General features: G+C 29.3%; 8 protein-coding genes and 2 pseudogenes across 13 annotated transcripts; 4 read left to right on the top strand and 6 right to left on the bottom strand.

Annotated features, from left to right (window-relative positions):
* Positions 1-3,257: 3,257 nt before the first annotated feature.
* LOC107166192 (uncharacterized) lies at positions 3,258-7,897 on the top strand. 2 transcript variants are annotated; one of them, XM_015514758.2, is made up of 7 exons: positions 3,258-3,505; positions 3,778-3,917; positions 3,976-4,097; positions 4,256-4,367; positions 5,458-5,573; positions 6,836-7,030; positions 7,110-7,897. In XM_015514758.2, exons 2-7 carry the CDS (start codon positions 3,791-3,793, stop codon positions 7,233-7,235), a joined length of 798 nt encoding a protein of 265 aa, XP_015370244.2. In that variant the 5' UTR covers positions 3,258-3,505; positions 3,778-3,790; the 3' UTR covers positions 7,236-7,897. The 2 variants fall into 2 exon arrangements, with proteins under 2 accessions (XP_015370244.2, XP_015370242.2); XM_015514756.2 differs by having other exon boundaries at positions 3,258-3,523.
* Positions 7,898-10,626: 2,729 nt separating this feature from the next.
* Positions 10,627-15,720, bottom strand: LOC107166197 (nuclear pore complex protein Nup93-like). Its single transcript, XM_015514765.2, has 2 exons — positions 15,358-15,720; positions 10,627-14,009 (listed from the first exon to the last, which is right to left on the bottom strand). Exon 2 carries the CDS (start codon positions 13,996-13,998, stop codon positions 11,464-11,466), a length of 2,535 nt encoding a protein of 844 aa, XP_015370251.1. The 5' UTR covers positions 13,999-14,009; positions 15,358-15,720; the 3' UTR covers positions 10,627-11,463.
* A 5,870-nt stretch (positions 15,721-21,590) lies between these two features.
* Der-1 (derlin 1) lies at positions 21,591-26,587 on the bottom strand. Of its 2 annotated transcripts, none has more exons than XM_015514762.2 (7): positions 26,447-26,587; positions 23,787-23,939; positions 23,553-23,664; positions 23,368-23,459; positions 22,708-22,856; positions 22,485-22,595; positions 21,591-21,828 (listed from the first exon to the last, which is right to left on the bottom strand). In XM_015514762.2, exons 1-7 carry the CDS (start codon positions 26,552-26,554, stop codon positions 21,663-21,665), a joined length of 891 nt encoding a protein of 296 aa, XP_015370248.2. In that variant the 5' UTR covers positions 26,555-26,587; the 3' UTR covers positions 21,591-21,662. The 2 variants fall into 2 exon arrangements, with proteins under 2 accessions (XP_015370248.2, XP_015370249.1); XM_015514763.2 differs by lacking the exon at positions 26,447-26,587 and adding an exon at positions 24,066-24,265.
* Positions 26,521-28,052, bottom strand: LOC107166196 (death-associated protein 1). Its single transcript, XM_015514764.2, has 3 exons — positions 27,648-28,052; positions 27,452-27,557; positions 26,521-27,130 (listed from the first exon to the last, which is right to left on the bottom strand). The coding sequence occupies exons 1-3, from the start codon at positions 27,688-27,690 to the stop codon at positions 26,983-26,985; spliced, it is 297 nt and encodes a 98-aa protein (XP_015370250.1). The 5' UTR covers positions 27,691-28,052; the 3' UTR covers positions 26,521-26,982.
* Positions 28,053-36,950: 8,898 nt separating this feature from the next.
* On the bottom strand, positions 36,951-46,138 carry LOC107166185 (thioredoxin reductase 1, mitochondrial-like; annotated as a pseudogene). The gene is made up of 8 exons (XR_016190911.1): positions 46,005-46,138; positions 40,050-40,237; positions 39,818-39,942; positions 39,514-39,743; positions 39,202-39,452; positions 38,202-38,390; positions 37,228-37,388; positions 36,951-37,160 (listed from the first exon to the last, which is right to left on the bottom strand). The product of XR_016190911.1 is annotated as a thioredoxin reductase 1, mitochondrial-like (transcript).
* On the top strand, positions 40,957-42,153 carry LOC149057252 (thioredoxin reductase 1, mitochondrial-like). Its single transcript, XM_089221985.1, has 5 exons — positions 40,957-40,970; positions 41,061-41,109; positions 41,271-41,341; positions 41,416-41,641; positions 41,707-42,153. The coding sequence occupies exons 1-5, from the start codon at positions 40,957-40,959 to the stop codon at positions 41,716-41,718; spliced, it is 372 nt and encodes a 123-aa protein (XP_089078111.1). The 3' UTR covers positions 41,719-42,153.
* On the top strand, positions 44,811-45,555 carry LOC149057251 (uncharacterized; annotated as a pseudogene).
* Positions 46,139-46,234: 96 nt separating the features above from the next.
* On the top strand, positions 46,235-55,957 carry Usp20-33 (Ubiquitin specific protease 20/33). Its single transcript, XM_089223332.1, has 17 exons — positions 46,235-46,668; positions 46,905-47,025; positions 47,103-47,231; positions 47,307-47,541; positions 47,628-47,866; positions 47,930-48,062; positions 48,146-48,513; positions 49,418-49,552; positions 50,282-50,403; positions 50,466-50,644; positions 50,724-50,919; positions 52,117-52,377; positions 52,433-52,577; positions 53,560-53,695; positions 53,764-53,860; positions 53,940-54,034; positions 55,779-55,957. Exons 2-17 carry the CDS (start codon positions 46,954-46,956, stop codon positions 55,856-55,858), a joined length of 2,622 nt encoding a protein of 873 aa, XP_089079458.1. The 5' UTR covers positions 46,235-46,668; positions 46,905-46,953; the 3' UTR covers positions 55,859-55,957.
* LOC107166186 (uncharacterized) lies at positions 55,415-87,222 on the bottom strand. The gene is made up of 21 exons (XM_089223331.1): positions 86,633-87,222; positions 75,999-76,276; positions 73,704-73,862; positions 72,766-73,154; positions 72,375-72,488; positions 72,119-72,268; positions 71,866-71,979; positions 71,055-71,182; positions 70,580-70,817; positions 70,420-70,512; positions 69,743-69,877; positions 69,368-69,610; positions 68,844-68,958; positions 68,119-68,312; positions 61,442-61,603; positions 59,983-60,329; positions 59,766-59,908; positions 58,958-59,135; positions 58,711-58,873; positions 57,947-58,256; positions 55,415-57,313 (listed from the first exon to the last, which is right to left on the bottom strand). Exons 1-21 carry the CDS (start codon positions 86,683-86,685, stop codon positions 57,030-57,032), a joined length of 3,990 nt encoding a protein of 1,329 aa, XP_089079457.1. The 5' UTR covers positions 86,686-87,222; the 3' UTR covers positions 55,415-57,029.
* A 683-nt stretch (positions 87,223-87,905) lies between these two features.
* Positions 87,906-102,433, bottom strand: mrj (DnaJ heat shock protein family (Hsp40) member B6 mrj). 3 transcript variants are annotated; one of them, XM_089223333.1, is made up of 7 exons: positions 102,197-102,433; positions 90,054-90,158; positions 89,863-89,972; positions 89,453-89,557; positions 88,996-89,217; positions 88,695-88,908; positions 87,906-88,615 (listed from the first exon to the last, which is right to left on the bottom strand). In XM_089223333.1, exons 2-7 carry the CDS (start codon positions 90,119-90,121, stop codon positions 88,513-88,515), a joined length of 822 nt encoding a protein of 273 aa, XP_089079459.1. In that variant the 5' UTR covers positions 90,122-90,158; positions 102,197-102,433; the 3' UTR covers positions 87,906-88,512. The 3 variants fall into 3 exon arrangements, with proteins under 3 accessions (XP_089079459.1, XP_089079460.1, XP_089079461.1); XM_089223334.1 differs by lacking the exon at positions 102,197-102,433 and adding an exon at positions 101,934-102,071; XM_089223335.1 differs by lacking the exon at positions 89,453-89,557 and having other exon boundaries at positions 102,197-102,427.
* Positions 102,434-104,643: the final 2,210 nt, after the last annotated feature.

Genomic DNA, 104,643 nt, shown 5'->3' with positions numbered 1-104,643 from the left:
GCTATAACTTCATCGTTGAGAGGATGTCAGCAGTCAGCACACTGTTTCTCTCTCTCTTTGGAATCTGGACAACACGCAACATAAACAAAACGCATTCATGTTTCTAAATCATTTAAGCTTTGAAGTAGATAATGTGTACATTTAATTGTTCATATGAATATAGATAATATTATCCATTGTTGTTACCCGAAGACATTATAGACACTATAGAGTATAGACACTAGACAGTAACATTTATACGCGTAGAAATCTAATACAATATTATGGGGTCGTTTTAAAACATTCTTACAGATACATTTAAAATATTGTTGTGAATTCGAATTTATATTATATCATATTATTATAAATATTTGTGAAGAAGAGGAAATATAGAATGTAATACAACGTGCGTACTTATTGTTTTGCATTCAACCATTTCGAGAACAAACAACAATAAACAAAATATAGGTGTGAAAAAAGAGGATAAATACAATAATAATAATATCTAACATATAATATATATTGCGCAAACACACTATTTCCGATTTACTCAGGTGGATACCCTCTCGTGATACTAAATTATTAAAATATTATGCATTGATGTATACATGTGCATATATGCAGTATAGGTATACAGTTTCAACTAGCATACCAGCATCCATTTTTCCTTTAAACAATGTATCTATTAAAATGTTGATTTTGGATTTTTTAAATATAGGCGCTTACTTCATAATGGACGCATAGAGTAATTCTATTCTATGAGTGGAGGCTGATGATACATCCGTTATGAATGTCATGATTAAATTAACCTAAATTATTCTTTGCTTAACATATATATATATATATATATATATATATATATATATATATATATATATATATATATGTCGCATCCATTTAGTGAAAATGACTTTTTATTACACTATATGGACAATTTTTTAACCTCTTCATAAAGTGGATGAAATTCATTTTATCCACATTGTGTAAAATTACTATACCTAATTGGGTTTTAAATAAATATAAAAGTTGCTTGTTATAATTTGTAACTCGTACATTGTAATTGTATAAACTAGTTTTTCAGTCGATCTGATAATTTCAAGATAAGATATAAAATGACTGTATAGATATATAGTAATATACAGATGTACATTGTACAGATAGCGTATGATCCCGTTGACAATTTTATTGTAATATAGTGTAATAAAAAGTCATTTTCACTAAATGGATACATTTCATGAAGTGGATGTCCACTTCATGAAATGAGCGATTTCACTAAATGGATGCGACATATATATATTAAAATACTTCTTAAGGATAAGTTGTACCGAATGAATCTATTCATAACGACTTACAAATCGAAACAGTAAGTAAACTTTCAAAACGTCACTATAAATCCTTTGCATAAAACTGTCATCGAACACTAATCACCTAATTCAAAAAATGCCCTCAAATCTTATCCCTGACCAACCTCCTTGTAGACTGAAAAGAAATTGGAATCGTGACCTACTACTCTGAAAAAAAAACAACATCAACTATACAATCATCATTGCTACGCCTAGATATATAATATAATAAAACCTAAATATTTGTGTGAGGGGTATTACCTGCAGTGTGTAACTACTGACTTCCTCTATCATGTGAATCATGCTATGTTCATTTCTAATTGTTATCATAATGACTTATTGTACAGATCATGTGTATAGATTGTCTTTTTCTTAATAAAAAAAAAAGGATAAGTTTTATTTTATATTAAATAAGAAGACATGTTAAACATTGTAAAGTACAGTCAAACTTGTTTAACTCGAAGTTGTAGGGACCGGAAAAAGAGTTTGAGTAATTCATAAAACTAAACAAATACAAAAGTAGGTCTAGGGATCGGAGAAAAAGTTCAAGATATGAATGATTTCGAGTTAACCAAGTTCAACTATATTTATTATTTGTTTGAACCATTAAATTCTAAACCTTACACCATTTAATTTACAGCTAAAATCAAATAAAAATAATAACTTTTAGTTAAGTGTATCAAAAAGATGTCGCAAAAATATAATTCACTAAAAAAAATATTAAAATATTAAAGGATACACTGGCTACATTATAAAAAATGTAAAAAACAAAAAAAATTAATTACTTTGATGTACGTAGAGCTTATGTGAAAAGTGACCAGAAAATATTGGTTTGGGAAGAATTTTGAAACCACTCCGCCCCTGTAGGTAGCAAATGTGTAGTCATATAATTAATTATGCTATTATTATTTAATCAATCTTAATTTAAACTAAAAGTTTGAAAAAACATTTGCAGAAATACTCGGAAGTAATTTTTATTTTAAGCTGTATATCTGTATTTTATGACTCTCTGTTGAATTCTTGCTTATATTATATAACATTTTTATTTGTATCGACTTGCTATAGGTAGTATATATTGTAGACATACTTCAAATGAATTATGTTCAGTGAACAATTTACCGAAATACGTTTTCTTGTATAGTTCTATAGTTGTACTTTGTATTTTAGTGTGTAATGCATAAAATGCTTGTTCATATATATTTGTTATCTACCATAATAACTAAAATGGCTGGGATTTTTATGCAAAGGCATCTTTTTTCTGGTATTTTGAAAAGTTGATTCGTAAGTTAAATGTGTTTTGGGTGATTAAAATATACTATAATAATATTTTATTTTAATATGTATATATTTTTAGTTTTTAGAACATTTTTCACGATTTTTTCATAAAATGAACGAAAATTGTTGCGATTAAAAAGAGACTTTCGGTAAACTGCCGATGGTACAGATAATAATTTAAATAATTTATACAGCCACAGATATACATAAATATAGCACAACTGACAAGTTATCGTCGAGACGTCGAATGTCGATAATAATTTTATCATAGGTAGACCCCTAGGTCCATAGATATTATATATAGCCTTTCCGCTCAAATTATCACCGTTATAAACCTTGTTATACCGTTTTATAATTATTATAACATTTCATCATTGTATCAATATTGTTATATTTTATTATATATATTACACGGACAAAGATATATAACTTAGTCCGTGGTAGTACACTAGTACCATCAAAAATTGTGCATTAATTGTTTCTTAAGTGTTATCAGTTATCACCTTATCTGCTCTACATCCATGAATTATATTCATAGATAATAAAGATCATAGATAATATCTGTGATTATGTTATATTATCTATATATGATTGTATAACGGTCATTTGCGCGATGGTGTTTCGGCGGTAGATGGCGTGACGGTTTGTCATTGTTTAACTGATTATAAATTGTGAGAATTCAAAATTAAAATGTGAATTTCGAATATTTCGATTACTCGGTATTCCAGACCCCAGTGGCCAGTGGCCAGTTCATAGAAAAAAGATAAGTTGTAGTCCAGTGCTCCAGTGTGGCAGTGCCCAGTCTCCCGGTCTCCGGTGTTCGAATATTCGACTACCTACTTCGACTTAAATCGACTCACAACCACCAAATCAAAATCTGTATACCCTGAATTCATTAGTTAATAGTGGTGATTAAACAACTCTAAGTAATTAATTTTAATAATACACTTGTCGATGTTTATTGATCACGATTCACCCCGATCCATTTTTAATTGTTTCAAGAGTTCAGTAATTATTGGGTGTTGATTGTCAATCGATTTTGCGTTAGTCTGTCCACTTTTCGTGTTATAATTAAATTGTCATTTACCGACTTCCAGTGAGAAGTGAATAATCCGTTTCTATCGCATCAAGTCTACTTACAGTTAACTCCCAAGAAAATATTTTTTTTTTTTTTTGTCAGACTTCGATCTAAAATGCCACGTACAAAGAGAAGAACTGTCAAACGTTCGCTTGCCGACATGAACATGACTGCTGTGAATGCAACGATGGCCAATCAATCGAAAAACATGAAAGAAATTCTGAGTGAATTTGATTGTGAAAGTAATATGAATACGATCTTGTCTATAATCCAACCTGTATGTTTAATTTTTGTTTTCAGAACAAAATATTGAAGATTATTTTTCTGACATATTTGATAACCAAAGAAATTTGATCGAAAATTCATTTTTAATGACAAAAATGAATTTGGGTGACTTACTGCATTGTAATCTTTATGACACTGTGAGTTGCATAACATTATTCAATAAATCTATTTCGTTAAAACATAATACATTTTAGATACTAAATCTATTACTTATTGAATTATAATCAAATAATATTACCTAATGCCTATACTATTAAGAGTATTCCAAAGAAGTTATCATCACTTATTTTTACAGATTTTTAAACAATATCCAACAAAATCAAACAGTGGAACTAAACAAACCCTGGAACGACCTTCAAAGCCAGTTACTAAAACTACTGTAAATAGGACGACCAGACAAAAAAGTAGTGAGTTTCTATTAAAAACTAACCTCATATTTCAGTATTTATTTTTAATTCTCCAATTTAAATGATTGCAAAGTAATTTTTGTACCGATTTATCTTGATTGTATTTTGGCTCTACCATAAACTATAGTTTCAGATTAAAAATTTATGAAATATTGTTAACAAAAATTGATAAAATTTATTCAGAAATCTAATAGATTTCAACATTTCTAAATTATCTATAAATTTAATGGTCATTCATTGTATAAGATGAAAAGTAATGATATAAAAAAGATAAATTAAATATATTAAAGATGGTCTAACTTTTTGGTAACTAAAGGTATCAGTCAAATATTTTTATTTCAATCTTACAATGTTAACAAATGTTCATTTTTTTTAGTTTTTCCCAATTATTTTAAAAGTAACAATATAATTTTCAATTTTGTTCCATTCAAAGAAACAAATAAAATGTATTATTTGTTATGAGAAATGTTCAAGAAATTTGATAATCTGAGAATATTTTTATTATTAGATAGATAAGTTTCTTAAGACAGAAAAAAAATGAAAATAAAAAACACACTTCATAGTAAATCAATATATTTCTTACTACGCTCAGTACCATAAAGCAGGGGCGTATTTATGGGGGCGGCTGAGGGGGCTTCAGCCCCCCACCCGAAATCAAGGAATTGTTTATGAAGTCTACTTATTATGTCCTATCAGATGTAAATTTTCTAACTCATATTGGCTGAATTGGGAATTTCAGTTGGAGAAAATACTACAGCCCCCCCACCAAAAAAAAAAATCTAAATAAAGTTTAAAATATCAAAATAAAACAGGTATATTGAATGTAAAAACCATAAACATATATATATGTCCCTGATTTTCCATAATACAAAATATATAGCCATATAGGTATTAATTTATAATATATTAAATTATTAAGTCATAGGGCATGTAATCTTCCAGTTCAGAGATTTAAATTCTTAGTATTAAGAAGTAGTAGTGGTTTTAAAAAAGTTATAATACAAAACAGATATTTAAAATCTGTATTACTTGCATATAAATTTCAGTAATTTGGTTTAAACTATAATATCTAATTGTATTTATTTTTCAGTGTCTAGTTCAACATCTAAGACTAATGGTTCTGCTACTGTAACAAAACAACGTAATACAACACGTCATGTTAATGATAAGCCACTATTAACAGAAACAATTGAATCTAGATTTAAAGTAAATAAAGTATACAATAATTTAATTTAGGTAAACTAAGTATTAATATTAAGTCTTGAAAATAGAATACCTATATTAGTCTTCCAATCATGTAGAACATAAATGTATGTACATTTTTAATACTTTTCTCTTAAATTGTACAAGTTTTTAGCTGTTCTTAACTTAATAAATTATTAATTAAATGGTTAACAAGTAAGGGTTAATATGACAAAAACATGATTTGAGTACCAAAATTAATAGACTAACTTCTGTATTGACTGTTATGAAAAAAAAACTTTTTTTGCAATTATATATTTAAAAAGAGAGGGACCAGTCCATTGATAATAATCTGCATTTCCCCATAGGCCGATCCACCCTTGATCTTAATATTGGAAAATAGTCAAAATTGACTTTTCCCTTTTACTCACACACTGTCCAATTATTACAATGTTATTGTGAATTAATTCTGTCATTTTTGTAAGATCAATATTACTAATTGTCATTGTAATTGTGTTAAGTAGTGATATTATAATAGAATGGTTACAATTGGAAAATAATGATAAATCAGCATTTTTTACTGAATACAATATTTATATCTGAGATGATCATCTTAAGAAAACTATTATTTATTGTCAGTCTTAATATTTATTAAAATACCTAACCACATTATATGTTCAGCAGTTTCAATTTTATGTTGTTCCTTAATATTACAGTAAATTTGCCTATTATGTAACTTAAAAGTTAGAACATTGTCAGTGTTTTGCCATTGGAATTTCATGATATTTTAGTTTTTAAGCAAGTTGTGAGTGTTTAAAATATATATATTTAAAAACGCTCATCTTGCTAAAAATTTCAATAAGTTTCATATAAGGTCAATTTTCTATAATAATAAAGCTAACACTCAATTTTAACTATTGTATGTATACCTAAGTATTTTATGTGTGGGTATGATAAGACACTAGCGGGCCTGAAATCATCTTAAATCTCAAAATATAACAATATTGGTCTGCATTCAGAACTTAAAATAATCATATTTTATTACTTTTCATTGTCAGATCATATAAAAATAAAAAAAATAAATGGTCAAATATACTTCATAAGTACTAGAATAACTTACCCATATTTAATTAGAACCTAACCTTTTTTTGAATATTGATTGCTGTCATTTTTAAATTTTTAGATGCATATTTAGTTAGATTTCCTAATTGTTTGGTTTTTTTATTTATTTTTTTTAATTAATTTGTTAATTTTAATCTTATTAATAAATAAAAAAATTATTTCAGACTCCAATTAATCGACCTCCTGTACATTCTTCAGCAACAGTTACACCAAAAGTAAATATGCATGAACCAATATCAATGATGCGACGTCCTAATCAAGGAGAAGTTGCGCTTTCTATGACTGGAAGTCCACTCATGGTTTCATCTGTTTCTAGGGATGATATGGCCACAGTCAGTGTACCACTAGCCAATGGAAATGTAACTACAATTTAAAATCTTTCAACATAATATTATCTGGTATAAAAATTGTAGACTCAATATTTGTTTTTATTTTTAGATTCTTTCAATATTACCTAGAGCTGGTGCTACTATGGACATATCATTTGATGAACAGACTAAAAATGAATTACTTCTTCTCAAGGGAAACATTGAAGGGCTGTTGAAAATGAATAGAGGTTTATGATTGTACAATAAGGATATATTTTCTACTGATCTGAAAAAATCACTGGTTTTTTTATTGGGGGAAGGGCAGTGTTAGGATTTGAGGAGAGATTATAATTTTACTAGGTATTTTATACCTACAAGGCTACAACCTCTAAAAAATATTTTGAAAAAGCTTTGGGGGGCAAATTCTCCAGCTTGCCACCACTCCTGACGCCTATGACTACCTATAATTTAATATTCTAATATTAATATATGTTTTAATTATTAATTAATTAATTAACTTTACCTTAACCATAAATGAAATAACATATACTAATAAAAAAAAAATGTAAGTGGTTTAGTTTGAATGCTTTTAAACATAAAAAATGAATTCATCATGATTCATTTAAATTTGTAATATTATTAATAGACTAATATTTTTTATACTGTTTATTTTTAAAGTTGAATCTTATTCTTGTGTAAAATAGTAAAATAGTAAAAATTATTTTATTAATTTAGCAAAGGTATATTTAATTATATACACTTGAAAGTTTATATAAAAATAGTGTTTTTAGTTTGATTCAGCTCGCTAAAGTAGTTTTAGGTAAGCATTGTATTAATTTAAAAAGGACTTATTACATTTTTTTTGTAAAATTTAATTAAATTTAGTAAAATAAATAAAATTGTAGAGAATGTTTTAAATGGCTATATTATTATTTTTAACTTAAAAATGTAAAAATTGTTTTAAAACTGGTATAGTTCTATGTCAACATAACAAATTGTTAACTACATTAATATAATTGGCTTATTTGTAGTTCAAAATTTTAAGTTTTAATGAATTATAAGCCGATTCGTATCTACCAGTATAGTGTATATTACGTTCACCTGGCACTTATAGTACAGTGGTTCTCAAACTTTTTTGTTCGCGGAGTCCTTATATACTCCTAAAAAAAATTACGGAGCCCCAAAAATCAGAAATGTCTATATGAGGTAACAATAATTCATAAAAAATGATGTCAATTGTAAATGAATTGCTTTTTATTTTTATTTTCTGTAAAATACGAATATATAAAAATTATTTAATTAATATTAATAATTTTAATTTAATTAATATAGATATTCTCGGGGAGCCACGGAGCTCCTAGACTACTCTCAGTAGCACTCTACAGGAGCACAGTTTGAGAACCGCTGTTATAGTACAAAATAAAATTACTAAAAACCCAAATTTTGTTTTACAGCTTTGAAACTCATATCACTTGATTTTAAATTACATATCCTTTACTATCAAAGCGTTTTAGGTCACCTGGTCAAGCAATTGGACTTGTAGTAGAAAATCAATGGATTACTGTTATCAGTTTAGGCAGTTTGGATGCAAGTCCATATTATTTTGTGACAATTTGTAATTATTTTTAGGTTAATTAAAATTATATATATATGATTAGTTCGCAGCTAGGAAATGGATTTTATTAGCCAGACAACAGGCCAGAATTTTTTGTACCACCCATTGATGTTGGGAATTCTAAAAAAAAGGGTGCACCAAAACAACGGTTGTATAGATTTAAAAATGTACCTAATCACTTACAAATATATTTATAATTAGAAATAGTCATGCCTGCAGGTTGTCATTATTTTAAAAGATTTATTTTTTTTTAAGGAAACTTCCGAGGTCATTGCGGCGTTTCTTATTTATTAAAAAAAAAAATTTAATAATATTAATACTGAAATTATACAATTAGCATTGTTTAGTTTTGGTGTATACTATGAAGATTTGAAAATTGAGAATTACATCTACAACAATCCGGCTAGCATTCAAATCACCATTAAAACTATGAAGGTTAATAATATGTTATGCCATGATGACAGCTTTGCTTCACTGGAACAGTTTATGAATACAAATTCCAATTTGTACAGTACAGCAAAAGCGTATGAATACCTTCATACAAAAAAATAGTATTAAAGTAACAATGTATTCAGTTGTTTATAATAATATTCAATATTATTTACAATAGCTAATATTTAATTTTTTTATATGCAAAGTTATAATAGAAAACATAAAACAAGAAAATATCTTTGATGTCAGTGTTATGTTTAAAGATACACTAGTTTTAAAAATGGTTAAACATCAACTGTATAATTTCAATATACCATACTGGGTATAGTGTAAGTTAGTTGCTTTGCCCAGAATAAATAACAAAGAATTTATCTAATAAATGGATTGTTTGTTAATAAGTGGGATATCATCATCAAATTTGTAACTGTTGAAGTGTAAGTCTTGTATTCTTGTATAAGTCTAGTCTAATATTCAATTTAAATATATTTCATTTCATATATTACAGCAATAATACAAATTCTGTAACAGAACACACAAGTAAGGCAATACTGTTTCACTTTATACCCTGCCAATTAAAAAGTGTTATGATTTTTTATATACTTTGGACAATTTGAAGAGAGGAATTACCACGCATAACTGTTATTCTTATTATTTGTTGATAAGGTTTCAGTTTTTAAAATTTGTCCAATATTTAAAGCTATATACAAAAAACCTGTATTTTGATGTCAATAATGCTCATTTGTAATATTATTTAATTTATTAAACATATAACCTAATATAACATTAAACCTAACCGGTTTTGATATAATTTTATGCAACAGGTGTCTCGATGAACATAACTCATCAGAGTCATCACACTCAATGGCTAAGTAATAGAGTTTGACTCAACTTTAAATACAGATCTGGATTCACCATTTTATTCATATGATGAAATGTTGGTTCTGATGTTTCTTCAGAAATACATCAAAAATTCTGATTCCCAATTTCATACAGTAATTAATCAATACTAACCTAATGAATTCTATTTATCAATAATAAAACATATTTACATGCTATATACAAATCTGGAAAACTAAAATTAACGTCATCAAAGAGAAAACAAGGCTTATTTTAAAAACTAATTTCGATGTGGAATATATGATGCTCCCTAACTTTATCGACATATATTATACTTTAATTAATGAATACAAAAGAACTGTTACTGAGGCTGTAAAGAGTATTAACATTGACCCCCAATGCTGATTGAAAAGTAAGGTCATGACAGAATTTATAATTACAGAAAAAAAAGATATCTAGACATGTTTGGCACCAGCATCCTTATACAAAAAGTATATTATTATATAATATAATTAATATATTTTAATAATCATAATCTTACATTAATATAGGTGTTTTATACTAAGGACAAAATTTGATGAACATTTATTTTAACTTTCATTAGGTACATTGTCTTCGAGAACAGTCATAGGGTATTAAGGATAAGTTTTGTTTTTATTTTCACTTATACATATTAAAATTTTAAACTGTAGACTTCTAAATGATTAACAACAAATTCATTTTTTACAAAATGATTACTTTGGTAAATTCACTAATACACATGTTACTGTTCAAATACATTTTATTTTATTAGATTAAAATATACTTAAACATGTAAATAATTTGGTGTTAAACTGATTGTTGCCAATGGCCATAGTTGCCGAGGCTTAGTTCAAATAAAAAATAAAATAATATATACTTTATGTGTTGTTACATTTAATAACATGCAGTCTCACAAAGGTTTTGTATAAATCCGGTTTTGAGGGATATTCAGACATTTAGCAACGAATGTTTTACTACACCACATTACATAACCTTAGGTAATTTTAGTAAGCATATGTATTAAACATATATTAAATTGCTGCTGTTTGTTGAGTCATGAAGAAAATGCTCAAACTCTATATCTGTAGACAGTTGTTACACATACAATTTTTAAAAAGTTTAAATAATATACATATTCATTTGTCTCACACGAAGGTGTGTCATAGAGATTATTACATAAATCTGATATTTACGAAACACAGCTTAAAATTGGTCTGTTCTAACCTGAATCTAAACTTTTTGCAATAAAATAAAAAAATATTTACAAAATGCTTTTTACAATCTATTAAATTATTTATATTGTTATTAAAATTAAAACACAATTGTTCACTATAATATTCAAAAATAATTACAGCCATATTTTTAAGCAAGGTTTCAATGATTATTAAATGGAATTATCAACAATGTGAAAATCTCAGAAATGAACCATTGTAATAAAATTGCTATTCTTATTAAATAATGGATATGTACATGTTAAAAATTTAAGCAGAACAAAAAATGTTTTAGTTGACATATAAAGTTATAAAAAGAATTATTGAGTAAATATTTATATTTTATCACCTAAATATTTTTTTAGTTCTCAGTTGAGTTGTATATTTGATGCATTATTCAATATGTATTCAACCGCGTCAAGAGCAATATGCACTGGTAATTTTGCAGCGAACAAATATATAACTCTAACAGTATTCTGAAGTTTCCATTTGGTCCACCCAACTTCTTTACTTCGATCAAAAATATCACTGTCCTCTTCTTCGATTAATGATTCTTCTTCCATAGTGATATTTCGATGTTGTAAAATTTTAGAATATTCTTTACACAACACACTAACTAATGACTTTATAAAATTATTTATATTCCTTTGAATAATTTCACCATAATTGGTGCAATTATTTAAACAGTGTTTTTCATCTTGACTATTTAACGGCACTAGACCTGTATCACTGGCCTTTTCAATGGCTGAAAGAAATTCATGCTTAGAAGAATAATAGAAAAATAAATACATATTGCGTAAGACATGAAATGTTGACATGGGACCAATTGGTTCTAGTGTACAAAAGTTCTTATTGTTTAATTCCTCCAAATATGAGTACACACGATCATAAAAATTTTTATTTACAATATTACACTTGTCATCAGTCATAGCACGACCAAAAACATCATAATAATTGTAAATAGCAAAACTCAGTATATTATTCATAACACCGTATGCTGCCTTGTTTGACGTCAAGCTATAAAGTTTAAAGGCAACTTCGGGTTTATTTGTTTCCAGGGTTAATTCCAGTGTCTTATCGATTATTGTTGTAACAGTGTCCATATCGAAAATATTGTATAAAATACTGGTTTCTTTCATATTATCGTCTAAACATCCAAACATCCAATCACACATGTTCCCATCAAAAGATGTTGCAAGATCTGCAACACATTTGTGAAACAAGTTTTCAGTCAGATTTGGACTTTTTACGTTTCTCAAGAAATAATAATAATACGTTGCATAATGAGGATGGGATGTTTTAAACTCATTGCAAAATAATAAAATCAATCTTGTAAAATTCAGACGCACAAACTTAACATCAACATTCTCATTAGATAAAAACGGGGCTTGTAAATATTCAGGAGTGGCTAATGAATGGTTTTCGTTCAAAACGATGGCTATATGCACTGCATGATTGGAAAACTCAACACTGCGGTATAAAAAGTCTATAGCGCTTTCAAACTGTCCAATCAAAAACAATAGCTCGAAATATACATGAGGCTGTTCCATGTAAGGTTTACCATTGTCCAATATATACCTTTGTAATGAACAATAATCTAATCCGTTCGAATCTTCCATATACTTGCTCGCAAAATGTTCAACTAATAACATCCAGAGTTTGTCTTCAATTGTCTTCGACACAGCTTTTTTTTCCATATTGGCTTCTACCATGCCCAATAAGGAGAATATTGTTTTTCTGAATGCATTATCATAAGCTGGAAGAGTTCTGTAATATTTGTTTAATGTGACTCCAATATTGGAAGCAACACGTTCTGTAAAATTGGCTTCTTTCAAGTGAACAAAAACATTTAATAGATCATCTAATGCTAAACCAGATTTTTTAATGAAAAAACTAGCGACATCCATTCTTCCACATCTTAAACTGAAGTAGAGCAATGGCCAAATTGATTGTTCATCTACATGAAAGTCATTTTGTTGTGTTGCTGGTCTGCCTGTGTTCATAAATACATACGAGCTTATAACAGCCGCCATGTAATTATCATCGTTAGCAATATTCAAATGTCTGGTCTCTTTTACAAGGAAAGATTGGTATTTATCTTCTAGATAGCTCTTAGCATTTTTAACAAGTTTTGTTTGATTTTCTTCCGAAAAACGTTCATTAAAAGTTCCATAAAGTGATAATTGTGGAGTTATATTATACATGTATTTAACTACATTCCAAATATGAGCTACTGTTGCATTAGTGGCTTTACTCTTATGTATGGTTTCCAAGAAATATTCTATCAATTCTTTTTTCATAATATTACCACATTCTCTTTCCTTGATGTAGTTTTGGACATCGTCAACAAAAGGGAAATTATCAGCTGACTCATTGGGACGATTAAGGCTGTGATCAAATGTAAAATGTGTATTTTTGGTAGTTAATAAGTTTTGAAGACAAAACGATACATCATATGAGTCTGAGGCAAATTCGTTGTAAATTATATCTTTTTTAATATTTTTCCAACTCATTGGAAGATCTTGTAAATAATTATCAGCATCTTTATTGTTATTTGCTTCTAAGTTATTGATGTAGTCTTCAATATGTCTTCCCATTAAGGACTCTACACTACTTGAATAGTCCATCACTGGTTTAGAATCACAAGGTGTGACAGCATTTTCACGTGTACATAATTTTTTAAGCACATTAGAATAGCCAGAAAGATCTAAACCACGATTTGCTAGAAATTCTTTTGCACATTGTTCATCGCTCCCTTTATTAGACTGTTTTGGAGCATGGTCAGCATTTCGGCATAATTGACGTAATGATTTATGTATTTTTGATACTGGCTTAAATGTATCAGTATCCTTGCAAAGTTTTTGCCCTTGCAATAGTATATATTCTAGATCAGAAGTAGCCATATTTTCAAGTTCTAAAAAATAAGGAAAATATAATTAGAATTATATTCAAAGCAATGGGTGACAAAGAGTCTGTAAAATGAAATCCTGATAATTTTCACATTAGGTATTAATCACAATATTTTTAATTTTTATATACAAATGAAATTTGTAAAATATATAAATATACCTAATTATTTTACATATTTTACATTTGTTTACCTTAATTATAATTGTAACTTGATAGACTTTTAACAATTTTCAATTGAAGAGTACTTAATTACATATAAACTGTATGAATACCTAATTGCATATAATATGAAAAATCCTATTAAAAGTTATTGTTATAATTCAAATTTATACGCATAACCATAAACTATAAAAGGAAAAATATAAATAAACAATGATCAAATATTAATTAAATTAATGTTTAAAAATTAAAAACTGTACTTATGTATATTTTTTAAGTATTTAGCTTCCATGTTCACAACTAACAATTAACATTATTTAAAATTTTAAGGAAATAACTAATAGTCGTTATCGACAACTCTCCTGCTATTATATGTATATGGATTATATTTATATTTTAATAAAAAAAGGTTATAACATATAAGACAACAAAATATGTTTTAAAAAACTAATTATGACGGAACATCTATAAAAAAAATTATCAACAACTAAAATGATCTTTAGTTAATTGAAATAAAATTATACTGGCTCATATCTTTTGAATCCTAATCCTTTTATCTTCAGAAACAAATCACATAAACTGTTTTACAGACTTTATTTCTTATTTGTACCTATATTACAATGACGTTAGTGTGATGTGCAGCAACCAATCTTTGTTTTATGATTTTATATTAATTGGTGATTAATATAAACGGGAACCTATAATTTTATCAAATCTTAAGTTTTGATTAAATTATTTATATTTTTATAAGAGATGTATAATACCAATACTTATTTATTATTATTGTTTTTGTTTTTTATCCACAGATTGTATAACTTTTAATTGATCAGATGCATTTTCAATTATATTGTTCTAAAAATAATAAGTATTAAATTTAATATAAATTATGTTTGTTCTATAAAGTAATTAAAACATCCTAGGTATATGAAAATCTAAATGAAGTATTGAATAATAAGTAGTATATATTGATAGATACCTTTAAAAATAATGTGTATATTAATATAGTTATATTATTATCGTGGACTATGGAGAAATAATTTCATTTCTATACAATGTTTTGCTAATTTAAAAGTCAGTTTATATGTAATATTGATAATAACTAATGAGTCATTATGTTAAAAACAAGATTTGTGCCATGAAATTGTTCTCTTGAAGTATATAAAAATTAATAAGTAGTAGAATTTAATTTTTACCTGTAAATCACAATACAAAAACAAAACGGTAATTTTTGTTTTCGATGATGAACGTTTTTCTTCACAAATTGAACGCTAGTTTTGGGTTAAGAACTTGAAGCATTTAAACCAGTAACAGTAGCTGACCGAAACTACATCCGACTTTTATGGATTCTGGGGTCGTCCGCTACAAATTACAATAAAACATTGCAAAATTTGAAATTTCACATTTACGTTTTTAATGTTTTTATCAACGGCAACAAGAGAAGAGGAAAATAAAAAGGCGCGTATGAATGATAAGAAGTACACGCACAGTGTGCAATTTCATGACATTAAAAATAATGTACCTGTGTTGATAGACGCCAGCTTATTAGGTACTTACTACAGGCACGGCTTTAGATATATAATATATTTCTATCTAAAGCCGTGCTTACAGGACAGAATAATATTATTATTATTATTATTCTGTGCTTAAACTTTTCAGCCAGATAAGCAGTTTTGCCAGTTTTGATAATCACAGACATAATATAAAATATTATTATTTTTTTATAAAATTCAATGTTATGTACACATCTTATTTAATGCTGTTGAAAATTGTAGAAAATCAAACATAAAATAATGTCCGTCGCCATAGCTCAGAATAATTTATTAGTGGGCTTCTGCTCCATAATATTATTACTACAGCGTTAAGTTTTTAAATTCAATGCCGAGGTTATGTATGTCATATACGTATACCCATATGTAGTATATCATAATAATTTATACGTCGGTTCCTCTATGGTCGGTTCTCAAAAGTAAGCTATAGTGTAGCAGATTGAATTTTCTGCAAAAAAATCATTATTGACTTACAATATAATATACTTTTGAATTTAGAATATTTAGATATATTATTAACTATTTGTCTATATATGGCAAGGGCGCACCCAAGGGGGTGGCTAACGGGCTTTAGCCCCCCCCCCCCAAACATTTTGATAATTTTATTAGGTTTATTGACAATTGACATTTGACTTTAAATTATTATAAAAAAAAATTATCAACTATCGAAATTGAAACATTAGGTATAACATAATATTATATTATATTTCTACCTGTCATTCCAGGCCCCGGGGCCCGGCTGAGACCTCTGTTGTCTATTATTATCGTCACGACGTCGTTAGTTGAAACTGTGTACCGTGTAGGATACCGGAAACGTCTAGATTATACATTTTTATCGATACAATTTAGTTTATCGCAAACCGCAGGTATCTTTGCTTTAACAAATTCCATTTTCATTTTATTACTTATTTAGTAGATTAACTAGTATTGTCGTACAACTGTTCAAGTCGACATCGTTGGTTTTTCGCGAGCTGATATTTTATTTATTTATTCATTTTTAATTGTTAATTGTTTATTCAAATAAAACTTAAAACCGGAACAAAAAAACAAAATTAGTTGGTAAAAGATTGTAAACAAGCTCTAAGATTTCTGTACATATTTCAAAATAAATACTACCTATTAATATTAAAATTATTTGAATTTAGCCCCCCCCCCAAAAAAAAAAAAAAAAAAATCCTGGGTGCGCCCCTGATATATGGTTACGCGTGGTTTCTTATAGTTTTAGATTCTGAACGGAGCGATGAATATTGTCATGTATGATGTTCCATTGATGTATGTTTTGTTTGTATCTGTCATCACTTTTTGGGGCAGAAAATTTTTTTCAATTTCCTTCTTCAGATATTTTCTGCAGATATACAAGTGAATCTAGTTGGTGCATTGGTGGGGTCGAAAGTGAAAAATTCCAATAGATATCAAAAGCGCCAGTATAAATTTTTTTATGAGCGTCTGAAGTTGAAATTTTTACGACATTGTATGTTCACCCGATTTCTCATTGAATCATTGAAATGATTTTCTTATTTGGTTGTAATTATAAAATAAGATACAAGTAACCGTATAGATACATGACATTTTCTGCAAACGTTTATTTTATCATGTTCTATTAATACGTTTTTAAAATATTTATGTTTAAAGTTATCTATTTATAAATATTTTCAATTTTCAATTTGTATTTTTTTTTTTTTATAAACTTCAATAAAACTTTTATTGTTTGGGTGAAAATGTTTGAAAATGTAATACAAGATTTCTTATAAATTGTTGCCATAGCAGTTAAAAGATATCAACACTTTCAGTGGCACCGAACTCAATTTTTATAGGTGGGACAAAGCACAAACACAATATATTTCATATATTTCACATATTCTGTGGTACAAAAATTGATACCCACTCCTACCATAGACACCTAATTAAATCGCATATTCGCATGGGTTTTTGATATTGATATTCAGAAATATTTATATTTTATTTCTCCTTTTATGAATTATTTTCATACTTCACAATCATATTCAATCCTATATCCTATCCAGAAAGTTAATCATTAGAAGATCGTATTAATTAAATATTTGTCAGACCCTCAAGTTAGTTATAAACAATAAACATTATATGCCAATAAATGATGATCTGCTATGCAGTAGGTTATAAGTGAGTCATTATGCCTAATGGTTGGTATTAAATTTGAATTCAATAATTTAATATTATTGTATACGAGAAACGTTTATGAGCGGAAACATTAATGATAGATTTAAAATATTTCAAAATGTTTTCATGTTGGCTAGGACCAAGTACTTCAGGGAGGTTGTCAACAATTCGGAGATTAAATGTTTTCTTATAATTTTCTAACTCCCATTACATTTGTAAATAAAAACAATGACAAATAAAAATGTTATTTCCAATATGCTATTTTGATAATTGAAGATACTTCCTACAAAATGTATTAAGTATGTAGACATATTTTTTTACCATTAAATTATTTGATAATACTTATTTATCCTTTCTTAACTCAAAGAAGTTGAAAAATCAAGTCTGAAAATCTGCATCCCAGAAAAAACTAATCCCAATAATATAATAAACTAAAAATATATTAAATAAACATTGTAGATCCTAATGTATTTTTTTAATTTATACAAATATTATACAAGTTATATTAGCTAACAACATAAAATCAATCATTGATAAATAAATGTGTGGTAAAATGTATGTTACTTTAATAATTTAAAAAAAATCATAAATTAACCTTTTAAAAGGTAAACCATAAAAATAAGGCATATCATTTATATGTATACTATACAAGTTATAATACAATTTAAAATAAATATTGTATTAAAAAAAATATAGTCAATAAAATAATGTTTAATTGTGAGAATAATATTTTCAATATGACTCTAGTCATCTCATTTTATATGAATTAAGTTTACATTTTTAAACTTCTATTTGTTACATCATAAAATATAATATAAGATAATTTCTTAGGCAGCTTTGTAGTTTGTATGCGCTTCTGAAGAAATTTTAGAAATAAGTAATGAGCCTCATCAATTTATCATAAACCATTTGAAATTAATGTTAGCGTATACCTGTATAATATTATGTTATTAAAAAAAATTAGCTGATTTTTAGTCTTAAAACGTGTCATGGTGATCTGTTACTGTTACATTAATTGTAAGTTGTAATAGTCATGAATTATGATTAATGATACTACTAAATTTAGACAGCAATATATAGTTATATGGAAATATTATATAATGCTTGTTTTTTACACATTATACCTATATTATAATACTGTACAGTCTGTACTAATATAATATTTTATAGTACCTAATCTGATGTTTCATATTTCATATTATATAATAACATATATAATTAATTCAAATTCTTATTATTAGTATTGTGGATCAAAAATAATACCCATTTGCAGGCCCCACACATCATATTTTTGTCCCTAGTACAGAACTAAATTCGGTCCCTAAACATTTTTATAATATATGTTGAAGTAATTATTTGAATAAACGCCAGGCTCCTCGAAAGTTCGGTCTCCAGTACCATGAATCCTTCTGACCCCCCCTCCCTTCTCCCCTGTAGGGGCCCAACCCATTAGGCCATTTTACTTAACACAAAATACATTTTTGCCCTATAAGAGCAAGGTGCAATGTTGTAAAGTATTAAAGTAAAAGTAATCAAATACTTTTTTTCCGCATTGAACACAATGATACATTTTTTAATTTTGTTATTTTTTGTTATTGATTATTAATAATTAACTCGGCCATTGATTATTATTTTTAAGTATTAACATTGACTATAAATTAATAATTATTTAATCTATTATAATTTTTACAATCAATGGTTTGATTTTAGACATTAAAATATCTAAGAGACAGCAATCTAGTTTAATAGATTAACTCAATTATAAAATTACTATTGTATACTTTGTTACATATTAAAAATAATATCATTTAAAAATTTAAAAAAAAAATGCTTTTAAACCATCACTAAAATTTGTATAAAATAAAAATTGTGTAAAAATGTAGATATTAATAATTTTAAAAAACATTTAGCACACAATTAAGTACAAAACTCATACTTTCTAGCAGAACATTGTTACTTATCAGTTATCATTTTATAAACAATGTAATACCTATGTATTGTGTGCATTTACGGGTAATTTTATACTATTTTATTACAGAACCTAATAAATAATTAACATTGGCGTGGACAGACTTTATTTGCAGATAATGCAATAAGAAAAATAGGGACCCTTAAAAAACAAAATCACTTAACATATTATTATTGAATTTAAAATAAAGAATGAATAATTTATCCTAAAAAACGATTCTGAGCCGTTAAAAATTTTCTTTTACCACGTATAGGACTCAATCTACAATTAACTTTTTTCAAATACACTACTTACCTTATTTGCTCACTCAGAATCTAAACCTACATATAGTTTTATGGTAGAATATTAGAATATTAAACAATGCATTGTAGAAATAAGTAGTTTGAAATTTGAATTATATTTATTAAAAGAAAATGAATTATTTCTTAAAGATTAATTAGGTATATTATACTATATTGAATGTCTTTAAAATTTTTTTAACATCTTTATAAAGTTATTTATCTATATTTTGGATTGTCTTGCTGGTCGCGAGAAACCATAATACTAAAAATATTTTTTTAAATCAAATATTATATAAAATATTATCAAAAATGCTTTGGTATAATAAATATGGGCCTCTCAAGTGAAGCCGCAGACTATGCAGCAGCATACAATGCATACCCCGTACACATGCCGATGATAATAATTAATAACATTAAATTTCAGAATGTAACACAAAAAATTATCTTATATAATTAAACAAACAACCACATTTTACTCGAGCCCAACTTATAGACGTGAAAATGTATTATAAATTAAATGATTATTAAGTTTAAAAATCAATTAGTAATTAAAATATTAAATACTGTTTAATTGTAAAATTATATAGAATAAACAGTCAAAATATTTGTAATCATAGGCGTGCGCAGAGTTTCAAGTCAGGGGCAGCGAATATTTTTACCGGCCCATACATGGGTATTAAGTTAACATTTTTAAGCTCAAAATCAAAATTTAACTTTTGGCCTTTAAATAAAAATATTTTAAACGATAATCATTGGTTAATCATAGATTGTTTTTGCTCAACACCGGTATACCAAATCAAAATTAAAAATACATCAAATATCAATAACACATTATTCTTTATTATTATGTTATGTTATTATTATATAGTAATAGTTCGGCCCATACAAATATATTCAAACCGTCCAGGAGCAGCAAGAGCACACCTTGCTGCCCCTGTGCGCACGCCTATGTTTGTAATTGATTCATAAAAAAACATTAAACAATATTATATCAGTATAATTTATATTTAAATTAAACATTTATTTGAAATTAATTGATATGAATTATAATGATGGACGTTTTTTTTTTAAATATAAGATTTATTCAGATAATTTTTAATTTTAGTTTAGTATACCTTTGAATAGATAGAATATTAGTAGTTGGCAAATTTATATTAACAGGTTACTCTTACAAACATTTTTTTATTGACTTTTAGATAATTTAAAAAATGGAATAATTAATAATTCACCCATGCTTTCATATTTTATATTCCCATTTCCCACAAAAATGTTCACAGTATCAATAATATAATAGACTTTTTTTATGTTTGTATATAAATTAATTTAAATTCAAGGTTTGTAATTTAAATAATTTTACATTTTTCTTTAATAAGTTTTTTTTAATTGATAACATTAATTTTCTTAAATGTAAATTTAATAATTAATAATAAGTTAATCCTGTTAAATTTACTTAGGTGAGGACATACACTTACATAAATAAAACACAACATACCTTCACTTACATATTATTTGTAATAGGTAAAATAAATGTTTAAAATACAAAATATTGTTAAATCAGACTTAGTTTATTGTTGTTGTCCAAGAACATAACCTCTACCCCAATCATGGCGACGAAAGTTTAATCCACCTTCCCCTTGTTGGTTTCTTGCTGCAGGAGCTGCAGTTGGCGCTGCTCTAGTTGGTGGTTGACCAAAACCATGAACTGTCCTTTGATTGGGAAAAAATTTGTATCTAAAAGAACATAAAGCACAACATTAAAAAAAACTATTTAGTTGCTTATATAAAATAAATATTTTATTAATTATATTAAGAATAATATAATAAACTAGCTGACCAGGCAATGCTTTGCTATTGTAAGATTTTTATTAATACAGCAATATTAATTGTTTGTCCCTATGCTTTGCTTATAGTCGTTGCAAATGCTAATTTAATGGGAAATTGAATACGATTAAACTGAAAAAGTAAATCTGAGGGTATAATTGGTATTCTTGGTATTAAAACAGGTTTTCCAGTATCACATTCTGTTAAAATTATGCAATCGAGCAATAAACTTTTCAATTTTTGATTTGTAGTCTTGTACCATTGCAAAGTGTGGGTGGAGTCAAATTTATCATTAAAATAATAGGTGCTCCTATTTTTAAATTCAGTTTATATGGTGGAACTCTAGAAGGCATTAAGAACTAAGAAATTCAGTAGGAAAATGGACTACATCCTTTTTTTCTAAAACTATATCAATTTAAAAAAGTATTTGTGATCGTGAGTTAAACCTAGATAGAATTATATCATTAAATTTGTCGACTGGCTCATTAGTTGGTGACATAATAGCCCTTTCTTGAAACCATTGCAGTGATAGAATATTAAAATATTAATATTATTTAACTACTTACAATATCTGAGGTGTTTGTATAAGTTGTGGTCCACCCATTTCTTGTGGGTATTTGAACATGAGGAAAAAATATAAATGACCTACAATTATCCCAACTAATTCCTGAAGTCCTCTGAAAAAAAAAAAATAATTATTTCCTATCATAATGACTAAAAAATAAATAAAATATTAGATGAGATTAAACTGCTGTTCATTAATTAATTAATTAATTAAATTATATTTACCCTCCAGAAATAATCAAATTGAATCCAAACAATACCCATGGTAAATACATAGCTTTGAAACGAGTTCCAAACCAGAAACTTACAATTACGTCTTTATTTAGTTGGCACCATACATATAATATACTTAAGACCATAGGATCCATAAGAACCTAGAGAAAAAATATTTTGTTAAAATTAAATTTATCAAAATATTATCAGCGTAATATTTGTTTTCTTATTCAGACCACCCACACACAACAAAAATCAAATACTTCAAGGACAATTATTATTTTTAAAATTATTTATGAGTAATCTAGAGGAGTGAAATTATCTATTAAAAAAATTATAAAGAATAATATTTTTGAGGGTATGACATATCAGTTTCCTATTTTAATATTATTTGAATTTGTGCTTGACATTTAAAATAAAAAATTTAATAAATATTATTTAAATTGTTTTCAGTAAATATTTATATAATATGTCATACCACTGAAAATATTCTTAATCGTTTTAATAATGAGTGAATTTACTCTGAGATTACTTGAAAGCATAAAAAAAAATATAAAATAATTTTGCGTGAAAGCGCATAGACCTATATTGAGCATAGACTAGAAAGAGATAACAAACTGTGAGCTGACATCCTCTTAATTTCAAGAACATAATGCAAATTAATTGATTTACCGGTATATTTGCCAAAAGTCCAATAATGACACAACATATCCAATTAAATATAAGTAAGAAAAAATAATCTGCCGGTCTTCCACTAAATGAATCTATATTAATATGAAATCACATATTTAGAACCACAAAATTGGTTAGGTAACAGAATAAAATTTTCAGAGGATTATGAAATTTAAATTACTGACCTGTTTCCAATCTTATTGAATAACTATATAGAAAATAGCAATTGACTAAAAAATGAAATCCATTTCCAGGTGATAATGGGTACATTAACAAAGCAGTGACTGCTCTCCAAATCTATTGTACAAAATAATAAATATTAGACATTAGTATAAAATAAATTTGTATAGAACTAAGTAGATCTTTAGTACACTGTGATATAAAAACTACAAATAACCAATGCACGTTTAGAAACTTACCTCAAATTTTTTGATGAATGGTTCATAAAATAACATAAAATTAAAAGGATTCAGAACACCAAATCGTCCGGCTAAAGTCAAGATGGCAGTCAGGGAAAGCCATCGTTTTGTAAAATAAGGTATGGATGTAAACCAATCCGGAAGTTCAGCCATCTATAAACAAATAAAACATCAAATGAAATATCACGACCGTAACGTATTATTGATGCAATATAAAAAAAAAAAAACATTCGTTAACCGAACACGGAAGCAATGAAGCAAATTCGTATTATTTCTTACCACGTTATAGTGCGCTGCAATAAATTTATCTTATAGAGAAATTTTTCCACTAAAGAGCATTTGGCATTATATTCAAAAAAATTGATTATTCGATCTGATTTTCAGTAGAAATTACTATTGATTGACTGAAAAGTCGAACAATGAACGACAATAATTTATTACTGTTTTAAAAAATAACATTTATTAATGATTAATGAACTATAAAGAAAATTATCCGTTGATAAGAAAAATGATAATGCAAAAAGAACACGTATGTTTAAGTTGTTGCTCGTATAGTCGAGTATTGCAACTTACAATTAGTCCTAAATACAGTTGTTTACAGTTGCCAAGTTCTCACAAAATAATTTTGTTCTAATGTACAACTTTTCCAATTATTCTTAGACTAATAAAATAAAATTTATTAATATTGCCGAATATTTGAAATATTTGAATATTCGGCATGATAATTAAAAGACTGGAGTAGTGGAATTAAATGAGACGTACCGATGTGGCTTTTGTTGGTAAGTTAATAGTTTGGTCAACTTAAAACAAATGTTCAGAACAACTTTTTTTTATCTTTTCGGAGATATTTATCTTTAGGCCAGAGATATTCAAACTTTTTCATCCCACAGCTCCATTATATTATATTCACAATGTTTGTACGGTTAGCAAAATTATTTATGAAAAAATTGACCATATTGGCCATATTTTCAATATGCCATCATGGGTGCGATTTTAATTGCAGTGACTTTATACTTTATAGTATAAGAAATAAAACATAGCCAAATGGTGACATGATGTATTTCGTCAATGTTTCTATAAACGCAGCGTCGTCGCATGAACCCGGCAAATCGGACAATTGCCGGGGTCTCGCGGTTTTCATTGTTTTTTGAGGCCTCGCTCTTTTAACCATATTTTTCGTAAGCTATAATAGTATAATATGTTTAAAATCTAATATAATAATTTATTAAACAATATTTGTTATAATAATAATATTTATAATATTATGATATTTAATTGTAATAAAAACAATAATATTAGTTACATTAGTTACTAAACAGTGTAAGCTAAAAATATTAATAATAGTTTTTAGAAATTAATTCTTAAATATTTAATTCGCTTGTAAAAATAAAAGTATAAAATTTAATTTGAATTGATTAGTAAACAATTTATTAAACGATTTAAACGTGATTGTGATCAGTTTTAAAAATTTTGCCAGGGCCTCGCAAAACCTAACGACGGCGCTGGATAAACGAACAGATCAATTTTAATTTTAACTTATAAATATTTTAGCATTTGGAATAATTTTGGTTTTTAAAGTAGGTTTCTAATTAACTCAGGACATTTAGGTATTATCAACACATAATAAGTTGATAATAATTTTTATTTTATTTATTAAATACATTTTTATTACATTTTAGAAACATGTTTTAAAAATTCAGTAGGTATTATTGCTAAAATTACTCATATTAAAACTTAAAGTAGGTAATCAATTTTTATTTATGTAATTAGGTATTTCACTGGATTTTAATACTGTAAAAACTTAAAATCATACTTTTAACAGAATGCAAATACTTAGTACTTATTTACGAACTGCCAACTCGTTTTATTCGAAACTATACATATAATTTAAACTTTTAAGGTCTAAAAAATGGCTAAGGTTATCTATAGACTGATATACCATATACCTTCATCGATTCGTATTCGATATGCCACGATTCTATTGACAGTACGTCAATGATCGATAGGTACTTATTGACTTTTTAATTTTAATATTGTATATCTAATACAAGTGTCAGGATGTATGCCGCCACGTCATCGTCAATGGCCGGAAAAAAATTGCTACATTAGTATATTGTGTAAAGCAGGGGTTTTCAACCTATGCGTTACCGATTACTATCAAGGGATCAAAAATATTATGTTTATTTATTATTTATAAATATTATTTGTATGGTAACCGTTTAAATTGTCTCCAAAAAGATTGAAAACCCATGTTGTATAATGAATTACTTTCATACATCCATATTACTATTGTAGACTTGTACATCACGACTAACGGATTTGATGATTTTATAACGAAGATTTTTTTACTAGTTATTAGGTGCTCGAAATAGTCAAAACATTTTTACTTATATAGAGTAGTTTAATAACCAATATCTGCACTTAAATTATGAATTGTCACAGATCGACGCAGTAGACTAAGATGTTTGTATGTAATTTTAATATAATTTAAAAAACATTTTACATATAATATATCATACCAATATAATATTATAAGTATAACATAACCATAAAATATTATATATATAATAGTTCGTGACCTGTTGCCACGCCATTTTGTAACATGGCGTCCGTAGACTGTTTTTCCCGTTTACAAATCTAGACGATAAAATAAATATTACCAATAGTTCTCCTTTGTCCGACATCAATAAATACCAATTGGTGAAATGACTTGAAAATAAAATAAAACAACGAATACCAAAAAAAATATATATATATACTTTATTCATAATAAAAATAAAATCGATCGATTATTAAACTTGTATTGATTCTTTGAAAAGTAATTACAACCTGTAGCCTAATTAATTCCCGAATCCAACGCCAAATAAACATCCCAAAATACAATTAATGTTACATAATACATATTTATATAAAACAATATTATATAGTGACGGAATGAACAATACGAGGAATATCATAGACAGCAGGAGAAGACGAACGGTAAATAATATTATTATTTTACCATATTAATATATGTAAATGCAAAAATAAATTTAGTTTAAACCTTAAGACTAAAAATCGTTTTGGTTTAGAATGTGTATTGAGAGGTAATAATTAATAGTTAATTTTAGGGAGAATAAGAATAAATCGGGAACGTGCCGATCGACGTACGTCCCGAGCTCTGCAGTCTCTTGTGTGCGCGTAGACGCTGTCGCGTTCATTTGCGTGGCTGATGGATGGTCGGTTTCGTGCACGTGTGCTGTCTCATCTCATGACTGGGCGTCGGCTTGTCGTGAGTCTTCTGGACGGCCTGAGTCGGATAGTCGTTGTGAGCGTGCACCGGCACCACGGTCTGCTTGGGCGGACTGCGGCGAACATGGAAAAAAAATAACGGAAGAGAAAACGAGATTAGGGTGATTGTCGAAAAAAATCGGAGACGAACGTCGCTCTGAAGGCATAATATGAGGATAAACAACGGCAAATGGCGATCTCGTCTGGTTATAAAATATCGCGTGTTTCATAGATTTATGGTAGAAAAAAAATTCAATCGTTTCGAAACACGTCATAATATTATAATCGTAAAAGACTTAAATAGGTATTTATTTTAGTCTACGCGACAGACGGATCCCTCGATCCGGCGGAAAAATAATTATAGTCAGCAGTACGATATTTACTGTCATATTTACCTAGTGGAAACTTTCAAAACCGAATTCGCCTCGTCTGAAGCTGCGGCAGATATCTTGTCGGCGACCGGGTTCTTGTGCTGCACGATGCGCATGCCGCCGGCTTTGACTGTGTAAAAACAAAAATGAAAACGTGTTAATGTGCACGAAGCGCAAGACACGTGGATGCCTTCTATAGTTCTATAATAATAATAATTACCTGCTTGAGCATGACCACCTTTGAGTTTGGATTCGTCTCCCATGGCAACGGCGAACAAGACGAAAAGATAAATTCAGCAATTACGGGTAATTGTTGTGAGTGACTGTTAAACGTGGATTGTGTTGAAAGTGGTGTTGTTGACGACCGTAGAGAGTAGAAAATAGAACGCAAATGCCCGTTGAGTGTCGACTGTAGACGGTTGACGAATGCCACAACAGTGTACTCAGTTTGTGAGTTGGTGAATGTCGACGGCGGCAGCCAACAGCGGCGCAATAATAACAACAAACAACTCGACAATATTACAATAATAATTTATAGTACAATAATTTGGATTTTCGGATAGACGTGATCGAGGTCGCGTTGGTGTTGTTGTCTGTGGTCTGGTCTACAGTAGTGTTGTGTTTTGGATTTGTGTTATGTTTACTTTTCACTATTCAGGCATGCCTGCGACCGTAACAGCTGCTACAGCAGGCTGTAGTTGTAGCCATCAGCTGATCATATCGTCGGGTTGGTGACGAACCGTCGTTCCGGCGAAATATCGGCGTCTCGGGCGCCCGCGACAGTAATTGTTGTAGATATTCCTATTGATATTATAAGACTTATAATATCTATGGATATTTCAGGAGGAAATAATTTCCAATTAATAGAGTATACCGTGGTTAGTGTGCCATTAGATAAATATCGATTATTGGTCAAATATTGAGCGTTCAAGAGTTATATAACATTGCATGTGTTCTGTGCGGTATACCTTCAACTAGCAAAACGATCTTCATTAGCTATAATTAATAATTATTAATTATTATTAATATCCACTGATTTTAAAATTAGAATTTTTTTCCTAAGTTTTTCTTAATTTTCTAATTTTTTTTTTTTTAGTTTTGAACACTATTATACCAAACATTAATCAAGAAAAATTTAACAAAGTTTGAATCATATAATAGTTGGCATTTTTATGGGAAACGAATTGCTTGGGGTCTGCTAGTACCTATAAATAAATACTCAATCTTTATAAAATACACTATTTTATTATAATAGCATTAAAAATTACCATTAATTACAATATAAATATAATAGTACTATACTATAGTAATAATATTGTATTCAATATGATATTATTTTTATAATAAAATAATGGCTAATGGCCTTAAAATGCTTAATCAAAGCGCCGTCTTCTATGTCTACGATACAGTCTACTTAAATAAATAACTATACTATTTCACTTGCAGATCAGCAAATCGTAAAGTAAAAAGGCAGTAGAGAAAGTCAAGAAATATGTATGTGTAAATTAAATATCTTTTAATTATTTTAATCATTATTTATATTTATATTTTGAAAGATATACCTATAGATAACTATTATTTTTATAGCTGATAGAGCACACTGTTACTCATGAAATTATCACAAATTAAATGCCCACGAATTTACCTTTTCTTAAACTCTATTAAATACTTAAATATAAGCATTGGCCATTGATTATAGAATAGACAGATAGACCATAGTATAGGAATTTTCGATGACTACAATTTTATTTATTATAGCTGCCGATAGGTAGCAATGTATGAATTAATATTAAATTATTACTACTGACGGCAAATTACTTATTCCTAGACCGGTTTTGTGGCAGTGACAGAAAAAGCGATAAGTCTATAAATTATTTTATCATGGATAAACATGTAGAATCTATAATCAATGGTAAAAGCAACATAAACATCGACAATATTTTTACAAATACTTTTAAATTAAGTTTTTATAATACAAATTGATAAAAAAAAAGAAAAGAAAACATGAAATTTGATCACGGGTATTTATACCTTATAATATAGCCATATTGATATTTGTATCACCTAAAAATTATTTTGAATATGCATTGAAAGTTTGAAGTCTCACAATGTCATATCACCTGACCTCAGTTAAACGTACAATTTATTATACTCAGATAAGTACTTAAAGGACTATACAACTAAAAAATCCTAATTTTTTTTTATTGTGTGAAAATTTAGTGCTTAAAAAAAGCAAAATTTTAGTGGTATAAAAATTTTTGTCGGACAATTGCTTCGGTGTTTATTTATAAGTCACGTAAAACGCGTGACGTCATAAAATCACACCGTCCGCCGGGCCGTATCTAAAATACACGCGTCGTAGTTATTTCACTCGATTAAAATAACTATAGAGAAAAATTGATTTAAGGTATAAGTTACCAAAGTACATTTATAAAAAGGTTATAAATTTCTTTAGATGATCGTATTATTTTTTCAGTGTTAAAATTGGTTTCAGGGTAGTTTACAAGAAAGACAAAAAATTAAAATATAAAAAATAGCAAATATATTATATTAAATAATATTATATAAATTTTAATATTATTTAATTAAAGTTTAAACAAATGTGTTATCATAATTTATAATTTATAGTTTAAGAACTAAAATAAATATGTAAAACAAACCTCACAATAAAATATACATATAGGTACTAATTCAAATAAGGTAGGTTCATAAAATTGAATACAGGTAAGTATATAGTATGTTTATACTACAATAAAACAACTTACATATTTGATAATTTTTTTATATAGTATATTATTAATTATAATGTTAAATGTCTAATGGATTGTATTAAGTAATAGATTACACAAATTACGCGTTTTGAAAACCAACATATAATCCGTTCTCCTTAGGATAAGTTTCACGATTTTTTTTTACCACGCATGATGGAATAACGATTCTATTCCCTATAGACTATAATATAAAACAAACACAATAAAGAATAAAATAATTGGAAACATGGTATAATGACAAAAATTATCGAAGAAGCTGAAAAAGAAATTTTACCACTGCAATTTGACGTACAAAGAGAATGTAAATATGTAAATGTAATACTACATCCCAAAAATTTTTATCATATTTATCCAACACTTTACCTTCCTTATGAAGAATTAAAATCAAAGAGATATTAAAGATTTCCTTGAAAATATAATTTAATTAGCTAAATTAGCTATTATTATATATTATAATAATTCAATTACGTATAACATACCTATGTATTTTTGTTTGAATTAACATATTTTATTGTGAGGTTTTTTTTTCATTTTTATTTTAGTTCTTAAACTATAAATATTATAATAACACATTTGTTTAAACTTTAATTAAAAGTGTATAATATTATTTAATATAATATATTTGCTATTTTTTATATTTTAATTTTTTGTCTTTCTTGTTAACTACCCTGAAACAAATTTTAATACTGTAAAAATAATATGATCATCTAAAGAAATTTATAACCTTTTTATATGTACTTTATTAACTTTTACCGTTATACCTTAAATCAATTTTTCTCTATAGTTATTTTAATCGAGTGAAATAACTACAACGCGTGTATTTTAGATACGGCCCGGCGGACGGTGTGATTTTATGACGTCACGCGTTTTACGCGACTTATAAATAATCACCGGAGCAATTGTCCGACAAAAAATTTTATACCACCAAAATTTTTCTTTTTTTAAGCACTACATTTTCACACAATAAAAAAAATTAGGATTTTTTAGTTGTATAGTCCTTTAATAGGTATCGTCATGCATAAGGATAAATTGTTTATTATATTTTTAGACATGTTTATGGTTTACTATGTCTGTAATAGACAAAAACATTTATTTAATTATTTAATTTTTATATTTTGTAGGTGCTTTTAATTTAATTGTCAACATTACTTGCATTACCCCTTTAAAAGTCGTTGTTGTGTATATATGTAGCCGCGCCCAACATTTAAAACAAATTTCTGATAAAATAAAACAATAGGCATAAATGCATAATATTATTGTTGTATAATAAAACCATGACATGGTAGGTATGTCTTAATTAATAGACATTTGTAAACGTATAATTCATTGTAATTCACTAGCTATACTATTATCTCCTGTAGTCCGAATGCACTCTAGTGTGTCACTATCACTATATTTTATTATGTGTGTGCCATACATTTCACGTTAATTATGTGATACCTATATGATAATTTTATTTCCTACTCGCCTAGTTACCTATTGGAACAAGTACCAACGTCTTACACCAGCTTATTAGGTCACCGAATCCGATTCAACTCTCGAAGTGATATTATGTGCTAAGTAATTTTTGTAACAGCACTATAATAGTGGTATATTATAATATACAAGTATACCACCTATTAAAATGTTCTTGCGTTGCATTTCAAAGTTACGATATTGTTTTGTTTACTATTATATTAATTCATTAATAAGTAATTATTTACGTCCTAATTTTTTTGAACAGTTTGTGATGAATGCTGATGAACAACATGTAACACGCAGCTATTGTTGCAATATTATGTAACTATATTTAAAAAAAAAAAACATATTTACGATTTAAAACTTGAAGCCATATTTGATGGAAGAAATATTGTATACATTTATTTTTTTTAAATTTATTATTTAATAATTCAATATAAAAATCTAATCTATGCGTTATTATAAAGCATTGGGTTTATCGGTGAAAGATATCTTTTTTTTAAAGGTATATCTAAATAAATATTAGAATTAGAATTTTTGTTTGGAATCTGTTTAAATTTTATTTTCTAGAATGAGCTAAACTAAATTAAAAAAAAAACTTTATGTTTTCATTAATTACTGATAAATATTCAATATCTCTATGGTCGCATAACCAGGGTTGGACTAGCTCAAACAAACGGCCCGGGAAATAATTTTTTAACAGGCCCCTGCTCTCAGCTCACAGCCTGTGCTATGGAGATGTTAGAACTGAATAATTTTTTGCTCACTCAGTGGCATATATATGGGTGGGGGTTAGGGGATTTTGTTGGCACGGCACTATTAAAATAAAGTTAATTTATAACCAATGCTACCATATTTCAACAGACGCTGACACGAAAAGTTTATGAAAAAAAAACATAACATTTAATTGATAATTGCTATAAATACACACTAGTGCAGGGCGTCGTAATATAATATAATATTATCATACATTTTAGAGATAAAGAAAATTAACAAATTATATTTGTTTACATTAAAATAAATATAATATAAATAGTAGTAATAATAATCTCATCAAAAACACTCCGTGTAAAAACATCGCTAAGTAAAAATAAGCACTTAAATTACAAAAGTTGTGATATCAAAAATTGGCTAAGTAATTTCATAAATTCATTAATAAAAAAGTATTTATAACTGTTTGTATTTATTGTACCTTGTTAATTTATTCAGTGCAAATAATTGTACTTAGCTTGGCGGGTACTAGAAGAATGTATTTAAATATTTGTATTGTTCTATAGTTTAACTATAGTAAAAATACGCAAAATGAAGCGAATATTTATGTAGAAATCGAGACATTTGGGTTCTTAGTTATAGAGACATAAATAATAGTAACTGCGCCAAGCTAAGTACAATTATTTGCACTGAATAAATTAACAAGGTACAATAAATACAAACAGTTATAAATACTTTTTTATTAATGAATTTATGAAATTACTTAGCCAATTTTTGATATCACAACTTTTGTAATTTAAGTGCTTATTTTTACTTAGCGATGTTTTTACACGGAGTGTTTTTGATGAGATATCACTCATTTTTTTAATTAAAATTTTAGATATATGTAATTCTTTTCAAGCGGTGATGAAATGTTTTTGTTTGGGAGAGGGGAGGTATATTATTATATAATTTAAGTTTTAATTATTGCTGGAGAATGATTATATATACGTCTTTAGCACCACGTGGCCACCGGTCGTAATAAATATTAGAATCATTGCATCTAACCCATTTATTATTAAATCGGATAATGCATGTATAATGAGCTGATGCCATTGAATTACCATGGTGGCAAATCACCGAGTGTAGTTTATACATGCTGCCATCAATATTTATTTTTTCATTTGGTAATCCATTAATGACTAAGTCGGTGATTTTTGTGGTTGAATTTGACCATAGTTGTATTTGTAAAAATATATATTTGTTGCCATTTAATATGTGTGATGTTTGTGTATGAGGGTAATATGTTTGACAATTTTCACACAGAATATTATCTATCAGAACTTGTTCTGAAATTATTTCAAACATAGATTTCAATGTCACTTTAGACTTGTCGGTAGGAGCAGTAAGTTGGACGATATAATTTGTACAACGGGCACGGTACTGTACATTACAACTGTCGGTTATCAAATGTTTCGTTTCACATAATCACATTAATTACACTCGTAAACCCGTTGCATGGAGAGGGAAATTCAGACGGCCAGATAGTTCAACGCAGCGCCGCGCCGTGACGACGGATTACGCAACGAGTGATTTCAACCGACGAGTGGAAGGGGAAAAATGGGCGGCCAGCACAAGCATCCAACGCCGCGGAACATATACATATACATTGTGGAATTGATGAAAAAAATAGCGTTTTGCTTAATTATTATGTTAATACTTTAGCATGTAACTAAGGCTGTAATACTCCGATAAACTTTAAATGTTCACAGAATCATCTACACACCAAACTGAGCTATTTGTGAACTTTTCAAGTCAATTGGTTCATTAGTTTAGGCTACAGGGTGGTCGACATGATTTTCGTAAAATAACATTGGTTAAATACAAGTTGGTTCTCTCGTGTAATATACACCGTCGTCGCGCGCTAGTTTCTTTCTTTTTTTACTTAGCTCTGCGCCGCGACCGCGGCGTTGGATATCCTCGTCCTCAGTCTTTTATATTTAAACGTTACATACCATATTAAAGGTAGGCAAGGTTATCACAACAGTTAAATATTATTAATAATATTATATTATTAGTTTTATTACCATTTAACATATATATAAGGCCCCCGCACTGCTTATTACCGGCCCCAATGCCACCAATAGCCTACTGCAGCCCCCATAGGCTCATTTTCATGGCGGCTTACCGAGAAAATCCCGGTGTCCCAGTCTAACCCTGCGCATAACGAAAGAATAATAATTGAAGGTATACAAGTAATCAATGATTAGTTTGTACTAAAAATGAAAGATCTCGACGGGGGGGGGGAGACTTTTCATGTATGTTATTAACTTATTATCAACAATTTTAATTCAATACATATTCGGCTGTAGATACGGGCATACGGCTATAGAATAAACCGCGATTACTACTTAGAAAACCCATTTACTCAAAGACATAATATCATGTATTTACTCGTATGCATTGTATAGGTATTAGGTAGAATAAGTATTACCTATAATATTGTTATGTTTAAGAGAAACCCGATCAAAAATATAAAGTCTATGATCAAAACCACGGTCTTAGAAGATAAGGTCGGACCCCCCCCCCCCCTATATGGTTTACGTGTATATTATTATTTTTTACTCTATGATACTTTAATTTATATAATATTATATAAAATATTGTTGATACAGATCATTATTCGGGCGAATGTAAGTTCCCACACGAGATATAGCAGGTAAAAATTACCCCTGGATATTCGTACGTAAGTTCCCACACGAAAAAAAATACACTTACACGTAAGTTCCTACACGAAAAAAAATTATACCAAACACCAAGGCTGGGCAAAGAAAAGTAACTTAACTTAATTTAAAGTTAAAATTTTCGTATTTTCAAAATAAAAATTTTAGACACATAATAATGTTTATAATATAAATTGCTTATAATTTTAACTTTTAATTCGTTGATGCAAAGCCTTGCCAAACACAAACTTCCTTCCCACTTTATTCAGATTTAGGACTGACAAATAACTTATATAACTTTTATAACTTACAGATAATTATACACAGTATGATACTATGGCTATGTGAAGTGTTTGAGCTTTCGCAATGAACCAAATAAAATTTGATTTTTTTTCTATTACCTATTATTATTATTTTATACCTAAAAAAATTTAATTTAATTTTTTTTATCTAATACAAAAACAAAACAAATTTTAAATTGTCATTCCTAAGTCTTAATAACTTAACTTTTTCCGTGTGGGAACTTACGTAAGGCCGTAATTTTTTTCGAGTGGGAACTTACATATGTACTCGCTTACCTGCTATGTTTCGTGTGGGAACTTACCAAGCCCCCATTATTCACAATTCACATAGATAATATATTAGAATATATAATATCTTCATAGACATATTTAAACAATGTTTATATATATATTTTAACATGTTTATATAATATGTCTATGAATATCTTATATCTATGACAATTCATGATACTATCGTCTATCATCAATTTATTGTTGTTATCTATATCAATAAATCAGAGAATAAACAATTATTAATGTTATTTACTCCCCCGTGATGGGTGTAATTTCTTTTTTCTCTTTCACTAGATGTTGGAAGTTGGAATTGATTTTTCTCTCTAAGCGCGCAAGATCTATAATATCTATAATCTTCTTTATAGATCTTGCTAAGCGCGGTCCATATATTTCTATGTCTATGGCTGATGGTTATACGTTTTTGAGGTTAGGCATTTGGCTATTTGGCAATAAATATTAAATAGTGAATACAAAATATGACGCTAAAATTGGTTGGTAAAATCAAAATCGCACCATGTATATAAATAATAAATACTATACTGCACTTTAAAGTGCTATACATAATATATTACATTATTATATATATTATATTATTATTATTATTAAAATGCTCTATGAAATAAAAATAAATTTATTAACATTAATGTCTACTGACTGTTATTATTTTTTGATACCTATTTATTTCCCAAATATTAATTTTTTTTTCTTGTGAAATTATAATCCTTATATTATTTTTTAATATACATTTTATAATATAATTTTCCACCATTCACCTTCACAATGTTAAACAAGTTTTGTTACTTTGAATGCAATAAGTTTTAAAAACTTTCTATATTTAGCTTACCTAAGGATGACATTTAAAAAAATGAATGGTCAAAAGCTATAACACTTTCTTGAATTGTTGTCTTACAAATGCGTAACATACCAAATTAGTAATTACAAGTAACATTACAAAAAAAAACTCGTTTATGATTCATTAAATGATTTTACACTCATATAAATTCTCTAATAGATCAACAATTCATTATAGTATTTAATATAACAGTTCAAATGATTATTTAGAACATACAATACATAATGCGTTTGTAAGACTGAAACAATACATGTGGATGGAGCATCTAAATAACCTTTAATATTTAACTATTGATCAATTTATTATATAATTTAAAATTTTAATAAGAATAAAAATAAGTGTTTTAAGAATGGAGGTAAGCATATTTAATAACCAATTATTAAAATGATTAATTTTTAATTCCAAAGCAACATTTAATTAATATTATACTTATACAGTTATTAATACCTTTACACCACATGAATAAATTGGATGATTGATTGACATATTTAAAATAAATATTGATTATTTTTAACTTTATAAAAGAAATTAGTTTAACTACAACAACTTTGTGGAGTAGGGTCATCACCTGACCGTTTAGTGATGGCCACACTAGTAAATTCTTCAGACACTGTAGGATGAATTCCAACAGAATTCCTTAAATGTTGATAAGTTAATATGGCCCTATTAAAAACAAACATTTAATTTAAAAAATTTCTTTTGATACATATTTGAATATATGTTTTAATACTTTATAGCTGCAGCATATTGTATTACTTCACCAGCCTGAGGCCCAATAAAATGCATACCCAAATCTTTTTGTGGTGCCTTCAAAAGCGTTATCACTTTTAAATAACAATGTTTAACATTTTTCTGGGGTATAAAAAACTCAGTAGGCTATGCATGATACACCTAAAAACAAATACAACTAAATAATTATAAACTATACAGATTAAATGAAAAAAATAGCTTATGTTAAAAATATATTGTAAAGACAGACAACACAGCAGAAATGAAACATATACCTACTAATACTTATCAATAATTTAACTATGTCTTTAAATGAGAAACCATTTTTTCAGTGAAAGGGAGGTCAGAATATTACATAGAATATTAATAAAAAAATATAACTCATTATATTTAAAACTTCTAGAAACCAAAAAATCCAATAACATTAAATGGAACACCTGAACATCATAACACAAAATTATTATCATTAAAAGATTAAAAGGGTTGAAAGTTATTATAATTGAAATAGTATTATTATGGACATTTAATTGAGCAACTGGGATTTGGTGAAGAGGTACCATCACCAAGTGCTTTCAAAGCGAGAGGAAGCGGAACGTGAAAGGCAGCTACTATTTAATTAGATGTTAAGCAAAATGTGCACTAAAGGCAAAGCTAAGAGAGATAGAGCCCTTTATTCATCGTAGAATATTATTTGTTTTGTTCTAAATAAATGATGTGGAGACGAGGGGAAGGACTACCCGCAAAGGTAAAGCACCTGCTCGCATCGCTACGATTCAACCACCAAAAAAATAAAATTATTATTGTTATTGACAATTAATAAAGAAATAGATGGTGTATGGATAAATTATGGTCTTAATCAATTTGTTGCTCTGTATTATAGTGTAGTAAAATTAAAATAATAATTTATCAAAATTGTTGACATTTACATGCATCAGAATTTTTTAATCATCATGAGATCAAAATAATGGTACTTACTTCAATTTCATTCACAGTATATCTATTAATTGCTTCTTCTTCTGGAAGACCAACATAACCATACTCAAGAGGGGAGAAAACAGTTGTAGCTACATTATCATAACCCATTTGTACTTGGATAACATTATATAATCGTCCAGCTAATAATTTACCCACTTGAATTGGTACTGGTATTAGTTCAGGTCTTTCCTAAAATTTAAAAACCGACTAAATAATTAATTTGAACAAAATAATAATCAAACTTATCAGTGATTTGAATTTATTTTTATTTTTTAAATTTATTTTATAGTACATAAAATATTAAAATAAAATAATAAAATTTTAAATTAATTTAAGAGGATGTCAGAGCTTCATTTGTTTACTCTCTCTCGCCCACGTGAAATATAGACAAACACATTTATGCAGAATCATTTTTTGTGTTTAAGTAATCTTATGATAAAATCACCCATAACAAAAAAGATAGAGGATAATGTTTTTGAGGAAAAGACATATTGATTTATTTAAATATTGTCTTGAAACAATTTGAATACCATTTAAGTTTACATTTTTTTGTTTACTATGAAAATCGAATAATAACAAAATATAATATTGATGTCATTCTCTCAAAAATATTATTCTTTATCTTTTTTTGAAATGGTTGATTTAATCCTAAGATAACTCAAAAACATTAAAAAAATGATTCAGCGTAAATGTGTTTTGTCTATGTTACGTCAGAGAGAGAAAAAAAATGATGTGCTGACATTCTCTCAATACATCAAATTTTAAAAGCTAACTAAGATTGAAATAAAATTACATATTATACTGTGTTCAGCAAGAGATTGTACTGCAGACTGACCAAAATCAGTTCTTCTGTACATCTTTACCCGACATTTTCCTAAAAGCAACCAGTTTGGTCTAGCAGGGTGACGTGGAGGGATGCATAGAATCCAAGCGTCTCTTACTGAACTGACTAAAGATAAGTTATGTCTCAACATTTTATATTTATATAAATTATACATACATGCAATACTTCACAAAGTGCATATATATTTGGAATATTTGTCTGTTCAGCATTAGTGACAAATTTGAAAGACTCTGGATGAACTTGTAATCCAGCAACAGATGGATTTAATTCTTCAGATTAAGTTTTGCATTCTGCAGATACAAGAACTGTATCAAATTCGCCTTGTTCAATCTAAAATAAAGATCGAACCATAACAGTTGTTTCATACCCCAAACCTTTTAGAAATCCAGCACATTCTAGCACAATATCTAAAAAGTTAATTAAAAAACAAATTATATAATTTAATAGTATAATAATATTATATTTGGCTCACATTGGCACCAATAACCAGAGTATTTCCTGGTGATGTAGGCAACCATAAAAGATCATCACTAGTGATACAATACTCTTTACACCCAGGAAAATCAGGGTAACATGGATGTCGACCAACAGCTATTACAATATCTTTTTCTGTTATTCTTCTTTCTCCATTTTTCATTTTTTCAACAACCGTATGGGCATTTTCAAACACACCATGTCCATTAACATGCTTAATTTTTCTATAAATGTTTTAAAATTTGAATAATATTTTAGTTTTAAATATTATAAGAATATTAATTAAGATATAAAATACTTGTCTCTTAATTTTACACGTATAGCCAATCTAACTGATTTGATATGATTTCCTACAGCTTCTGATAAAGATTCCCAATTGAATGAAATTGGATCTGACATGTTCCATCCAAAGCTCCGAGCTTTCTAATTTAACAAAAATTAAGTAATTAATAGTAATAAGTGTATATAAATATACACTTTAAATATGGTTTTATTTATATACTATATTAATAATATATTTTTATAAATACTTGAATTGATTCGCTTAACAATGATGCTTGATGCATTAGTTTTTTAGGTATACAACCAACGTTAACACAAGTACTACCTATTTCCCAAGTTGTACCTTTTTCTAATGGAATAATAAAATCTAAGACTGCAACTAGTTTTCCAAAACTTGAAGCTTCTTTAGCACAAACTAAACCACCAGATCCTCCACCTAAAACAAAAATAAATATGATCAATATTTAAAAAAACAGGTATAAACAAGAAGCTATCATATTATATACGGTTAACTAAAAAACTTAATTTATTTGTGGTTTATCAATATTATTATTAAAATGAGTCGTTTATAGTCATAGTAATTTCTAAGATTTAACTAAAATAAAATTGATGAACTATATTGATATTAAACAATGTTTTTACTAGCAGTTTACAAATTGAATCAATTATTGTTTTCAAATAGGAAATATATTAAAACTTGGTTAAGTAAAAATATTTATTAGGTAAGCATAAACAATCGTTTGGTAGGTACTAAAAATTTATCTACTATTCACATCCTTGTTGATCCTTATTGGTTCATTTAAAATAGATGAGAGAAAATTTGTCTAATTATTAATTAGTTAATTAGCAATTAACTATTTATTTTGTTTAATATAAATATGTGAGTAATCATGGTAATCATAATACTTACTATTTTACACATTTCAAATCAAATATTATAGAATTGTAAAGTGTAGAATTGATGAAAAACACTTACAAACAAAACATTTTTAAGAAAAATTAGTTTATGTAAATAATTAAACTTCTAACGTTTGAGCTTTTATGTTGTATATGGTTACTAATGATTAATTTATATTAAAATATAACATAATATGAAAATAAATGTAATAATTGTTTTTTCATAAATTATTCTACTTAAGTAATATTTCATTTGCTATGTACACCATCAAGTATTATGATTACCATGATTACTCACATCAAATTTTAAAAGATACCTAAAACTGAAATAAAATATACTAAAATAAAATTAAATATTATAGTGTGTTCAGCAAGAGATTGTACTGCAGACTGACCAAAATAAGTTCTCCTGTACATCTTTATCCGACACTTTCCTAAAAAGAACCAGTTTGGTCCTAACATCCACCAATAGCTATTACAATATTAAGTTTTTTAGCTAACCATATATAATATGATAGCTTCTTGTTTATACCTGTTTTTTTAAATATTGATCATATTTATTTTTGTTTTAGGTGGAGGATCTGGTGGTATCATATCAAATCAAATCAGTTAGATTGGCTATACGTGTAAAATTAAGAGACAAGTATTTTATATCTTAATTAATATTCTTATAATATTTAAAACTAAAATATTATTCAAATTTTAAAACATTTATAGAAAAATTAAGCATGTTAATGGACATGGTGTGTTTGAAAATGCCCATACGGTTGTTGAAAAAATGAAAAATGGAGAAAGAAGAATAACAGAAAAAGATATTGTAATAGCTGTTGGTGGACATCCATGTTACCCTGATTTTCCTGGGTGTAAAGAGTATTGTATCACTAGTGATGATCTTTTATGGTTGCCTACATCACCAGGAAATACTCTGGTTATTGGTGCCAATGTGAGCCAAATATAATATTATTATACTATTAAATTATATAATTTGTTTTTTAATTAACTTTTTAGATATTGTGCTAGAATGTGCTGGATTTCTAAAAGGTTTGGGGTATGAAACAACTGTTATGGTTCGATCTTTATTTTAGATTGAACAAGGCGAATTTGATACAGTTCTTGTATCTGCAGAATGCAAAACTTAATCTGAAGAATTAAATCCATCTGTTGCTGGATTACAAGTTCATCCAGAGTCTTTCAAATTTGTCACTAATGCTGAACAGACAAATATTCCAAATATATATGCACTTTGTGAAGTATTGCATGTATGTATAATTTATATAAATATAAAATGTTGAGACATAACTTATCTTTAGTCAGTTCAGTAAGAGACGCTTGGATTCTATGCATCCCTCCACGTCACCCTGCTAGACCAAACTGGTTGCTTTTAGGAAAGTGTCGGGTAAATATGTACAGAAGAACTCATTTTGGTCAGTCTGCAGTACAATCTCTTGCTGAACACAGTATAATATGTAATTTTATTTTATTATATTTTATTTCAATCTTAGTTAGCTTTTAAAATTTGATGTGAGTTAGTGAATAATCATAGTAATCATAATACTTACTATTTGATATGTACATAGCAAATGCAATACTACTTATGTAGAATAATTTGTAAGAAACTAAAATTATGAAAAAACAATTAATACATTTATTTTCAATATTTTCATATTATGTTATATTTTAATATAAATTAACCATTACTTAGTAGCCATATACAACATAAAAGCTCGAAAGTTATAAGTTTAATTATTTACATACGCTAATTTTTCTTAAAAAATGTTGTATGTAAATGTTTTACAAACAATTATATTTTTTGGACCGAATGAAGAACATTTCAATAAAATAAAATTATAATATTCATTTTTGATATTACGCCACAGATATACAGGGTGTCCCGTGAGGATTTTGAAACGTCAATATTTTCAGAAAAATTAACTCAATAAAATGGCTATCACTCATTTTTTTGGAAATAATTAAGTAAAAAAATATATTTTTTGAATTTTTTACAAAAACATTAAAATAAATTAAAAATGAAATAATTGTAGCTCTTATCCCTATGAATCATTATAAAACCAGAATTTTAATATCTCCATTATTTCTTGAGATATCGCAATGGGTAAATCCTCGAGCGACACCCCTGTATAAAAGATATATCTGTGTATTACGCTGAAAATAGAAAAACGTTTACTAAAATCTAAAACGACTACCCATAGATCTTATACTCAGTATATTTATAACATAATATTTATAACCTCTGTGCAATTCTTACCGCATGGTCTCAAAAACAATATTATGCACGGTCTTAGAAGATAAGGTCGGACAGCTCCCCCCCGCCATCCCAATAATAATGCATCCGCTAAAGAGGCGAAAACAGTTCCAATTTTAATCACCTTAGATTAGAATAGAGCGTTGAATAAGCCGCTGATGGTTATACATAGTCAATACAAAAAATGCTCCTAAAATTGGTTATATTTTAATATAAATTAACCATTATACTATTATAGTCACCATAATATATAATATAAAAGCTCGAAAGTTATAAGTTTAATTATTTATACCTATAAGCTAATTTTTCTTAGAAAATGTTTGTTTATAAATGTTTTACAAACAATTATATTTTTTTGAAAAATTTATAATGATCGAATGAAGAAGATTTTCCGTTCACCTTCTTCACAATGCCAAACAAGATTTGTTACTTTGGATGCAATAAGTTTAAAAAACTTTCCGTATTTTGATTACCTTAGGATTACATTTAAAAAAAAATGAATGGTCTAATGCCTTCGGCGTAGATATTTTTGATTCAAATCATGTGATTTGTGAAGAACATTTCACAGAAGACCAAATAAAAAAAAAAAATGTTATAACTGATGATTTAGGAAATGTCTTTTATTCAGTAAGTATACTTCGATTAATATACTTATGTAGACTAATTTATAATAAATTTAATTTATTGTATGTAAGTATTAAATGAGATAATTAATAATAACTTAGAACTTTACTATTTTATTGAATAATAATATGTAATTAAATTTCTTTAAAAAAAAATATGCATTGTTTACTTATGTCTCGCAGTATTTATTTAAATAATGTTACGTTAATTATAATTGCTGTTTAGAGTAAATTATTACGGCCTCGTTTGCAGTCAAATGCTGTACCATTAATAAAAGAATGCACACCTTCTAGCACATATTTTGTAAAAGTAAATAGATTCGGAAACAATAATCAGTTATAATGCACAACAATTATTTTACATAACTTTCACAAAAAAAGGTATAGGAATTATTTTGTGACAACACTGAAGAACTTCAAAAAGAGCAGGGTTCTTATGTACAGTTAGAACACAATTATTCATCTTTTTGTAGTTATTCAACTATAGCAAGCTAATGACGTTCTAATTGACGGTAAACGGAAAAAACGTCCCCGATGTAAAAAGTTTCGGGAAAAAAGTCCCCGGTAAGAAAGTCCCACGGAAAAAAATTTTCAAATTAATATTTTATTTAAATTCAGTCTTTTATCATATATGTATACATAGCCCATAGGTAATATACATGTTACAAATTTTTTTGAAAATAATTCAAGGATTAAAAATTATCGTAGATACATAAGTATTTATATACATAATTAGGTACATTTTAAATTTATTGAAAATAATATAACAATATAATATTATTTAAACAATATAAAAATGTAATTATTCAGATATAAAAGATCTCTTTCTTATATTTTAACCTATTTGCTTTAAAAAATTAGGAATATCTGCAGATTTGTCTTCATCAAAACGTTGACATAACATGTTCAATCGAACTTCGATTTTTTTACCAGCTTTTGTTTTTTTTCCGATGTGATATTATACTATTATATTATTTTCAGATCTTTTATATTTTTTTAAATAATATTATTATATGTTTAAGATATTATGTTATCATATTATTTTCAATACATTTTAAATGTACCAAATTATGTACTATATAATATTTATCTACGATAAAATATTAATTTGGAATTTTTATCCGTGGGACTTTCTGAACGGGGACTTTTTTTTCTAATATCCTAATTTACAATATTGATAAAGACGTTCTAATAAAATTGACGATATTGATAATGAGAGTACAACAATGTGGTCAATGTCAAATTTTAATATAGTAGTTCATCAAGTAGGCTATAGATTTATTAATCATTAAAATGTATTCATAAAACATTACTTACATAAAACATTAAATTATTATTCTTACAATTTTTTTGTAGAATATTCTTATATCATGCAGTAAACAGAATGATAACGAAAAACTGTCATTTGAAAAACTAGTTACATCAAAATTAAACTTGCCACCAAACTGGCATACATATTTATCACACAACAAATAATTATTTGGTATATCGGAAATTATTTTTATCCAAAAAGCAGACATTTTTAGTTCATTTATTTGCAAATCAATTACTATCGATCAAAATTTAAAAATATTTGTAAATATTTAGGGCAAAAATTTTAGTTGTATAAATTTTATAAACTTGTTCAATAGACTTGAAAGTCAAGAGCATTTAACAACTCTGATAAATGAATTAATGTCAGTCAGAATCTGCAAAGGACTGGATTTGCTATACTTGAACAAGTAAATTCTTAGTAATAAATAAGTGTATGTATCATGATTTTGTGTTAATAATATATTTATTTGATTTTCTCTTAGATGTGAATCTCTTTTTTCGAATAAAGATAATATTTTAGTTGATACCATGCTTATAAAAAGGCATTTAAATTGTCCTATAATAATATCAAATGCCTATCATTGTTTAACTTGTGCAAGGGTAGGAAAATGTTTAACTCAACGTAAAGCACAGTTGTTAAAAAACTGTCCTCCATAACGTTATACACCAACAACCACAAACAAAGACGAAAAAAATTTAAATTAATGCAAATAACAATTAGCTCAAGCACAGAATAATATATAAATATGTAAAAGTGAATTGTGTCAATTGTGAAATATCATATTCATATAGCGATGAGTCGCATATGTATAAAACTCGATGTATGAATGTATGATAAATGATAATTGATAATTGATAGTGTTCATTTATCATTACAACTTAATTTCATAACCTAACAAATTCTCTAACAGCATAAATAAGAAGATGGCGGCCACCATCCTCACTACATGCAAAACGTTCCTTGCTTTATTGCTTTTTTCTGATTTCATCTATTCTGTGCACGGACTATGATTATAATCATAGTCCGTGATTCTGTGGCAGAAGCGCAGAAGCACGATTTAAGATAATATATCATATTAAATCGTGGGCAGAAGTGCAGAACTTACTATTATCGATTATTGGAGATAAGATTCCTAACCCATTACGGGATTTAGAACATAATTTTTCGCTGCGCATACGGCAGTACTGCGAAGGTGAACTGGTGTCTGGTACAACTGTTCTATGCTGGTACTCTGGTGGAAATTACTATAAAGAACTTCGCATTTAATCACATACACTTTACAGTTTTACCTTTTACACTTTACACTTTTCCAGTCTATTCTCTATTACAGCCATTACAGGTTCAACATGTACCTATTATAATATCATTAAAAAATAAAAGTAATTACAATTTTGCAAGTGCATATTGCACAAAATAATTGCTCGTTCAGCTACTTATCACGCATATACTCACTTTTATCGGTCCCGTCCCGAGTTTTTAACATTTTTTAGACTTTACCAATCGTCAATCAAGAATCCCTGGGTCCTACTCTTATCGATCGGTTTTTATTTATTTATTTTTTACATTTCCGACTTTCTGAAAATTGCCGATTCCGCAAAGCGCAGGCGTGCTGCTTCATAAAGTTTGTTAACAATTTCGATTTTTTATGGATAATTCGCAGTTCGCAGAGCCAATGATAATCCGCTACGATATTTCTGTTTAGCTGATGGTGATAGACTCGACTACTCGAGTCTCGGTGTCACGGTCAACCGCTTGGACAAAATTTCCCGGTTAGTGATTTTGTATTTTTGATAATTTTCACCTAGTATCTACCCGACTGCTGTGTAGACACTGTAGACACGCTTTTAGTTGGTACAAAACGTGCGGGTACACAAAACGGCTCAAACCACAAACCGTTGTGTGTGCTTACCGCCCGATACATAATCAGCTTCAAATCTAAAAAAATGTTACTTATCTAAGCGTTGACATTCATAGGGATAATATACATCGTTTCTTATGTCTGCAGATCGTGAAGGGATTGTACACAATTAAATATTCCAGCCGAGTAACCAGAAATGGAGGATTGTTCACACTTCACTGTACATCATTTGTCGTCTATCGAAAAATGTGCTGAATTTTTACAACATGTATGTATTCTCTTATCTACCTTCCTTAACCGGGTCAACATTCTTACCACTCGTACCGATGTAACGTTATGTTTTAGCACACCGGTACTCTGACTTGCTATGTATGCAAATCGAAAAAGCCTGAAGTATGGTTCTGTATAAGTCCAGATTGTTTGCAGGCATTCTGTTACGATGGAGGATGCGATCACAGCTATCTTCATTTTAAAGTACTATTCATTTTTTTCAGTTAAATAACTATAGAGTTGAAAACTGTATAATATAGGCAATGATTTAAATTGTAGGAAAACAAAACCCACTGTCTACATCTCAGTCTCCCTTCTATGCGCCTGTGCTGTTATTTATGTGTCAAAGAATGTAACATTGAAAATAATACAAGATCATTGAACGGAGTACGTCGTGGTTCCAATTGTTCGATAGAATTTTGTCGTAATACTGCAGCAGCAAATAACAGTGGGGAATCTGCTGATGAAGACAGCGATGATGAATACAGATTGACCAAAGATAATAAACCTACGGGTAACTTATTCAGACTGCTATTTTTGTATTAAAGTAGATACCAAATTTGATTACTTAACATAATTATTTTTATACAACTGCTTTAGGTCTTACTGGTCTTCAAAACATTGGCAATACATGTTATATGAACGCTGCACTCCAAGCATTGTCCAATACACCACCATTAACAGATTACTTTCTGACTTGTTTTCCTGAATACCCATACCAAGAAACAGACAAAACTTTAAGTTTATCTAAAGCTTATCATCGTCTCATTCAAGAAATATGGCATACCAAACGTCCTGGCTATGTCACCCCTACGTCAATTTTATACACAATGCGTAATGTAAGTTGAACAGTATTTTTATATTTTTGTACTGTAAAAAAAATTTACCATCGATGCTTGTAGGCATTCCCAATGTTCCGAGGATTTCATCAACATGACACACAAGAGTTCTTAAGGTGTTTTATGGATCAGTTACATGAAGAGCTGAAAGAACCTGAACTTGAAATTGTCCCATCTAGAAGGCATTCATATAAAGGTAATTTTGAAAAATACACAGAAATTAATTAATAATAATATATCAAAAGTATTTTGTAACATAGTTGTATTAATTTTATTAAGGAACCTCAAGGAAACAGAGTTTAGAACAAAATCATTTGGCTATCCCAGAAGAAGATAAAGACGAATGCTCAGACAATGACGATGAACTTAAGTCTTTGACTAATGCTGATAGTAGTTCTGAAGGTATAGATGAATATGAAACTTGTGATTCTGGTGTAAGTGAACGAAGTTCTTTGTCGGAAGAGACGTCTGAGCGAATAAACTTGACCAAAAAACTAGAACGCCATCTGTTTGCTAAAATAAACCATGGAAATAAGACATTATTCTGTCAAAAAAATAAAAAAGTTCATGTCAAATACAACAGCATTATTTCTGAAATATTCGATGGAAAGCTTTTAAGTTCTGTTCAATGTTTAACCTGCAACCGCGTAAGTTATTTTATCAATAATTTTACCTCCTATTATAATAAAATATACAACAATTGTTTTCTTATTCAGAGGAAAGTGGTTTATTAATAAAAATTATTAAATACCTAAGAACTAGGAACTTCATTTAACTGAACTTTATAAATAAATAAATTAACTCATCAAATGGCCATGGAGTTCTTCATGTCATTGTGCTTAAGATAAATAATTTATTGTTAATGGTGTTTACTGCATAAAATATCCCAATTTCTTTTTAGCATTGTTATAACAAAATAAAATTATCCTTGGTATGTAATTGCAACTCATTAATGTTAATGATGTATTAATACTCTATATAACTACACAAATTTAGAAAAAGATTAATTGTGTAATATTTGTTTCTTACATTTATTTTAAGCATGTGTCATAAATTGTTTAAGACCCATTTGGTTGAGTAAGAATATTAAATTTAAATTCCGCACTACAAGAAACTAAAGGAGAAGTTCAATTTGACCATGAAAGAATAATACAATTTGACTAAATATTTTGTTGTAATTACAACATTGTTTATATATAATATGTTAATGTTCTATGCTTTTCTTAATGTTAATTTATTCCAAAAGATTAAAAACTAATAGTTGATTTTCTGTTTGAAGAGCTTATTCCTTAATAGCTAACAGAGAATAATTAGTTATCATTGTGTCATATCAAATTAATTTGTTAAAGAATTATGATAACTTGATATATTTTTAAAATATTCTAATTAATAACTAAATAAGTATCATTATCAGTTTGTTAAAATGTATTATGATATTGTGTATTGTAGCTCTGTAGTCCATTAGGTTTTGATATTATTTAGGTTGTTATATTAATATTTAATCTACATTTTTGCAGTTAAAAAATATATTAATTATCTCTTGTATTATAGGTGTCTTCAAGGGTAGAAGCTTTTCAAGATTTATCTCTTCCCATACCTACTCGTGATCATGTTACTGTTTTACATCAAAGTTCAACCAATTTGTGTTCAGTACATAAATTGTCCGACATTTACACAAATCAACAAGTAATTTAGATTATTTTTTTAAATTAAAAGTGTCATACTCTGTATTGATTTTAGATCCTGGGTAAATCAAATAATATATTGAATTAGCATTTTTTTTTTTCTAATAACTTAGTTAAAAAAATAAAATATTAATTAATACTAAAAAATAAAAATATTATAGTATACCTATTAAGCAAAGTTGGGGAAACTCAACCCGCGAACCAAATATGTCTTGCGACTCCCTATAATGCAAATCATGGTTTTATGTTATAAAATTAATAAAAATTTACAAAAATATAGATTTCATTTCATTTTTTGACCATTAAATATTTATGTTTTTACTTTTCAGCCATCCATTAATAAAATTTGCCCATTTTTGATATTGTATATGTTTAAGGCTCTGTTAAACAGAATGCGTTATAACGTGCGTTAAAGCAGTAAATGGTTCGTCGACATGGTGCTTTTATGCGCGTGAATAATGCCGTGTTCTAACAAATTACAAAATCACGGACGTGAAGATAACGCTTTCTGTTTGATAGAGCCTTTAATTTTATAAAATATTATGTAATTTTTCTACAAATAACTTACATTTTTTAAGTAGTCCTAAAATAATTTAAGTATCTGAGTTTTGTTCAGTATTTTTTTTTAGTTTCAATTAATTACAATTATTTTTAAAGTTGATATACCATTTCACAATATTTTACTATCTATATTTTTGTTATTGTTATCAATTTATTTTTACACTTTTAGAATTGGATATTTTGGTTTTGGGACATGATGTACAGATGGTTCTGGGGCCCAACAGTTGGTTTACATGACTGTCTAGCAGCATTTTTTAGTGCTGATGAACTTAAAGGTGATAACATGTATAGGTATGAAACAATATCTTGAACTGCAAATTCTTTTGTGTTAATCTAATTATTAATCTTTTTAGCTGTGAAAAATGCAAAAAGCTGCGTAATGGTATAAAGTTTTCTAAACTTCTCGAATTGCCTGAAGTTTTGTGCATACACCTAAAAAGATTCAGGCATGAATTAATGTTTTCATCTAAAATAACTTCATATGTAACATTCCCTATTGATGGTGTAGATCTACAGCCTTATGTTCATAAAGGTATGTCAAGATCTAAATTATGCTACTGTTAAAATTTTGTTTTTACTTATAGTTATGATACAAATATTTTGATTGATAGATTGTACATCTCAAGTGACTACATATAAACTGGTATCAGTTATTTGTCATCATGGTACAATTGGTAGTGGTGGTCATTACACATGCTATTCGTTAAATCCAATAAATGAACAATGGTATGAATTTGACGATCAGTGTGTCACTTTAGTATCAGCTGAAATTGTTCGAAATTCTGAAGCTTATGTTCTTTTTTACAAGTAAGTAACAAATATACATTTATATAATTAACTGTTCTTGTAACCAGGGCCCCCATAAACCTGATACTTATATGAAATAATATTTAATTTTACCTAATATTAAGCATTAAGTAATTAATTTTGTTATTTTAAATTTTTGGTATTGATTACTTAGAAATTGTGTACCTTTTTTTTTTTTTTCCGTTTTAACCGACGACGCCGCGGGATCTGCTTTTGCATTGCTTCCGCGGCGCCGCCATCGTTTATTGACAGTATCAAATATTAATTATATTACAAGTTTTACTTGACTTCTTCCTGTCCTTCTCGGGCTGACCGGAGTCCGCCGCCCTTGAATTCGCGTGCCTGTCATCCGATTGGCGAGCCGACCGGAGTCCACCACTCTGGATGTTTCGTTCTCCATCAGGGCACGTTCCCCTGTGCCCTTCGCAAGGCCTCTTCCTCGCGTACATCCTTTTCCTTGGTCGACAGAATCGTCTCGACCATGCGGATGAACTCCAGGCGATTAGTTTCGAACTGTTTAATAATTCTCCTTCGGGCTTGGGCGTCTTCTGGCAAGTCATGTGACAGGGGACCACACAGGATTCCTTCAACGTCGCCCGCGTTCGGAGGTTGCCTCATAATCTTAGTCATTCGAACGCGGTCGTCAATCCATCTCGGGCAGGTAAAAACCGTGTGCTCAGCAGTGTCGTCGGGGTTGACGCAGTATACGCAATAACTGTTGTCCGTCCGATTAAACCTCTTCAGGTAGCTCCGGAAGCACCCGTGCCCCGAAAGCACCTGCGTCAGTCGGAAAGTCAGGGTTAGCGGTGGCTTTGTTAACCAGCGCCCAACGTCAGGGAGGAGCCGGTATGTCCATCTGCCTTTATCAGACCGGTCCCACCGAGCTTGCTAAGCTGCAATACTGATTATTCTCTCTTGGTTTTTAACGGTGTTCGGGACGACGTCAGTCTGGTCGTCCAGGTGAACCCAAACTCTAGAGAAATTATGTACCTATTGAACTCAGGTTTTACTTGTAATGGGTTGTATTTGATTGGAAGTTTTGAATAGAGCTGCAAAAGTTTTTAGTACATATCCCCAAAATTTGATGTGGGTAGCCTGCTTGTAAAGTTGTAATAGTGATGAAAACATTTAATATTTTTGTATAACAACATATTTTTTATAATAATAACTAATGAATTTTCTTTTATATTTTTACAGAAAAAATAGTCCATTAACCAACAGAATTAGAACACAAATGCGGCAAGTTCAAGTAAACAAGACTCAGCCAAATGGTTTTCCAGAAGCATGCTTTATCTCTACAAGATGGTTATCCAAGTTTAATACATTTGCTGAACCTGGCCCTATAGATAATTATGATTTCATGTGCCACCACAACAGAGTGAAACCAACTCATGAGCCACAAATCAATCATTTTGCTACCATGGTTTCTGGACAAATTTGGGATTATTTACACAGCAAGTAAGGAAAACTTCAATATTAAACAGAAATTATATACTAATAATGTTATAATTAGATTTGATGGTGGACCAAAATGCACCAACAATCAGCTACAAAGATGTGAAGTCTGTTATGCCGATTATGTTGAAATGACGTTCAGGAATAAAATTGAAACAGAAACAAAAGGCTTTGCGCGACTCGAAGAGGAGGCAAGTCTGCAAGTAAGATATATAGGGTTTAGATTTGAAATCAATATAATTAATAAAAAAGCTGTTTAAATGTAAATAATGCATTTATATAATGCTTTTTACATAGAAAAAACAATAAAAAAAAAGTACAACCATTTAATTTTACAAACTTGTTTTGGTTAAGTTTGACAGTTTGCACTCAAAATATTCTTATACTTAGAAAATGACCTTTTAACCACCAAAGTGATTGGGAATATTTCATACATAATTATATTTTTTGAATATGTCTATCAGCGATTAAACAATTTTAATAATTACTCGTGTGAGTACTTTCTAGTATCTAGTTATTACCTATTTTTAAAAAATAACATAGATAGTGGGGTCGTCTTCACAAGCTCTCGGATAATTTTTACCCATTAGCATAGATATGCAATAGTACTCATTTTTATAAAATAATCATTTTCCTATATTTTTCCTATTATTTTCCTATCCTTTTGTATATCCTAAAACAAAAATCCATTTGTCTTCAAATCCAGATTCTAGTAGTGCATAACATTTTAAAAACCACCACAATCTTAGTTGTTGCATTATATTTTTTATATTTAATACAACTTTTAATTTTGTCTTACAAACATTTTACATACCGAATTTGTGTTTAGAAGAACTAATTTGATGTTGTTAGTTTTATTATTAGTGAGTTCATTATCTATTTTCAAATTTAAGATTAAGAACATAAGTGTTTATCATGGTTTTTTCATTAAGTAAGCAATATTTTACATTCATGAGTTGTTTACAAATTTAAATAATACACAAATACCTACTTACAAACACATATAATTTACTAATCTTAAAATTTGATTATTTGTGAGCTTGTTTTTAATTTTATTATAATTAATAATTAAAATCCAGGCTTTAAATTGATATGTTGTAATCAACAATCGGTATCAGTAAACTTTTAAATTTTGGTAATCACATAATGCAGTATTTATGTAAATTTATTAATTTTTATTATTAGACTGGATTAACCTATTATGCTATATCAACGAGTTGGTTTAAATGTTGGGAATCTTTCTTGAATGGTGTTGTCAGTGAACCACCCGGGCCAATAGACAACTCAAAGTTGATTGATAAATCTGATGGAAAAACTTTAGGTATGCTCTTTATTTATTTATTTTACCTAGTTGATGTGGTAGTCATGTATGTTTAATTGTTTATATAGAAACTGACTATGTATCAATAACTGAAGCCCAATGGGTTTATTTGTCGAAGATTTACAGTGGTGGTCCTGTCGTTTTAGTTAATGAGCTCCAAACACTGTAAGTTAAACATGTTTTTTAACGTTTTAAATAATTAAAATGTGGTATATATTTGTTTTACATTTTTTTTTCTTATTAGTGGTAGGAGTACTGATGCCTTTTTCAATCAAACAAACACTCATCGAGACAAACTGTGTGAAGTTGATGAACTTGTACAAGAAGGCCCCGATAAAAGTAATTACTAATTACATTTTAGTTTTAATTTCTGTAGTTAACTTAATGATTTTTTATTAACTTAATGTTTATCTGAAAAGATTCTTAATCATCTTGAAAAAAAACTCCGTCATTAAATGACTATAATTTTAAATATATACATTTTAAATTAAATTTTGCAAAAAATGGACTCTTGTTTTTTATTTAAATTTTTTGGAGAAATGCTTCAAACATTTTATCAATTAGTCTATGTTATTTATAATCTGTATATAAAAAACAGTGATCATAATATCTATTATTATATTTGAAAAATTTAAAAAGAACTATTATTCGTAACCAGGGCTCGGGACCTTAAGCATTTGCTTATTTTTATGGATTGACTTAAGGAAATGTATGTCATGTTATAATACATTTAATTATGAATTTTGAAAGTGCTTTTTTTTCGCTTGTTTCAGCGATTTTTCTAAAAAATGCTTATTTCCAGTTTTTCTGATTATTTTTGCTTATTTGACCAGTATTTCTACATTTTTATAACATTTTCAACTATTATAAATATCGTTTACATTTCATTTTTTAGTAAATCTATAAAATCCTCAGTCTCAATAGTGAAGTTTAATTTATTTTATAATATAAAGATAAAGATTTATTTTTATTTTGTTTGATTTTTTAATTTTTAGTTTTTTGATAAATATTTTTGCAAAAATTTAAGTTTTTTAAATGCTTATTAGAGTGCTTATAATGATGTTTTTAAGAGGTTTTTTAAGTGCTTATTTTAATGATTTAAGTGCTATAAGTCCCAAACCCTGCTCATAACTTATTATTTTAAGTAGAACATTAATTAAAATAAGTACCTACGTTTATGTATAAATATTGAGGATCACCAATTAATATAATAATTTATATTATTATCTATGTATCCACTTTAGGAATTCAGGAAATTTTGGGTGGCCATCAAAATTAAATTTATATGTTTACACAAAGAAATTAAAATGTGAGCTGTATGTTTATACCTCTGTTATAACATAAAAATAAATACAATTTTAATACGTTAAATGCCAATAGTCATTGTTGTTGGAGCAAATAAATCAAAATAAAATATAACATGTAATACATATTCATAATAAACTAAGTTTTTTTAAAAACTGTAAATACAATTATCTAAACTTGCATTTAAATGTAAGGTATTAATAAATGATGAGTTTACTACAATGAGCAAAGTTTCTGTATATCCTCCATTTAACTTTTCCATCCATTTTCATGAATGTAAATTTTGTATGAATACATCATTTATATAGTTTTATTACGCTTGTTATATTTAATATTTATCTGATATCTGTTATATCTTACCACTTCTTTGAGTCGAAGATGCATAACTTAAATATTGAAAAAAAAACATATAAATTAAGTTTTCATTGAAAGTTTTAATTGATATAAGTATAATTTATAATATAACAATAAAAAATTAACTTTCAATCCCTTTTTTAATGATTCTATTGTTATTACAATTAGAATTATGTCTATGAAATCACTTCCAGAAATACTTGTAAAGAAGGTATGTCACACAAAATAATAAAAATATAATTTAAAATCGGCATATCATATTATAATAAATATTATTTTTGTATGAAAACTTATTATATTTAGGAAAAAAAAATATCTAATACAAACAAAAATAAAATGTTAGGTTGTTCAATAATTATGTTAAATTGTACAAAAATAAATATTTTAACTAATTGGTTTTATGTGTTGTTTATCATATGTTTAGTAACTTTCGAGACTGAAAATTTAGAAATGGTCGGTCAAGAATCAGGCGACCAACCGACAACTCTTATTAAAAATGAATAATAACAATAACAAAAACATCAACAGTGTTCAGCAGTGAAGAATATAAATTAAAACAAAATTACATTGTTTTTTGTTAATAATTTCACTTATAATAATAACTTATATTTATATAAATAAAAATGTGCGTTTTGTATAGTTTTTGGGTAATTGTATTTGTATAGTTATATTAATAGGCTGGTGTAGTTGTAAGTTACCTACTTTGAAAAAATGTATGTTAGTTTATTTATTAATATTTATCTGCATTTAGACTACAAAAACTTGTTACCTAAAATAATGTTATTATTTTGTGTTTTCTACCATTTTTCTTCTTATGGTGATTTTATTTTGATTGTTTGTTTGTTATTATTATTATTATTATTATTATTTATTTTATCTGGTGGCATTTTATCCATACTGTTGTGGTTTATTAGTTTTGTATTTAAAACTGTGTGCGTTTGTGTGTTTTTTTTTTCATAAAAAAAATAACATTTTGTTACTTTGAAATTTTTTTTTATTTCTTTTGAAATTGAAACCCTTAACAATTAAAAGACATTCATAATAAGTAATATCAAAATGTTAGAACTTAAAACATTGTGGCATTGGTTAAAAATGACGATGTTCGAGAGAGAAGTAATACTGGTAGTAATGTTGAAATATGAGATTATTAAAATGACGAACCTAACATAATAATATTATGTATTATTAAATATTGTAGACGTATCCGAATGAAAATTAAGTCTACATTTTTTTTGTGCGTTGTCTTACAATTAGGATCAGTCTTAGGAGATAAAAAAATAGAAGTAAGTTTGGATGTCTGTGGCATTTACACCACGATGAGTGATAGTAGTCGTAGTAGTAATATAGTATTCAGTAATGATGGTATTGTGAAGAATTCTTATTTATTTTTTTAAACCATCATCGGCCAACATCGGCAGTAGACTCGCGACGGCGTGTGTGATGTATAGTACGAGTAAAGCAAGTATATAACAGGAGAAGTAAGAGGATTAGGATGATGTATATCAGCTGGTCAATAAGATGAAATAACCATGATAGTTTCCGCGGCCATTGTCGCAGGGACAGTGCGAAAATCGTGAAATCTCTCGCGGAGACCTGCAGCGACAAACGCGTCTCCTCCTCCACGTCCCGATCCGGCAGTAGTATCGTCGTCGTCGTCTTCCGTCGGCGGCGGCTGTCATCTAGACACGGCGGCGGCGGCGGCGGAAGTCGAAACCGGGCCCGGGGCCGCAACCGCGTCGTCTCGGAAGTCCAACGACAAGTCTACTTCGAGCGTCGTTTCACCGCCGTAGGTAGTCGTCGTCGTCGTAGTTTGTTCGTCTGCGGACTGCTGTGGCCCGCGCAGCTGCAAGACCGTCGGGTGCGCGGACCCCGAAGATGTGACCACCACAAACTCGCCACCCGGCAGTATTTCGAACGCCGTTATAGGGTTGGCCGGGGTGAACTCCGAGACCAGTTGACCTGCGGACAGTTCAAACGAAAGTGAGTTTATATTATGTAATGATAATAATATATTAATTACAACTTATAAACGCATCGATTATTATTATTTCATTTTTAATCTTATTCTTCTATTTATTTGTCCTTCGCTCCCAGTCCCAGTGATACGTGGTCGGCTGCCCTTGCTTATTTAAATAGGTACTTCTACCAGGTATTAATGTGTATTACATTTAAAATTTTTTACTTTTGAATTTTTGATCCATTTTAACATGTTCACTGTTTCCTAAATAGGCACCTATCTAATTGAACACATTATTTTTACCATTATATAATTTATAAATCCTATATCTGTATATAATGATACAAAAAGTCAAAAACCTACTGTAAAGGTTTACTAGATATTTGTTTTATTTTTATTTATTATAACTTCACTTTCACAAAATACATATTCGTATTTTTATAATGTCTTTTCGAAACCTTTGTTATAAGTCTTGCTCGTTATAAGGCGTACTTATACTCTTACTGACACAAGCGTTTTGTGTATTGAAACTAATGAAGCCTCGTCAATTTAGACTTTTACCGACACTCGAGAGTCCGAAAGTATAGGCAGGTACCTATAAATGAAGAAAAACAATCGGAACACTATATACTCACCGGTCGTGACGTTCCAGAGTTTGATGGTCCGATCTCGGGCGTGTGTGTCAAGCGACACGAAAGAACCGCCGGCTGGGTCCAGTCGGAGGCTGGTGACCGGTGCCAAGTGGCCGCTTAGCGTCCACCGGCAATTTCCGGTGGTCAGGTCCCAGATGCATATGTGACCATTTTCGTGGCCACTCAGGACGCACCCGTCTTTGGACGATATGTCTAACGCCACGCAGTTCACGCCGGGCTTCCACTTTTTGAACAGCGTGCCTGACTGCAGGTCGTACACCACTATGAAGTTAGGCCCGGGCTCGTCTACTTCCTGTGCGTAGAAAATAAACGATGAACGTTATTAATATCACGACGACATAGGTACAGCGGTAGATGGTACAGTTGTAAGTGCAGCGAAATTAGTCTCTGCAGGGCCTAAGTAGTTAGGGTGTCGTCTATTGCGATTGTATCCGTCATTTTTAAGGAACTAATAACGAATTGTCGTAGGATGGTTTTAATTTCCGAATATTGATACAATTTATTCATGATTCCGATACACTCAATGATATATTTTACCTTTGTTTATAGCTAGTTAATATAGTTATAATTTAAAGTTCATAATATTTATTCATATATATGATGTGTACGGGCCAAATTTAGTGTCTTAGTAGGCTACATGATATTTGCCAATAATCAGTTATTAATAATTATAATAATAATAATAGCAACTTTAAATGTATTATTAATGGGTCCTATAACATTGAAGAAAACGAATGAATTGTTACTTGAGCGACGCAGCATACGTAGTGGCCCTCGTAAGTGATGGCCGCGAGTCGCGTGACAAATTCGTGGCACGGTATACGCAAGTCATACATCAACTGCCTTGAGGTCAAGTTCCACACGAGCAGTGGAAAAGGTTTTTGCGTTTCGTCACCGCACACCATGACTCTGCAGCGAAAACACAATGACGGATTAGAAAAAAAAAAAAACAAATAACGCCAACAAGTCGATACGCTATCATCGCTTCATTACCTCCCGTTTCCGGACACCAGTAGCGAGTTCAGGAATCTGTCTTCGCCGGCTTTAAAGTACGCCTCGATCGTACCCGTTTCGATGTCGATTAAATTCACGTGCATTCGGCTCCTAGCCAACGCCACGAGTTTCGTTGAACTGTGCAAGCCGAAGTAAGGCATATTTTGATTCATAACTCCTGCGGGAAACCGAAAAGCGCGGTCAACAATGATCGAATGCAGTCGCTTGCAGTATTTAACCACGGCAGTGTATAGTGTTATAAAATTAAAAACCACAATGTTGGAAAAATTTAAGCAGCTATATCTTATTACGGTTCCGATTTTCAAAATGCAATGTTTACGGTTTTGCAAATTTCGATTTCACTTTTGAAATTATCAAAAATTGGATCCCGCCGATCCCGGTATAACAGTTTTCTACATTGGTACGAAATAGGTTTTTAAAGTTTAAATATAGATACGCGCAAAGGGGTGATAAAAAGCAAAATGTGTTTAGATGTGTTTAGTAATGATAAGAGTCACCACTCACCACTTCAGAAATCTGTACCATAATGACAAAAAAAAGTCATTAATAATATATATATAATAAATAATATTAATATATAAGTATTTGAACAACGTTATAATATTAATATTGTATTGTTCAGAGAACTTATGAAATAGAATTTAATTTTTTTTAAAGCCAAATACCACCAATTCAACACCACATTTCGGTACAATATAAGAAAGTGAATAAACCGGTCAAGTTCCGGTTCCATTTCAAGATTTTTTAAATTTTTTATCTGTAATAAAGTCATAGGCATATCGCATACCTTTGAGTTTGCTGATCACTTTTCCGGTGGCCAAGTTAATGACGATCAGTTTCCGCTCGCACAACACTATGCAACGCTGATTGTCGATCAGTTTGAGCGCGGTCGGATGGAGAATTCCCTTGAGCGTGCGCACTCTCATACAGCTGTTGACCAAAAAAAAACAAAAACCTATCAAGTCAAATGTAAGAGATCTAATAATATGTTTTGCCGAACTCACGTGTGTACGTCCCACACGCTTATTTCCTTCCGCTCGGTGCTGACGGTGATCACGTAATTCGCGTCGTCGTTGAACCGTTTGACCAAGTTGAACTTTCCCTCAGCCCCAGCACCGTCGGATTCTGATAATTGCGCCGTCGCAGCGTTCGTCGGAACTAGGGGCATCAGTGTCGGAAACGGAGGCGCGTTCAGCAGGTCACGGTACCGGTCGGCCGCCGGCTGGTACAGCGACATTTGCGAGAACAGCTGATTGCCGTTGTTCATCAAGGCTGGCATCGCGAACGACAGGAAGCCTCTGAGGAAACACGCTTCCGGGTCTTGGGAGTGCGCCGACAGTTCATCTAGTAACTATAAAAACGTGTATATTTATAGATATACGATAGTATTGTACTATTGTGTATTCTAATTAAGAGGACGCTACACAACCACTTGTTATCTCCATCTTACATGTGCAAAACATCAAATTTACGCTCAGCAGATCACGTTCAACTCCGTTATTTTAAAAATTAGAGTAAATCGACCTATTATGAAATTTGATGTCAAGAATATTATCTATGTTTGTACGTAGGTTTTTTTACGATAGTTCAGTTTTTAGTAAGTTATGCGTACATAAGAAAGCATAAATTAAAAATGCTCATAACTCATCTAAAAACTAAGTTATCGTAGAAACCAACATACAAATACAGATAATATTCTTATTATCAAGTTTCATAATAGATCAATTTACTCTAATTGTTAACCAACGAAATTAAATGTGATTTGCTAAGTGTAAATTTGCTATGTTACGCACTTGTAAGAAGGAGACGACAAATATGTGTGTAGCGCCCTCGATAATATTGTATAGAACGTAAAATATTATTCTGAACACGCATATTATAGGCAATTTTAGACTATCAAACTATATAGGGCCATAGGGGTGCAGAAATTAAATTATAAATATAGGAATGCGAATCAAAAAAATTTATATTGATAAATAGGTACAGATTGTATTATAAAATAGGTATACATACAGGTTACATGTATACATATAATATATATATTATATACATTATACATAAACATGTGCACATTCTTGCTGACCATACATTTTTCTTTTGTCACCTCACACTCTGTTTTAATTTCATTTTTCACAGACAACTATAAATAGTACCTATAGCTAGATGGCAAAATTGTCTCTCCTGTACACATTTCTTTAATACACTTTAAAGGCACTTTAATTTATTTCCGTCACACGCATCTATTTTCTATATCTTAACGCAACGAAAAATATTTTGATAACTAGCTAATTATTAGAATAATTTGTTTACTACCTAGCAATGGCAAATAATGATCCATTATATTTTTTGTGTTTGTATTTCTTTATTATAAATTATTAAATTAGTATTTATTTTTATATTCTATATTTGTATATTTATGATTTACATATAATATGGTGTACGATAAGTGGACACTCGACTTACCAAAAGTACCGACCCATTATTCAGTTTTTCCAAAACCCAGTCGAGGTTGATGAAAAATTCTTTGATCGTCTGGGCTGGGTCCATCAGGTGAGTGTATTCGTCCAGTTTCCTGCGTTTCGGTAAGCTCTTCTTGCTATTGTCGTCATCCCCCAACGCCGCCACCTGTGATCGACCAGAGTATATAATAAACCGTCAAAATGCTTACATTATATGGGAAGTATACTGCAGCCATGCAGGTACTATAAGATAAATTACCTAGGTTCAAAAAAGTAGTAGTATATATAGTAGTGGTAATTTCAGAAGACTTAGTCTTACTTTAATAGTTTAATGCAAAATATTCATAGAGTATTAGTTAATAATTGAAAATCCACTGTACATATATTATTCGACTGATTTTAGAAGTAGATATTTTTTTTTACTAAACGAAATATACCCTCGGCGACATAGGCCTAGAAGTAGATATTGTAGTGTTGGTAATTGGTAGACGGTAGTATCCAGTAATTTTAATAATATATTAGATTCATTGTACAGTAAAAAATATTATAATTGACGTACATTTCGCCAGCCCCCCCCCCAACCAGTATGATTTTTGAATACTTTAGTGTGCCATTAGTGTGAATTTGTGGTTAAACCAGTATCGTACAAATTCTGAAATTAGTCACACAAATTCACACTCATGGCACACTAAAGTTTAGCAAAAAAATAATTCAGAAATCATATTTGTGGGGCTGGCGAAATGTACGTTTATAGTAGTATTAAAGTTTTAAATCCTACAAGTATTATACCAGGTGATTCTTTTATCATTGAACATTCATTATTTCAAAAATTATTAATGTTTTAGAAAATATTATTTTACATAGTTTCAAGTTGTTCAAAAACCAACGATTTTATAAAAAAAAGTTATTTTTAAATATTTTTAATCCTTATCATTTTTTAAGTGTTTTACTTTTTTGAATGACAACATAGAGTTTTAATTTCATATTCTAAAGCAGAATATTTTTCTTAGTATTTTTATTCATAAAAATCGAATTTAGGACGAGTAGTTTATGAGTTATAAGTATTTAAAGTTTAGACAAGCGGAATAGTGGACAAACATTCTGCTGGGTAAACTACTCGTCCTAAATTCAATTTTTATGAATCAAAATATTTAGAAAAATATTCTGCTTTGAAATATGAAATTAAACTCTATGTTGTCATTCAAAAAAGTTTAAAAAAATGATAAGGATAAAAAATATTTTAAAATGCATTTTTTTAATAAAAACGTTGGTTTTTGAACAACTTGAAACTATGTAAAAAAATATTTTCAAAAACATTAGTAATTTTTGAAATAATGATTGTTCAATGATAAAAGAATCACCCGGTATATTATAACATAGGTATTATTAATTTATAAATAATTATTAATATTATCGCTGAACGGATATGTGGAGGTACCTAAATAAAATTACAGTCAGCACGGTGCAATGGTAGGTACATTCTATATTTCTACGTATGCGATTTGATAAAAAATTCAGAAAGAACAAAATACATTTATTTAACGAAGTTTGACTAATAACACTTACAAATCGAATATTTAATAATTAACTTTTATTAAAAATTCTCAAAATGTCATAGGTTTTGATACAATCGAAACTGTTAAAAATCAAGATTGATCTAATGGAAATATTTGAAATGTCAGAAGTAGACACATGAGCACATTTTGATAAAAAAAATCATGGTACCTATGTGAAAAAATGTAATATGATTAAGTAAATTGTGTAGAACAAAACTTGAATTGCAGTCAATTTAATAACAGTAGTATAATAAATTAAGTTATTAGGCAGAACCGCAGAATTTCAAAATAAAATATGAACACTGCAAAATAATATAGTTTTCAATGTAAATACAACCCAATATAATACCTATAGTACCTATATAGTACCTATAAATAGTACTCTATAGTACCTATATTGCTATACACAAAATATAGTAAACGAGTTAATTATTATTGCTTATTGAAAACTACAATTGTCTGGGTTTCAAGATGAAGACAAAATCATTTATAGCACTAGGAGCAATAGCCGGTATAGGATTGGTATAAATGAGCAGGCGATTTTTGTACAAAAAAGCAAGAGGACTTTTAAAGGTACACATAATTATGCCGAATATGTCAGCATAATCGAAAAGATTAATTAATTTTTTACAAACGTAGAAGTTAAATACATTTATACACGAAATTAGGTTTCATAAAATATTGTGACTTAAACTTTTCGAACGAACAAGACCTAATAAACGTACAGAGTACTTTGGCTGCTCAACTAACTTCATACTTCGTCCGCAACCTCATAGCGACTGATAGAGTAATATGAATATAATTAATTAATATGTCTTTTAAATGTATACGCAATTAGGTATTATAAAATATTGTGACTTAAACCTTTAGAACGATCAAGATCTAGTAAATGTACAGAGTACTTCAACTGCTCAGCCTGCAAATATAGACGACGGCATATCAACAAGTGATAATCATGTAAGATGATTAATTAATATGTTTTTTAAATATATACACAATTAGGTTTTATAAAATATTGTGACTTAAACCTTTAGAACGATCAAGATCTTAATAATTACTGGATAATATTTTAACATTTTTAAGACATTTTATTAATAAAAATTGATAATCTTAAGCATTCATGTGTTAAGAGGACGCCACATGTACAATTGTTGCCTTCGTCTTACACACATACAACATTTCAATTACTTAGATATTTTTTATTTTTTAATATATTTTGGTTGAGTTTGATTTTATATTACGAAATATGCTTGTGTTGGCAACATTAATGTTCATTAAATTATACAGTTTAATGTTCATTATTACACTAGAAATAATAATAAATATTATAACTTAAACCCTTTTACTTTAGGTGATGAACCACTTTGAATACAAATTGAAGTTCCGACCAGTTCTCTTGTTAAATGAAATTTATCCATATATCAACTACACAGTCAGCGTCATAGCGATTTCTCCGCCAGTGATAATGGTGGGGTGTGCCATCAATGGTCAATCTATTGATGCACAAAGTAATATTTTTATATTGTAGATATTGACAATTTTAATATAAACTATAATTTAATTTCAATATTATATTTAATTTAAGTTTCACTTAGATGTGATGTATGATTTTTATATGATCACTTTAATATGTACAATAATAATATAAACGATTTTCTGTCGAAAAATTAATGTCGAGATTATCTTAATCTAAAAAAAAAAAATGTCTATTTAATGTTTATTTTTGCGAAAATGAAAGTTATAACGGCGCACATACACATTACACACGAGCGCGTAAAAAGGTATTTTTCAAGACCAACAGTGTGTACGAAACCATACGTTGACAATTTAATTTCACACTTTTGTCAGAGAAACTTGAGTGACTGACAAAGGTGGTTTGTAAAGAAATAAGTTACAAGAGGCTGATGAGGGAAAAACGCACGCACCAATCAAGTAACTCGCACCACTACAAAAGTGCGACATTCTCTCGTCACTCTTAATAAACTCAACCAACCGGCACCGGAATTCCCCATAAATGCATTATATATAACGGTGCAGCTACAAAACTTAAATCAGTCTTCAATTCTTCATCCTAACCCTCAACTGTCAAAACATAATAGTACAATCAGGTGCCACCAGCGGCATACCTGAAGCGTATCCCGATTGTTATATATTATTATATTATATTATTGTCACCAAGTGACATATATAACGGCCATTTTACGATCGATCCATTTAATTGCAGACTTGCTGCACGTTATCGTTTCTGATGCCTAACCCCGACGACCGCCAGTTGTTAACCAGTTGCATACCTGCAGCGACACACAACCCTGAAATCGACTTAATGACCAACCGGCAACTGACGAATACCCCACGCCGATTAGGACTAGTCTCCGTGGAACCAAAATTGTCCTTTTCAGCACAACCTATATATTGTTTAGGTCACACTTATCCGAATGAGACTCACGGAACGGATGCCACTTTCATAAGTGGCCCCGTCGCCCCGACGTGATCAGATCTCGTTCCCCACCCAATTTATGTACATACTACGAGCTTGTATTTATTATATATTGAAACACGTTGTTCCCATGTTTGTTCAAGGTTTCGAAGACCGCTATGCCATCGGTCCCCGATTCCTCATTTTTGTATATAATATTATATTTACACAGAAATAAAAGGATTATTTATTTACCAAATACCAACGAGTTCATTTTAACGAGACAGCAGCGCATTTAGCGTGCGTGCCGTATCATAGTTTTAAATTATTGATTATTATAACTTATAAGGTATGAACAGCATTTACAATTCAATTTAATTAGATAAAATAGATACTTTGGTGAATGATATAAATGCATGTAACCAGGCAGTGCCGTTAAGATTTGGCGCCCAGGGCAAAATCAAACCGTTAATATGGTAAGTACGGTACATAAAACTTTTGTTGCACGAGTTAATTTTTTATATTTTAACATAATTCTAAGTTCTATTAACAACTAATATTTTAATACTTTTTTTCATTCCTTTAAATATTTCATATAATGTAAGCTCAGATAAATTTTTTATAAAATAATCAGTACTTATTAATTTATACTTTACAACACTAACAAAAAAAGAGGCAAAGGTAAAAATCAGCATTATGGCCCTAAATTATTTTTATGGGTACCTATGATTATTTACGATATTTATTATTTTCTATATTTTTCATCAATAAATACATAACATTATTTAATTTCAGCTATGACCATTTCCTTGGAGAACAAGAACGATGGGCATCGCCAAAATTATTAAAGATAATTCGTTGAAGAACACAAACAATATTAAATTAACCAAATGTTTCATTTCTTTTTACACCTATTATCCGTCATACCTACACAGTGACTTAGCCACTTAGGCACTCAATGTCTAAGTTATCACTCAATACCTTTATTATTTTCATATTATAGTCTAATTTTTGTCATATATATTATATTTCCAAATTATATACACTATACATAATTGTTATATTGGAAATATAATATATATGGCTAAAATTAGACTATAATATGAAAATAATAATGAATATATTGAATGATTACTTATTCATCGAGTTCTTATATCATTGTGTTGTGACGGTAATCGGTGTAAAAAGAAAAATGATCGAATTGGTTATTTAAATGTTTTTATACTTAAATGCTTATTGTTTTATTATTATTATATTATTGCTTACTGTTTCAAATAATATCAATAAAATATAGGGGGACGAGGTGGCCGAGTGGTCTACCACGTCGGCTGTGACTCAGCCGGACCGGGTTCGATCCTCGACCATCGGGCGGCATTTTTCTCCGGGCAAGTCACGGTGTCCGGAGAACAAGTGCCGCCATCCCCCACTCCGGGGCATGGCAGAAACCTACGGGTGCCCCAATAGAAATTCTGCCAAAACTCTCACCCACGTGTAAAACCAACCTACAGTTCTATAAGAACCTACAGTACTACCCCCTTCCCAATGGCCTTAGTTGCCGCGGGATAATTAAAAAAATAAATAAATATAAAAGTATATAAAATGTATTACATAAGTTATACAGGGTGTCCCGTGAGGATTTACCCATTGCGGTATCTCCCGAAATGATGATGATATCGAAATTCTGGTTTTGTAATAAGACTCACAGGGATAAGAACTACAATTATTTCATATTTTAATTTATTTTAATGTTTTGGTAAAAAAGTTAAAAAATATATTTTTTTATTTATTTATTTCAAAAAAAAAATTAAAGATAGCCATTTTGTTGAGTTTATTTTTTTGAAAATATTGACGTTTCAAAATTTTAATTTCATTAATTTCCGGATTTTTGATATTTTTTTTAGATTCGAGAAAAATTGTGAATTATTTAACACCGTAATGTTATCAAACATGTGACCCGCCGCGCCGCGCGCATTCCCATACGGCCGGCCGAATATTTTCCGTGTTCCTAATAATTATAAATTTATAATCATATTTTATTTCTTCAAAACTAGAAAAAATATTAAAAATCAGGAAATTAATGAAAATACAATTTTGAAACGTCAATATTTTTAGAAAAATAAACTACAAAATGTCCATCTTTAATTTTTTGGAAATAAATAAAAAAATATATTTCTTAAATTTTTTACAAAAACATTAAAATAAATTTAAAAATGAAGTAATTGTAGTTCATATTCCTATGAATCTTATTATAAAACCAGAATTTTGATATGTCTATTATTTCGTAAGATATCGCAATGAGTAAATCCTCGCGGGATACCCTGTATAATATATGTAATAATGCCCCATTATTATTTATTTAGTATTAACACGGATTATATAAATTTGTTTATATAATCTGTGGTATTACCTTCCAAAAATCGTTCGAATAAATGCGTGTTTACTTATTATCTTTCAATTTCTCAACATAAATATAGGTACATATTATCCACATTTTTTAAATATTTAATTCATAAAATAATGAATAAGATAAAAAAAAATTTAATTTATTATGATACCTACTAGGTACATATTATTTTGTATATAGTGTTCGAATGCATATTATATGCTCAATGAAAACTAATTTTTAGGAAAATAATAAATGTTGTAAAACCTTTAAAAATGATTAAATATACTTCGAAGGGACTCTTAATAATTTTGGGGGCACAATACCTGGTCGTCATAGTACGAGAGCATTTTCTTATTGACGCGCCGGATGCATGCGCTGTAACGTCGACTGGCAGCTTCGGCGACTACTATGTTTTTCCACCGGACCGTCGCGTACCGATCCGTTTTGAACCAGTACAAAAACGATGACATCAGCTCGTTGAAAATTGCCCAAAATAGACCGGTCGAAGACGAAATCACTGAAATTTTTTTATAATAATGAGCTATAATAATTTTCTATTATTGACTTTTATTGTAATTGATATAAAGAATGGATTATTGAAATAGCTAGGTATCGTCAATAATGATAGGTGATAATGATGTTTAGTAAGTATTGTGCTAAGCAGTTCCCACCCGTTCCCGGTTTCAAAAAGAGGGGAAAAAAGGTAATAATGATGTGTACAATGTACGTATATAATGACAACAAAATATTTAAACGTAAGAATAAAAATTTTTTTTTAATCACTTTTCGGAAAAAGCAAAATTTTGACAATTGTTGAAAAATATTTTTTAAAAGCGAGTGGTTTGCTCTTATTTTTTTTTCAAGGAAAATGAGACTGTTTTGTTTTGTATTATCGACTTATTAGGTACTTTTATATGTATGTTTTTTTATTATAAGCGGCCATATGACGTGTAATATATAAATTCTCATGAACGCATTCTGCTTTTATAACATTTAGGGTTATATATTACTACAGATACGAGTAGATCATATTATTATAATCACTTACCAGAGACGGAAAGGCCTGAAGAGCGAAATTCGTTCTCTGTAGATAATAATTCGACCAACTCCGAGTCGAGTAAACCGTATCGGGTAGAACACATATGCCCAATCACGGAGGATACCTTTAGGACATAATACAAGTTACAATTAAATATTTGTTGTAAATAATATTTACTATGTTTGTATTGTAATATTATCATGAAGCATTAAAATAATTTAGGTATAAAACTTTCAATTTAAAAAGGAGTTGATATCAATATAGTATCATTTATCGTTTAAACGATTTCGAAACATTTGTAAATATTCAATCAGTTCAAAAGTTATAAATTTTGCACTGTATTTATTGTTTAAACGGTTTTAACCGTTTTAATTGTTTCGAAACGCTTTGAAAACGATAAACAATACCAAATGGTATTTTCATATTAGTTATTATTTATATTTTATTCTCATCGCCAGTCGCAAATCCTGTTATCTGTAAATTTATATTTTATGATATAGATACTACATAATAAGCTTGAGGTATGCCCGTACCTTGTCTTTGCCGAGATGCAATTCGATGTTGTCAAAAATTGCTTCAACCCATTTTTCCGACGAGGGTGGTAGTTTCGAGTTTCGTATCTTGGAACACAGCGAGCTCACTTGAAGTTCTAACGGTGTTTTAGCGGCCACGGTTTTGTCGTTGGTTTTGGTCATTTCGCTTCCACCACTACCAATTGGTCGGATGATCGCCGCTGATAGTAAAGAGTCGATTTGTTCATCCGTCATGTTCGCGATCTATTAACACAAGAAGGTAGAGTAATTTTCAAATATATTACAATAATTGGTGATTGAGATTGACGTTATCTGTGTGCGCAAATCAATAACATAAAAATATATGTTATGAGTACTTGTAAAATTATAACCAACCCGTATATACGAATCCATCGATTTTATGGTCTGACGTAATTGGTTAAGATGTGTTGAAGACTCCAAGGCAGACACTATGATCTTGACGTTGTTGGGCAGCAACTGCGGTATCCAATCCACTAAATCGTTCTCAAACTGTACACACAAACGAACGTGACGTGAAGAAAATAATAATTATAATAAATGGCGGAAACTTTGTATAGATATATGTATAGCCAATAATATAGCTGTGAATAAACGATTCACTATAAAATCCAATAGGTTATAAATTTCAAATCTAACACTTATATAATAATAATAATAAATAATATTGTTATATGAAAATAATATATGAAGTTTAATCTAAATTTTCTATTATCTGAACTAATCTTATAATGGCATATCACATTACATATTTTGTACTCCACGTAAAAAGTATATAAAACCCTAACAATATTCACGAAATTTCCTTAGTAAAATTGCAAAATGAGCCTTAAAATCTATTAAATCTATAAAAATATTTAAAACAAAATAATATAGAGTATCGACATGATATAATATTAAATACTCTATTATACATTTATACATAATTGGAACCTTGAAGTGATTGAAATTTGAGAGCTATGGCCACAAATCGCTAAAAATTTCACAGTCCTATATAGTTACAAATATAATGTCATCTGCAGCGAAATAATTACTCGATCGATTCCGTCGACGATCAACGTCACAGGCCGTTTCGATCCAATCGAACCCAACAGCCGTATAATTTGTTCCGAGTACAGTTGTACATCCTGAAAATGACGGCGGCGTATAGATAAGGAATTTAAAAAAAAATTATTTTTCAGAAAAGGAACTTACGTGCTTGAACCAAGTACATTTTCCGCTGTCCACGAGATTCAATTGAACAACCAAAGAATTGAGCGTTTGCTCCAGCGACGAGCTGTAAGCGGACGCGTTGGCGAATCTCACCACCACTGCTGTGTCTTGATTCCACAGGTGGCAGTGTTTCACTATGGACGCTATTACCGTGGTCTTGCCCGACCCTGAAGGCCCGTATAGTATCAACGGGTACGCTGCGTTCCCGTCTGTCAAATACCTGTGTACAACAATACAGGTAAGTTATTAAATCTGCAGATTGTCCAGTAAAATTTACACGTCTGCAACCGTAAAAAAACAGCCAACTATAATGTTCTTAGAGTCTTAACCTATAGGTTAAATTAGTTTTCTACTATTAGATAACTACAGACATTGTTTGTCTAGTTATACCTTATACGTATAGCAGTGAAGCAGTTACGCATCTCAACGCATTATATCATAATATTATAATACATACTTTTTGGCACGTTCCATAGCTTCATCCCGACGAACAGTCCGTTTAGCCGCGTAGTACCCGAACCACGCTTGAATCCTCAGCTCTTCCAACAGAAGCCCACTCACACCGTACGTAGGTTCTTGTTTTTCCTATGTATACATATCGACAACAACATTATCAGTATAATATTTTCAATTTAATTCATCAGTATTACAGTGAAAAAATTATAAGAATTTTACAAAGTAAAAGTACATAGTTTTATAAAAAGTATTTTTAACTTTTCGTTACCTATTTTGACGAAAATTGTCGAAATTCAGATCAGTGGCGCAAACAGCAAGTGTTCCAGAGAGCTTAAACCTTAACCTCGGGAATCCTTTTAAATTTAATGTAGTTCATTTTAGAGGTATACCTGTGTTATATTCAGAACTCAGAAGCCTTAAAGATATTTTGTAGGGGCTTTAGGTGCTTAGTCCCCCCAAATAACCATATTTTCGCCACTGATTAATATAATTTACTATATGTATATGCCATGCAAGATCTCGCAGTATCGATATTTAGTCAATAGCTAAATTGCGAGGAGCACAGGAAAATAGAAAATTTAATATAAAAATTATATTTTAGCGAGCGTACCCCTTCTAATTATTATCATAACCAATAAGCCATTTCAATTTTCAGGTTCACACATTTCTTAACTTTTGCATCCTGTATTCCCATTTAAAAAAACTTTCCAAATCAAGGATTACTTATACTGTTTATTTTGTAATACTTTTACTCATATTATTGTATTAATATTATGTACTACTCGTATTTATATATACTGAACTATACTCACCCTTTCTTTATCCACAGATTCAATAATAGTCGTTAGTACGGATCCTATTTTTTTTAAAGATTCCGCCGCGTTGGCGGTCTCATAAAATATGATATTAGTTTCCGGCAATTCATTCTATATCAAACAAACGCATACAAAAATCAATAAGTATATAACACATAGAAAAATTAAAAAACACGAATGCATTCGCGGAAAACCCTTAAATAAATATTTATATTAGTTAGGACTTAGGATTAAATAAATTATGCGACACCTTCAACTGTTTGCTGAGTTGTTCAAGTCTCTTCTTGGTTTCGACCGCAGTAGTTTTACACTTATTACCGGAAACCACATCATAATTGTTGATAATCCACATGGACCTTTTAGCCAACTCAGCGTTCAATATGATCTCATTACGAACTTCCTGTGTGCATAATATAAAATGTTCCATTTTCAGATTATTATACTTATTGTTCGGTACGCATGAATCAATTATAGTAATCAAACATTATAATTTATTGATAGTTTACCTGTTGCAAAACTTGCTCGATGTAACCGCTCCGCAACGACTTTGAATCGAACGTCTTCATGAGTGCGATTTGCAGCTGTACTTTCTCATCATGCCATAGTTTTTCATCAGCTTCCTGGAAACAATTTATACGATACAATAGGTATATACATATTTATTTATTTTAATATTTAACGGACAAGACACATAAAAAAGGTCATACATAAGGTACACAAATGTAAGTACATTGTACAGATTTTTCGAATTTAGCTTTAAATAGTTAAAAATTTAGTTTGGCCCTTCTAAAAAATATGCTTGTAAGTTGCCTTATAGACCACCCCCTCACCCATGAGGACAAAATCCCGGCGCCGTTCCAAGACTATATACCTTTTACTATATATCATGTTTATTACCTGAGTCTCGAAAGTCGTTTCGAACATCATCTCGTTTCGGAGCTCGTAGTGGTTTTTTTGCGCATCTAGCGTGTACCATTTTTCGATCAGCTTGCTGGCGTCCGGAGTTTTGTTCCTGGCCAGATCGAAGTCTTGTCTGGTCATCACGTGTGGCAGGACTGGTGGACCCAGCGAATCGTCTACGAACACAACAGGCACGACGTGACCAACACGAGTTTGCCGCCGCAGTTCCGCCAGCCGGACAGCTGTATCCAGCTGTCCGCATTCTTTCTGTTGCTGATGGTCGCAGTACAGGTCTACTACGTGCAATTCGTAACCAATTTTCGTGCATTTCGTCCGGATTTCTGGCAACACGTTTTTGTACAGGATTTGTCTTTCGTCCGAAAATCCTGTGAGTCACAATACGTTTTAAAAAATCACCTTATACAATAACACGCTTGTATAACTACGTATATATGTATACCGTTAGTTTTTCTAAAATTTTCTAATATTGACATTAGGTTGGAACATATTATATGGAATTAAATATACGATTTATTGTTAAAATAATTAATTGCTCAATGATGAATTAAAATTTTTGTAACTCAACAATATATTAAAGACGAAAACCGTTTTCCTTATATCATATTAGATATTAATTATAAAAATATAACCCATAAGTAAAATTTGAATAAACCGATAAGTTTATAACCTTACTGAACTTGGAAGTTGAAACAAGAATTAAAATACAACACACAAGTACTAAATTACCGATATGCTAGCGTATAAAAATTTATATACACGTTTAAAAAGGCATTGTTTTTAATTATAATAAATATTATTATAAATGTACCTATATACTTGCGTCTACCATAGTACTAATATAACTTAACCAACAACATTAAGTGATAAAAATTAAGTCTGACATGAAACGACGAACGTTGTTTGTATCCACTTGCCTTTATTGTCCGGCACACAAATGTAAACGACTATTTTGTTGGTCTTTTGATTTGCTGTTGGTTCAAAAATGCCAAGCAGTAATTTCTTCGTCTCGGTCGACATGTTTTTCAATTCGTCCGGTAAAATAAATGAAAAACATTTTTCTGGCGTTTTTTCAACTGAAAAAATAAAACTTTTGATATTATCAAGCTTTCAAACAACCTTCTTTGTATTTTACGGTGTATAGTAGAATTACTTTATAGGTACGTTTTTCGAGGTATCACTGAGAGTCAATATATTACCTATATATATATACTATACCTATACTAGTATATTTTATATTTTATAATCAACGATATCACATAATATTTAATAATATATACCTACCTTAGTTTAAAGAACAACTTATTAATTTATACTATATACGATAGCGACTATATACAGATCTAAAATCATTCAGTAAGATTGAAATATTTTCCCAAACAATAAATCGATATAATCCAAAAAGAATGCATATCCACATTTCGTGAAAAGACTCAAATATTTCGATAACTGTGCTGGTTCTACGGCCTCAGTGATGATAAATATGATGGTGTACCTATATGGCTACATATGATTATAGAAACATATTTTGTTGGTACTATTATTAAATATAGATTTATGACTTAATGTCTTATTTTGATGAAACATTATTATGTAAATAGTTTGGGACAATCCGCTTTTATATTGGCTTCTAAGATGAAAATTTAATACTGTAAATAAATACTGAAAATGTAATACACCTAGGCTCTGTGTTGGGTAGTACGTACGTAACGCAAATTCCAAATTACTGTAACGAAATTAATTTTCAAACGTAATTTTTTTGAAGTAACGTGTTATTTTCCATATTATTAAAATAAATTATGGATGAAGAGTATCATAATAAAAATTAAGAGCTAGAATATTCGAGAAAAATTAAAAACCAATAAAATATATTTACGATTTTGAAAGTTATGAATAATAAATAATTATCAACAACATTATTAAAGACCCCAGGAATTAATACTTATATACATTTCTAAAATACCTAACACTTAAGAGCGCACACGAAACTTTACTTGAAGTGATCTTGTGCCTTATCAAAAGGTAATAAATAATTCAATATTATAAATGATATAGAATTAGCAAAGCTGCCATCAAATGAAATAAATAAAAATAGTCAAAAGCGTAATTTACAAAGATTATAAAACATCACGATCGTTTAATTGATTGCAAAATATGTTATTCGTAATTACCTAGTATTATATATGATGGTTAGGTGATATACGTACGAGTACAAAGAAAGTTACAATGTCGAAGAGAGAAGAAAAAATATTAATTTTCAAAAATTATAAATATGTTATTAATTAATATTTGACTAATTTTATGTAAGTGCCTTATTCTATATTAAATTCGTAAAATCTGTATGGCATTTTAAAAAGATAATTATATTTTTATGTACAAGAAAAATAATAATTACTCATTAAAGTTATATTCATATATTTTTGTGTTATGGCTCAATCTCCGGGTAATAAAGGCAAACATATTAAATACAAAGTAGGTAGATAAAATGTGGCCCAATTACCAACCGCTCTTTTTTACTAGCAAATCTCATTATATTTAAGTCCATTATTTTACATTAAATATTCTAGTTAAATCCCCACTAAACCGTTATTGCACTAGTTAAAATCATAATAACTAAATTATCTGTTTAAAGTGGAACTTTCTACGTATACATAATATGTACTAAAATATAAGTACTACCTATAATGATCTCAAACCAGTCGAACCATAATATGAATACCAGAATACGTGACAAAAATATTTAATCTGAATTTAAGACATTAACCACAAGAGGACACGTCTTAAGTATCTCTTACAGCCATAGTATACCTGTGATCCATTTTATTCTCAATTACAAATATTTGTTTTAGGTAGTTGTTCATAATTTACTGAACGAATCGAAACTAGAAATACCATTTTTATTTTTATTTTTCTAAGTCATTCGACCTGCCTCCAAATTAAATGTAACTATATTGGAATATTGGATCACTTCTTAGTTAAGTAATTCATACAAAAATAAAACTTCTCTCATCACATATTATTATTCTCACTGTGCCATTTTGTATAGATAGTTTTTATACATATATATATAATATTAAAAAAAATATATATATTTAAGAAAACATTTATTTTATTTTATCGATAAATTAATCTTTCCGCTGTCTTTAATAACGTTTGATAGTTTTATAGTTTGTACTAATTGTACTCGTGGTATAGGTATGCTAAAAAATTACCTATGGAGGACGATATGTTGTTCGGTTCGAAAGGCTTGCAGACGATATTCGTTGCGGTTGACTGTTGTTCTTCGGTATGTTCAATTCTCGGAATTATTAAACTTACTCCGCCGACGTTGCAGTTGGACGACACTGCCACTTTGCTGCTGTTGCTCGCTGCTGTTGTTGCTACCGCAGGTACTGCGGCGTGTTTTTTGCCCTTTTTGGGCACGGATATCACATTGGTTGACTTGTCGGCTTTCTTTTGATTTTTTTTGTAACGAGCTTTTTGCAAGTACCTATGAATATAAAAATACAAGTGAAATAAAATTGACTACATTTTACATTTTGACGACTTAATTATATCCGCGAGAACTGAATACATCATGAGTACGAGTACACGACGGTTACAGATCACAACTATACAGTGTATTACTCCTCGCCCCGAGAGCATTTTTTTCATCATACATTTGTACTTATTAACGTTGATAATTTTACTTTAACAAGCATTTCTTCATGGATGGTAAATTTGAAAATATCGAATTTTTAATTTTTGATATTAAGCAACAGTTGATTAAGGCTTGCGAGTAACGATTTAAGATATCTATATACAATCGCGATGCTGAGCCTAGAATCTATATTATTTTGTAAATATTATAGAGTACGTTTTTTATCTTATCATATATTTTATGAATTATTATTTAGATAAATCCTCAAATACTTCACCACTGGCGTCCACGTATGTACGCGTTTTTTGGAATGCGTCCCGCTCTGCACGTGATGACACGATAATATTATAATATTATTGTAAAAGAATGCGCCAAACACGCGCAAGTTCCAAATATAACGCGTTGCAGCGCAACTTAAGATTTTGTTTCGAATTTGGCACTGCGAAGGAAGAGTATGAAATATATGAATAGAAAAAGCTATATCAGATGTGTGTGTTTTTTTTTTTTTTTTTTTTTTGGGGGGGGGGAGAGAGGAAAATCATAATTTTATTTATGTTATTCACACGCATGCCGCGTAGCATTACACCTAATTATATCGCAATTCGTAAGTATACGTTTTGTTTGGCCGTCGCTTCTGCTTCTAGTGTATACTTTTGAGACCACGCGCGCTCCTCTACCTTTCTGCCACAACTTATAAATATAAACACCAAACACGCTAATATAAATACACACATAGTCTGTGAAGTTTGTCACATCAAATACCTCGGCAAAAAATGCCACCCAAAAAATTCGTAATCGTTTCCCGCGTACGATTAGTATCATGTGAAAGTAATGTGGCCTGTACAAATCATAAAATATAATATTTGTGTTGATCTTGATTCCATTGCAATATAATGTTAAGAGTTAAGTATGACTATAGCTAGTGCTTGATCTTTAATGCTCTAAAAATGTAAAGTATAATATGCATTTATGCGTTATGCACTTAAAATAACAAATATGTGAATAAGTATTAATAAAAAATAATAATTTGATTAATACCCTATGAATGAAAATAAATTTGAAAAAAGTTTTATTTGTATAACTTTATACCTTTTTATTGATTAAACATTTTTAAGCTTATACCTATAACTTGATAATTATTATTCATGCTTTTATTAACTTAAATTAATTTGCAGTAGATACCTAAGTAATTAATTTCATAAACATATGTTCTAAAATTTTTTTAAATTTAAAAATGCGCACTACAAACTTTTAATATTTTATTCGTATTCATGAAATTAATCTATAGCTTACCTAGTAATAAATCAAACGTTCTAAAAAAAAACCACACAAATTCAGCAAATTATAAGCACTATAGTGTTTATGACCATGATTTAATTGTCCTGCCGAGAATATATCACGATCACATTTATATTTACGTTGAATATTGATTATTTTATAATTTACACATAATATATAATATTATATATTGGCTATTGGTATTTATGTATATAATAAACAATATAAATTATATATATATAGGGAGCGAGAGAGAGAGAGAGATGGCGCCAAATTAAATATATTATTATGTTCAAATATCGATTAAGTATCGTAACTAGTAACTACCATCAATAAATTATTATAATCATTTAACTCACGAGAATACCCATGAGAATGTAATATTTTCTAATGCGGCATCATAATAGATAATTATAATTATGTTATTATTTCAAATGGTTAACCATAATAAATCTAAAAAGTATAGTTTAGAGATTAGAGTTGTATACTTTTATTTACACGTTGTTTTGCACTGATGGTACACACGTGCTATTTGAACTATAATCGTAATAAAATATACTATTTAATAACCAATGGTCTTGTACTCCAAACTTTTCTATATAACCATAAGGTATAATATAGGTACATAATACAATTAATATATATATGATATATATATATATATATATAATAATAAACTTTATAATGCAATCGCCAATCGGAGTCAGACACATCATCTGAGCATAACCTAGATAATATTATACCTACTATCACCTTTAAAAAAGTTGTTGTTAGTTCCATAATGTCATGCATATTATATACTACATGGTTTAGTATCGGAAATAATGCTAAATCAATTGATGTATACTATTAGGTAATTAATGACTTTCTTGATAATGGTGATGCATCAAAATCAATATTCCAACGAGTAGGCTTTGAGATATTTAACTTTGTGTACTTAGGTCACTTAGGATAATTATAACTTTATAAGTCTACTGTAAATTGTAATAGTCGCAGGTATATGTATTATAACTATTATATGGGCTATGATTTTTTTGAAAAATACTATAATAAATATTAATCTATGAACATTAATTCATTATTAGTAAAACCTTTCTAACTTAAATTACCTAGAACTAGATTAAATAGGTATTTCATATTATTGTAAAATATTTTTTTAAGAACAACTAATTATTCTTAAAGCATACATTTTTTTTTTTTTTTTTTGTCATATTTAATTTGTACAACCTGTAAGATGGAAGGATACATAATAGGTCATGATTGGCTTGATTAAAGAAGCTATTCAATAATAGCATACTTCATAGCGGGATAGTAGTGGACTATAGTTAACTAGCAGGTCACGGCACCAATAACAACACTTTAAACAGTTTAAATGTCGGTTAGGGTCATCAGAGATTGTTCGAGGAAAGAGATTTTGGATGAGAGGGTTTCACTGATTGGAAAGTTTAAGGTGGAAACCTTTGTATAGAGTTTTAGCGACTTTTTAACTGTCGGAATGAGGAGGTCCCTGTGGAAGATATCATTCGATACATATGGAGGCATGAATGAAATGTTTGGATTCGGCTTATATTAAAGTCTTTGGTTGATCACCAGAGTTGAATTCCATAGGCGAGGAACAAACAACTCCACAATGATACGGGCCTACCATATCTTTCTGCATGGATAACGCAACAATTTAAAAATGTTCACGAAAAACTTCACAAAGCTGACGGAGCACTCCACTATAAAATCGGCAGAAGATCCGTCAACTTAAGATTAAATTAAAAACCACGGCTACCACAAGATATACTACTTGAACCCAAAGAAGACACCTCAGATTCAAATACGGATCTGGACATACAATTAACCAAAAATTGTAAACACATAATCAAAATTGTAAATTTATGACATTGTAAAAATACTCGGTGTATTGACACATTTAAATTAATAAAAAAAAAAGAATTCCATAGGGCCAGATAGGTTATTAATTTATTATGGTGATAAGAATGGTGGTGGGTTAGTCTGATGTGAACAGGTTGAACAAGAGAGGTGCCGATACAGCTCCTTGCGGTACTCCAGCTCTAATTAATGATATGTCAGATAAAGTTGAACCATATATCGCACGGAGAAATACAAAACAGACGTTTAAATAGATAAAAAAACTATTCGTTAAAATTAAAATTTTGTTTTAAATACATCAAAATATCTGAACTCTGAAGAAACCACATTCTTAAAAATGTACAGTTAACATGTATAGATAAACATAGTAGTCTAGTTAAGTAACTAGTCTAGTAAGGTTTGGATCACCACGCTCCTTAAATGGTAAAAAATCGAAGTAATTGAAAGTATAGGCCTCAAGTGTACATACGTACAAATACAAAACTCAGAAATTTGAGTCGAAAAAATAAAGTGAGCATGCTTGGTGAGTCACTGTGTATACAAAAATATTATGCTTAACAGCCGTTTGTAAAATCCAAGTTTGATTTATAAGTTATAACTTATAACCTATATCAAATTAATCAATTTCATCTCTATAAAAATATAAAGGACAGTGTTAATTATTTGAGAATATGTTTAACTAGGTAGTTATAATATAATATAATCTAATTCTGACGTAAGTATAAAAAAATAAAACACATATAATTGCAGTATTGCACTGCAAATTCTGGGTCAATAGCCTTCGACCCTGAATGTTTAGTTTTTCGTTACGTGTGACGTGTCTATTACCTTTGTGAGTGTAAGTAAATACTAAGAACATATATTTAATAAATACTACCCAATAACAATATAAATATAGGTACATTATTATATGTACGTTTGTAAATAATTGTTTATTCAAGCGGGCATTGTAGCTAAGTCTACTAAAAATTACCAAATATATTCAACTTAACCGAAAGTAACATTCCTAAAAAAGACGGCTGGTGTATCAAATTACACCGTCGCGTCCTATCCATTATATATTTTACCGTCAACGGCAATTAAGTGACGGACGATGTTATTGTTTTCAAGTCACATAGCCAAAATTAGTCGTCTATTATTGTTGAAGGAGCAGATAATAAAAACAATATTATAACGAATCATTTGTAGGATGTTCTTGAGAAAAATGTGTGCGTATATTAGATACGTAGACAATGTCTAAATCAACCTGCAAAGTGCATACCAGCACCTTTCAAGTTTGGATTCAGTAATATTTTTGTCACAGTTTTTTTTCTCAGCCTTTAAAATATAAACTATAAACAATAAAAATAAATAACTTAAGGGAAATTACTGGAAAATAAATGCATTAAGTAAAAATCTTAAAACAAAAAGTTTAAAACCCGGAAATTAGTGTTAAATGCTTTAGAAAATTAAAAAATCTAATAAATGACCTTTAAATTAAGCATTGTCAAAATATACAAAATGAAAACTTCTTATTTCAATTCAAACGAATATAATGAATATAGCTATTGAATATAATATATAAATAAACAATTCAAAGGACATCGAAATATTTTCCCTATATTACACATTTACAGATAATAGTTATTAGTTGGATAACTCCAAAAAAAACTTATAAAGGAGTGCCACATTTACCTCAACCTTTCCTATTAGTCAGTTCTTGAATCTTCATAGCTATATTATAATTTTAACATTTATACATTAATAAAAATTATATATTATGTATATTTTATATTGTAATTGTTTGTAGGTAATAACGTTGTAGTAAGTTTTTAAACTTATAAATTGTTATTGGTTTACCATGAGTAAATCATATAATTTTTGAACTTTTATCAACAAAAGTTAAACAATAATTTATAAAAATTAATGAAAACAGAATGAACCTAACACAATGCCTTTTAATATGTATGTACCGTGTACCTAAATAATTTAAATAAGTGAACTATTCACTGTATACAGAATGATCATTGATCAAGACATCAAGAATACTGAATGTTTTGCAAGTTGCAGTCTAATTTCTTTTTTTGAAATTTTGAAGTACTTAGATAACAGTATTTTAAAAATATAGAGATATTTTTATTTCATTTAGGAAGTTTTCTGTCACAGTAAACACTTCTTTATATTAAATGACATTTATTAAAAGTGTAAAACGCAACGTCAAATGATAACGATAATATTTTACTATCAACAAGACAATAATAATTATTAATGATTATTTTATTATTATAATACCTATATAATATTATTTATAATCCGATACATTTGTTTTAGGTAAATATCTACTAGGTAACATATTATTATACTGTGTTGATATTCGTCTTTACAATATTCATCTCACGCTCTCGCCGTCATTTAAATCAGAATTCAATTTAGGGAATTTATCTATATACCTAATATCGTATTATCGTACATAATTATTTTCACTGACAGTTCGAGTTTCGGTATTCTATAATATTATTATCTTAGTCGCTTGTCTAATGAACTATCAACAAATTAAGTTGATGACGAAAGCCATGTTCCCAAATTTGATATTGGTGACAAAATAACGTCTCGTTTATCTAGTTTAAATAACAATTTTATGAATATGATATATTATGAGTATTGAACAGTGATTACTATCATTAAAATAAAAAATTAATTATTATATGTGGTATTAAATTTACATTTTCAACAATAATAAAATTTCACTTTCTAATGCTCGCTATAACGACAAATAATAACCTACCGTCACATTATGTAAATATTTACAGTGACTTTATGTAGGTATAAAATGGCGACAAAACATTAACAAATACAAAATATTATTGCTGTAGTTGTAATAATGGGACATTTAGATCTAGAAAAGCAATAATAGTATATCAGCTCAAGTTTTAATTAAGTTCAACTTCTTCAAATCTTCGAATTATATTGAAATAACTTATGAGATAACTTATCTGAGATAATTTATTATTGAAACAATGAAATGTAGAAACAAAAATTAAACGCTTAATAATTACAGAAAAATAAATTGAACAACTTTGAAACGTTCAACTGTGTAATATAATAGTTTAAATGTATATATTTTTTTATAAATGTTTATTAAACAATTCCAATTTAATTATTTAGTTTTTGTTATTACCACCCTAATTTTGTTTGGAACTTTTTAAATAATTAAATTGCAAAGTAAAAAATTATAGAAATATTCTGTAATACGAGAAAATCGAAATCAAAGAAGAGTCGAATTGTGGATAGTTGTGGATAAGGGTGACTTGTAAAGTCATATACCATGTTTTACCATAAAATAGAGTTTTTTTATTAAACACAATAAAAATAATATATATTAGTTGAGCTAAATTTCCCTTACTACCAATTATAGTATATTAGGTACAGTTTTATTATAATTTATTTTTAAAAACGATTTAAAAAAGGTTTGTAGGCCATATGTTTATAAATGCATAAATTTATAATGTATATTATATTATATATAGATTACAAACTCATTGCGAAAACCCCTGCTTCCTACAGGCTATATACAGTTAAATTAATACAATTATAATATATACAGTCTCACCTTTCCTATAAATTATGATATAATAGTATAAAATGTGTATACTCCTATATAAGGTAGTTACATTCTATCTATCTATTTAACTACCGCAAATATATAGATATGATAAGAAATAGTGTTATAATAAAAAATAAGTATTATATGATTATTTTGTTGGAAGAAGACACCTATTGATGGCAAAACCAATTAAAAATATATTAGTAGGTAATTAATAGCAAGTTTTTATGATCTAAAAATTCTAAAATACATTAAATCATTTTTTTTTTTCAATATAATATGATTTATTAAAAAAAAAATATAGTTGACAACCAATGTTCAATTAATTAAATAGACATATATTCTACATGTAATCCACCAATGTAGGTCGCGTTGTTAAAATAAATCCTAATTATTATCCGAGACTAGTGTAATTTAACTAAAAAATTACATGTTATAGTAAAAAGTGAAAAATAGTATAAATATTTTATTTTATATATTACTTAAAAACTAATATTGTTATTGAAGTATCGATGGATCAAAAGTAACATAAATAACAGAAAATCACCCATAAACCATGAAGTAGGTATTTATGTTTAAAAAAATAAACAAAAAATTCGCCACACATTCGTTATATAGACTATATTAAAAGAGTATGCACTTAAAACTAATTAGTAATCTCGAAAATTGGAAAGCATTGTGTTTAAATGTTGAAAAAAAATTAAAATCCAAAATTATTGCCGTTTTAGAAAAAAAAATTTAATTCATTTAAAATATTGCAATACCATTAGCTTTAGGTGTCTCAGAGGATTACCCAGAATGGTTAAGGACGATAAATTTTTAATAAGTGGATTGGAATGGTGAAGTAGTTTTTTGTGGAATCTCTAACAAAATCATTTAACTTCTATTCATGCACTCAGTACTGACATTATATTCTGAAATCTTTATAAATATCTGATTTTAGATAAACGGAGGAGAAAATTAAGTTAATTAAAAAAAGGCAATATTTTCTGAATTATATTAAGCTTCTTTAGTACTTCTCCATAATTTAAACCATGAGACTATAATTAATTACTTTTTGTTTTACGATGTCATAGTTTTAAGTTTCCATAGTACTTGTCGATGTCAGATTTGAGCTAATTTAATCATTTAATGTTTTTTTAATTTGTATTCAGCATTTCAGCTTAATAAATGACGTAGGAACAATATTATATGAATGTTTTTGCTGTGATAACGAAAACGAATAACTATAGTTTTACTAAAGGTCAAAGAAATTATTATTAAGACATAAAGCTAGTTGTTAGTGTGAAAAGATAATAGGATGAAAACTTAATAATTGAATGGAATCAGTTGAAAAAATACATTGTGAAAAGTTTAAAAAAAAATTGTACGGAAAAAAATTATTTAGCACATTGTTTCCCAACCTATGAGTCTTGACCCAAAATCGGGTCGACAAATATTTGTGATGGATTGCTATCATCAACTAATAATAAAAAAAAAAACTAAATAAACTATTTGAATTTTAAAATAATCTTTATAATACATTCAACAGAATTAAGTATTAATTCTTCAATATTGCATTATCTTATTAAAAGTAAATGATATAATTACGTATAACAAAAATGTATTAATATTATTATAATATGGCATATAGTTGATTTTTTTAATTTTGGAAGAGGGTTGCCTACTCAGAAAATTAAATTTGTGGGTAACCATTCTAAAAATATTGGGAAACACTGACTGATTTAGCTTATGTATTGGGTACAGACAATTGAAAGAATTTTATTCAAACCAGAAATTCGTATGTAATGTTGTAATGACGATTAAAAGGTTTCTTAGGAGATAGTTAGGTATGTTAAAATAAGAAGAAAACAGATTTATGCGGCTGTACTTAAAAAAAGTAGTTTTAATAGGTAATAAAATTCAGTTTCTAGTTTTAACTGAACATCGCAAGTATAGCAGGTTAATATTTTTAGTATTAAAGTGAACGAGAGGATTTTTTTTTTTTTTTGGGGGGGGGAGGGGGCAATAATCTCCAAGCACCCCCCCCCCCCTATTACAAGATAAATATTTTTAAAACGTCTAAATTTGAAGTACTCAGTTATGACGTTCTGATATTTTATCAACAGTGTCCTAAATCCGAATTTGAAGTATATAGTATAGGTACGCCCATGTAGAATAAAACTTTACAGTCGATATAACTGAACTTCACTTAGAGGGGGGGCTCCACATTAACCAAAATTGTTATAAAATACAATTTTGCATTTATTAAAATAAACTATCAAAAAACTATGAGTATTTATATATAGGTAATATACTAATATGCTATATAGTTATATGCATTTTGATGAAAATGTTAATCATAAAAATTTTTCTATTCAATTATAGAAACGTGTGAAGTCGTGGACTAATTGACAGCCAATGTATTTGGATTTATACTTAAATGCATAGAAATCCTAGCCTTAGATAGTTTATTTTAACGGCAGTTTTAAACACCGCAACGTCATCGTAAATTTGCTACTAGGGCAACGGGGTCGCTATATATATATATAAAGCGAGGGCGCTATTAATTATCGAGCTGTAAGGCAAACCATGGAGGGGGGAGACGATGGCCAGGGATTTTCAAATTTTTTTCTTATCGTCGAGCGTTTAATACTTTAAACGATACATAGATACCCGAGTAGATACCTATATATAGTGATATAGTTGTTGTCAGCACTTGCGTTTATATAAGTGTACCTATATTATATATTATATTTTCATAGTGCAGAGCAGCAGCAGCTGTCCAAACAATACTATTTCCTCTCTCCGCGGTGTACCCCACTCAAAAGGGAGGGAGGATCGGTTCCCCGTACCATAACAATAATAATAATAATTAAAACTACGTTATTATTATTGTTTATAGATAGGTATAGCGAATAACGATGGCAGCAGTGTACCGATATACTCGTAGGTAGTATGTATAGTACAGTTATTTCAAAAAACTATATTTAAATGCTTTAGGGCTGCCAAAGTTGGCAATTTTTTTAGTCAGTGTGAGAAATTTCTCAATTCATGTCCACATCCCTTGATTTAATAGACAATAAATAAGCCACACAATATGTATAAAAATGACTTTGTACTGCAGCATCGTCGTATTGATTTAATACGATATAAAATGCGTACTAATTAACTATCACAAACGGCATACCCATCACAAGAGGGTGATGATAATTTCAAAACCAGGACTGCTGAGCATACTCAAGTCCCCCTCGCCTCCCCAAATTGCACCTATCATATACCTACCTAATATATCGCAAACGACAACACTTTTGGCCACAGTCTGTACGCGCACAAGTACCTATATATATAGTACATACCTGACTTGATCACAATTAAACGACGTATAACGCGCATACCAAGCATTTTTTTTTTTTACAACGTTGTACGTTTGTACGTAGACGACAAGAAAAAAAATTGTTGTCATAATATTATAATAATATACTTACTCGTCGGAACCGCCTCCGCCGTCCTTTTGTTTCGACGAACAATAGTTTCCCATGTCGTCGCCGTCGATTTCCGACCGCCGAAAACGCCGCGCTCGTGAAGCCCGGATAGCCGACTATTAACACTAATCACGGCGACAACAACGACGCGACCGGCACCGTCGTCGACGCCGCCGCGAAATCGTCATCGTCGTCGCCGTCGCCGGACCGACGGACGAAACGCGCGCGCAAATCCGTTTTCCCGCGGCGGCGCGAGTGAATATAATCCGCGAGACGCTACCCCGCGAAAACTATTACCGTCGCGGCGATCACCACCAATAATATTGTTATGTGTCTAGCGGCCGCCTCTATAACGGGTGACTTCATACGGCCATATTATATAATATTATAATATACTCTTATGATGACAATGATAATACGACGACGACTTATAATGTTGTCATTTTACGAGGAACGTGCCATACAACAATAATAATATTGCATAGCTATTGCGTCGTCGTCGTCGTCGTACAACTACCGTGGCGCGCGGCGGCGTACAGTACGGGTACTATATTATATGGTATAGAAAATAGTACGACCGAATACGCGCGCACGGGTTTTTCCACGGGATTGGCGCGCGCGCGCTCGGTCGTCCTCGCCCCGCGGCCGGGAACGCGAGTGCGCGCGCGACAACACGCTGCGCGACGCCGCCGCCGTCGTCGCGACCACACCGACGGGGAAAAAGATAAAAACGGTCCGCGACGAAGCTCGAAATAGACACCACTCCGCGCTACCAATACGTTGCCAAAACGCGAGCGGAAGCGGTAAGACAGCAAGAGTTTCGACAGCGGATGGTCGTAGCGATCAGACGTGTGGCGGCCAATTAACGTGTACCTACTACCTACGTCGTGAGCAAAACGACGATTTATTGAAATTTATTATTTGAGTTCGGTGATATTTTATCCCGCGCGCGCGGTAGTTCCAAACGTCACCCCTCCTACAGACACGGTTTGCGTTCCGGGAAATGTCGCGGTGGCCACCACCCGGCGGGGAGGCATTGATTATTTGTTGACGACGACCACGACGTTGCCAAGTGTGTTTCGACACACAACGACACAACCCTTGGCTCGACCCACCCAAAGAGCTCGTATATACACATTTGGCGATGGGTGGTTTTTCCTATGAATTTTTCGCGCAGTTTAAGCTATCACCACGTAGGCAAACCTTTTACCTTATTACCGACTACGGTACGAATCAAAGTGCAAAATAATAATTTCATATTAAAAAAAACACTCAATTATTTATTTATTTAATTATATTAATATTAATAATATAAGTACAATATTGGTGATACACCATAAAACAAGGTGTGTTCTCTTATTTAATTCATTCAGACAACACAATATAGGATGGTGAAACACTCTAATATTACTCTAGAATCATAAGAAAATTATTTTTATCATTAAAAATTACATTCCATAATTATTTCATACAATTATAGTCATCAGGTGGTTGATTTAGTTTTAAATATTCAACACCGACTGACAATTAAGTTAAATAATAATAATAATAATAATAATAGTAATAAAATTACCAAAGCGCATAAAAATAGTGTAAGTCTTATTAATCAGTGGAGTCTGTAAATATTATGTGCTTTAAACAAATTAATTTGTATTTTCCTAATACAACATTTCGGACTATTTAAAAAACAAAATAATCAAATTAAAGTATCATCTAGTATTACTTCAGAATATAAAATTTAAATTCTAATTTCTATCACATTTTATTATAAAAAAATTGATTTTATATTTATCTTCCAGTTATATATATAAACACATAATTTTATGTATTCGCTTATTAATGGTTTTATAGTAGAGAATGAGGTGGAGAGAGAGGAGATCAAGCTAATGGCTGTACGTAATCGCTTGTGCCACACCGTTGATAGTCTTCGATTTGAGCATATCGTTTTCCCACGTTTCCACTGTTTCTTTGTTATTTTCGGAAATTCTACAAAAAATTTATTTTTAACAAATCAATCCTCAAATTTTTAGATAAACCTAGCTTGTATGTTAATCCTTATACATACCTTTTGGTGGTAATTTTTTTCCCATTTGAGAACCGGGTAGATATTGTTGTTCTTTTCATATTACCACCACCATTAACCGTTTGACTAGAATATCCATTGTTTGCCATTGAGAACATATTATCAAATCCAGAACCAAAACCACCTCCAAAACCACCAAATCCAAATGGATTCATCATTGAAGATATTTCCTGATGTCCATTATTGAATCTTTGACCTGGACAGATAAACAATGAAAGATGGTGTAAAAAAATACATCACATTCTAAGGAATATTAAATCAATGTCAAACATTATGAATTTACCAGGAAATAGAAGATCTGTAACATCTGAGGTATTGAAAAATTCTTTGAATACATCTTCAGGGTCTCTGAATGAAAATCCAAAGAAACAAGGTCCAAAATCTTGGCCAAATGGATCGTAATGCCCTGGATGTCGTTGATTACTTCTGCGACGTCCACCATTTCCAGCACCACCATTTATCAAACCATCTTTGCCATACTGGTTATAAATCTTGCGTTTTTTATCTAATAAAATAAATCAATGAAATATAATAACCATTATAATCATAAAAATGTTAGTAGTAATGACAAAATATTATGTAAAAATGATTATTGGCATTAAAAAAGCGCCACTTCTTATAGATTACATGCTCCAGCTCCAATAATATTTTGAGGTTTAGTAAGGTTTAAAACTGGTATGGGTTACATGTGAATGGCATATTAGATCAACACAACGTAAACTATAATTTAGGGATTCTACCAAAATAACGATGGAATGGGCTTTCAAAGAAGTTGTAGAAGAACGGTCTGGACGATGCGGACACTTTTCTTTTACGCTGTTCATCGTACAACTTTCGCTTTGCCTCTGTTAGACATATACACAATATATTTATATTTAAAGGCATAACCTATTTACTTTGACATATATTTTTATACACATTAATTTCTAAAATCATTTGTGACTTACAATTTTTAAGTTTATCATCATTATGGTTCTTTGTGAAACAATTAGCTTTTAATTATAAGCGGTTGAAAAAAATTACTTAAGTTAAAGATAAGTACAGTTTTTTTTTAATGTTTCTTTAAAAGCTAATGACCTCATCATATGTATTATATTACAGAGTAAATAAATATTAAATACATTATAACAATATATTTTTTGTTAAATACCATCAGATAAAACTTCATAGGCTTCTGAAATTTCTTTAAACATTCGGTTAGCTTGTTCTTGATTTTCTGGATTTTTGTCGGGATGCCATTTCAGTGCTAATCTCCTGTATCTGTAAAACAAAAATGGGAAAAAATGTAATTTACATTCTATATATTTTTACAGTTTATATAGATAAGTGAACTAAACGTACGATTTTTTTATATCGTTAATCGAAGCGTTAGGAGTGACTTCCAGCAAGGAATAATAATCTCCAGACATACTGTGTAATATATTTTCTGGAACTTATGTGTATGTCCTAGAACAAAAAAAAATAATTTTAGTTTGTTTTATCAAAAATATCCATATCATTAATAAGTACAGTAGTTAGTACACTACTGATGTGGCACCACTATTATAGGTGAATACTATGTAATGCCATACACACATTCAATTGACCATTTTATTGTTATGAAGTGATATTATGGCGATACGGTCCGATACACAATAAAAGTAATCACACTAGTTATTATATTGTATCTCTGAGAACTCCTATAATAACGGTTTGTAAATTGTTTATTATAATTTACAACTAGTAAATTACACTCGTTTTTATTAGATACAATAATCAAATTATATTATGTTTGTATATTTGAACAAACTAATTGTAATAACATATTAGTAAGCATAGCACAACAAAATTGACCTTAAAAAATTTTAGAAGTGAAAATTTTCAAAGCCACATTAACTTATTTATAGAGGTCTTCTTTTCCTTTTCCTGGTCATCATGCGGTATTAATAGTATACAGAGATGTACAACTGCGCAAGTAAATTATGATTAACGAGAACCATTTGGATGAAAAGATTTGCCAACTGACCAAACAATATTATTTGAAACTAATATAAATTCAAAACAAACAGAAAGTTATTAAGCGATCTTAATAAAAATTTAATATAGATTAAAAAAAATTGACGATTTTAAGATATTTATTTGCATGTGCTATAAATGTACTTTTTTTATTATTACTCCCAAATATTTAAACACTATCTTAATATACTAAATATAAGCATGTATAGTATGCGGCCTCCTTTATACATCTATAAACTAATAAGAAATGCTCTGTTTGTAAAACAATTTATTAGTGTACCTATAATACATTTTTAAATATATAATAATATTAATTATGATTTATGATATTAATTGTGAGTTGAATTTGAAAATGGTTAAACATTAAAAAATAGTGGATTCTGAAGTATAAAATCATAGGAATTATATTGTATGAAACTGGACGAGTTACTTGAATAACTCAAATTTCAAGATGAATTACATTCACAGGAAATAAAAAATATAATGTTACAGTAATATAAAATATATACATAATAAACTATACCAATTAACTATTACACAAGAAGAACGAACATTCAAAATATTTAAATATAATAAAAAATAGAAGTGTGCAAAAGAAATAATTTTTTAACACAATATTTTATATAGTACCGACGACCACATCAATATACGGTAATCCTCCAACATTATATCATAACATTCCTTACGCTAGAATTTGTAACAGTGTAAAATTATTTCTCTTTTTTTCAGAAAATTAAACTATAATAACGGATCAAAGTTAAAAAAAATTTTCGTGTTCCTCAGTAATTCACTACACACATCAGGCGTGGGGTATCGATTTCTAAGATATCCCTAATAATATAACATAAGATAATATATTATTATATAAAACTATTTAAATACGTAGAAATACACTACATAGCAAAAAATATATACTACACCTACGTTAAGTTCTGACGTTGAGGCGTTCCGCTTCTGCAATACAGTTATTGAACAGATGTTCATAAAAAATTATAGTAAATCAGTTGAGATATTTAAATATAGACTAAATTATAACAATGAGAAAAAGTAAATGAAATTCTGTAAGTTACGTAGGGGTCCAAATGTCTAACACATTATGAATCTAGGTGAATCATGAGATCATGACGTGACACAAATTACACGTATATACGTATAGTACGGTATATACAAACAGTAAAACATAATAAGCATCTGCTGACTAATAATCGGACCTGGGAAATTGGTTAACTATTACAAAACAAATGATTTCGCGCAAGCCCGGATTAAGACTTCTGAGGGTTCAAGGGGCGATATTTGCCTGAAGGATTAAGTCTATCAATGAAAAAAATTCGGTCCTGTCCTTGTCAAGTTGTCCTTGTTTGAATTAGCACATTGGTGTCAAAATTACGTTATTTTATAATTACCCACTTAGACATTATTCTTTAATTATTACTAGAAATAATTAATACCTACTTATGAAGTTGGATTAAATTTTTTTTATATATATCATTCGAAAACTAACGTAACATTAAGAAACTTTATACCTAACAAAATTGTTTATATTTTTCTACTTTTTTCTGGTGCTTTTTGATTCAGACATCGTCTACTCATCAGTACATTATTATTAGTTTCAATTTCTATATATTTAAATACACTTACATATAATACGCATTTATGTTTACCTATTTGGTTTAAGGGGTAAAAAGAGGTAATAATCTGTGACATAATATAAGAATATTTAGATGATATTATGTTCTATTTCCATTGGCAACGTATATACCAATTGATCTAGTAAATCTATAAGAATTTTGAAATTTTTCCATTAACATTGTTAAGTAAAGTATACCTCATTAACGACTAATTTGTTTTCAGATTTTTAATCGATTCACTTAATTAATCAATAGGTATGTTGAAAATAATCAAATAGAACACATCATCTAAATTCTATTTAGACACAAAATCACACTACTTTCAATCCGCTGAAAAAGGTCATATACATTTTTGATCTTCAGCTAAGGCCATTTAAAAAACTGTAAAACTACTTAAAAGAATAGTTTAAGTTTTAAGTTATAATCTATTATAAAAATATTATTAGGAAAGTTATTACTTATTATCAATTAAAAAAACTGAAAAAATTATAACAGGCAATTACACCTCAATTTTAATAATGTTATTACGATGAGTAAAATACAGAGATTTTTAGTATATTATACGTGTGTACTGTGTAGGGCAAACTTTTTTTTCTGATTTGCCTTTAAAAGAAGATTTTAAATTTTACATGTTTAAAATATAATAGAATACGATATATTTTGTGAACACTAAAACGTTATTAAGGCAATAAGACAACGATGTTTTTTTTAATTTCGATTGTAGCTTCATAATGTGACAGACCATCAATAATAGTTTATTATATTTGATTGTTATAGAAGTAATATATGATATGTGAATAAATTTACACACAATTAAAATTTTACAACGGTTTAAATAAGTAATAACATAATGGTTAACCATAAACAATTTACTAATTACAAGCACAATATTAAATGTAGTGTACATCATATTCTTTTTTATGTTTCAAATATTGATCTTCAATTAAAAATTTAAAAATTATATTATTAACTTAATAACTATTATAAATATACGATTAAATTAAAAAAATGTTTATTATTCCTGGTAGACTATTTAACCAATTAACAATTATACCATGAATTGTGAATATTTACAGCAAATAAAAATACTTTCATAACATTATTTTGTAACTTAACTATCTAGGGTTAGCAATCCATTAATAACTAACAGTTACGTACACATTTTTTTTTTTTGTTCACTGCAATATCACTGCACGTGCAGTGTGCGTACTGAATAAAACATCAAACCCCCCTCCCCGGTTGTGTCATTATATCAATTAACTCAAAAATTACACTATTATACATACTGCATGGTACATAATTTTATTAATTTATTATACATATAGGACAAAATCAAACGAAATGACAGGAATAACATTCAATATAGATACTAATACTATTAGTAAACAAAATAAATACTACGATCCTCTCGAATCTCAATAGAACACAAACGACAAATACGTATAACAAATTAAATTAAAAACTAACCTTTTATACAATCTAATTCCAATGTACACGAGAAATATTCTAATAGTTTCGAACGATTTGGAAAGTTTAACAATTTCCGGCAAAAAAAAAATCAAATATAAAGTATACGTGTCGAACCCACACACAAATCAAAAAAAAATATACAATATCGCATAAAATACGAAACCAAATCATCGGGTACAAACAATAATTGTCTAACAGTCGAACAGTCGATGAAAAATCTGCAGGACATTATGTTGGATTATATCGCTGCATTTTCTATACATATATATTATATATTATACTATAATATGCACGTATTTTATTGTGCATTGCACATATGTTAAAGTATTAGTACTGCACACCGAACGTTTTCGAAAAATCTAACTTATGGTTTTTAGGTCAAGTAACATTTGTCACCTTCGTTCTCATTGTGCGATTCTTGACGGTGTAGGCAGAGAGGCGCGCGCATCAGATACCGGCTAATTTGCTTCGGTTACGCTATGAAGCCGTAGAGTCATACATATAGGGGGGCGATCGCCCCGGGCGGCACTTGTTTATGGATCTATGTTTATTCGTTTATATAATTATATATTACTGGTTAGCCCTCGTTTATGATCCGAACTGATTTTATAATAAATTATTAGACATTAATTTTAAACCACATTGAACGTTGATTTATTTACATTTAATTATTTCGAGTCTCTGAGTCATATTGTATTACATCAGATTGTTGTTACACATGTAAATGTAGTGAAAACTTCAATAACTGTTTATTATCATTTGTTTTGCCAAGTAAATTGCACTTGATGATATATGTACCTATTAGTCTTTACCTAAAAAGTTTGATGAGGATGACCGATGAGTGACAAAAAATAATTACCGAGACCACTCCTGCGGAACACGTCTCTGGCCTCTGAAGAGCGGATACGCCAGTCGCGAACAACCCCTCGCCCTGTATAGAGCATTAGCTAGCGATAGCAGCGGCGACTACCAACGACAACGACAACAACAACAATAACATTGTCGTGTCGCGTGTCGTCGCCCGCCAAACATACGACATTATACAATTTATACGTTATATATACCGTATACGTATACGTATACCGACCGCATCCCGACAGTAATACAATACTACATCGCGTCATTGTATAGAGCATAAATATTTTGTTCTACGTGTGCGTCGCGCAAGCACACGCCATATTATAATATTCCACGATTGTCATGTAGGAATCGGACACGCGATTTTTCCAGTCGCCAAACGCACACGCATAGGAAAAAAACATACGTATAAATGTATAATATAATATATACCGATCAGAAGGTAGGTGTCGACGGCGTTGGACAATGACCTTGCCGCGATCGCTTTCCCGTGTAACGCACACACCACGCGCTCGCTCGCTCATCACAGGCGATGAATCATAATACCTTGCCTTAGCATTATACCGTACACGGCACATTAACCCACCTGTCCGTCTCAGCCGCGGGTAACCCGACCGTCACCCGTTGAGCGCAGCACAAACATTACAGATTCGTATTATGATTATTGTAATGTGTACATTATTATGATTCAACCAATAATGATGATGATAATAAAATAATAATATATAATAGTATAATAGGTTTGCGGTGCAATCGTTTATCGATATTTCGTAAGACTGTCGCGTGACGAGGGAAAAATAACGGAAATCTATATTATACTACGGCGGCGGTGCGTTGACCCCGAAGTGAGCCCTGCGATAGATAAGTAGAAGGAACCAAGTTCCGCGGGCGTAAGGGGCACTGTACCTCGGTAGATATCGGTCCGAAATTTCTTATTTAAGAAAACAATGAAAACTGCAATGTTGGACAATGAGCTTCGGATTCATTTTTCAACAAAAAGTACTATATTATACTATATTTTTATATAAACTATTCACTTCACAAAACTTAACATACATATTTAATTTCCTTACAATTCTGTATACACCTACAATGAACAATTAATATTGTTCGATAAAAAAATTAAAAATACAAGGTCAAAAAATAAAAATACAATAGATAGGTTAGGTATATTAATCTTATGTTTATCTCGTGTATAGCTGTATGTCTACAGCTTGTCTACCATTATATAAGGTATAAATTATAATCAATATTACTGTATCACCAAAATATTTGTCACATTCTGTCTTCTGCATCTTTGTTAATTTTGTATAGATAGGTATTTTTTAGAGATTTATGTAAATGATTTCGTGAAGTAATTAAGTGTGCCTATAGTATCATATCAATATGAGAGTTGTCTTTTTTTTAAAACATCCATTAAAACTTAATAAGTAGGTAATCACTTTAAACACTTCTATTTTAACATTTTATTTTATTTATATTAATAGTGCACTAGTGCAAAGTTAAAATAAAATTCATCGGAGATAGCCCACAACCGAGTATCGTCGGTACATCATGTACCTAGTTATAGTAGTATAGTACTGTAGTATCATACTACTAGTATGTATAGGACAAAATTCAGGCACGTGTTCTGTTCTAGCAAAAAGAGAGATTGACGACGATGGACATACGGTTGTTGGACGTATTCAAGTTGAAAAGAAATTTAAAAAAAATGAGATTCTTGACGAATACGCAAAGAACCGGTAAACGTCGTAATAATAGTTTATTATCTACTCGTGGCTACAGCGTCGACAAAAATCGTTATCATGCGTGTTATATACACATCACACACATATACGCTATAAATTTGTAGCATCCTATATAGAGTATAGATGTATAATGTATTATATTTTGAACGTTTATGTGTCTGTATATAAAACGGACGTTCGCTTTCACCACATCAATCGCCGGCCGTATACGGTCTCAATATTATAAATAAGTACATAGTTTTCACGTTCTTCCCCGAGGCTCATGTGAAAAGAAATAATCGGCAAACAGAATTCTCGTGTCGTAGTCGAGAAACCGCAAAAAGAACCTGCAGTTCCATTAAGAGGGGCGGTACTATTTTTTACTTGTTTTTTATTTTAGTTGTGCTGTGTTTGCAGCTTTAAAAATATTAGAATATTGTAAAAAAGTTTTCAACTAAAATACATATATTTTTAAAAAATCAATGACATTTTTAAGAAAAAAAATACTAGGGATTCGAAATAATGATGGTTCTGTAATAATAATGATTTTGGATGATCAAAATTTATTACAACAGTATAGAACTTAACTTAGTTTTTAAATAGGTATACAACTCATACAGCGTAATACAGATGTAATATTTTTATAATATGCACACCTAACACAATATTTTTTCTTAGCATAGTTCAAGTCTTGAAGTCCAAGAATCCAGAGTCCATATACATGATCTATATAATATTTATATTGTTACGATTATTACGAAGAATTATATGAAGTTAAATGTACACGACTCCTTGAGATGCAATTTTCGAAATTATAAATATCTAATGAACCAAAAAAACCTACTTGTAGATTTTTCACAGTGAACTACTGCTGTAACTTAATTTTTTTTCGATAGGTATCGAAATTATTGGTTAACTCAAGCTGAACCGTTTAGAACGCGCTTGGCCGGCGAAACGGCCCCGTGACGAACAATAAACCACGAGACATGCAAGAAACACCCGCCGTCGACTATAAGGACAACCACCTACACGGGTGTACAATATTATAAAAATCCACTCGACCGCGCACACACGCGATCGGCGAACACCGGTAGTCTTTGGCACACGACACCTTAAACGAGCCTCAATGCCGTAATTATTGAATATCACAAGCGCGTTTTATACTCTTGTGATGATAAAGTTTTATTTCTTGTTCCCGACTTCAAACGAAACATTCGACAGTCGACAAACGATATTATTGTTATAATAAGTACATAGCATTTTATTAATATTGGTTAAAACTTATAAGCTTTTAACTGATTAGAATTATGAAATATTTTCTACCTTCTGGTAAGTAATCATAGATATTAGATAAGGTGGTACAGAAGAAAGACTATCTACAACGTCATGAATACATAGGTTGTAGAAACTAATACAAAACTACAAAAGTAGCTACAAACATATACGTTTCCCTATTGCTAAATAATGCACTTAACAAATTGAGTACGTAAGTTAAATGAAGAGAACAAATTGAATTTAACGTGACAATATACTTTACGTTAATAAATATATACTTTTCTTTATAAAATGTAAATTATAAACAATACCTCTTTTAAATATCTCAAGCATTTTTATTTGCACTATGAACATAATAAATAATTATGAGTAGGCGTTGAATGCATAATATAATATTTATATTTTGTTTATGTAGTATGTACTATGTACGTACTTTGAGGTCGTGTAAATTACGGTGAAATCTAAGAAAATCACCAAAATTAGAGAAAACTGTATACTGACTATAGAATATAGATTCAACGTAAATCGTAATTATAAATATAATACACTATTACTGCAAAACGTCGTGCACGTCTTCGGCATTTAAAATAGATTTTTGGTTAAATGGTACAGTCCACTCAATAGTTTTATTTGCCAAAATATCCATCAGCAAACCAATAATATTATATTATTATAAATTTATAACTTATAAGAAGTACGCAGTTACTAGTTACATAAGTGTAACTGTATAAGTACCTATATTATTATTTTTCGTGCACTATCTATTCTGAAAAACCATCACTTTTATGACTGTTCGAATAAACGAGAATCTATATTGTATTATATTATATTGCATTATTTCATGTATACAATCAACAATGTCATAATATACTTAGTTATAAAATAAAGATAATCATAATATATAGGTAAAAGAAATAAAATATTATTGCAAAGTAGCACGTTAATTCTATCGACTATCAAGAGAGTAAAACAAGAGCATTAACCATTGCCAACGTTAAAAGTTAATAAAATATGAATATCGACGATGGTAATTGTAGTTTTAATACAAACAGCTGAAAACTAATTAATACATTTTTTTTTGCGATATTATAAAATAATTAAACAAAATATTAATACTTTACTAAAAATTCAAGGAAGTCTTTTTTTGTTTTTATATAACTTTTTTCACATTATTCTATCTATTATAATACAATAGTGGCTATAAACCTAACATAAAATATTAAAATCTAAGACATGGAAATTTAAGAAATATGATCTGCTTTTATATCAGATCCAACTAAATAATATTAAACCTACAAAAAATCAGATGACTAATAAATATATGTTACTATAATATAAATAATGAATTGGTAAAACACACAAAGAATACAGGTACACTATTTCAATACAAATTATGATTTTATCAAGGACGTGGTTAGAAGTTTTTTCAAAACTAATATGTTCTTTATTTAGTTTATATGTATGGTATTCAAAATAATAATATATTATCATTAAAATACTTGAACACAATCTAGGTAATACTATAATGGTGACTTACTTACAATATGACATAATATTGCTTTCCATGGATTGAGATGCAAATAAAATAATAGTGAAAGGATGGTTATTATTTCATTAAGTTAAGGTCAATAAGTAATTTAGAATTATTTTACTTTTGTCTATTAATTTGAGTTTAATCGTGACTTACTGAAGTCCAAAATTCATGTACCTACGATAAAATGTATAAAGTAATTTTTGACAGTTGATTAATAATTTATTTACTTAAAAACATCTTTCCTGAACATACAAAAATGGAAATATAGCCTTCAACTTGCTACTTATGGGCAACATGTGTAAAGTATTTAAATAATGTTTTCAATTGTTAAAAAAAAAAAAAATACTACATGGCAATTTATTTATTATTTCCTTGTAGGTAGAAGACATGATTTGGCTGAGCTAAATAGTTAAATAAAAATAGACACAAGAAAATCTATATATAAAAATTTATTTTCACAAGCATTTTAATATTTTAACTCTTATAATAACCATTTAAAGATAAATTAACTTACATTAAGTTGAAACAGAAAAATAATACAATTTTAAACATATATTATTATCATGTATTTTCAATTTTATAAGACAACCAACAAAAAAAAACAATAATACTTCAATACAGAATGAAAAGCTATAGAAAACACTAATTATGAATATCAATTAGCAACATTATTTTATCAGCTGAATACACAATTTCTGTAAAGAAACCTAAAAAAATTTGTGCAAAATGAAAATATTATAGGCATTGACTAACTATAATAGAATAATCTGAGACTTTTGAAGACTGTAAATTGAATATAAGTTTATAATGACAATAAAAAAACGGGTTTTTTAAGTTTACCATATTACTCGCCATATTATATAAGTTCACTAACCTCAATGATGAAAAAAAAGTATTCCTATTATTGATAATACATACAATTTTAAGATAGGTAGATTTAAATTTTAGCCAATTAGGTACAGAAAGATAAGATTATAGAGATTAATCAATCTGTAATTGCACATATAATTTAGTATTTTTATAATATTTAAAAAAAAAACTCAATATTAATATCATTTTTACATAACATTAGATTGAATATAACTAAATGCAAAATATGGGCATATTTATTGCTTATGTTATATTGAATAATTAATTTACTTTGAAATTTAGATTTATATTTCGACAAAATTAGTACATAATTAAGTCAATAAAAAAATTATATATATATTAACGAGAACTCTTTTTTTCTGTTTAAGTATTTTACTGATTATGATTTTTTAGTTTGAAACTCTTATCTAATAATATTAATAAATTAATTCAGAACCTAATAAAATGTCTATAAATAGGGACATGTGCCAGCATGTTGGACATATAGAAAAGTTAAATATATACCAATGTTTTGTTAACTTAGCCACTTATATATTTTTATAAAAAACTAAAAAAATAACAGTATACTATTCAAATTTGATCACATTAAACAATACAAATTTTTTTGAAATAACTGGAATCATTTATTAGTCATTATTCATTAATGTTTGATTATAAATTGAATATTTATCTTGGATTCAATAATAATAGGTGCACTTTAACAAAGCATTTTTTTAAACTATCCATAAGTATTAATAATTTGATTTTATCATTTTATAAATCACAGAAAAAATTAACTTTGTTATTCTATACTAAATAATAATACCTATATTTTTAAGAATAAATTTGTGAACTTATGGTCTAATCATTTTTAAACACGGCTTAGACAAATAAAATAAATTTATAAATAAATATATTATATTGATACACCATTATTATCAAAAAATAAATGTTACTTAAAGTTAATAAATTTTAATATGAAAATATAAACATTTATTTTAACAAAATCCAATTTAAAATTATTTATAGGTAGATATTATATTTCAATTTTTAAATGCATACTTTTAGATTAATTTTAAACTAAACCAATAATACATTATTATACCTACCAAGAGCAGACTGATGCGGTCCAATAGTCAGCAATTGAGGAATGGCCTGTTGGCTGTATTTTATAATTCAGCTTTAAATTATTTTTAAGAATAAAAAAATGAAAATTAACGAAATTTCACATTTTATCGTTGTTATCGGCTTATTCTATTTTCGTTCCCAATTAAATCCCAATACTATTCACTAGATTATTAATTATTATATTTATTAATTTACAGTAAAATATGGACCAGTTTTAAAATTGCTAACAGGCGTTCTACACAAACCTCGTCTACTCAATCTGCCCGTGATACCTCCAGTGGCAAAATAAACATGGTCTTTGAGAAGCGGTTACTCCTCTATTTATTAATATTTAGGAATGGGGGGTGTGAAAGTGAAAAACACTAGGTATTACTAAATAATAATAAAAATAATTAATTGACTAATATTATTAAGGGTAATTTTAAGTTTGTATGGCCATTGTGTACCTGAAGTCCCTGAAGTCTAATATGTATCATTTAATGGTATCTCATACTTAATTCATTCTAAAAATTAAAAACTGAATTTGAAATATAAATAATTTTAGTTTGTCTCTCGGTAAAAATAAATGTTTACATCATTAAAACATAAAACTTAATAAACTTAATATTAAAATTTGCTAAATAAAATAAAACAATATTGATAAAAATAAAATATACATTTTACTACATCATACCAATGATATTACTTTCAACCAATTGAAAATAGATAAATTCCATAAAAACAAGATAAAATTAATTAATTTAATATAGGTACCTACCTAACTGAAATCCAATTTTAGATGCCCTTGTGGGTCAACAGCAAAAATATATCAATGTAGTGTCACTAATGACGAGCTCTAGCAACTATTCGTAGGTAGAATCTAAGAAGACCTACAATGCACTGAGCCACCAACAAATTTATTGACCAAACGAGCGAAAACTACCAATGCATGCCTCACGTTAATTGTATTGTGTGTGTTTGTACTACATATGTTTATAATTACACGCTTAAATAAAATACAACATATAAAACAAAACTCACCTATGTGCAGTTTAAAATTCACGAATTGAATGAAAAAACAATTACTTAACAAAAACTATTTTAAGAAAACAATTTTGTTAATAATGTCAAATTAGACTGTTTGATTCACTTCTCGTTGCCCCGAGTACCGAGATAATGAACACCAACACCTTTCAGATAGTGAGCACAATAAAACATATGTTCACGTTCTACACCACCAACTCACTACTCACTACAACGTCTACAACTTACTCATACTCAGTAGTCAGTACTCACACCAGTCAAGTATAATGACACAAAGCGTTACAATGCCGCACTGAACATTACTATGAGTGAAGTGAGGTACGGTTTATACCATGTGGTTTAATGTCAAAGAAGTTCTAAACATTTTCCCTCGCTCTTGCTTATCGTTCAAAAATAATATGTCGAATAATATTATAACAGCAGCGCTGCTATTTTATAGTTGCTACGACGTAAAGAAGATAGAGAAAAATATCTTCTTTACATTGTGACAACTGCTATAATGCTATACTGCTGACCAGTGTCATATTATATCTAGAAGGGAGTCAGGGGGTAATAACTCCCCGAAATTCTTCGAAATTAAAAAAAAAAAAAAAACAACCAATAGTTTGAAAAAAGACAACTTAGTTTAGTCGCCAGTTCACACCAAGCCACAGACGGAATATTGTCCTATGTAGGTAAAAGAAACTACATTTTTAAGTATAATTGTGGAACTGATGACAATGACATTTTAGGCCCCGCACTGTTACTCTGTCATGAGCTTTGCAAATCGAACAGGGCCATACATGACAGTCAAGATGTCAAACAAAACTTAAATTTGGATCTCCTACGTCAAAAGTTGCACTGGGGACCCAGTTTGGGGCAACTACCTTAAAAAAAAAACTATCTGGACTCAAATAATTTTAAAAGTGTATCTTTCACAAGACTGACTATAATATCGTATAATCAAAATCTATGTCGTGTAATAAAAAATAATATGTGATTATTCTTACAGCATGTGAACGAACCAGTGCGTACAGCAAACGTATCCACTCAGGCGGATTTCTTGCTGATTAAAAAGGCGTTCGAGACGCCTCCTAAGACGTAGTTTAAAACACCATTTTGAGACACTTCCTCAGTATTACGTTGGACTGACATTACTTTCCACACAATCACCGCCTCCAACACCAAGCTTTGAATTGCGACGGGGTTTTCATGTCCACCGTCACCGTCTGTGCGGAGTTTTATATTGGGCCGGCACTACTATTATACTACACACGACACATCCGCCGCCGCTACCATGCAGCGTGGCTGCGTTGACATTTTCTTATCCTCTGCCGCTCCCAGAATATTTGGTACCCTGGTCAACGTTTGATTTTCCTTAGTTACCGTTTTTGGGGGTGTAGTCATTTGATTCCCCGCAACAACCGCTGCAGCATGATTTAGTGCATAACGGCGGCATTGCTTAGATTCCGGCCATCGGCCTGTTCTGTACTTGGCCGCCAGAAGTATACGATGCCCAAGTAGCTTTGCAAGAGGACGATGATAATTGTATAATCTGATCTATAAAATAATATGTTTATTAATAATATGTTTAAAACATTGTGTACAACTTAATATGACTTTTTTTTCTTTATTTGAAATAAACAATCTAAACCTTTGGGGCACAATAGGCTTATGTGGATAGAGTATACATATAAATTAATTTTAATAATCGCTTACACAATTAAAATAATTAAATATTAACAGGCTATACTAATTGATGTAAGAAATCATCCAGTAATGACACTCATTAATTTACTTCTTATTTTTATTTGAATTAAGCCTCGGCAACCATGGGCGGATAGGCCATTTTTAGCCTACAGGAAAATTTTAAAAAGGGGCCCCCGCATAAAAATTTTTTTTATAATACATGATATTAAAGGGCCCTATTACCGAAATACGAAGGGGGGCTCATTGGCAAATGCCCGGTAGCCTAGTAGGCCCGTCCACCCATGTTGGCAACTATGACCATTCTTTTTTGTTATGTATTGTTAATATGTAATTGATTAACATGTATAAAACATGTAAAATGTAATAAAAAATGTATTATTATGTATCCCTGCAGTGGCATGATTAAGAATTTTTTTTTTTGGGGGGGGGGATGGATTAAATGCTTTTAGCAAAATTTGTAAGCCTCATACAATAACCTAAACCACTAAAAAATATAACAAGCAAGCAGTAAAACAAGGGCGTATTATTTGGGGGGGGGGGGGGTGGCGAAGGAGCATTCGCCCCCACATCACTCGTATTTTTTCTATATATAATACATTGATTTAATTAAAACAACTTCCGTTTGATAAATATCGTATCTATCGTTACTATTTACATGCTAATATTGACCTAAAATATATTTGTGTATAGATTGAAAACATGGTACGTTCCAGAATAGGCCAAAATCGCTAACAGGTTTGGCTTTGCTGCATGTT

Source organism: Diuraphis noxia, unplaced genomic scaffold (genome assembly GCF_037042655.1).
Source record: "Diuraphis noxia isolate RWA-SAM2 unplaced genomic scaffold, SU_Dnox_SAM2 contig0003, whole genome shotgun sequence".
Classification (NCBI taxonomy): Eukaryota; Metazoa; Arthropoda; class Insecta; order Hemiptera; family Aphididae; genus Diuraphis; species Diuraphis noxia.
This window is presented reverse-complemented; position numbering and strand designations above follow the sequence as displayed.

Excerpts from the sequence above, each read along its gene's own strand:
- LOC107166192 (XM_015514758.2), top strand. The coding sequence starts at position 3,791 with ATGCCACGTACAAAGAGAAGAACTGTCAAACGTTCGCTTGCCGACATG. Across the intron at positions 3,918-3,975 it reads GAGTGAATTTGATTGTGAAA|AACAAAATATTGAAGATTAT; the intron begins GTAATATGAATA and ends TTTTGTTTTCAG. Across the intron at positions 4,098-4,255 it reads ATTGTAATCTTTATGACACT|ATTTTTAAACAATATCCAAC; the intron begins GTGAGTTGCATA and ends TTATTTTTACAG.
- LOC107166197 (XM_015514765.2), bottom strand. The coding sequence starts at position 13,998 with ATGGCTACTTCTGATCTAGAATATATACTATTGCAAGGGCAAAAACTT.
- Der-1 (XM_015514762.2), bottom strand. The coding sequence starts at position 26,554 with ATGAATAAAGTATATATATATATTTTTTTTGGTATTCGTTGTTTTATT. Across the intron at positions 23,460-23,552 it reads TTCAATAAGATTGGAAACAG|ATTCATTTAGTGGAAGACCG; the intron begins GTCAGTAATTTA and ends ATATTAATATAG. Across the intron at positions 21,829-22,484 it reads ATACAAACACCTCAGATATT|ATACAAATTTTTTCCCAATC; the intron begins GTAAGTAGTTAA and ends ATGTTCTTTTAG.
- LOC107166196 (XM_015514764.2), bottom strand. The coding sequence starts at position 27,690 with ATGGGAGACGAATCCAAACTCAAAGGTGGTCATGCTCAAGCAG. Across the intron at positions 27,558-27,647 it reads AGGTGGTCATGCTCAAGCAG|TCAAAGCCGGCGGCATGCGC; the intron begins GTAATTATTATT and ends GTTTTTACACAG. Across the intron at positions 27,131-27,451 it reads GTTTTGAAAGTTTCCACTAG|TCCGCCCAAGCAGACCGTGG; the intron begins GTAAATATGACA and ends TGTTCGCCGCAG.
- LOC149057252 (XM_089221985.1), top strand. Across the intron at positions 41,110-41,270 it reads TGACCAAAATAAGTTCTCCT|GTGGAGGATCTGGTGGTATC; the intron begins GTACATCTTTAT and ends TTTTTGTTTTAG. Across the intron at positions 41,342-41,415 it reads CGTGTAAAATTAAGAGACAA|AAAAATTAAGCATGTTAATG; the intron begins GTATTTTATATC and ends AAACATTTATAG.
- Usp20-33 (XM_089223332.1), top strand. The coding sequence starts at position 46,954 with ATGGAGGATTGTTCACACTTCACTGTACATCATTTGTCGTCTATCGAA. Across the intron at positions 49,553-50,281 it reads ACATTTACACAAATCAACAA|AATTGGATATTTTGGTTTTG; the intron begins GTAATTTAGATT and ends TTACACTTTTAG. Across the intron at positions 54,035-55,778 it reads ACAAGAAGGCCCCGATAAAA|TAACTTTCGAGACTGAAAAT; the intron begins GTAATTACTAAT and ends TCATATGTTTAG.
- LOC107166186 (XM_089223331.1), bottom strand. The coding sequence starts at position 86,685 with ATGGGAAACTATTGTTCGTCGAAACAAAAGGACGGCGGAGGCGGTTCC. Across the intron at positions 71,183-71,865 it reads AATCTGTGGATAAAGAAAGG|GAAAAACAAGAACCTACGTA; the intron begins GTGAGTATAGTT and ends ATGTATACATAG. Across the intron at positions 70,513-70,579 it reads AATGTACTTGGTTCAAGCAC|GATGTACAACTGTACTCGGA; the intron begins GTAAGTTCCTTT and ends CGTCATTTTCAG.
- mrj (XM_089223333.1), bottom strand. The coding sequence starts at position 90,121 with ATGTCTGGAGATTATTATTCCTTGCTGGAAGTCACTCCTAACGCTTCG. Across the intron at positions 89,558-89,862 it reads CTATGAAGTTTTATCTGATG|AGGCAAAGCGAAAGTTGTAC; the intron begins GTATTTAACAAA and ends TATGTCTAACAG. Across the intron at positions 89,218-89,452 it reads CCCATTCCATCGTTATTTTG|ATAAAAAACGCAAGATTTAT; the intron begins GTAGAATCCCTA and ends TTATTTTATTAG.